The following is a 132648-nucleotide window of genomic DNA, read 5'->3' as shown; positions in this document are numbered from 1 at the left end:
CCTTGATCTCTCCTACAACAATATAACTGGAATGTTTCCATCGTGGTTGCTTAAGAACAATACACGATTGGAGCAATTACTTTTTGAGCAAGAACTCCGTTGTTGGTACTTTACAGTTGCAAGATCACCCAAATCCGAATATGAAAGTCATAGATATATCCAACAACCACATGAATGGTCAAATTCCAAACAATATTTGTTTGATCTTTCCAAATTTGTGGAGCTTAACGATGGCCGAGAATGGATTCACAAGTTGTATTCCTTCTTATTTAGGAAATATCAGCTTTGTGAGAATTTTAGATTTATCCAACAATCAATTGTCCACAATAAAACTAGAACAACTAACAACAATAATGTTTCTCAAGCTGTCAAACAACAATTTGGGTGGACAAAACGACTGACCTCGGTGTTCAATTCTTCTGACCTGTATTTTCTCTATCTAAGTGGTAACAACTTTTGGTGTATTTTTTCTATCTAAGTGGTAACAACTTTTGGGGTCAGATACCAGATTTTCCACCACCCTCTTGGAAAATATTTGAATTTCCATGACACAAAACAGGTGAATATTTGAATTTCCATTTTAACAATTGATATTACCAGCACCATACAGAAGATGACGAGCGAGAAAATTGACCGGATCATGCATGGATTTTAAAAACGCATTTCATGATCAAAAGGACTCTAAAGATGCTGCATACATATGTGAAATGTTGACTCGTGTCTATATAGGTTGAAGGTTAATAATAGGCTAAAATGTATCCAATTGTTTTTGAATAATTTGTCAAAGTGAATTTCATTCCACTAGTTCTTGAATGAATTATTTGATTTGTTCAATCCCTCTCTAAATTTAAATTAGTAATAATCAATTATAGTGTGACCACTACCACAAATCGAGCAAATATACAAATGGAAACATCGATATAATTTTTTCTATTGGTAAATTACGGTGAATTTTACCGATGGAATTATCTATTGATATATCCCTCGGTAAACGCTGGCGAAAACATTTTGTTAGTATATATCAAGGGAATTACAGTGGAAAAAGAATGAATAAAAAAGACAAAAAAATATGATAACGTAAAACTTTTATCAATGGTTTTACCAACGGAATAAACCATATTGTAATGTTCATTCGTAAATATACCGACATAAATAATCCCTTGGTATAGACCAACAAAATTACAAATGATATTACAAAGGGATTCAAAAAGTCAAATCGTACGGTGATGTGAAAATTTTTACTAATAGAATTACTAAGGGAATGCCTGACAGAATTATTTCATCGATAAATTCATCGATAATATTTAATTTATGACCTGGAAATCAACTCTTCTCCCCCCTCCCTCATTTCTCCTTCTTCCTTATACATTTTTTCTGCAAATAGTCACCCCCTCAACCTCAACACAATTCAACCTCCCACAACAAATTTTTCCACCACAATACTCAGTTAGTCGACATTCGTGTTCTTATTCAAATTTTATTAAGGATTCTTCACCTTAAGTAAGCAAATCTATCTTTTTTTTAATTTAAACATAATTTTGAAATGTTATTTTTTTTTGCATATTTTTGTAGTATATATATTTTGTTTGTGTGTTTACTTATTTTATAATTTTTTTCTCATACAATTCTGCTGTATGGATTTATGATTTGTACATGTTATTGCACCCAACATCGCGGCGACTTTAAAAATCCAATTTGGCGGAGAAAGAACATATTTCTAGCACCTTATTCTTTGATAGAGAAATGTTTTGTTTAAGGAGTCGTCATCTAGTATTATGATCACCAGGAACCTACCTAATCAACAAAGATTCTATGGTATGAGACTGGTTACATGTAAGGGAAGATATTATCACCTAGTAATATTTACCTGTGCTAAATGTCAGAAGTTTAGGGGGCAAATTGAAAATCGACGACCTTTAAATTTTTTTATTTTTTGCATTATTGGTTTTGTTTTAAATTGGTAAGAGTTTGTTGGATGTTGCTATAATGGTCTACTCGTAATATTCATAACCTTAACGTCAATGAATATTCAACTACGAATACTTTCAATTCTAGCGATGGTAAATATTATATAATAAAAAAAATATTTAATTTTTCTGACTCTTACTTTAGTAAATAAATCAATAAAATAAATTTAAATCAACACATAAATATTTTCTTATTTTTTTTGTGGATTTGGCCCAGCCTGTGCAGGCTCGACGATTTCCTCCCCTTATATTCTTTCCTTCTGCTCGTCTCTGTCTCCCTCTCGTGCCGTTTTCTCTGGTTCTATCTTCCTGTTTTTGTTCGTTTTCTGGGTTTTGCGTTGTTTTAGTGTTTTTGCTCTCTCCTTCTGTTGCCTTCCCCTCTGGCCTTTCTCTGGCTTCTATAAAGCCAGAGAAAGCCTTCTCTTCGTGCCGAAGCACGTTCGTTCCTGTATGATGAAAAACAGGGGACTAACAGTCCTGCCATTGCAGGACTGTTGGTCACGACAACGTGGCCTTTTGAAATGGTATCGTGGAGAATAGTGGGCAGCTGAGGTAAGAGTCGTGGGTGACTGTCTTTGGCGCATTTCCCTGGATTTTCCAGTTGAATCGGTCCCTGGGTTGAAGAAGGCGATGAATAGTGGAAACGATGACGTTTTCCTGACTTAAATGGATATTTCCAATTTGCCCCCTAAACTTCTGACATTTAGCAATTGGGTCCTTATGGAAGTCCCTTTTTAATTTAGGCCCTGGATTAATTGCAATTGAACCCTTGGATTTCAGTGCTATTTACAAAATAATCATTAGTTTTCAATTTAATCAATTCAATCTTTTATTGACTCTTCAACTTTTAATTCTTTTAAAATTATCCCTGGAAAAATCAATTAATCCCCCTATAGTATCACCGTCTATTCACTTTGATTCTCGGACCCCAAATCAACCCCAAACTTTGGTATTTTTTCAATTAAACTCTTGATTGCGTTAATTAATTAAATCAAAGTTTAATTAAGTCCTCAAACTTTCAATTCTTTCAATTTTAACCAAATTAACTCCCAAAATTATAATTCGATCCTTATTAGTCCCCAAACTTTCAATTTTTGTTGTTTTAACCCCATCTTCAATTCATTCATTTTATTTTTATTTTTTTGAAAAATAAAATGATTATGTTATGGAACATGTTATTGTTTGTTTTAAATTTTGTAATATTATATTTATTTATAAATTGATGAAGCTTATATTAAATTTTTGACTTCAGTGTTTTATGATGAAATAAATAATGGCTTATTTAATGTGATCATTTTATATTTTGTTAATTTTATTGTAGATTTATAATTTTTTATAAATTTGTAGAAATTTGAATTTATGTAGATATATATTTGATAATGAATTAAGAGAACTATTAAAATAGATTAAATAAAATTAAGCTAAACCAATATTTTTGCAAATTTATTTAGTTGACATAGTTAATTAATAAACGTTGTTATCATTATATATTTAAATAAATTTGATATAAATAATGGATGGATCGAGATGAATCATAGGGGTTGAAGATGATGGATTATTGTAATGAGGTTGAAGATTTTATTAATTATGCATTTTCTAATCTGAGAAATATTAGTAGAGGGTGTATTAAATGTTCATGTAAGAGGTGTAAGAATTAAAAAAAAAATCGATTTAGATATTGTAATGATTCATGTTTTACAAAAAGAGTTCATAGAGAAATACTTGTGTTGTTATGCACACGGAGAACCATAGGTTTCTTAACATATCGTGGTAGAGATCGGATGATTAAGTCAACTACTAGTACTAGCAACAAGTATGGAGTTGTCGAGCCCTGTGGTTGCTCATATGATGGCCACTGGAGGCTTACATGGTCGTTAACTTCAGGGCCCGTGGGATTAGTCGAGGTGCGCGTAAGCTGGCCCGGACACCCACGTTAAACTAAAAAAAAACAGGTATGGAGTTGTAAATGATAATAGTAATCCTTATAAGGATATGATTATGAATGTGATGAAAATAAATCAAGACTATGTCGGTCAATATTCAATAATATATGAAGAACCTAATGAAAACGCGACCAAGTTTTTTGATTTTTTAAAAGATTCTAGCTAACTATTATGGGATGGTTACACAAATCCATGAGCCCATGGATAAAAAACTTACTGACGGAATGTGAGTGTAAATATTGACGAGAATTTCTGTAAGTAAACTGTAAAATTTGGTAGTGGACACTTGTACATTTAACTCCACGGAATGTGAGTGTAAATATCAATGAGAATTTCTGTCAGTAAAACTGTAAAATCTGGTAGTGAACACTTGTACATCTAACTCCACCTTCAAAAAACTCATGCATAAATTATAATATATGTCAAACAATAATTAATCAATATTAATTTAAATTAATATATAAACTTAATTAAATCTAACAATTTGTTCATACACCATGAGCATAGAATCTTTTGCCCAAAGATAATGGTAATTAGACCATTAGTCTTGGGGTTGGTTACAACTTAGCCCTTCCTAAAATATTTTATATTAGCTTTGCCTTACCTCCTGTACTAACGTTAAATATTCTCTTAACTCTTTTAACAAATGCATGTGGGGAAAGAAACCTTCACCACCTAAACCCTCCGGCGGCTCGGATGTTAAAAAATCCCATTATCTATTTTGTAGGTCACATATCCCTATCCATTACCCACCACCCACTAATCATTACCAACGGAATCTCTTTATACTACCACTAATCACTGCTACAATTTATTACACACCTGTGCTTAGCTATGGCTTTAATCTTAGCGATATAATGCCCATATGGAGTCGCCGACGGAATCTCCTTATATTACCAATTGAGTGTAAGGGAGAATCTGGCAGAGGGTTCTGGTGTCTCTATTATGCGATTTAGAATCAGAATCAACTTAATGTTGATCAAATTATTCTAAATCTCATAATATTATCTCAATTCAAAAAAACAAAGTTATTAATTACATGAGATTTTAAGAATTATTGTACATACTGTTATACTATTACATAATTAATTAAGTTTTGGTTGCATTCAAAAGATTTAAATTACCTTTGCCATAACACATGCGATAACGTCATATATTCTCCCCTCTTTTTTTCAGCTCATTAATTAATCCAATGGGAAAAAAACAAAATTCACCCACCTCAACACTCTGGTGGCTCAGATATTAGAAAAGTCTATGACGTACTTGTCTGTCTGTTTTTTAAAAGCATTCTTAAAATACAAAAAAATAAATATCATGGCTTAATTTATTCTCGGTGACATGAATGTCCACATGGAGCCACCAGCGCAATCTCTTTTATAGCACCGACAGAATGCAGGGGAAAACATAGCAGTGAAATCCAACTTAATGTTTATGATCAAATCATTCTTGAAGTTTAATCTAGCCATTCAAGTTTTTGACATCAGATTTGTGAGCTATTTATAAATCCAACAAGATTTGTCAAATCAGATTTTTGACATCATGCCAACCCCAATAAAATTCTTTTAATAATTTAATTTTAAATCGACAGAGACCTTGTTAATTTTAAAAAATCCCACGACCTAAACACTCTGGCGGCTCAGATATTAAAAAATTCCATTACGCACTTCATCGTCCACATACACAAATATTCGTTACCAACACTAATCATTGCTACAATTGACTATAAATTAAAAGATACAAGTAATACATTTTCTTAGCTTTGGCCTTAACTTGGTGGTTAGGAATCTATTAGAATAGCTAGAAAATTTTATGCGAGCATATTAAATTTCTCAATAATTAATCAAAGCTGGAGTTAACCTAACTAGCTAGTTGAAGATTAAAGAAAGAAACAATGAGAGCAAAGGAAAGAGTAGTGTGTGTGTATATATCACATCGAGTTGAAGAGCTAAAGATATACAAATCGAAAAGAGTGAGAGAGGCTGCATACAGCATCTCAGCACTATTGCTTCTAGGAAAGTGGCTCTGCTGCTGCTTGAACCAAACAATTGCCCTTCTCCAGTACAGGCCAAGGTGCGTGCTCTGGTTTGCTTAATTTGCTCATTAATTAGTTTTGTTTTCACTCCATCCATGTTTCTTCCTTCCATAATATTTGATACACTAAGACGAACGGTTCAAGGGGAATGTCATGAACGTATCCTCTCACTCTGAAACTCTAGTTCTAATTTCTTTTGGCTCTTTTTTAGTAAGTTAGCAAGTGCAACACTTGAAACGAATTAGTTTTCACCTTTCCTCTGCTTTGAAAGGAAAATTGTTGTTAAAATTACCATGAGAAAGCTGAGGATAGTAGCTCCTGGTTAAGGAGGATGCTACTTTTTTGACTACGTACTAGGTCGTTAATTAGAAGTAAAATTATACAGTACTATCTATGAATCTATAAATCTTGATGTGGATAACATGTCTTTTATGATCAGATTGAAGAGATAAACTTTGTCTCGTTGAGCTAAATCTGACCTGAAAATAAAAGATGATCGTTAAAAAGAACACAAGTAGATGTAAGCTTGTTAGATGAAGAGCCATGGATATATTATAATTTTATGTACTTGCTGAGGGCATTTAATTTTCGTAAAATATTTTATAAAATAATATATTTTATATTTTTTAGATGCCAATCTCTCCTTCCCTTTTTTTTTGCCTCTCCCTCCTCCCCTCTCCCTTAAAGACTATTTAATTTAGATATCACATGTAAATTTAACGGATCTATAATATACTTAATGTTCACGTGCTAATTAATTAGTTTTTAGAACTAGACTCGCTATTCAATTCATTTTATTTATAATTTATTCATTTGGAGAACAAGACTAGAAATCAGATTCTTGAGAAGCAAATATATATTATTGGCAAATGTTACTATATATTGTCTTTGATTACGTAAGCAAAAACTTCAAACGCATAACTTTTTTATATATATTTTTACATAATTCTTTAATTAAGAAAATAAGTTACTTTTTCCTGTCGTATAATCTTAATTTTTGAGAAATTGTTTTTATTGGTAAATAATGATTCGTTTATCTATCATCTTGGCAGCAAATTGCAATAGATGGGAGAAATTCGTTCACCATATTTTTCACTTGCCCAATATTACTATGGAGATAATCCTGATATTCATTCACCGTACTTTTCATATGGCGGAGAGGACTATCATGGAGATAATGCCGAAATTCATCCACCTTATTCTTCCGCCGGAGACTATCATGGAGATAATGCCGAAATCCATCAAACATATTATTCAGCCGGAGACTATGCCGAAATTCATCCACCATATTCTTCAGCCGGAGACTACTTTGGAGATAATGCTGAAATTCATTCACCATATTCTTCAGCCGCAGACTACCTTGCAGATAATACTGAAATTCATTCTGAAGCATTGTTTCATCAAGATATTTATGGAAATTCATACAATGCACAACAATTTGTTAAGCATGAAAAAGTACTCCGTCCTGTTAGAGTAGCATTGAAATATGAACAAGAGAGTGATGTGTGCATCTACAGAGTTGGCGATCACCAATCAAAAAAAGCCATGTACAGTCCTCAACAAATTTCTATAGGCCCTTTTCACCACGGCAACAGAAATCTGCGTTTCATGGAAAGGAAAAAGTATGAATACTATGAACAGTTCTGGGAAGACAGGGTGTCAAAGGAAAGGGAACGGAAAGGGGCTGAGGACGAGTTTTGGGATGCCCTGGAAGAAGATAAAAATAAGATCCACCAATGTTATGAAGATGGTTCCCGTAGAATTAAAATTTCTCAACGCTTTCTGGGTCTGATTCTGTACGATGCTGTATTCATCTTGGAGCTATTCCTCAAGTACAGAGAAGGTAGAGAGAAGTATATAAAAGATTCTATATTGAAAGAAACATGGTTGAGGGCGGCGATTCGACGGGACTTGATTTTGCTTGAAAATCAGCTTCCGTTCTTTATTCTTGAGAAATTATATAAACTTCTTCCAGAAAACATTAAAAGAGAAAACACGGAATTTAAAACTCTTGCTTGTTTCTATTTTGAACGCCACTTTCCAAAAAAATCCTCTTCTGCAGAAACAACGCCATTGCATTTCACTGATTTGGTAAGATCTTTACTATCCTTCACTGGAAATGGCAAGCCTGTGGAACAAATCAAAAGCTTTCACAGTGCAACCAGGCTCCGCCAAGCAGGAGTTAAGTTTAAGGTTCCACGAGAACAAGATCACTGCTTACTTGATGTAGATTTCCGTAGATTGAGAAAAGAGTTTCACATACCACAGCTTCAGATACACGGCGACACTGAAAGTCTCTTCAGAAACCTTATGGCCTTGGAGAAGCGTCTTTATCCAGGACAAGAGTACATCTGCCATTACATCAACCTGTTGAGTATTCTTGTCGTCAAACCTAAAGACGCGAAACTCCTAATGGAAAATAAAATTGTAACTTATTGCAAAGACGAAGTTGCAGTGAGGGACCTGATTTGCAGTCTTGCATCATCAAGCACGACTGATCTCCATTCCTGTTATCACGACATCTTTTCGGCGGTGGATGATTATTATAAAAGCTCCTGGGCCAAAAACCCCGCATACTTTATAGAGGAGTTTTTCGGGAATTTTTGGAAAGGTGTTGGAACGGTTTGTGCAGCTATCCTCCTCATCCTCACTTTGGTACAAACAATTTGTGCGATCCTTGGCCTGCGCTAGTACTCCAAGCGTGGATCAAGTCAATCCAGAGCCTGTGTAGTTTTATTTCTCCTGTTTGTTGGCTTTTGTTGTGTTGTGCTGTGGATTTTATGTTTCCTGTGCAGTCAATAAACACACATTCTCTCTTCGATGTTTTTTTTTTTTTTTTAATTCTTATCACATGTAACTATTCTTTATATTTTATTTTGGATTGCTCATAATTTGCGTTTAATATTATAGAACATAGTATTTTTTACTTTAAAATATATTAATTTAATATTTTTTTAAGGAAAATACATAAATTACAATATTTCTAAACACTCACATAACTTATCTCTAAGTGTGCGAGGGTGATAAGAATAGACATCAACAAAATGACACAAACATGACTTGTTAATATAATATTTCCTTCCTACGTTTTCAAGCTATGCATATCAATGTCACTTTCTTGGGCTGAAAGGTTGACTAAACCAAGCTATGGACACATAGTCTAGGAAATAATAAATAAATAAATAAACTTGAAATAAATAAAATATAATTTTGATTGATATGTAAGCTAGTTTAAAAATATACTCTACTATCCAATTAAAAAAAATATTTACACGAGTATAAGAAACTTATGAGAGTATTTTATTAACATAAAAAAGAAAAAAATAAGTGGTGATCAATATTAATAAATCAAACGAAAGAAAATTGGGGTCAACACATTGATCTCCTTTTTACCACACATTGTTAAGTCATTAACAATATTAAAATAGTTTGAATATTAAATTTAGTTTTGATTGATGTAGAAATTAATTTAAAATTATGTTTCATTATCGGATAAAAAAAAGAATTTACAAGAGTATTTTATTAAGATAAAATAAGAATTTTTTTTACTGGTTATCAATGTTAATAAATCAAACCAGTGAAAATTGGGGTCCACCAATTGATCTTAATTTTTACCCTAACATATAAGTCTCTAACGCTGTTAACTCACTACACCCATATTTAAGCACAGGTTGATAGATTGAGCCTCCCTCTTTCCCATTTCCTTGATCTCTCTCTGGGCAGCTTCTGTGTGCTCTGCCCTCTCTCTATCTCTCGCTCGCTATCTGTAAGTATTCTCTCTCTCTATATTACTTTTGTTATCATTGTTGTAGATCTTGATCTGGATTTGGACGGGATTAGTCTTGTTTTGGTTCTATAGTTTGTCTTTTTTATTTTTCTCTTAAAGGTTCCTAGATCTGACCCTTGTTAGATTAGATCTGTTTTTGGTGTTTTTGTTAAGTTTTTCAATGACCCTTTTGCTTGTTTTGTTTACTGTATTGACATTGAGAAGATTATGAATCTATAAATTTGGCTTTGGTGTGAAATAATGAAATGAAAATAGAGGAATTTAAAGGAACGGACTTCATTGTGTATACAAGCTTGGATCTTTGTGATTTATTGTTGATTCTCAATGCCCTGATGGATTGGACCTTGTGTCGTATGTGAGTTGTTAAAAAGGAAAGATTTTGTTTGTGTTTGTAAGCAAATGTGTTTTAAGATCTTGCTTGCTTGCATGGAGTGTTTGATTTTGATTGTTTCCTTGGTGTGAATGAGAAAATGTTATAATGGATTTTAAAGTGATCTTTTTTAAAGATTGATTGTTGGGTTTTATGATGCAGGTGAGATTTAGGAAAGATGGGGCTTTCATTCACCAAGCTTTTTAGCCGTCTTTTTGCCAAGAAAGAAATGAGAATTCTCATGGTGGGTCTTGATGCTGCTGGTAAGACCACCATCTTGTACAAGCTCAAGCTTGGGGAGATTGTCACCACTATCCCTACAATTGGTATGTTACTCGAAACTTACCATTACTTTAAAGTTATTTAGTACTGAATTTATTGTGCTCTTGTTTTTCTTGCTAATTGTCTGTTTCTATCCAGGGTTCAATGTGGAGACTGTAGAATACAAGAACATAAGCTTCACTGTCTGGGATGTTGGTGGTCAGGACAAGGTATGTAAATGCTTTAAATTGTAATGAGAACTTCGGGTATAATTACAATATCATGAAAATGCATCAAATTGTTTTCTCGGCATTGTAAATGTCTCATCTTTAGTCAATGACTAAATATGACACTATTCATGTTTGTGCTTTAATCTGGTTTTAAAATGTGCTTATTGACGGTATTGTGCTGGTAAGATATTGCTCCCTCAGCGCATAATCAAATCATAAGCTACATGGATTTAGCCAGTTAATGTTGCAATCTTTCCTTTTTCGGCATGAAGGGAAAGATAACCATTGCATGGCTGAAATTTTACTATTTAAGCATTTGCACCCTTGCACATACCCTTGTTGTCTATTTGCTTATGGACAGTCTAGTGCTGATTATATGCTTTGTCATTGGCACACAAGAAATACATAAGCTATAATGAGTAGAGCCATCTTGTCTTTCATGTTTTTCCCCTTGTTGGAATGAGGAATGACAATCCATGACATGGCAACATTTTGTTGTCCATGGTTGTAAATGTTGTCTGGTTTGAAGTTTTTGGTCGTTTAGGTGCATGTGCTTATCGACGGTCTTGTGCTGGCTAGTTGTCTTCCACCAGCACACAACATATTCGTAAGCTACATTAACAAATCCACAGTTTTATTTTAGTTTCTCCTGTCTTTGTGAGGAAAAGCTTTCAATGCTGTGGTGTACACCATAAATCATATATCAATGTTTGATTATGTTTTGTGAAATGCATTGATTTGGTTGCATTATCTTTAATGCTGATCAACTAAGGATGTAATTCAAGTTGAACTGGAAGCATGTGTGGAAAAAACCACCTGCTCATGTGCAGTCTATCGCCTAGGAGATAGGAGACATCTTCTGTCTTATTTCCTTGTTATTTTGGGTATTGTATTCTTTTCATATGTTACATGTTTCATGAAAAAGGAATTGTTTTTCAATTTACTTATCTGATCTGCACAGATTCGACCATTGTGGAGACATTATTTCCAAAACACTCAAGGGCTCATCTTTGTGGTTGATAGCAATGATCGTGACCGTGTGGTTGAAGCTAGGGATGAGCTGCATCGGATGTTGAATGAGGTATGGCCATAAGATTTACTTCTTAACTTCTGCCTTTGTTGCTTTTGTCTTGTAATGATGAAAATTTATTTTCTGAATAGGATGAATTGAGGGATGCTGTGCTACTTGTGTTTGCTAACAAGCAAGATCTTCCAAATGCTATGAATGCTGCTGAAATTACGGATAAACTTGGTCTTCATTCGCTTCGTCAACGCCACTGGTAAATGATAATATCTCCATTTTGAATATGTTGATAGTTTGCTGTTACATATATGCCATCTAATCTGTGTTTTATTTCAGGTATATCCAGAGCACCTGTGCCACTTCTGGTGAAGGCCTCTATGAGGGACTTGACTGGCTATCTAACAACATTGCTAACAAGGTATGGTCATAATAATTTGTTGGAAGTGATAAAAAAAATGTTTGGGTCGTGTTAAAAGTAACTTTGTGTGATGATTGTGGCAGGCTTAAGAGATGGGTTTTCTGAAGCTTTTTGGTAGCATTCTGCTTCAGTTTGGGAATATTATTTGGTTGTTTGATGTTCGAGGATTCCAATTTGTTGTAATATTGGCAAGAGAAGAATGTATTTGTTTGGTTTTGTAAGATAATGTTACTGTAATAGAAATTGGCAAATTATCCATATATACACCAAAATAATTAATGATTCACAGTTTCTTAAGTAATTGTGCCTTTGCTTCAAAGTTTATGATGGAGGAGCTTTTGCAGATTTTTTCATTGACCAGCCAATGCTTGATGTCTGTAGTAGCTATTTTGCCCTGTAGTATTGGTTATCGTAGGCTGTACTTTCTGTTATGCAGAACCGTGCACTTTTCTAGTGATTGTTGAATCTTGCCTTTGAGGGTTGATTTATCAGTTAGTGCTCTTGAAGAATCAATTAGAACGAATAATGTTGTAAAGTTTGACTTGAGTCAGATCGGCCAGGTTATTTTCAAGATTTTTTTTTAAATTTAAAATTTGCATCATTTTAGGTTTTTTTTTTTTTTAATTTTTGTTTAAAATAATGCTGTTTTATTAAATAAAAAAAACCACTGTTTTTTCGGTAGTTGATGCGGGCTGGCTCAACACTCGAGGCGGGGTGCGTCCATGGTCTGTCGAGCTCCCAAACAACAATTAAAATGAATGCCAAATTTGGCAAATGGATAACGGCTTTTGTTTTGTTGATTCACGAGCGACCTTTCTTCATAACTTCCTTCCATGGAAGTGTATACAAGATAGGCACTGGCTTCGACCAATCTTTTCTACGTAACTTCTCCTACAGATACCCTTGACCATCTCCCAAAATGCCTGCGCAACAATCTGTTCATCAAACACCGTGTCCCGGTCGTGTTATCAATATTTTCGAAAGGTTGAATCGATTGTAGAAGAAAGGAACGCTGCATATAAAGGGACTAGCATTGCTGATGAGTTTGTAGAGGTTGAAATGAATGATTTCTTACCCTCTTTAACAAAATCTAAAAGATGAGATAAATGTACTTTTGACTTGTGAATTCTACAGAATCATTCATGGAAAGATACTCTGATAGAAGGCAAGGATTATGGATCCATTCCTTAAACTCTCTGCAGCAACATCTTAGCTATCGTTTTTTACCCTCAACAAGATTTTTTTCTCCCTCGGAATTTGAAGCTCGTGTCGAAACTCCTCTTTTTTCTTACAAAAATCAAGAGCCTTCCTGTTGGCAACAGGTGTTGCCACTCAGGTTTCAGTTTCTAGGTTGCTCTTGCCAGGAAGGATAGACAAAAGTGCCATAGGTTCAAGTAGAAAGATTGAGTAGAAAAGAAGACAGGAGAGGTGCCAATTAGAAGTCAAAAGAAGAAGAAAGGAACGAGTGCTTACAACAAAAGCCACTTTCTCTGGTGGAGATCTTGACCAGACCATGCTGTCCAGACAGAATCTCATGTAGGCAATAGGAAGATGAGCATGGCAATAGATTCTTCCAATTGGCAGGCATATTGGCCACATTCAATTATGCCTTCCCTCTTTTACCTTCTCTTTTTTTCCACTGTAATATACCTTTCTCAATCACAAGATTCTCCAGAACATCGAAGTCTCTATTTTATATATACAACATTGAAAGCTTTTCCTCTCATGTAGACATGAAAAATCAATTTCAAAATGGTTCTAACCATTCATATATTTTTTAAAGCTATAATTAAAAATATTTTTTAAAATCTATTTTGTTAAACATGAAAAAGTTACCATAATAATAAACATATAATTGTGAATTAAGCACTATATTGTTTCTTAAAAAATCATGAAACACTTGATTGTGGACCTCACATAAATAGATATAAAAATAATAATTCATATTTAAATGAGAAATTTATGATTTTTTTCCTCTAGATGTCCCCTTTTGAATTCAAATTCAAAATATAAAACAACCAAATTTAATTGAAAAATAATGGGGATTTAAAGGAGAAGAATGGTCATAATCATCGAAATTAAATGTAGATTTTAAACATAAATTTTTTATAAAAGTTAATAATAAAATTTATTAAGCAAACTAAATAGAATAAAACAATTAGTTAAAATAATCCTATATTTATAGGGTAAATTTAGAATTCGCTCCCATGCTAAAATAAGAAAATAAATTACTAGTGATTAGCAATATAATAAATCAACCATCCAAAATTAAATGTAGGGTCCACAAAAAAATCTCACTTCGACACTAACGTCGTTAACCCATTAACGCCGCTAACTTCCATCCATATCTAAATTCCCAGCGCACATAGATAGCCCATCCGTCTCTCTTTCCCATTTCTTTCATCCCCCTCTCTGCACAGCTTCTCTGCAGATCCTGCCCTCTCTCATCCTCTGCGTCTCTGTAAGCTTTTCCAACTCTCTCTTATTTTCTGTATGTTTATATTGGTTGTCGATGTTGTTACTGTAGAACTTGAGTAGTCTTAATTTGGTTCTAAAGTTTGTTTTTTTTTTTTTTATAGAAAAAATCTTTTTTGGTTTTGTTTTGAATGGTTCATAGATCTGACCCATGTTAGATTGGATCTGTTTTAGGGGTGTTTGTTGAATTCTTTTATGACCCTTTTGCATGTTTTGTTTGTTGGAATGGATAAAAGAGAGATCATGAAGTTTGGTGTGAAATAATGAAAGGAAAATGATGGAATTGAAAGGGACGGGCATTGTAATGTGTAAATTTTTTGATGTTTTTTTGTTTATGATTTGTTTGTTAATGGATTGGATTTGGTGTGATTTGTGAAATGGTATAAAAAAGGGAAGACTTTGCTTGTATTTGTGAGAGAATGTGTGTGGAGATCTTGCTTGCACATCTATCTATTTTTATTTTGATTGATTTGTGTGAATGATAGAATGTTAAGGATGATGTAATAGTGATCTATTTCTGTAAGTTTGATTGTTGTTTTTTTTTATTTGCTGATTTGTTTTTGATGCAGCTAAGAACTTGGAAAGATGGGGCTCTCATTCACCAAGCTTTTTAGCCGTCTGTTTGCCAAGAAAGAAATGAGAATTCTCATGGTGGGTCTTGATGCTGCTGGTAAGACCACCATCTTGTACAAGCTCAAGCTCGGAGAGATTGTCACCACTATTCCAACAATTGGTATGTTATCAAAATATTATTGGTACTATAGAGCTGTTTAGTACTGAATTTATTGTGTTTTCTTGTAAAGGATGCTTATATGTAGCCTCCTTTCAGGGTTTAATGTGGAGACCGTGGAATACAAGAACATAAGCTTCACTGTCTGGGATGTTGGTGGCCAGGACAAGGTATGAAAAAATATGTTATCTTGTGATGTCAGCTCTGAGTATAATGGTGACATTAGGGAAATGAGTTAAATTTTTATCCTTTCGAGTTGCTGCTTCATAAGTTTTTCAGCTCTATCATTGACTAAACCTGATATGATGTGCATTTATGCTTGTACTTGCTTGTCTTTTGATGTAAATGTGCTCATGAATGGTCTTTTACAGATTAGATATCTCTCCATCATATCAAAACAAAAAACATAAACTATGTGGATCTAGCCACTTTAGTGTACAACCTTACCTTTTTCCTACAAGGAGAACTATCCATTGCATGGCTGAAATTCTAGGAGTATAGACTTTCTGTCTTCTTAATTTTACACATTTACATACCTTTGTTGTCTAAGTTTCTATTCTTTGGTTATGCATATGTTCTCATGGCAGTCTTGTGCTGATTAGATGCTTGTCATTAGCAAACAACAAAAACATAAGCTATATTGACCGGAGCAATCTTGTCTTTCATGATTCTGCTCTTTTCGGAGTGAGGAATGTCTATCCATGATATGACAGGCATTTCATTGTATGTGTTTGTGAATGTTCAGTGGTTGAAGTTTTTTTTTTCTGATGCCTGTGATTATGGACCGTCTTGTGCTGGCTATTTGGCCTCTTCCAGCTCATAACATATTCAGAAGCTACATTACTGAAGACACCTTGTGTTTCAGTTTTTTCCTTTGTCTTTGTGAGGTAATGGTATCCAAGCTGGGGTGTAATTACATTTCCGGAATCATAAATGGGATTGCTTACATGTTTTTCTATGCATTTAATGAATTGTCTAAGAAATGAATAGTTGAATTGCCAGTCTCTCTATCAACGTTTCCTTGGCTATTTCCCTGTTCGTTGTCGTATACTCTTATCTCTTATGTTGATCAAATAAGGATGTAATTTTAGCTTTAATTATTGAAATTATGTACTAAAAAATTACTGCTTTTGTACAATCTGTCACTCAAGTCAACACCTTGTGTCTTGCATTCAACGACATCTTGGATCTTATTTTCTTATGTTGATAAAAAGAATTGTTTTTCTAATTTGCACAGATTCGACCTTTGTGGAGACATTATTTCCAAAACACTCAAGGGCTCATCTTTGTGGTTGATAGCAATGATCGTGACCGTGTTGTTGAAGCTAGGGATGAGCTGCACAGGATGTTGAACGAGGTAGCCATAAGCCAGCCTTAGTTCTTAATGTTTTCTCGTGGTTTTGCGCATCTTAATAATGAAATTTTATTCTGAGTAGGATGAATTGAGGGATGCTGTGCTACTTGTTTTTGCAAACAAGCAAGATCTTCCAAATGCTATGAATGCTGCTGAAATCACAGATAAGCTTGGTCTTCATTCTCTTCGTCAACGCCACTGGTAATTGTTAATATCTCCATTGCAAAATTCTGGATAGTTTGCTTCTATTTAATATTCATTGATGTCATCTGATCTTTATGTCTGTTGCAGGTATATCCAGAGCACTTGTGCCACTTCTGGTGAAGGTCTTTACGAAGGACTAGACTGGCTTTCCAACAACATTGCTAGCAAGGTAGGGTCACAGTGTTTTGTAGGAAACAATGGTAAAAATCCGTGTTTTGTTGGTTGTAACCTTGGCTAATGAATTGTGGCAGGCTTAAGAAATGGGTTGATCATGCAACTTTTTGGATCGCACTTACTTTGGGAATCTTGCTAGGTTCGGTGTTTGCACCTACTTTGGGAATCTTGCTAGGTTTGGTGTTTGCGGGTTTCATATCCTGTAATCGGCAAGAGAATGTATCTTTGGTTGTGTAAGATATTATTACTGTAATAGAAATTGACTAATTATCCCTATAGTTTTGAAATAATTCATGATTCACAGCTTTAACATGATGTATCTTGATACAAGTTTATTGCTAGTGGAGCTCTGCGAGATTAATGTTTCTTTCATTGACCGGCCATTGCTTGATGGCAATTTTTTTTGTAGTTAATATATTGCAATGCAGGACATTCGCTATTTTTCTGTGAATGTACGCTATATTTCGGCGAATGTTGTACATTTGATTTCTATTATCAGTTTGCACGAACGATGAACAGTCCTGATCAGACTTTTCTGCAGACATCATAAATTTATAATGCTTTGGTTCTGGTTTTTTCCTTCTAAGCTTGCTAGCATTGTATCCTCCCCTCTTAAGGTATTGATCGGAAATGTAGCTGTGTTTGTTTATAAGTATATTTCAAAAGCGTTTTACTTTAGAAAAACATAATTAATGTTATTTTTAGTTTTTTCAATGTATACAATATAAAAAAATTATTTTGATATATTTTAAAATAAAAAGAATGCATTAAAATATCAAATACATATAATAACAATTTGTATTTCTTATCTTTTCAATTATTCATCAAGAAATAAAAAATATACACTCTTGAAAAAATAATCAACCATTTTTTTTTAGAAATAATCATTCATAATTAATTTCTTAAATAAATAGTATTTTGTTATATGCTCTCTTTTATTTTTTTTCTCTTATTAGTATCACAATAATTTGACAAATCATCTCATAAAATAAAAAAAAACTAGTCCTTCCAGAAGGAAAGTGTTTTCCTTTTCTAATCTCCAAAAAAAAACACTTCTCTCCTCCGATTGCTAGCCTCATCAAAACACCTTCCTTTCTCTCCCTCTCGAATTTTTGTATCTATTTATACTCAATATAAAATCTTCACACTAAAAAAAACCCAAATATCTAACTCTTAACTTACCATTACTATTAATTAATTTTTCCTTTTCAATATGAAAAAAAAATTATTTTAAGGTTTTAAAAATGAAAAAATATCAATAGATTTTACTTTAAAATTATTTAATAAGGTTATATATCTATAATATTATATTTAAAATACTTATATTATTTATATAGTAAAATAATGAAGCTTTATATAAATATATGATATAATAAATTCATTTCCCCCATCATTAACACTTTATTATATCTCTCTCTTTTTTTTTATTGTAAATGATCAAATAATTAAATTTAATGTTTTATATATGTTAGATAAACTTGAAAAAAAAATCAATAATTTTCAAGTTTATTTTTCATGGTATAGCTAGAAACCAGAAAATATTTTTCAATTTATCTTTCATAAAACTGTTAATTATCTATCAAACATCGAAAAATAATTAATTTTTCAAGAATTTACTTTCTATAAAAACCACTTTTTAAAATTAAATTGCTTTCAAGCAAACAAATAAAATCATAGTTTTAATTAAAACCTCGACTGATAGGTCGATCCGGGACCCGACTGATCCTAGGGCTGGAATTGGATTATGTTTAAGAAAAATAAGGGAAGTCAAAAAGCCGGGTGACCAGCGGTAAGATCCGGTCAAAAATCCTGTTGCAACCTATTGATTTTTTTTTTTAACCAAAATGATGCCGTTTTGATTTATAAAAAAAAATTAAATTTAGGGTTGATCCGGGTGACTCGATCAAAATCCGTTGACTCGGGAAAAAACCATGACCAGAAGCTTGGGCCGGGTCGACCACCGAGCCGGATTTAAAAACTTTGGATAAAACTTTAATTAGAGGAGGAAATGGGCCGGCATTGTGAAAGTAGAATTCGTATTATTTAATAATTTAGATTATGGTATCACATTAAAAACATCTTCATCTAAAAATGACAAATTTTTAAAATATAATTTATATTAGTATTTTAATTTTGATTTTTGATATATATATTGTAGCAACTTCACTGCTTAGATGCACATACCAAATCCACTGCATGCTCACCATCGACTCGTTGGCGACGGTGGTGGTCTAGGTAAGAAAAACACGGTGCGTGGAAGCAGTGGACCAACGAATCAACAGCTTGATGACTGCTGGAAGAAACCATCTTAAACCACCAATTAATCTCCATCATTTTCATCAAGAATTATCCATGCAAAACCGCGTTCAGTGACTTCTCTGTGCATGTCATTGATTACAGCCAAATTCCTTACAATATCTGTCCAACTGGCCACAGCTGAAATGCACCTTCCTTCCTTCCAAGGCACATCTCATCCACTGCCACAACTTCTCCTATAAATACCCACCAAATCATGCGCCATCTCCTCACTTCAAAACAACTAATTTTCTTGCAAAAAAACAAAAAAACTCTCTAAATTTCTCTCAATGGCTTCTTTTCTTGCTTCTTCAAGGGTTCCAATGTCGGTGGTATTGGTCTTGTTTACACTTGCTTCTTTGATGGGGTCATCTCTTGGTAACTTCTACCAAGACTTCGATATTATGTGGGGAGATTGGCGTGCTATGATACTCAACGATGGTGAGCTTCTCAATCTCAATCTTGACCAAGCTTCTGGCTCAGGATTCCAATCCAAGAATGAGTATTTGTTCGGAAAGATTGATATGCAACTCAAGCTTGTCCCTGGCAACTCTGCTGGCACTGTAACTGCCTACTACGTAAGTTTTCTTAATATTAATGACTATTTTGAGTACAGAAATTTAACATTTGCTCGTAGTGTTATTAATCTCTGTTGGTTTATTAATTTTCAGTTACAATCAAAAGGGTCGGCCTGGGATGAGATAGACTTTGAGTTCTTGGGGAACTTGAGTGGAGATCCTTACATTCTTCATACTAATGTGTATAGCCAAGGCAAAGGCGACAAGGAGCAACAATTTTATCTCTGGTTTGATCCAACTGCTGATTTCCACACCTATTCCATCCTTTGGAACCCACAAAGAATCATGTAAGCTAACACTTGCTCCCATATCTAAATCCAAGATTATACGTTTTTAGAGGTAGCTTGGAATTGTGTTTCAAGTAACATTTTAAAAAAGTTATATTATTTTATGTAATTTTAAATAAAAAACATTTTAAAAAGCAACCATTATCATATTATACAATATATATTCCTTTTGTTACCTTAAATTTTCTTTGTTTAGCTAACATTTTCCTTGTCATTTGTGTCAGCTTCTTTGTAGATGGCACCCCTATTAGGGAGTTCAAGAACATGGAATCGATTGGTGTTCCATTTCCAAAGTATCAACCAATGAGACTCTACTCTACTTTATGGAATGCAGATAACTGGGCTACAAGAGGTGGTCTCGTCAAGACTGATTGGTCACAAGCTCCTTTCACTGCCTCCTACACGCACTTCAATGCTAATAATGCTTGTGTTTGGTTCAACGGTGCATCTTCTTGTGATTCAAATAATTTCTCCCCTCCTTCTTGGCTTTCAGAGGATCTTGATTCAGCAAATCTTGATAAGCTTCAATGGGTCCAAACGAACAACATGATATATAATTATTGCGCAGATGCCAAGAGGTTTCCCCAGGGATTTCCTCCAGAATGCAACATGTCTTAGAGGGAGAAGTAGACACAGTCACCCAGCAATGCATGGTTTATATTAATTATTAATTTCTTTCATTGTTTTTGGTTTCCCCAGGGATTTCCTCCAGAATGCAACATGTCTTAGAGGGAGAAGTAGACACAGTCACCCAGCAATGCATGGTTTATATTAATAATTAATTTCTTTCATTGTTTTTACTCATGCAAATTACAGATTAATTAATAAATGTATGTATGATTTTTTTTTTGTTTGTTTCAATGTTTTCCAATAATATATATATACGTGTTCGATTTAAGAACTAATATTACAGAATCCTTAACTTTGTAATTAAATTTTTTTTCTTCATCAAAACATCTAGCAATCAAGGATTGGATCCCACATAAATGAAACAGTCCTTGTATTCCCATGAATCTACACCAAACAGTTTAAATTTTAGACCCGAAACCTTCTAAATTGAAGTATCAAATTTTATTGCTAAACTGTAAATCTTGAAAAGCTGTCATTGTGCTAAAGCAATGACTTCAAAGTTTGATGTATTTGACAAGAGAGAGGTTATGAGCGTGTTTGGAAGTGTGGTTGCTCTTGGTTTTCAAAGTGTTTTTCACTTAGAAAAGCATGCCAATAATGTTTTTTTATTTTTTAAAAATTATTTTTGAGATCAGCACATCAAAATGATTTGAAAACGTCAAAAACATATTAATTCAAAACAAAAAATAAAAGAGAAAAATTTTCAAATTTTTCCGGAAGCGCTTTTGAAAAGCATTCCCAAACACCCTCATAGTCAACGTCAATTACTGTGTGTTTTGTAATGAAATTAAATAGTGATTTTTAAAAGTGTTTTTTAATTGAAAATATATTTTAATTATAATTGTTTTTATATATTTTTTAAAATTTTTAACATAGCAGAATAAAAAAAATACATGTAAAAAATATTAATTTAATATTTTTTAATTTGAAAAATTAATTGAAACACGTTATTATTAAACACACATTTAATAGGCTTGGACCAGTAATAAAGTTAGCATCAAAGCTTGTATTGTAATTATGTTGGTTAATGGGTCGGTACATGCAAAGCTGGTCTTGCCAAACCTGGGACATGTTGAGAGAGATGAAAACCTTAAATGGTGAATAGAGGCTAGATTGAATTACTCATAGCAAAGAGAAACTCCTGTACCTTTTTCTTTCTTTTTCATGTGTTTTTGGTACACCCACTATCCTTTTGTGTTTGTTTAGGTCAATTAAAAATTGGTTTACAATTAACTAAACTTATTTGACGCGTGAGCTTTTTTAAAAAAAATATATTTTTCTTAGTTTATTTGTTTTATTCAATATTATTAGGGTTTTGTAGTTTTTTCTATGTAATGAATTAATAGCCATTTGACAAGTGAAAATATAGAGGAATAAAATTAAGTATTTTGACTCTTTTTATATTTATGGTGTTTTTAGTTTTAAAAGTTTTTGACTTATAATAAATCTTTTATTTTTCGCTATTGCCTGCGTTAATTGATATTAAAATCCAATAATCCTTAACGATTATTTTGCTTTGCTATGTGTTGTAAAATAATCATAGTTGCAAGAGATTGTATAATAGAACATGATTATATATATAAGAGGGGATGAAAAAGTTCTTCCTCGAGAAAAAGATGTTTAGGACCTAACTATAATGTTTTTTTCTACATCAATTGTTTTCATTCGAAATCCTAATGGTGAGACCCGTGATAAGACAATCTACACAAATGTATTATGTTAGGAATTTATAATGAGATGATCCGCACAAAAAAGTTAGGAATTCATGATAGGGTGACTCACGCACAAAAAATATTCTTAATGGAAAACATTTTTTAACTGAAGACTGAACTCAATTACGAGTTCTTTTCAATCAAGAAAAACTAATGTAAATTTTTTTTAGAAAAATAAATATTTTTCATAGTTAACTTTATTTATTTGTTATTTTTATACTCAGTATTATTAATGTTTTTTTTTCTATATAAATAGTTATAATAGCTTTTTGACAAGTGAGAATATAATTGAATAAAATTAAATATTTTTAAATTAATTCTAATATTTATAGTATTTTTAATCTTTAAATTTTTTTTTTACTTGTAATAAACTATTTATCCTTCACTTTTATGTCATTATTGTTATTTAATTATGGATTTTGGATTTAACTTAGAATCCCTTAATTTATAAAAGTTACATGACACGGATTTATATAGTATTTGGCACTTATTTTCAAGTTCGAAATATATATATATATAAAAAGAAAAAAGTTGGGAAGAGAAAGAATAAAAATAAACGAACGGTTCAAATTTTATTCCTTGGAGGATAAATCCACCGATATAAATGAACGAATACGCTTTAAAACTAGAGAAGGGTTGCTTGCAGATTAACAAGCCTAACAAAAAACATCAACGCTTTAGTATTTCCTTTCCAGAGGCAATAGCCATGGTAATCAGAATCCTCATCTCCCTATTCCTTTCAGCCAAAGGATTTGGAGGACTTGGTGGTGCAGTGAAACTCGTTTCACAGCTGGCTTGTGCTCTCGGTGCAACCCGTTCAAGCTTGAACATATCATCATAATCTTTCCTGTTAAAAGATTGCAAGGCAGCCCCGAAAGACGACTTCACTATACCAAAAGCATTCTCACATGCAACAAGAACATTCCTCAATGATTGGTCAGTCGTGTTCTTTAGAAGACCCAAAATATACTCGTAAGTGTTGGTTGCGTTTGTTATTGTCTGGTCCATTGCTATTGCTGTGAGACCAACATAGTCTATTGACGGGCTTTTCATGTTCTCATGAAAAACCCTGTTGCAGAAACCATAGTCTTCCATTTGTCGACATACTTCGTCGATTAAAACTTGGGAATCTTGGGCTTCACTTAAGGTAGGGTTGGTCAAGAGAATGATGACTAGAAGTGGAAAAAATAGGGAGAAACAGTGAGAAAAGGCCATATGTTTCTGCTGCTAGAATTAGAATATAGTGATGTGATATGTGCAACAGAGGAGAGTACTGTGGCGAATGCCTTTGCCTGTGTATATATATATGTGTGAAAGTCTATTGAGGAAAATACAAGTTTCAGAAGATGTTGCGAGTAAAGCAAAGGGTTGAAAAGAAGGAAAGAGTTGAAAGCATGATCAAGCCCCATATGCTAAAGAAATTATACGGTAAATTAACCTGCCACTTTGAGATTATGGTTCAAGGAATTATGGAAGGAGAAATCATCCTATATTTAGTCATTAATTAGTTTTAAAACGCTAAAAATAATTATATTTGTAAAAGATGAAAGATTTTTGTATGAAAAGGAGAGAAGTTGATTTATTTCCTAGCTAATATATGGTCATGGAGATACTGTAGGCAACGTGTTATTTCTTTTATTTTTATTGTAATTACTAATGTAATGTTTAATTTGATGTAGTAAATAATTTTTTTTTATTCGGGAAATTATATTAACAGAAAAAAAAACTAGTGATGGATAATTGATGGAAGAGAAAGAAGTGAGTGAAGTTAAAATTTAATTCCTCACAATAAGTAAAGGAAATAAAATTTATTTTAGATTACTACTAATTACTCAAGAGTAAACGAGGAGAAAATTTAGAGATTGCTATATTGCTTTCCTAATTCAAATGAATCCGAAAATGGATTTCCATATTTGATTTTTTTTTTCTAAAATATAATGAACCTATACTGGAAATCAGTCCCTCATCTTAATTCCATATCACATAGAGTCAAATCTAACTGATTTCAATAATATTTTTTTTTAATTCAAAATAAATCAGAATTAGTTGGATTTCAATAATCTAACTAATTTCCAATGATATAATACTCTATCATCAGTTTCCAATTAGTATGTCTCAAAAACTCGGGCATTAAATCAGAATTTAATCTTCAAATAATTAGAAATCAATCGGCATATATATACTTTAAAAATACTAGTCGATTAATCAGTACACGTAAAATTGGAAAATAATCTGCTCTTGATTTTTACTAGGCAGTGTTTGTTTTGCAGTGATACCGTGATTTTAAAAATACTTGAATTATTTTTGTTTTGAATTAATTATTTTAATATTTTTAAATTGTTTTAATATATTAATATTAAAAATAAATTTTAAATGATTGTTATTTTTCTTCTCTCTCTTCTTCAAAACCACAAACAAGATCAATTCCTCTACCTCCATTACCATTCACAACACTCGAGCCCCTCTTTAACTCGCTAGCTCCATCATAACGTTCAATAATCTTGAAAGAAAAAATTAAGCAACAATATTAAAGAAGAGAAAAGAGATTTTATCCCCTATTCATCAGCCCTGATACATCAAATTCCACGTGCACGATAGTTTTTTTCACCAAATATTTGATATCGTAGAAACTAGTCTAGAAAAGCCTCAAGCTAGTCTATGCAGTAGCCAACAATGTCTCAATTGACCCTTTCAAGAACATATTCGTTGACACTCAGAGTAGTTCCACAGGTTAACACCATTCCTTTGTTAATACCATTAAAAGCTGCAGAGTTTATTGGGATCTGACTCGCACAAGCTCTAAGAAAAGATTTACGTTGTGACAGGTATGGAGAGATTTGCTCATACTGTGTTTGCTGAGAGAGTCGATGGAGCTTTTCAAGCATGGCTTGCAGGTCTTGGTAACAAGGAAGGAAACTTACCTTTCACTTCAATAGCCAGCATGAACCTTCTCTAACGTATTAACAGAATCATTGACATCTAACTGACCTGACAAAGATTAGTACAGAACAAAATGACTTCATCAGCTCTAACCCTCTTTTCTGCTATTCTGGTGGTAGCTTCTTTAAGCATTCGTTTGTCTTGAGGAGTCTCCGACGAAGTCTTGGCAAACATATGCTCCCAAACTGATAACCAGACAAGCTGTGAGTATTTTAACTAGTGATAAACGTACTAGCACAGCTTTTTAGCTGTCAATAATCTCAATAGAGCTCACTTAGCGATGATAAAAACAATAAGCACAAACAATACAAAATTTTGCCAAAAATGATCACCACACAAGAACCCTAAATCATAAAGTTTTAATGGTCATTAATCTTTGCCATTATCCCACTATCAGAACTGGATTATCTAACTTGTAATTATTCAATAACTACATTGTGAAATTCATTTTACATATTTGCATTGCTCTAGCGAGAGAAAAAAGAAGGCATTAATGTTAAAGCTGAGAGATTTTCATTACTCCTTTTGTTCTGCCGCTGCCTCGACAGCCTCCGAGAAACTTTGAGCTTGCCCTGCATATCCTTATGAAGTATGAAGCTGTCAGAACACTTCTTCCTTGTAAAGTTGGATGTGTAGGATTGCTACGAAAATGTAGAATCATTGTGATTTTCTTAATTTCTTTCCTTCCCATTTTTACATGATATGATATGTCGAGGCAAATTGCGAAACTCAAATAAGCCAGAAAGATAGGGATATGATTAAAAAAAATATAACAGCTTAAGGTTATATAATTAGAAAGAAGAAAAACGGAGAGTAATCTCATTTGAAAAGGGAGATTCAGCGCATAAAAAAAGGTAAACTTCGTTTTAATCCATATAGATTTATCCGTATTTCACTTTAGCCTCTGCAGCTTAAATGTTCCCAATGTTACCCTTCTACTTCTCATAAAGTTACAACATTACCCTCATCCATTCACCCAAAACTCGCCGGTTAATTAAAATATATTAATTGACTAAATAGACCAGTTTTTTTTTGAATTTTTATATTAATTTTCTGAGTGATTTTCTGATATTATAATATATATTTACACATACATATACACGCGGCGCGCTATATATATAAGTATTTTAGAGGAAAAAAATGATTTTTTTTTATAAAGATATGAAAAAAATTCAATAGTTAGACGTTTTTTATAAAATGCCAAGGATAAGGATATAAATAGTAAATCCTATGCTTATTAAACTATTTATGGATTATTAACTACCAATGTTTATTTTATAAACTCATAAGAAGAGATAGATATAAAAATAAAAGAGAAAAGAATTAATAAAAATGATAAGAATATTTTTGTTTAGACTGAATGATATTTTTCTTGATTCTCAATCTCTCATATTTTCTTAAGTCTTTATCTTTCTAATTTAATATATATTATTTATTATTCTTTAAAATTTCTTGAAACTGTTTAAAAATTATAAGGGTCACATTGGAAAGGTTTGAACTATGAGTGTAGTAGTAAGACATTGATAAATTTATATGGGCATAAATGTAGTCTTCTCCTAAAAACAGTAAGAAGAGAAGAGAGAGAATGAAAAGAACAAAAAGAGAGGGAGGGAGAGAGCTGGCTGAACCTGTTGTATTAAACTCAATCCATCTAGAAGGTCAAGGAAGGCAGCCACCAGCTGTCACCGCCCAGCCACCAACCGCCCAGTCGCTAGCCGCCAGACACCAGCTGTTTGCCGCCACAGCCGCCAGCTGCCTTCACACTTGAAGGTTGAATTTTCTTGTTTTGAATTTGTGTATAAATAGCAAGCTGAGCTTATGCTATTATGTGTGGAGAGAATAGAGAGAAACACTAGAGAGAAAGAGAGGGTGTGTATTGTTAAGCTTTTGTGTTAATTAATTGTAAGCTTGTGTTCTTGTAATAAAACAGTGTGTTTTATCCCCTCCGAGTGTTTCAAAGCCACCACCAGTGGTTTCTCCCACCAACAATTGGTATCAGAGCCCCGTTCGTCAGAAAACAGAAGTGTTTTGGGAGATATCCGAATTTTCAAAGTTGTCAAAAACAAGTTTTGATCATTCCATCGTGTAGAGCTCATCCATACAAACTCACTGGCGCAACAATCAACTTGATCGGAGACGGAGGTAGCCCACACGCTCCACCTGAAGATTCTGCACTGTTTGCCCAGTCGCAGCCACGCGCTCCAGAGGTTGAAGACGAGTGTCGTCCACGCGCGCCATATATTGAGTCGTTTAAGCCGCGCCGAGCCGAGCCTCAAGCTAAGCCTCCAGCCGCGCCGAAGAATATTCCCAAGAATATTCCCTTTTCAAGCCGAGCCGCTCGTTAGCCGCAGCCGAGCCGATAGAATATTCCACAGAATATTCCCGGTTCAACCCAGCGAACCGCCCGACGCCCAGAATTTGTTGTTTGACCGGTTCACCCATTTTCTGACTTGATTTCTACAAAGTCAGACCGGTTCCCGACTATTTCGACCATTCCGGATCGATCTACAGTGTCCGTTTGGCCAAATTCGACTCCCAGAAGGAGATATAGTCATTAAAAGAGCAAAATGACTACAGAAAGTACACAAACACTCATCCCGAAGCTGACCAAAGACAACTATGATAGTTGGTGCATCAGATTAAAGGCATTCCTCGGTTCACAAGAGTGTTTGAAGATTGTACACTATGGTTATGATGAACCAGAGTCCAAAGAAGAAGAAGATGCTTTACAAGAGGCACAGAAGCAAGCCTTGAAAGTCAACAGAAAGAAGGACAACAAAGCAAAGACCATCATCTACCAAGGTCTTGATGAAGATACATTCGAGATCATAGCTTCCGCTGAAACATCAAAAGACATATGGGAGGCTCTCCAACAAAAATACAAAGGTGCTGACAGAATCAAGAAGATTCGTCTTCAATCTTTGCGAGGTGAATTTGAATTATTGCAGATGAAGTCCTCGGAATCTATTTCTGATTATCACACAAGGATTATGGTGATAGTCAATCAGATGAGGAGAAATGGAGAAGCCATCATAGATTCTCGAATTACTGAGAAAATTTTGAGATCCCTAGATCCAAAATTTGATTTTGTTGTTGTCGCCATTGAAGAGTCCAAGGAAGTGGACAAGTTGACAGTGGATGAACTTATGAGTTCTTTGCAAGCTCATGAGCAGAAGATTGTAAAGCGAAATGGAGATAAGGCCATCGAGCATGCCTTACAAGCAAAGTTGTCGCTCAAAGAGAGATATGAGCAAGGGGAGACTTCAACAAGTGGATATACCACTCAAGCAAGAAGTCAACAATCCAGAGGAGGATTTCAGCAATTCCAAGGAAGAGGATCTTGGAATACAAGCTTTAGAGGAAGAGGTGGTAGAAACACCACCAGAGGAGGTCGAGGACAACAAGCATTCACTCCTAGAGGAAGAGGAGGCGGTTACAATAACCGTGACAAGAGGAATATCCAATGTTATAGTTGCAATCAATTTGGGCACTATAGCACTGAATGCAGAAGGAAAGCTCCGTTGGAGATACGTGAGCAAGCCAACTATGTAGAGAAGGATGACAGAGAAGAAGCTGCATTTCTTGTCCAACAAGAACTTGGCGAGAAACAGGAAAATATATGGTATCTAGATACTGGAGCCAGCAATCACATGTGCGGCTACCGAGAGTTATTTAGTGATCTAGATGAGACCAAGCAAGGTCTAGTTACTTTTGGAGATACCTCAAAGGTTCCGTTCAAAGGTAAAGGAAGCATCCCAATCAAGTTGAAGAACGGCGATTCCAGCTACATCGCCAATGTCTATTATGTCCCAGCCATAAAGCAGAACCTGATCAGCTTAGGTCAACTTTTGGAGAGAGGATATACTTTTTACTCGAAGAATTGTCATCTGACAATTAGAGACAACAATTGGAGATTAATGGCCTATGTGAAAATGTCCAAGAATAGGATGTTTCCTTTGAACATCCAGTATGATGCAGCAAGGTGTTTGAGTGCCATCACCAACAGTGAAGAATGGCTCTGGCACCTGAGGCTTGGACATCTGAATTTCACGAGCTTGAAGATGCTAGCAAGCAAGAAGATGGTCAAAGGTTTGCCTCACATTGATCATCCAGATGAAGTCTGTGAAAGTTGTGTCCTCAGCAAACATCACAGATCCAGTTTTGCCAAAGAAGTCAACTGGAAAGCAAAGAGGCCACTAGAGTTAGTACACACAGATGTGTGTGGCCCAATAACGCCTATGTCGACTGGACAAAATAGGTACTTCCTCACTTTTATTGATGATTTTAGTAGAAAGACGTGGATATACTTTCTGAAGAGGAAGTCAGAAGTATTCAATTGTTTTAAAGATTTTAAAGCAATTGTGGAGAAGCAAAGTGGCTACATGATCAGAACAGTGAGATCTGATCAAGGTGGAGAATATACAGCAAATGACTTTGAAGCCTATTGTACACAACAAGGCATCAGACATCAGACAACACCAGCTTATACACCACAGCTGAATGGTGTAGCTGAAAGGAAGAATCGCACGATTCTTGACATGGCAAGAAGTCTGCTCAAAGCAAAGAAGTTGCCCAAGCAATACTGGGCTGAAGCTGTATCATGTGCAGTGTATCTACTGAATCGCTGCCCAACCAGAAGTTTGCAAGGAGTCATTCCAGAAGAAGCATGGAGTGGTCACAAACCAAGTGTTACTCATCTACGAGTCTTTGGTTGTGTGGCATATGCAAAGATTCCAGATGCAAGAAGGAGAAAGCTCGATGATAAAAGTGAGAAATGCATCTTTGTCGGATATGGTGAAAGAAGGATGGGATACAAGCTGTATAATCCCATCACGAAGAAGGTGATTATGAGTAGAGATGTTATCTTTGAAGAAGATAAATCTTGGGAATGAACTGATGATAAAGAAGCAGTCAAATGGATCAACATTGATTTGATCCTTGAAGGTGAAGAAGTACCAACAGTACTTGTCGAAGAACCGATTGTGCCAGCAGCTGAACCACAAAGTCCAGAACACAGATTCCTTGTATTCAACAGGAGGAACACACTAGGAGCATCATCATCAACACCACCAGCAACAACATCCTCATCGTCAGAAGGACCAAGAAGGATGAGAAATCTTGACGAGTTGTACGATGCCACGCAAGTCATCGAAGATACAACTCTATTTTGTTTCTTTGCAGATAATGACCCACTTAGCTTCAACAAAGCTATCACAGAAGAGAAGATAGAAGCAATGGATGAAGAAATGCATGCCATTGAGAAGAATGATACCTGGAAGCTGACTTATCCACCAGAAAGCAAGAAAGCAATAGGTGTCAAATGGGTCTATAAGACAAAGAAGAATGCAAAAGAAAAAGTGCAAAAATACAAAGCCATTGAAGAGGGAAACATTTATCAAAATGAAGTTCATGCTTGGCATGACATCCCTCGATTGAGTTTAAAGGGGAGATTTGTTGTATTAAACTCAATCCATCTAGAAGGTCAAGGAAGGCAGCCACCAGCTGTCACCGCCCAGCCGCCAGCCGCCAGCCACCAGCTGTTTGCCGCCACAGCCGCCAGCCGCCTTCACACTTGAAGGTTGAATTTTCTTGTTTTGAATTTGTGTATAAATAGCAAGCTGAGCTTATGCTATTATGTGTGGAGAGAATAGAGAGAAACACTAGAGAGAAAAAGAGGGTGTGTATTGTTAAGCTTTTGTGTTAATTAATTGTAAGCTTGTGTTCTTGTAATAAAACAGTGTGTTTTATCCCCTCCGAGTGTTTCAAAGCCACCACCAGTGGTTTCTCCCACCAACAGAACCTTCATCGGTGCTGGCCGGACTTGTACAATGTAGTGTTGTGGTGAAGTAGGTGAGAAACCTTTTCCAGAAGTTGAAGGCCAAGAATATCAGCAAAGCAACTACCTCTACCGTTGCTTTCCTCTTTTGTTTTTGATGCCTGAAAGTAAGTGAGTTTAACTCCAAGCTTCTTCTCTGTTTACCAATTCTATGTCCTATTTCTTTGTGGGCTTCATTTGTTTTTCACTTTGCTTGAAGATCAAAACCTTTTGCTTGTCTAAGATAGTTTTTGTCGAGAAAGAAAGAAAAAGCAAATGAAATGTTTAATGGCTCACTGTTTTGATTGTTCTCTAGCTACGTTTGTTATGTTGTGGTTGGCTGTGACGGATTGTATACTGTTCTCGAATTGCTTTCAGAAAATCTTGAACCAGTATTTCTTCTGGCTCTTGAATTGTTCCTCTTAGTTTCCATTGCTCTATTTTCTTGTGTTTACTATTGACATTGATTTTGTTCCTCTTATTTGTTCTTATTATTGTTCCTACTTGATCTTGATTGAGCTTTGTGGTTAATGTTCAACAAAGGCAGTTCAAGTTCGACTTTGTTCTTGGATTCTCATTTGTATGAGTTACACTTGTTACAGTTGTTAACATCTTCTTCGTAGGTTGTTAATTTTCTGTTTATAACCGAGGTAAAATAATTGCTGTCTGTAATATGTCCCATTTATGGAAATATGGTATGGTTCTATGTTTCTATTTTCCACCTTGTGCCTGGGTTTCGAGGCATTACAGAAACCACCATGAACTTTCTGTAAATTGGTTAGAATTTAACGTTCTCCTCTTTGAATGTTAATGAGGGGAACATTTAAATGTATTTTTGTTCATTCATTTGTGAAAGACTGTAATTTTGACAAAAGAATCCATATCAGAACAGATGTTTGATCTTTCCCGAGATGAGGCTCTTGAAAGTTTCTCATTTTTCTACATCTGCTTTGCCTTGTAGGATCTGTTTTGACGGATTTTTCTCTCTTACTGTTGTTGTTCCAGCAAAAATTTAACTTGCCATCTTCCCTTCTTAGTTCTTTGTGAGAGAAATTAATGTGGATGTTTAAGGTATTAAATTTGATATGTGATATATTGCATCTGTCAATTTTGAATTCTTAAGACTCTCTACAAGCTTAATTTCAGGAAGTGATGTACTTTAAGCTATTAATGGTGTTTGTTTTTGTAGTTGTATTGTGTTTTTAAATTTTTTAAATTTTAAATTTTTTTAATATATTAATATCAAAAATAAAATTTAAAAAAAATATTATTTTAATATATATTTTTTAAAAAATATATTAAAAAACAATTCATACTACAATCTCATACATGTTTTAATACTTATAGTTAGGTGTGCTGCAGCATGATATACTGCTTGTGTACTTCAGTTTTTAATTTCAACAAGTCTGAGATAATCTTGCATTATGCTGCTGGATAATTTTTATTTTTTTAAAAATATTTTTATTTTAAAAAATATTAAATTAATAAGTTTTTTTATGTTTTTTAACATGTTAATGTAAAAAATAAATAAAAACTTTTAAAAAATATTTTAATATATTTTCAATAAAAAAACATTTTTTTTAAAAAAAGACTCCACACTGCAATACCAAACTTACACTCGAATTCATGCTCTTTTCATGATTCATGGTGTTGTATGAGACTCAGGCAAGCTTTTACATGATTCATAATTCACATTTGATAAGGAAACCATTGAAACTTGAGGGTTGTTTTCATTTTTTTGGAGCTGCTATAAGAATTGCATTTGCATTTGCTACATTCAACTTTCAAGTCCCAAATATATATATTTGGATCGCTGAAGTGGCTCAAGGACAAGGGGATGTGAGATCTGTGGTGGGATGAGGCCAGAGCCTTTACTTTTGTCCACTTCTGAGCGCGAAGGTGTCTTTAACATCTGGCCCAGCCTGCAATAATGTTCCAACTTCCAAGTCAAGCTGTCAAGGAAGACCAAATTAAAAATTGGAATGGAAAAAAAAAGGTAAACGAAGCACAACACTGTTCGTCATCTTAACCTTTGCCTGTGGCTATGTTTCCTTTATTTTTTTCTTCACCAGATTTCTCATTTGACCCTTACAAACTAGCCTTTTGCTAACAGTAGAATAACCAAACCATGGCTTCTGCAACTGCATTCGCCATTGGAGGTTCATTTCTGTCAGCCTTCCTTCAGGTTTTGTTCGACAGAATGGCTTCTCGCGAGGTTTTAGGCTTCTTCAGAGAGCGAAAACTCAATGATAGGTTGTTAAAGAAGTTGAAGGTACTTATGATTTCTGTTAACGGGGTACTTGATGATGCGGAGGAGAAGCAAATAGCCAAGCCAGCTGTTGAGATGTGGGTCAACGAGCTCAAAGATGCTGTATATGAAGCTGATGATTTGTTAGATGAGATTGCTTATGAAGCTCTGCGATCGGAGGTGGAAGTTGGCTCTCAATCTAGTGCAGATCAGGTGAGAGGCTTTTTATCTGCTCGTTTTTCATTTCAGAAAGTAAAGGAAGAGATGGAGACAAAGTTAGGAGAGATCGTTGACATGCTTGAGTACTTGGTACAACAAAAGGATGCCCTTGGTCTGAGAGAGGGTACTGTTGAGAAAGCATCATCACAGAGAATACCAACAACTTCTCTTGTGGATGAATCCGGGGTATATGGTAGGGATGGAGATAAGGAAGCCATAATGAAACTGGTACTATCTGCAACTGAAAATGGCAAACGGCTAGATGTGATTCCCATAGTAGGTATGGCTGGGGTTGGTAAGACCACTCTTGCTCAGCTTGTTTACAATGATAGCAGAGTAGGAGAGCAGTTTGATATGAAGGTATGGATCTGTGTTTCGGAAGAATTCGATGTTCTCAAGGTGATCAAAGATATTCTTAAGAAGGCTGGTTCCATGAATTGTGATACAATGACTGGAGATCAACTTCACTGCGAGTTAGAGAAGGAATCAACAGGGAAAAAAATTATGCTTGTTTTAGATGATGTTTGGAGCAATGATTGGGGAAAATGGGATTTTCTGTTGACACCTTTCAAGTCTCTGTTACATGGAAGTAAGATCCTTGTTACAACACGAATTGAAAGCGTAGCATCGGTCAAGGCCACTGTTGCAGCCCATCGCCTACAGGAATTGACTGCGGATGATTGCTGGTTGGTGTTTGCAAAACATGCATTTGATGATGGAAGTTGCAGTGCACGTCCAGACTTGGAAGAAATAGGTAAAGAAGTGGTAAGAAAGTGCAAAGGGTTACCTTTAGCTGCAAAAGCCCTGGGAGGTCTCCTACGCTTTAAAAGAGATGCTAAGGAATGGGAGAAGATCTTGAAGAGCAACATGTGGGATTTGCCGAATGATGGTATTCTTCCTGTTCTCAGATTGAGTTATCACTATCTTCCACCACAGCTGAAGCAATGCTTTGCTTACTGTGCAATATTTCCAGAGAATCATGAATTTAACAAGGATGAATTAATCCGTTTATGGATGTCAGAGGGCTTTCTAGTTCCACCTAAAAGAAATAAGGAGATGGAAGAAGTAGGAAATGAGTTCTTTCATGATCTTGTTTCAAGGTCATTTTTCCAGCAATCTAGTGGAAAATCAAGGTCAGTTTTTCAAGGATCAAGCGGGGATCCATTATTTGTAATGCATGACCTCATAAATGACTTGGCTAGATATGTAGCTAGAGAATTTTGCTTCAGGTTGGAAGGCGAAGATTCAAACAAGATCACAGAAAGGACTCGTCATTTGTCTTATGCAGTAACAAGACACGATTCTTGTAAAAAATTTGAGGGTATTTATGATGCCAAGCTTTTGCGCACTTTCTTACCATTGTCAGAAGCGTGGCTACGCAACCAAATCAATATCTTACCGGTGTCAAGACCACGCAACCAAATCGATAATAAGGTAACACATGATTTATTGCCAAGGCTTACACGCTTACGAGTGCTATCCTTGGTTAACTATTCCAACGTGGTTGAGTTACCTGATCCAATGGGCAAGTTAAAACATTTACGATACCTTAATCTCTCCGCTACATCAATAAAAAGGTTGCCTGAAGTTGTGAGTACTGCATACCATTTGCAGACATTAATCCTGGAAAATTGTAAAGAGCTTGTTGAGCTGCCTGATTCAGTTGGCCGCTTGAAGCATTTGCTATATGCCAGTCTTAAAGGTGCAAAAATCAAAAGGTTACCTGAATCCATGTGTACATTGTATAATCTGCAAACATTAGTCTTGGAAGATTGCAGAAACCTTGTCAGACTGCCTCATTCAATTGGCAATTTGAAGCAATTGCGATATGTGACTCTTAAAGGCACAACGATCAAAATGTTACCAGCATCCATGGGAGGCTTGTGTAATTTGCAGACTTTAATCTTGCGGTCATGCAAAGATCTGATTGAGCTACCAGATGATTTGGGAAGGCTAATCAACTTGAGTCATCTTGATATCGAAGGAACAAAATTGTCGAAGATGCCGCCGCATATGGGTAAACTAACAAAGCTCCAAAACCTAAGTGATTTCTTTCTAGGAAAAGATACTGGTTCTAGCCTTCAAGAGTTGGGGAAGCTTCAACATTTACAGGGAGGACTAAATATTTGGAACCTGCAAAATGTTGGGAGTGCTCCAGATGCTCTACATGACAATGTGAAGGGTATGAAGCATCTCAAGACTTTGAATTTGATGTGGGATGGTGATCCTAATGACTCTGGACATGTAAGGCATGTACTGGACAAATTAGAGCCTGATGTAAATATGGAGTATCTTTATATCTATGGTTTTGGGGGTACAAGGTTTTCAGATTGGGTAGGAGACTCTTCTTTCTCAAGAATAGTATCCATGGAGCTCAGCCGATGTAAATACTGCACGTCCTTACCACCACTTGGGCAGTTAGGGTCTTTGAAAGAACTCCTGGTAAGAGGGTTTGAGGGACTTGCGGTTGTGGGTCGTGAGTTCTACGGAAGTTGCATGTCCGTGAGGAAGCCATTTGGATCCCTTGAAAGTTTAACTCTTTCAATGATGCCTGAATGGCGTGAATGGATTTCAGATCAAGGCATGCAAGCTTTCCCTTGTCTTCAAAAGCTTTGCATAAGCGGCTGCCCCAACCTAAGAAAGGTGCTGTCCAATCACCTCCTTCCATCTTTAACAACACTTGAGATCGAGGGATGCAAGCAGCTTGTAACTTCAATTCCAAGATGTCCAATCATTGATGAATTAAAATTAGATGATGATTCTCGTCATCTGCTGCTAGGCAGATTGCCTTCTGGGATGCACAGCCTGAAAGTTTATCGATTCTATTCCATGGATTCCATACCAAAAGAAATGGAGCAAATTGGTTCCTTTCTCACCACTTTAGAAGAAATTGAAATGGAAAATTGTGATTCACTCAAGTGCTTCCAGCTGGAGCTGTTCCCTAGGTTGAAGACTCTCAGGATCTCTACATGTTCAAATTTGGAATCTCATTGTGAACATGAAGGACCTCTAGAGGATCTCACCTCTCTTCATTCCTTGAAAATATGGGAATGCCCTAAATTAGTATCTTTTCCGAAAGGAGGATTACCTGCCTCATGTTTGACAGAGCTTCAGTTGTTTGATTGCGCAAATTTGAAGTCCATGCCTGAGCATATGAATTCCCTCCTCCCATCCCTTGAAGATTTGAGATTATTCCTCCTTCCAAAACTCGAGTTCTTTCCAGAAGGGGGTCTGCCCTCTAAATTAAAATCACTTTATATTGAAAATTGCAGCAAACTCATTGCAGCCAGAATGCAATGGAGTTTGCAATCGCTCCCTTCTCTTTCAAAATTCACTGTTGGTGTTGACGAAAGTGTGGAATCCTTCCCAGAGGAGATGCTGCTGCCCTCAACTCTTGCCTCTCTTGAAATATTGAGTCTTAAAACTCTGAAATCCCTGAACTGCTCGGGGCTTCAACACCTCACTTCTCTTGGACAATTGACCATTACAGACTGCCCTAATCTACAGTCCATGCCAGGAGAAGGCCTCCCCTCCTCCCTTTCTTCTCTTGAAATCTGGCGGTGTCCTTTGCTGGATCAAAGATGTCAACAGGGAATAGGGGTAGATTGGCTCAAGATTACTCACATCCCCAACGTGCATATTAATGGATACAAGATCCATCAACCTTAGGTATTGCTTATCTGAATTTCAACTCAAAATTTCTCTTTTCTTATCTTTTTTCTTGTTAAGCTTCTTTTTGTGTACTTTTAGATTAATTCTCTGTTATTAATTCTGTCATTTGTGGCAGCATTTCATTTTAATCATGAACGGCCAGTTGGGGAGACAGAGTGTTTTCAGGTTTGTCATGCAGATGTTTTCCTACTGCTGACTTTCATTGCTCACCTCCAATTTTTGCTAATAATGTCTTACGAATTTCTTACAGCATTTATGCCATTGAAACTTATCAGCATAGTCTTATATCCCATATAGCAGGAGAACTGGAATTCTGGGTGCCCCAGGTAAATTCAGTTTTCCCAATTTGCACTTGTATTCTGAACCGCAACAAGTAGATTGAACTTCTGAAGTCTTTCTTTCTGGTTTGATTCATCTGCAGCATTCTCTAGCAAGCCGTTTTGCTCAGCTCTTACGAGAGAAAAGCTTCATGTGTAGACTTACTTCTTGCAGAACGTATTAGAACTAGATGCTTGTCTGAATCTCGTGCTTCAGGCCATTGATGAGAAGATCTTCGGTGTGCGTTCCTTATGTAAGGTTCAAAAAAGTTCTATGTTTACTGAATATACATGTACAAGCAGAACTTGTTTTGGTAATTTTATTCAGCTCAATCTTACACTCCCCCTTCCTACCATAATTCCACATTCTCTCCCATTCAATTATCTGATATAATTTCTCTACCGTTTCTTTTCTGCTCTATTAGGTCCCAGAGGTATTGAAGAGGCCAATGGATTATGTAAATTCAATTTTATTCCGTGTCTCATGATGATGTTCAAGATGGTTCAGGGATCAAGACTGTGGAAGCCATGAGATCAAAATATGGTTTATCTGGAGAAAACTCAAATTGGACAGAAGATTAAGCATTGACCTCTGAAAACAGAAGCTTGCAATATGACTTGTGAGCCTTCATGGTCCCAACGAAGAATCAGCCAGTCCCATAACTGTACACACTCAAATATATATTATATCCAAAATATAAATAAGATATGAATATATAAATTTCTACTCATTGTCATTTATACTTGAACTTCCACTGCCCCTCTCTCAGTTATTAAGTAGGGAAGGGGAAGGATCCACTCAGCCGACCTATTAATTATTGAGAAATTACTTGCTGGATAAAAAAATAATTATATATATATATATATATATATATATATATATATATGTTCATCAAAATTATCAGAATCTTGTTTCGGCACCATTTTCTTTGAATAAGATTTAAACTTAAAATAAGAGGGCAAGAAAAATATTTATTTATATATATAAATGAATAATTTTTGTAGTAAAAAATTGGAATTACCAACTTTCTTTCCAATGCCTTACGCCCTACTTGTGTGAAAGCTAGTTTTAGAAAAGTTTCTGAAAGGTATTTTGTATTTTTCTTTTATTGTTCGTTGAACTAATACATCTTGTCTATTTAAGCATAATATATACTCTTTCTTCCTTTTCGATTGCTGCAAGGATTCTGCCTCCTCTTGCCGACCTACTGCAGCTGAAAGTCCTTTTTTCCCGCAAGGACTTGCTCTGCTGGAACTCCTACTTCCGCTAGGATTTCTGCTTCTGCCGTGCCTTTGCTGCGTGATTCTTCCTCAACATCCTAGCTCTATTGTATGCATTTTTCAGCTTCCTACTTTGGTCCTCATCATTATATATGCAATGACACGCAGAATCCACAAAGTAATATGCTTATATATTCAAATACCCTCCTGTGGTTTCGTTAGCTTGCGCATGCTGAATTGACTTCTTTTTCTTGCTGGTTGTTCCACAAAGGGCAGCATAAAATGACTATGATTTCTAAATTTGAACTTACAAAGTTTAGGATATTCACTGAATTTGTTCTTCCTGATCAGTTTTCACTCAAACAACGAAAGAAAGAGCTTTCTGCTTAAGAACTTAACAAAAGACTGTGGCTTATGTAACAAATAACTCGATCGGTTAAAGTGCACGATGCAATCTAAGGTCACGGGTTTGAGCGATGCATGGGGCACGCATATGGTTTATGTAATTTTCATATTATTTAATTTAAAATTTAATTTAGGTTAGATTTTTTCAAATTCGAATCATTGTATAAAATTTAATGATAATATAAATAAAAATAACAATCTAGATATTATTCTTTTATATTCATTTTTCTAAAACATAAACTACCATTTGTTCGTCGGTTTAAGGAATTATATTACTTTTTTTATTTTATACCATTGTCCTCTTGAATTTATTTTTGTGAAAAGAAATAAAATTATAAGAAATGGAAATATTAAAAGTGTAAATAAATTAAAATAATTATTAGTAGTAGTTAACCAAGTCATTTGAGCCACGAAAGCCCACGCGCGGTTTAAGCCACGAAATCGTGTACCTGGTAATTAAAATGGTCCTCTTGAATTCATAATCAAGTACCATTAACTGCACATGGACCCTCTTAACCCGACACGAAAGCCCACGACACGAACGCCCAGCCACGAAATCATTTTTATACGTGTTGCGAAGCCCGTCGTTCTTTATTAGAGTATACCTTGTAGGAAATATGTTAGACTAGACTGTGTCCGAAGTGAAAAAAATTACTTGGTTATGATTTAATTTTTTGTTTGGGGGGATTTTATGGGATAAATCTGAGTCTGTTAATTTTATTTTAATTGTTTATTTAATCTTGATGTAATTAGATTTGATTAGATTAACTAGATAGTAACTCAATCAATAAAATTACTCAAATTTGATTAAATTAATAAAAATTGAAATCAAACTCTAAGTGATAGATTAGCAACAAAAATATTAATTTTTTTATAATGAAAAAATAGAAACATATAGGTTACTGGAAACTTGGAGAAAACATGTTACACCTGGCACACATCTATTGGGTGGTGATCTCTCCACACAATTTCTTATAAGCTCCACAACAATGCATTTTTGCAAAAACTTTATTTTACCTGTCGGCGTTCTTGCAAAAGCTTTATAGTTTTGTTAGTTGGTCTAGCAGGATGGGACCTAATTAAGGTTGACAATGAAATTTGGATTCAGCCGACATTGAGATTGGATAATATATATATATATATATATATATATATATATATATAGACTTGGTATAAGATAAGTTTTGATCTTGGACCGGTAAAATCGATTACTTAATTAATACTCTTTGTGCTGTGACTTTGACTAGCTTGAATTCTTGGGAAAGTTCCATTATATACTCTTTATTATGTCTCATATTCTACATTTGGAATTCATTCCAACTAATACGGGCATGATGGTAGCTATATAAATTAAGCAACAAAAAAAAAAATCAAATCTGAAGTGGTACGAAACCTTTGGTCGCTCGCCTTGACTGTAGTTTGTAATATTTTGAGAGAATTTACTTAAAATAAAGTAATAAATATTGGAATTTAATTTGATTGAATTTATATATGGTTAATAAAAGCCTTGACGTATCATTTGTTTCAAATTTTAATTGTTGACATTTAGGATAAAAATCCCAAAGATATAGGAGATTAATGGAGAATCTAGATGGTTTAACGTACGGTTATTATGGATCAAGAAATAATTAAGATCCAAGGGCTACGAGAGAATCATGGATTGGACGGTGCAAGATAAGCCATTAAATATTATTTCATTTTTCTTCTTAAACCGAAATATATACCTTTTGATTGTTTCATTTGATTACATTTCATTGCAAAAGATTTGGTTTGCGATTTAACTTGTAATCTTACTTGTAATCTTCCTAGGAAAAGGGATATGTTTGTTTATATATATATATATATATATATATATATATATATATATATATTAAAAGAATATAAAATTACTTTAAAATTATTTTAAAGATATATTTATGTTATGTTTTTGTTTCTGCTTATAAATTAAATATGTTTACATCTCTTTTATTTTAAAAGATTAACTAAACACAATTAAAAAAAATGGATAATTTTAATCTATTGCTTCTTTAGAAATATAAAATAGAAAATTAAAATTATTTCCATCAAAATAACAAAATATCCTTCCATCTTTTTTCGTTACTTTATTTTAAACAATATATTTCATATTATTATTTTATCCTATTCCTTAGGGAACGTAGTAAAAAAAGATTATATTATAAAATTAATAAAATAAAAAAATGAGAGTAAAAGTGTAATTAAGTACCACCGGCCTAGGCCTACCATTAATACCGAAGCCACACCTAAGCAATTTTGTCCTCGTGCCAGACTACAAATGCCACGTGAGCATCCAGTAGGACTTTTTCTTTATATGTCGGCAGTCTTGCAAGCTTTCTAGAATGGTTAGTTGGTCAAATATGTGACCTAAGGTTAATTAAGGTTGATTATGAAATGGATAATATTTATTTAGTAGCAAGATAAAGTTTTGATTTTGGACCAAGAAAATCAATACTCGTTATGGTTGTGAATTTCACAAGATTGACTGTTTAAATTAGTTTGTGTTTCAATTGTGATTAAGTTTGTTTTTTCTAATTATAATTTTAATAATGCATCTTTGTATTTATATGATATTGTATTAAAAAATATTAATAAATGTTATTAAAATGTTGTTATTAATATTTAAATTTTAAAAACTAAGAAATGAAGTATAGTTGTGATTAGTTTGACTTGTATCATGCTCCCATGCTGTGCTGTATTCTTTAATTTGAATTTATTTGTGTTCTAATTGAAATTTTAATGAAGCATCCTTGTATTGATATCACACATTAAAAAATTTAATAAATATTTTAAATATTGATATCGGTATATTTAATTAAATTGACCTTTTGGAATATATCATCATGCTCTCATATTGTGCTGTATTCTATAATATTTGTACTGTCTATAGAATTGCAACACATAAAATTCTGTGGTGAAAACTATATTATTCTCCATGTGATTCAACAATTGATTCATTATTTCATGTGATTCAAAGTAACTATATTTACCCTCTATTTTTTTACCATCCATCGACCCACCCACCCACGCTCCCTCCCGCCCGCGCGCGCATATATATATATATATATATATATATATATAAAAGGTATATATGGTATAGTCTTAGATGTAAATATTGACACTTGATCTGTGGAGATATAGAGATGGATTCTGCTTAGCTAATGAGAGCTATTGCGGAAGATCCATCCATCCAATGTTACAAAGTCTTGAAACTACAAAAAAATGCAGCTCATCATAAAAGATAGAGCGCCTGCATTTACTTGGCTATGTAATTAAGCCTTTGTCCAGGGCTGTTGATGCGCGTCTAGGTGCTATGTAACTCGAGAAATATTATTCTGAGGACTTTTAGAGACCATGCATGCAACACTACTGTGCCATTTTAGCATGCTTTTGGAGTCAGCCGATCGATACTTGATTTGGATACCTAACTTTTTCTGATTTTCCTCCACATTTGTTTTAAGTTGGTTCTAAATTGTACTTGCAAAATCAAAGACTTGATCAACAGTTGCTTAGTAACAAATTTGACTATTAACTCCAATTTTGAAACCTTCCAAGTTCTGATGCGTATCGAGATCAATTTACGCCATTAATTTATGCTTGAGAGGTGAACCCAGCTATAAAGCTCTTCATAGACCATTTTATATAGGCCGTAGCACCATCTCCTAATTAGATGGTTCTCTGTTCGGAACAATAAAAATGAAGATAACATGTATAGAAAAAAGATATATTTTATTATGTTTCTTCGTTTTGAAATAATAAAAATTTATTCTAAAACTATTCCGAAAAGATATTTATTTTATTTCTATTTCCGTCTTTTCATTTATCAATAAAACATATATATATATATATATATATATAAAAAGAAATTGTGTATACACAGAGAATAATAGTTTTATTTACAAAATGAGGGATAAAAGGTCCTCCCAGACTTGGAAGAAAACTCAAAAGAACACTATCGTCCCACTTCATGAATATAGGGGATATTAACAACCAGCAAACTGTCACAAAAAAAAAAAAGAAGCTAAAAAAGACTGTTTTTCCTCTACAGTTTGACTAATTTAGAAGGCTACTAGCTCCACAATCCACCAGCTTTAAGCGGCAGATGGGGCGGTAATGTAGTGAGCAATACCAGCTTCTGATAGCGCCGCCAAGAATGGTTGCACTTCAGCTCCAGCAGCAGCCACCACAGTGTTCTTGTAGTCCAAGGACTCGTCGTGGTAAATGTCCCACCATTTGTTAACCAGCATCTTGATGTCTTCTCTGTCCATGTTATCTTCTTTTCCTGTGTACCTCCATGGCTTGGACCCCTGCAGTAACATGAGAATTAGCATTGCAGTACTTAATGTCCGAAAGGATAATTTTTTGTGTTTTATATGTGCATGGTGAGTACTTACAGCAGCACAATAGTGAACAACTTTGACTTTGTCAAGGTTGATGTTCTCAGGATGGCGCCATAACAAGGCCAACACAAGGTTGTAATCTGAAGGAATTGGCTTATAAACATCCCTGAAAAACATGTTCAAGAAATCCTGCCAAGAAAAGGAAATTGAATTTAGAATTGCTGCCTGATCAATTTTTCCTGCCAAGAAGCTCTGACCAAGATAGATAAATATGTACCTGCTCAGCGAAGAGGGTAGGAGTGGTGACTTTGAGGGTCTCTAGGAGGTCATGATATGTCGACAAGTTGGGCTCATAAACAAACATGCCAGCGTTGAAGTAGAGAGGAGGCTTAGGACCCATCTCAGCAGGCCAATGGACCTTATCGGGACACTGTTGGCAGTAACCAATCTTGAACTGGGGGCTATTGCTCCATGTTTTCTCACAGAAGCAGTCCATGGCAGCATGGAAGTAGCCATCAGGCATGTCAAAGAGGTGGTCTATGTTATCAAACACTTGGATGTCACCATCCAAATATATCATCTTGCTATACTCCACAAACTGTAATAAAAGAAAACAATATTTAGGAGTTACATATAACATAATACTAGTTAGTGTTATACGCGCATACATACCTCCCATATACGAAGCTTGGAGTAGTTGATGACATAATAAGCCATAGCAAACTGGGTCTGGTTCTCCGGTGGGTTAACAGGCTCAATCTCCCTCACTATGCAACCTTGAGAGGCAAGTATCTTCCGGTGCTCCTCAGGAACGTCAGGCAAGATAGCTACCACCAAAGGGTAGTTGCTCTTTGCCTTCCTCAATCCCTTGGCTAACCCTACAACACCTTTCCAGTAGTCTCCATCACCAGCCAAAAACGTAACATATGCACAACTTGAAATGCTAGCTTGCTTGACAAGAGAGTTGGTGTTGTTAGCAAGAGTAGCAGTAATATCAGGAGCCATGGTATCGAAGTAGTCAAAAAATGTGATGTGCAAACTTTTTAGCTGTTTTTGGTTAGAGAAATCAAAAGGTTTTGAAACAAGTTGTTTGTTTACTAAGAAAAGAAGAGAGAAATATTTCAGGTTGCACAAACTGTATTGCTTTGATCTTTGAAAGGTTATGGTTGAGTGAAGTTCTTGGGATGAGAGGGGGTGTATATATAGGGATTGGAGGATGCATTAAATTTTAGTTTCTTTAACATAAGTAAAAGATAATTAATTAATTAATTAAATTAATGATATTATAAAATCCAGAAAAGTCCTCATTTGACAAGTCCATTTCTTGTCTTTAAATAGGATAATTATTTTATATATATAAAAAAGTTAATGACTTTATAGTTGTATAAAATGTATCATGATATATAATTTGTTTTTTTAATTATAGGTAAGCACCGACGTTTTAGAATGATTTTGTTTATATTATTAAGCAAATGGGTAATTAAAATAATTATTTTTTTTATTACCTACAATATCCAAACACCACCGACCAGGGCCCACCGCCTACAACAAAAAGTCTAAAACAACGGGGACCCACTAAGATCCCAAAAGGAAATCCCACAATATTTGCCAGGTGGAAACACTGTGGGACACGTGGAGGGAAGAAACACGTCTGTCTTTTTGCTGTAGGGCATTTTAATTGGTCCCACGAAATCTAATGCGTGTCGAGATGCATGGGAGTCATGGTTTCCTTTGATAACAAGTGTCAAGATCTGAGGTAAAGGACAGTGATTTGCCACGTGGCGAAATGGTTTGCCATGAGAGGAACCGACGGTTCAATGAAGCGATGGTGTTTCTTATTTTCAAACTTTCTAGTTTTGTTAGTTGGTGTAATATGGTAGATAAGATCATTAAATTAAAAGAGTATTTATGAATTAGAATATTTATTAATCGAGCTATTATGGAAATTTACTTTCAGCCTGGATACCAATTCAAAGCATTGTAAGACTTTTTATGTCCGGCAAGGAAGAGAGTTTGTCTGAGCTGAAAATAAGAGTATCGTCAGCGTACTGTAAATGGGAAATGCTCGACTGGTTCTCGTCTGCCCAAGAGCAATGCCTTCTATTAATCTCAAATCACAACCAATTTTTAGCATTCTACTGAGGTCCTCAGCAACCATGTTAAAGAGAAAAGGAGATAACGAGTCTCCTTGACGAAGTCCTTTTTCCATGGAGAATTCCTGTATAGGGGAGAGCCATTTACTAGGACAGATACTCTGGCTGTATATATAAATACACTGCTTGATCCATCCTCTCCGCCTTACCCCAAAGCCCGTACATTCCATGACTTCATCAATATATTCCCAAATAACTGAATCAAAGGCTTTGTGGAAGTCGAGTTAATTTGAGAATATAACCCTTTGACTTTGATTTCTTTAGATGACAGATAATTTCAATGGCTATAAGAACACTGTCTAAAATTTGTCTCCCCTTGATAAAAGGATGCTGGACCTCGCCAATAATTTCAGGCATGGCAGCCTTTAACCTATTAGCTTGCAACTTAGAGATGATCTTGTCCAAGCATCCAATCAGGCTAATAGGTTTGAAATCCTTGAGTTTATTAGCACCAACTACTTTTGGGAAGAGAGTAATGAAGGAGCTGTTGATGCCATCAGGTAGGAGACCAGACAAATAAAAGTCGTCAACCAGACCATATATATCATCCCCAATTGTTTCCCATGCTTTCTTTATGAAGAAGAAATTGATCCCATCAGGACCAGGAGCCTTATTGCTGTCACATTCCCAAATGGCTGCTTTTACTTCTTTTGGAGTAAAAGTAGTTTCCAATGTAGAGGAAGACGAAGGCTTAAGTTGCTAGAACATCAGCTTTGCACAGGATGATCTAATCCTTCTATCCAGTGATGAGAGAAGAGGTCTTGTAAAAGAAGTCTTTAATCTTCAAGCCATCTCTTCATCCACTGTGATTTTGCCTGGAATCTATGGATGAAATTCCTTTCTCGGTGGGGTATTAGTGGCTGTTTCTCAAATTCTGTTGATGATATGTGCTACCAATGGTCTTCTATGGTGCAAGGCAGATTCCAGAATCTTTCATGGCAGCTTCTCTTCTCTTGTATTGTGTGGAATCTGTGGCTTCATCGGAATGATGTTATCTACAATGATGCTACTCTAAACTTTCAAAGCTGTTTTTCCCTGATCCTCCGCAAGTTCTCCTTATGGTTGAAGCTTGATAACATATCTTCAGGCTCCACTAGTGTGGATACAGGTATCAGCAATGTTGTCATCTTTTACGGAGAAAACAGAAGCCGACTCCCTTGTTTTTTTTTTTCTTTTGCCTGGTTGTCTTCTCCCCCTGTTTCAATCTCTTCGCCTGTTTGTTTTTCTGCTCCAACTGTTGTCTCCTAGGCTATTCTCTTTTTAGCCATAATCTTAATATATTCTCGACTATTATCTAAAAAAAAAGTGAGAAGAGGTCTTTATAATATCTAACAATTTCCATCTTTACCAAGGATGGCTTGGAGATACTTCTTCCATTAACAGACAATGAGAGAATTGCATTTCTGTTTTTCATTCTAGTAGCAGATAAATGAAAGAATCGAGTGTTCTTGTCTTCCTATTTTACACCATTGGACTCTTGATTTTTGAGGCCTCAAAGAGAATTAGGACCAGATGACAACCCATATAAAAATAGAAAATGCTATAACTAACCAAGGTCATCAAGTCCCTAAAATTATATATAGAAGCTATTGTTTCAGAATTTTTAGCATTTTTGGATTCTTTTCTTTATTTTCTGATTATTTAAGGCTTTCTTTTTCTTTTTTAAATTGGGTCGATTAAGTGCTTATTTTTTAAATAGATTTAAGGAATTTTTTAGAATAATTTTTTTGATAGATTATTAATTGGAATTATTTTTTCTTTATATGAGAAACAACGACATTTAGTATTCCTCAAGGCCCCTTTTGTTTTCTGTCATCTTCCTCATTTTTTCTTTCAATCCTGATTATAACAGACCCATTGTTTCTTAAGACATCTTGTATACTCAAGGGATTGCTTCCAACCATTAGAAGATAATTAGCAATTACCGCTTTCGTTGAACTCTCCATGGAAGTATAATTGCCTAAACAGGAGTCCATATACACAGCTTATTTAGTAAAACATTCAAAATGCTTAAATGCTCTAACAAGTATAACTGAGTAGGAAACTCACGAACAGTCATGTTCAACAGTATCATCATACTGTTACCTTCACACTGTTTGTTTTGAGGCGTTTGAAAGGGAAGGAGAGCGTAGGGCGAGGTACCTCTGGAATTTTGTTTGGAAAAAATATTTTAAGATGAAAGGTGGAGAATGATTGCCTTAATCCTCAATACTGTTACTTTAATGAATTGTTTATGGATGAGATTATTATTTCTAATTCCTTGTCAATAAGGAACACTTCACAGAGGTTCCTGGGCGGCCTTAAAGGCCTTCATAATTAACTTCTTGATAAGAATTTAATTTCCAACATGATGGTCAGTGCAAAAAAATATAGCGAAAACAAAGTAAAACAAGACAAACTTAGGATCCCAAAGATAAATATAGTTACAACACTTGCATATTGAAAAGATCCAAGGTAAGGCTAAGCTATGAGACCAACACACTAAAAAACACCTATAATGGCTGGACAGATACAAGCAAATTGGACAAGTTCGGAGAAAACACATATCTGGACCAAGAATGCAACAAGCAAATAACTGATTCTCCCGCCAACAACCACAACAAATTCAGCAATCCCATGCTAAGACCCTAAGATCTTCTAAAGTTGGAGAACTTACGAAAATTAATCACCAGAAAATAGTAGCAAGTGTCAATGCAATCTTCAATGAAGTGAAACCACCTGCGTCGCCAAAGTGGATTTATGTAAAGAACTGCTGCAATTGTCAACACCCCAATTATGAAACATACCCCAAAGCTCACATGGAAAACATACATGTCTATGAATCCATCATCTTCTCGTTCATCATTAGGCGTTGGCTGTGATGGTGATTCTTCTCCATCGCATTTTTTCTGTAACAGAGGTCCACATAAAAGAGGATTACCTTCATAACTGCTTTCATCAAAGGTCCAAAACTGAGCCTTCATCTCTTGAGTTCTTCCTGACAAGTTATTGTGTGCCACACTGAAAACTGCTAGATTGTTGAGGACAGCAAGTTCTGGAGGGATTCCACCATTCAAGTTGTTGTAAGAAAGATCCAAGCTCTCTATCTGCTTCAAGTTTGAGAATGTTGCAGGGATACATCCAGTGAGATTGTTGTGTGACAAGTTTAATGCATGTAACTCTCTTAAATTTCCCATTTCTAATGGGATTTCGCCTGAGAATCTATTGCTGGAGAGATCAAAACCAGTCATGAAGTTGAGAATATTGCCCTTGTAACCATATGACATTCTTTTAGTTGTAAATTCTATTGCTTCTTCTATATTGACGACTCTAAAACTGTTTTTCAGGTTATCGATCCTCCCTAGTAGTAAACTGGTTTCAGAATACATCTTACTTGTGGACTCCAATTGATAGATTCTTTGATGAACAGCTACCGCTTTCTCTAAATTTTGCTTAAAAAGATAATTTGCTATACAGGAGGGTAGAAGACCGGAGAGTTTATTTTGTGAAACATCCAAGATGCTTAAATGCTCTAACAAGCATAACTGAGTAGGAAACTCACCAGCAAAATGATTAGCTTTCAGAAGAAGAACACTCAAGACCGAAAGATTGCCAAACCAATTTGAAATTGGGCCCATGAAGTTGTTGTAATTGAGATCCAACGTGACCAAGGAAGAGCTGTTATAAAATGCATTTGTTAATGGACCGCTCAATTGATTTTTGGATAGATGGATATGTTTTATTGTTGATGGGCTGAAGCAAGATGGTACAGAACCAAACAAATAGTTCTCAGACATGTCCAAATATTTAAGGTTGCCAAGGTCGCAGAAATCTCTAGGAATTGGACCCTCAAAATGATTTCTAGACAAATCAATTGCTTGGAGATATGAAAAATTGCCCATCCACGTTGGAAGCATGCCTGATAATTGATTGTTACTGATATCCAATGCACTCAAACGTATCCAATTAGGAGGTGGAAAACCTGATATCTGCCCCGTAAAGTTGTTGCCGTCAAGGTATAGATATAGGAAAGCAGATGAGTTGAAGATTGAAGGAGGTAGCTGCTCACCCAAATTGTTGTTTGATAGCTTGACAAACCATGAACTCTTCAACTGCTCTAGTTTTACTCTAGACAACTGATTGTCAGATAAATCCATATATTCTAGAGAGCTCATGTTTCCAAAACAAGAAGGAAGGGAACCTATCAGTCCATTCATATGCATCCTTAATTTTGACACATTTGGAAGAACCAAACACATATTTCTTGGAATTTGACCATGTATGTTGTTGTTTGATATATCTATGACATTCATATAAGGATTTGGCTGGTTCTGCAATATCAAAGGACCAACAAAAGAGTTCTCCCTCAAGTATAGTTGTTCTAACCTCGTGTTGTTCTTAAGTAACCACGATGGGAACATTCCATTGAAATTGTTTTGGGAGAGATCAAGGATTCTCAAGTCATATTGGCTATAGAGAAAGTTGGGAATATCTGCATTGAGTGCTTTAGATGTTCTACTTGACAAGCTGAAAAACATCAGTTGGAACTTCGGAATGAAATTCTGAAAGCCAGCTTTGTCTCCTATTAGTGTGTTGTGGTCACATATGAAGAACTTGAGTTTTGAGTGGTTCATGAAGGAATTAAATGAAAGTGGGACTTCAAAGTGGTTATTTGATAATGAGAGGAATTCAAGGGATTTGAGATTGGTAAGAGGACCGGAGGCAATATTTCCAACAAATCGATTCCCAGAAACATCTAATAGTTGTAGAGATGTCAAGTTTCTAAAACAATCTGGGAGTGAACCCTTTAGATTATTCCAAGAGATATCTAACTGCTCTAGATTCTTCAATTCACACCAATCTGCACAATTTATCTATAATTTGTTAAAACTAGTGATGAAAACTTCATTTAGTTATTGATGTAAACGTGGGCAGGAGTTGTTAATTTACCTTTTGCTGGTAAGGTGCTATTGAGATCACAACCACTAAAAGACAGAATTTTAAGCGCTGAAAATGCTCCAATATTCTGAAGATAGTTTGTGGGGAAAGAACTGCCGTCGAGTATCAACTCTTCAAGGGTGGTTGAATTGAAAAAACTCCCTGTGGAAAAAAAATATATGATGAAAATGGTAGTGATACAGAGCAACCATTCCATTTTACATCAATTTTACTTATACTAGATAGAAGGCCTCAACATATTTCATTAAGACTTTAGGCGAATGAACTATGATTAACCTTGACTTATTGACGTCCCGCTTAAATTAGTTTCCTTAAGAGAAAGGGTCTTTAGGGATGGCAATGCTCCCAATGACTGCAGCAAAGTACTTCCACTAATGGTGAGCTCGTTCAGACTAAGGACCTCCAACTTCCTTAAACCTGTAATATTTCCAATTGAAAGGAGACGACGATCAAATAAGCAGTGAAATTAAGTGTTGTGAAGATGAATTGGACAACATCTTTGTCATGGATTATTAAAGAAAACACCAAATTTGATTACCACAAATAATTCATAAATTATTTTGTAACAAAGACAATATCCTTGTTGACACGCCAAACACCAACCTAGTTTATCCCTTTGAAGAGAACTTACTATATGGATTGTTTTGATATGTGATTTTCAAATTTCACATGTTATAGTCAGGCTTTATCAAGTCGGAGCTTTAATGGCGCTAACTGGCATAAAATTATTAGACAGACTGTATTTTAAAAAAAAAAACCTACAAAATTAAGGGACTATTTTTTTTTATATAAAATATATTTTTTCAAAACTTATATATGTTATTCTAAAAATTTAACTTATGATGCATTCTAAAAGATATTAATAATGAACATTAAAATCCATGGATATTAATAATGTTAGTTGATGGATTTTAATTGATTAAGGTTGTCTGAGCTCAAGATTGTACTTATTACCTAATTATAATACATAAAATTCCACATAATAAAGCAAGTTATTTGAAGTTGATCTACTCATAACTGCTGGTGAATATAATAATATGGGGTCTTATTCCATGTAAATTTTAAAATTTTGGATTGATATGTTATCGAGATATTTAAACATATCAAACGGTATTGTTGAGAAATGAGCTAAATGAAATGAATTTTGGGTAAATAAGCATGTACCATTTAAACAATGAATTTTGGGTGAATTATGCCTAATTAGCTAGAAGAGGCCAAGAAATATTCACAACTTTACCATTGATAGTCGTTGATCCTAAGAACATATTGCCTGATAGATTTAGAGACTTGAGGGATGGAAATTCACACAAATAAGATAAATCGCTGTCGTTGAATCTATTATAGCTTAAGTCAAGGCTCTCTAGTTCCCTCAATTTTGATGGTAGGGCGTCAAAACCTGCAAGAAAGTTGTTGCTATATGTAAGTGGCAATGCCTTAATTATAATATGCAAAATAAAAGGTAAAAATCAGCTGCCTCTTAGTAAATTATCCCCCCTACCATTGATACTTGATCCTCTCAGCATATTATATGATAGATCCAAAGACTTGAGGGATAAAAGCCCACTTAGAATTGATGAGATGTTGCTGTTCAGTTGATTGCGACTCAAGTAAAGGTTCTCTAGTTTCCCCAGCCTCATCGGTTGGAGTTGAAAAGCTACAAGACACATAAAAATGATACATGAATGCATATTTTATTATAAAATAGGCTGTGTACACTTCAAAGATTAAGGAACGAGCCAGGTTGTTTTATGCCTTGAGATAGTGTTTTTGTCAAAAAAAGAAGAAGAAGAGAAATGGAGAAGAACGACTAGAACCCAATGATGGATTGGAAGTATCCATTCCATATACCTGTTCTTCCTCACTTGTGATTTTTAAAGTAAACTAATGGAAAAGATTCAAAGCTAGATAATTAAACGTTACCATTGAAGCCAGCTGATCCTGTCAACTGATTGTATGATAGATCCAAAGACTTGAGAGATGAAAATCCAGTTAGAGTTGAAAAAATGCTATCATTGTATCCATTCATCTTTAGGCGAAGGCTCTCTAGTTTTTTTAACCTTGATGACAAGACTTTGAAACCTGCAAGACGATTCTCATCAAGAGCCTGTTGGAAGGAAATAAACGTATAGAAAAAAGCATACAAAAAGGAGAAAAGGAAAAGCTTCAAAGTTAAATTATAATTAGATTATTACCATAGAAGTCAGCTGATCCTTTCAGCAGATTGCTGGACAGATCCAAAGACCTGAGAGATGAAAGCCCATTGAAACATGATATAAAATTATTACTAAAACGATTACCACTGAGGTCAAGGGCATTCAGTTTCCTTAGCTTAGATGATAGGACTTCGAAGCCTGCAAGAGAAACTCAAAGCAAAGTAATTAACATTAATTAAACACTTGATCGATGTAATTTAATCACACAATAATATAAATTTATTTTGTGATTATAAGAACAGAAAGACTGAACCTTGATTCTCAGAGCAACCAACTAATCTATTTTTGTTCAAATCAAGACTTTGCAGTTCTTTAAAAGGCAGAAACAAAGATGCGTTGAGAACCCAGTCCCCCAAGCGGAAATCCCTTGCACCCGCGAGAGAGAGATGGATCACACGCCTTGTAGTGGAATCACACTCAATCATAGACCAATCACAACAATTAGCAATATCCTCTTTATTGGCTGTCCAGTCGCCCAAATGCCCGAAGATGCTGTTTGGATTGATCAAAGCCTTGATCTCCAAGAGACCAATCCTCTCCTCCTCCAAACACCCATAACAACGACCATAGGTCAATAATGTTAGCAACATCCAAACCCACATTTTTTTCATCATCATCTTTAGATAATTCTATGAACCACTACCTTTGGCTCTCTTCATGCATTTAATTATATTTTATTTGCGGAATTGTCAAAAGAATTGACTTCGGTGCATTATAGATGTGGAATTTTTGGAAAGACTTTGACTCACAGTAACGTACATTAATGGACGAATGGACAAGCAACAGTTACTGATTTTGAATTTTGTATTTTTTGGTACTAAGGAGACATAACACGAAACAGCCATGAATATTGAAGAAATCTTACCAGCATTGGAACGTCGGTGCTCTAGCAAGGACCACACTACGGATATCCATGCATTAAATTTGATAGTGACAGCCCTTGATTTTAACTGCTGAATTGTCAAAGGAAGAGACATCGGTGCGTTATAGAGCTGGAAATGCTGTAGTAGACTTGACTCACAGTCACGTACGTTAATGATCGAATGGACAAGCAACAGTTACTGATTTGATTTTTTTATATATCTTTTTTGTAGTAAAAAGCCCATCACCAAGCCTCATTTGTGTTCTAGATAATAAAAAAATAATTATAAATGGTTTTTACTGATTGATTTCACTCGAAATTTAAAAAATGGTTTTTACCAATTGTTTTTTATAACATTCTTTCAGTTAAACGTAAAGCAATCTAAATAAGGAAAACCAGATAGTAATCTAAATAAATTTCATTCCCTCTAATCCTTACATGAATATTTAGACTAATTAAATAATAATAGATTAAAATCGTTAGTCATGTGACTTAGTTTACTGGAGTAATGATAGAAGACATTAGCAAATCTGTTTTTCTTCACTGTGCTTTGTTAAAGAAATAAATTCGTTTTTCATCTGCCTTCCAGATATTAACAGTGTGGAGTTTTTGCATAGAAGAAATAATTGTATGGTTTTGAATCTGTAAATATGTGGTTTCCGGGTTACCAGTCTTGCTTGTCTTTTGTTTCTGCAGATTATAATTTTACGAGCCACTACTAGAATGGTTCTATTTTTTAGATATAATTTTGATATTGATCATCGTCCATCTGCTAGGTCCAAGGTTAAGAAAAAAGAAGGATAAGATTCTCATTCTTTAGAATTGTGGTAACATTTATAGTTTAAAACATTTCTTGTTCATAAATATATCAAGATTTTTTATTATTATTATTTTAAAATTATTTTTAAAATCAGCATATTAAAATAATTTAAAAATAAAAAAATATAATTTTTAATAAAAAAAATTCAAAATTTTAAAAAATACAATTTACATTGTGTTCCCAAACAAACCCAAATAACATAATTATTTCTTGATCACTATGTTTGAGAGTGTGGTTGCGGTTGCTTTTCAAAATATTTTTTATTTGAAAATGCATTAAAATAATATATTTTTTTATTTTTAAAAAATTATTTTTGATACCAACGCATGAAAATGATCTAAAAATATTAAAAATATATTAATTTAAAAATTAAAATTAAATTAATTTTTTTAAAAACATTTTAAAACTAAAAAACAAACCTTAAATCCAATCACCACCGACCAGGGCCTATCGCCTACTGCTAAAAGTCAAACCACAAGGATCAACGAAAACCAACAAGATTTAGGCCACGCAATCAACTTTACCTACGTGTCACCCCTAGACTCCTGTCATTTGTTTATAGGAAACACCTCATGTTGAATTGAGGAGGTCAAGCAGGACCCCACCCGAAAAAAATTTAATTTGCCACATAAGAACACAGTGGGACACGTGGAAGCTAGAAACACGCCTGGTCTTATTTGTTGTGGGGCATGTATGCGGTCCCACAAAATCTAAGTCGTGTCAAGATGCATGAGAGTCATGGTTTCGTGTGATGGCAAGTGTCATGATCTGATGTAAGGGACGGTGGTTTGCCACGTGGCGAAATAGGATGCCATGAGAGGAACAAGCGGTTCAATGAAGCTATGTGGTTTTCTTAATTTCAAACTTTCTAGTTTTGTTAGTTGGTGTAAAATGGTGCCCAAGACAATTAAATTAAAGAGTATTTATGAATTAGTTTAAGCATAATTAATATTATTTTTAAAAAATATATAAATATCTTTATACATGTTTAATACATTTTAAGAAATTAATTAAATTTCATTGATATTAATTTTAACGTTTGAATTTAAAAAATCAAGGCTTGAAATATATATTTTTTTAATGTTTAAAATAATAAAAATCTATTGAAGTTACTTAAAACTGGTGATGAAATAAGTTTAAGTTTTGGAAAATTTGGATTCAACATCCAATGAGTTTCGATAATATTTTTTGGACTTTATTTGGTATAAGATAAAGTTTTGATTTTGGACCAATAAATTAATGACTTGATTGGTATAGTTTTGAGTGGACTAAACTTTTGGGAATATTCTATTATTATGCTTTTATTGAGAAGATCAAGAGCAAGGCTAATCTATGAGACCGACACACAAAGGAGAACCCAATAAATGGACAGATACAAGCAATTGCTGGACAAGTCCTGAGCGAACATAAATTTGGATCAATAATGCAACAAGCAAACAACTGCTTTCCCCGCCAACTCCCACAACAAATTCAGTAATCCCATGCTAAGATCTCCTGACGTTGGAGAACTTGCGAAAATTCATCACCAGAAAACAGTAGCAAGTGTCAATGCAATCTTCAATGAAGTGAAACCACCCGTGCCGCCAAAGTAGATTTATGTAGAGAACTGCTGCAATTGTCAACACCACAATTATGTAACATACCCCAAAGCTCATATGGAAAACATACATGTTTATGAAACCATCATCTTCTCGTTCATCATTAGGCATTGATTGTGATGGTGATTCTACTTCACTGTATTTTGTCTATAATGGAGGTCCGCATAAAAGAGGATTACCTTCATAACTCCTTTCATCAAAGGTGTCAAACTGAGCCTTCCTCTCTGGAGTTCTTCCTGACAAGTTATTATATGAAACATTGAAAACTTCTAGATTGTTGAGTACAGCAAGTTGGGGAGGGATGCCACCATTCAAGCTGTTGTAAGAAAGATCCAAGCTCTCTATCTGCTTTAAGTTTGAGAATGTTGCAGGGATAGATCCAGTAAGATGGTTGTGTGACAAGTTTAATGAATGTATCTCACTTAAATTTCCCATTTCTAATGGGATTTGCCCTGAGAATCTATTTGTGGAGAGATCAAAACCCGACATTAAGTTGAGAATATCGCCCTTGTAAGTATATGAAATTCTTTTAGTTATAAATTGTATTTCTTCTTTTATTTGTTCTTGTATAGTGATGTCTTCAAAAGGGCTTTCCGCGTCATTGATCTTCCCTTCTAGTAAATCGGTTTCATAAGACTTTTTCCTGAGGAGCTTGAGTGTATAGGTTGTTCGACCAGTAGCTCCCACTTTCTCTAGATTTTCCTTCAAAGAAAAATTTCCCAGACAACGAGGTAGAGGACCAGAGAGCTGATTTCATGAAATATCCAAGATGCGTAAATGTTGTAACAAGCATAACTGAGTAGGAAGCTCACCAATAAAAAGATTAGCTTTCAGAAGAAGAAAACTTAATGTCGAAAGATTGCCAATCCAACTTGAAATTGGGCCCTTCAAGTTGTTGTATGCGATATCCAATGTCACCAAGGAAGAGCTGTTATAAAATGCCTTTGTTAATGGACCGCTCAGTTGATTTTTGGATAGATGGACATGTTTTATTGATCATGGGTTGAAGCAAGATGGTAGAGAACCAGACAAACTGTTCTCAGACATGTCCAAATATTCAAGGTTGTCAAGCTTGCAGAAATCTCTTGGTAGCGGACCATCAAAATTGTTTCTGGACAAATTAATTGCTTTGAGATTTGAGAAATTGCCCTTCCATGTTGGAAGCATGCCTGAAAACTGATTGTTGCTGATATTCAGTGCAGTTAAATATATCTCATTGGTAGGTTGAAAATCTAATACATGCCCCGTAAATTTGTAGCCATCTAGGTAGAGATATCTGAGCAAAGATGAGTTGAAAATTGAAGGAGATATCTGTCCACCCAAATTGTTGTTTGATAGCCCCACATATCATAATCTCTTCAACTGCTCAAGTTTTACTTTAGACAATCGATTGTCAGATAAATCTATAAGTACTAGAGAGCTCAGGTTTCCAAAACAAGAAGGAATGCTACCTGTCAGTCCATTCATAGCCATCCTTAAGATTGACAAATTTGGTAATACCAAACACATATTTCTTGGAACTTGACCATGTATGTTGTTGTTTGATATATCTATGATAATCACATTCGGATTAGGATGGTTTGGCAATTTCAAAGGACCAACAAAGGAGTTCTGCCTAAAATGTAAAGCTTCCAAGCTTGTGTTGTTCTCAAGTAACCATGATGGGAACATTCCACTGAAGTTGTTGTTGGAGAGATCAAGGGTTCTCAAGTCATATTAGTTAAAGAGAAAGTTGGGAACATCTGCATTGAGTGCTTTAGATGTACTATATGACAAGCTGAAAAGCATGAGTTGGAACTTTGGAATGAAATTCCGAAAGCCAGCTTGGTCTTCTACTAGAGTGATGTTGTCACACATGAAGAACTTGAGTTTTGAGTGGTTACTGAAGGACTTGAATGAAAGTGGGACTTCAAAGTGGTTATTTGATAGTGATAAGAACTCAAGGGATATGAGGATGGTATGAGTACTAGAGACAATATTTTTAGTAAAATGATTTTCAGAAACATCAAGTAGTTGTAAGTAGTTGTAGAGATGACAAGTTTCTCAAAACTTCTAGGAATAAACCATCTATATCTATATTATTTTTAGAGAAATTTAACTGCTCCAAATTCTTCAATTCATCTAAACAATCTAGGAGTAAATCCTCTAAATTATTTCCAGAGAGATCTAACTATTTTAGATTCTTCAATTCACACCAACCTGCATAATTTTTCTCAAAATAATTAAAATAATGATGAAAGCATCTTTCATTGATCATATAAATGTCATTATAGACAGATGGAGAGTTATTAATTTACCTTGAGTGCCATGGAGGTCACATCCACTAGCATCTAAGATTTTAAGAACAGGCAACGATATAATATTCTGGAGAAAGTTTATTGGGAGAGCAGTGTGATCTAGATACAATTCTTCAAGGGTGGTCAAATTGAAGAAAGGCACTGTGAAGGAAAAAACAATAAAATATATGATACAAAGCAGCCAATACATGTTACAATATTATGCTTAATAGAAGGTTTCAACATGATTAATTAGGAATTTAGGCAACTAAACTGTGATTAACCTTGACTGATTGATGTCCCGCTTAAATTATTAGCCCTAAGAGAAAGGGTCTTTAGGGATGGCAATGCTCCCAATGACTGCAGCAAAGTACTTCCGATGATGGCGAGCTCGTTCAGACTAAGGGCTTCCAGCTTCCTTAAACCTATGATATGTAGAAGAATTGAAAATAGACAATCAAATAAGTAGTGAAATTAAGTATTGTGAAAATAAATTAGACAACATCTTTGTTTTAGTTTTAGATTATTTAAGAAAACAACAAATTTTGATTACCAAATATAATTTTCATAAATTATTTTGTAACAAAGAAAACTTCATAAAAAAGATGCTTGGCATAATTTCTTAAAATTATAAAAATTTTGAAAAATAGCGGGTGAGATAGGAAAATGTTAATAGATATTATAAAAAAAAACATTGTAAAAGAAAAAACAGTAATTTTTTTTTAAAAAAAAACATTATTTGTCCAAGAATTATCTTGACTCAACAGTTTAATCTGTTAAGTGATACCCTAAGATATGATTTATATTACTCTCTAACACTACAAAATTGAGGTACCATTTGTTATAAAAAAATTTATTTCAAAACTTATATTTGTTATTCTAAAAAATTAATTCAACTTATGATGTATTCTAAAAAAATATTAATAATGTCCAATTAAAATTAATAGATATTAATATGGTCAGTTTGATGGTTTTAATTGATTAAGGCTGTCTGAGCTCAAAATTGTACTTATTACATAATTCTAATACACAAAATCCCACGTGATATTAACATTGTCCCAAAATCCCACGTAATAGTATAGATCTTAAGCTTCTGTGTTCAAATGTGCTTGAAATATTTAGAGATATCAAAATGTATTGTTGAGAAATGAGCTAAATAAGTTGGCATGGACCATAAAAAAATGAATTTTGGGTAAATCATGCCTTATTAGTTAGAAGTTGCCAAGAAATATTCATAACTTTACCATTGAGAGTAGTTGATCCTGACAGCATGTTGCCTGACAGATTTAAAGATTTAAGAGAAGATAATCCTCGCAGATGTGGTACAATGCTGTCGCTGAATAAATTATAGCTTAGGTCAAGCCTCTCTAATTTCCTCAACTGTGATGATAGGACCTCAAGACCTGCAAGAGAGTTGGTGCTACATGTAAGTCTTATTATTATTATTATTATTATTATTATTATTATTATTATTATTATTTAATTTAACGTGAGTGTCCGGGCCAATTTGCGCGCACCTCGACTAATCTCATGGGCCCTGAAGTTAACGACCATGTAAGCCTCCAGTGGTCATCATATGAGCAACCACAGGGTTTGAACCTGAGACCACAGAGGGAGCAAACTTCTTGGTCCCAAGCTCTTACCACTAGGCCACCACCTAGATGATTAACAACTACTAGAAAATGCAGTCGGCATATTCGCTAATAGATCTCAAGATTTAAGAGATCAAAATCCATTAAGAAATGAAACAAATGCTATCATTGCACTGATGAAAAAAATTAAAATCTAGATAATTTAGCTGTTACCATAAATGCCAGCTGATCCTGTCAACCAATTGTATGATAGATCCAAAGACTTGAGAGATGAAAGCCCAGATAAAGATGAAAAGATGCTATCATTGTAAAATTAAAACTTAGGTCAAGGTTCTCCAATTTCTTCAATCTTGATGACAAGACTTCAAAACCTGCAAGATGATTCTCAAAAGTAGATTGAAAACAAATAAACACATTAAAAAAATTATACACAAAGAACAAAAGAAAAGGGTTCAAAACTAGATAATTTAAATGTTACCTGATCCTGTCCACATATAATTACCAGATAGATCCAAAGAGTTGAGAGATGAAAGCCTCAAACATGATAAAATGTTGTCATCATTAAATTCATTATAACGTAGTTGAAGGACATTCAGCTTCCTCAGTTTTGATGATCGTAAAATCACAAACTCAGATCGTAAAAACGGATCGTAAAATCGTAAGGAATTTTAAAATACATTAAAAAAAAATTCATGCTTTAAATAAAAATTCATACATAACAATTTGTCCAATTAATTCAGTCCTATAATACTGAAATGACATTAAATTCAGTCAAATTTAATAATTTTCAGTCCAATTTTCACCCCATTAATATTCAATATTTTTTCAGTCCAATTTTCACCGAGTAATATTTTGCACAATTCAGTCATATATAGTATATACTGTGGCATTCAATTCAACAATTTTCACACCCGATCAATTCCATTCAATTCAACATTATACATATACAATTTACAGGATCGGGCAAAATGAATTACAGGACTAACTAACAATTAACACTTAACAGGAAAACATACAAATATATTACAGGGGCAAAAATAAAGAAACCTTGACTCCGGTGATGATGATGAAGGCAAAATTAACTTACGATGTCGCCGACTGCTGTTGAAGATGATGATGGTAAAAGAGGCAGAAAGCTGAAACCAGAAAGGAGAGTAAAAAGGCCCTCTATTGTCTATGCAAACAACTTTTAGAACAAGGATCAGTGTCATCCTAACCATTTGATTATTTCACCTCACATTGTCTCCTCACTGTCTGATCATCTTGGAGTTTTTTGTTTTTACTCTAATCAATGGGAGCCCGCTGCTCCAAATTCTCTCTCTGCTGGTTCCACTCTCATCTTAAACCTTCAGTCCTCGAATCCTCCGATCTCGGTAAATTCATCAAGCCCCTCTCTTTCTGCCAGTCTCTCTCTGTCTTTTTCTTTCTTTCTTTTTTGGGTGTAAAATGAGGGGTAATAGTTTGCGTAATGACCGCTTTTGTGAAGGATGGAGAATAGATCGTTGTCCCCGCCCGATTAGGGATTTGTTCTGTTGGAATTGGAAAGAGTATTTGTGAATTGTGATTTGTGAAAGAGTTTTTCGCCTCAATTGGAAAGAGCAGAGTGAAGACAGTCACGTGAGTCCGTGACTGTGCAAGAATAATCCAATAGGCATCTGACAGCTGTCCAGGAGGGGGGGATTTTGTTTCAGGGCCTCATTTTGTCAAAATCGCAAAATTGGTCCTGAAATCGCGATTTTGCGCGATTTCATCCGATTTTTGCGATTTCACTCGATTTCAACCCGATTTTACCTATTTTTTATTTTTTCAAGCGATTCAACCCGTAATGCATGTTTTGACTCGTAAAATCGTACGATTTTACGAGTCAAAACGCGATTTTAACAACCTTGATTATGTGCATTTGGGTAACAAAAGAGGTCCTATTTATACTACTCTTTAGCTCTCTTCATGCATCGATAAATTAATTTTAAAAAAAAAATCATTTTATTTTAGAGTTGTATGATAACACAAGTTATGTACAATTTTCACTAAAAAAAACAAGGCTTTAAGGTATGTTATTTTATTTTATTTTTTGCATCAATTGAATTGATTTGATTTGTGGAAGATAAGAAAGTGCGCTGCTTTTGTATAATTTAATACTTCACTGAACAATTTGAATAAAATTTATTACTATGTTTGTTGGCTAGAAAATAAAATTTATATAAAAAAAATAAGTGGTTTTCATTGAAAATAAATTCCTGAAAAGTAAATTATATTTTTATATTTGGTAGTGTCATAAAAAATTAATTGAAAAATACTTTTTTTTTTATTTTAACTATGTCATAAAAAATAAATTCAAAAATAATTTATTAATATTTTAAAAAAAATTCAAGTTTTTTTTTCAAGGTGATGTTAACCTTATTACTGACACCATGCTAAGGAACAACTTCAGTAACAAGGATGAGCACCTAGTCCTCCAAGACACTGATCGATTAATCAAATCTCAGAGCTGCTGGTGTTTTGTTTTTGTTAAACAAGCATGTAATTGGGTAGCTCATTTGTACAGCTCAAAAGGCCCTTGGTGATAGTTGTTAATGTGACAATGATAGAGAATCTACAGTTTTCTGTTAACTAATATTTTGAAGAGGGACCAATCGAGGAACAAACGATCCATTAATCAAGTCAGTTTAGGCCTCTTCATACACAGGAGAAACATGGGAGTTGATAGCTCATCCAATACATAAAACCGAACAGATTGTTTACCCTTATGTTCCCATGAATCCCATCCTTCAACTTGCAGCATTAATTTCTATTGCCATTTGAAATTGCATGTAATTGTAATTCAAGGTCATGGTTATTCCACTCTTTATTGCCTATCTTCATCACCTTCGTCTCTTCGATCTCCTCCTTCAATTCCTTATCCTTCCCCCAGAGAACCGCGTAGAGCCCAGCGACGATCAAGATCGACCCTACAGCACTAAAAATCAATCACATATCAATTAGTCCTTCCTTGTTGCTACAAAAGATTAAGCACACAAAAACAATGATAAGTGTAAAATAAGTGGAGTTAAGCATGTGCATACGTTCCGACATATATCTTCTCATGAAGCAATGCCCAACTCAAAACAGCTACTATAACAAGCAACAAGGGACTGAAGACTGAGACGTAGAGTGCTCCTTTCCTTTGAATACTCCATGAAGTGAGGGAAAACGCTAGTGCGGAACACACGATTCCCTGAAATTGTGAAGGAAAAAGCTACCATCATTTAAACAGGCATAGAAGTATAAGAATTGGCTCAAAAGCATGATAATTTAAAGCCAAAATAAGTTGACATAATTCCTTAGCTAAGTTGATTAATCCTATGTTAACTTGTTGAAAAAATTTAGGGAACATACTGCATACAGAGCTGCAATAAGCCTGCCAGGAGATCGCAATGACCACTCGGATACTTTGTGATTGGCACCGATGCCGATCACTCCACATTCAATGCTGCCCATGAAACACATCAATAAGGTGCATGTGTAAGGAGCTGGAAACTTCAAGCTCACTTTCGCCTGCGCAAATCATCAAGAAATTAAACTCTATTTAAACCATGAAGTGGCATGACCAGACCAATCTGAAAACTTTCGAGAAGCTAAGATTTCTTACTTGGACGGTGAACCATATTGCCCAAGAAACAGCACTAGCAATTATAAATAAGGATCCCAGGACTAAGTTCGATTTCTTGTCGGTACTGCTATTTCCGGTACTATCTGCATAGTTCCAATGAATACTTGACTCACCTATATTGATCATGTGACCATGGTAGAATGACAACAACATGGCTCCTCCTACACATACTATTGTCCCTAACAGCTTAGCTTGCCCTGATGTCTTCTTGATTCCCACTGATTCCTGTCTGTAAAATATTGAAGAAAAAAACATTAACAAAAGAAGAAATATACCGAATGTGGTCTAATTTGCAAGAAAAATACAGAAAAATGAGACTACCTCAGTACCTGAAAAGAACTGCAAGAATGAAAGTCACTGCAGGGAGTATGTTGGTCAATGCACATCCAATTGTGGGGGTGGAATTTTCTAGCCCAATAAAATAAAAAACCTGGTTTCCCGTTACACTGCATGTCTTAGAAAATTAGATATATTTCCAGGAATACATGTTATTGGCAGAGAACTATCAGAGAGAAGTAATTACTCACCCTGTAAGAGAACATATGAAAATCTGAAGCAGCAAAGACATGGTGATCTTGGGCCTAGTTTTCCTGCACCAAAAAAAAAAGACAAATTAAATAATTTCTAACTGTTTAAAACTAATTATAATTAGCTTCGTAAAGTTAGGTTACTTGACCACCTTTGCAATGATCCCTTTGCTTATTTCTTTTAACAATAAATCATTTCACGTACTCCATTGATCAAGAACTTACAGTTCAAAAGAAATAAACAAAGGGGTTCATCATAGAAAAGATTTTCCATCAAGCAACAATAGTAGCATGATAGTTCAATATTTCTGCATGCCAGCCTGAATTGGTGGGTTCTACTGTTTAATTTGACTGCTAGATAAGAATAGCAAGAGATTGCGCACTATCATAATTAACTTATTGATTATCATTAATACCAGATCAGAGATTGATGATAAAGTTAAAGAATTGAGAAAGGTGGAGCTAGGAAGTGGAATAGCTGGGATGAACTCAAGTTACTAGTTATTAATAGCCTAGTTGTAAGTGAAAAAAACTGATTTTTTTTATTTAAAATAATATTGTTTCAGGAATTTTTTTTTTTAAAAATGTTAATCAAGATCAACCCATCCAATTCATGAGGTAAGCATTAAGCCGAGTTGATGTCCTGAATTAAAACTTAATTGACGGCCAGTTCGTGTGCTTTAGAAATGGTTCGATAATGGATACTACAAAAAAAGATGCAAATAATCTAAGCTCATAGCTTTGACAGGAGTCGCAACACTTTTTCTTTAATAGCTATTTCAATTTAATACAAATGCTTCATTTTTATTGAGTTATATGATCAATAAAATAAATTAATAAATAGGCACCTGATTTTCTTTTTCTGCACAAGAATTCAACATCTACTCAGAACTCAGAAGTATGTGTTTGCTTGCATCAAGATTTTTTTTTATTTTATTTTTTTTTAGAGTTAATTTTGAAATTTGATTGGCCTCGAATGAGCCAGTGGAATTACATGCAGCCTTAATATAGGCTGTCCTAAAGCACTTAATTAATACTGTGAAGACTGGCAGCTAAGTATATACATGAGATCATGTAATTAAATGCAAAGCTGCTGCTTTATAGTGTCTTTGTTTGACCTTTAGATGATTAAAGAAAGAAGAAGCTGAAGCTTGCTCCTTTCATTTATTAGGTCATTTGTGAAGGCATGCAAGAGGTAGTTGGCGCCTTATAGCAGAAATGGACAAGCGGCAGCCATGCGTAAGCCATGGCCTTGTGCATGTATCAGTAGCATAGATGCCAACATTCCAGATCCAACATAAATCTTTTCAGCAGCATGATTTTTGTTTGTATAATTTGTACTGAAAATAAATAAATTACTGTATATATAATCTTCAATTCGATACTTTAAGGAAAAGAAAAAACAATTGATCAAGGAATGTAATGGCTTAATTTTCTATATAGCATGCAAGATTAGAAAATTTCGAGAGTCCTCTAAATTTGATTGGCAAGAGATGCTCTCCTCCAAAACACCAGCCCCACTTACCAAGTTCAAAGAAAAAAAGAAATAATGCAATGAAAAACCTGTTAAAACAAACAAAAAGCTTTAAAAAACTTACCACTCAAAGAAATAAGCAAAGGGGACCATTGCAATGGTGGCAAAGATTTGCCTATAACCAACAAGAACAAGTGGTTTCATGCCTGAATCCATTGCAAGCTTTGATGTAATATTCATGCCTGCATAGCCAAACTGGACTATAACCATAGCCAAGAATGGCAAAACATCTGCCATATCCATTGCAAGTTTCTTGATTCTCTTCAAGAATACTGCTAAGCTAGCTAGCTAGTGATGCTTTATATAGGAAGGGGGAGGGAGAGAGAGGTGATGATGTAAGAGAATGCAAGAATGGAGCTAGCTAGAGAGCACAAAAGATTTGGAGTACAGAGAGTTAAATCTCAACGGAAAGTGAAAGAAAATAAATAAGGAAAGGGGAAATATCTTAGAACACGAGAAAAAGAGAGAAACGGTTCAGGATTTTCTTGCAAATCTCAACACTTGTGCTTTTGCATGAACTATAACGGCTTTCAGTTTTGTCTTGCGCTGTAGCTATTTGCCAGCTCAATTTTGGCAGCCAAATTGCATTTTGCATTCTTTGCCGTTTTAGCATAACAACAAGTGGGACCGACTCCCCCCTTTGTGGGTCAGTATGTAGGAACATCGGAACGTAAATAAAAAAATTATGATGTACTAGTTATTTATTAATTAGTTTTTAGGAATTATGAAGGATGACAATAACTGGGAACGGGTGTAAGAACCTGAGAATTTGGTTAAAAAAAATATGAGTAAATTGATTCGGACAAAAAATGACAACTTTAATAATATAATCAATACAAGTTTATTTTGAAAAAAAAAAAAGAAAAGGAAAAATAAAAAATAAAATTTATGATTAATAAAGTAAATATCTTCACCTAAAATTTATCTCTTCTATTTATAAGTCTATTTTTTTAAAATAAATATCAAAAATTAACTAATAAAATATTATTAGCTATACCATAAATACCATAAAATTTTTCATATACACCCTGATTACATGCAACTCATCTATCAAAGAATATTTGGTTAAGCATAGGTAAGCCTATATATATCAATGGCTCCCCTTCCTGGTAGACATGAATCATATTTATAAAATTCTACCCATGTTTTTGGTAATTTGAGGTATAACTTATATTGAGTTTTATACTAAACCAAGTTTTTTTTTAAATCAATGTTATTTCAATTATTTTAAAACAATATTTAAAATAAAATCATTTTGGTTAAAAAAAAAAATTGAACAACACGGGACTCTAGTCTTGTATCTTGTTAAACCCCTATCCTTTTCTTATAAGTTATAAGATCTAAAAAATCACTCAAAATAATTTCTTCTGTTCATCATAATGTTTAAAGGGTCTTGGAGTATAAAGGGGATATCCATTAAATTACATGAAAAGCCTAAAATTATTAGAATTCAAATTTGCTTTAATTAAAAATAAATTAGTGAATATACAATGATAAAATCAAAACTCTATACATAATGAAAATCATAAATAAAACTAAATTGAGTTGCAATAGTAAAAAACTAAAAAAAAAAAAAAAAACATTGGTAGCTCATGGTGTGGCTAGGAGCAATTGTTATTCAAGAACATAAAGTAACTCAATTAATTTCTAGTTAATATTAACATGACTTCAAGCCCCTAACTCCCTGGCCTCTAAGAATTAAACTTTGTAGAAACTTGATCAATTTTGAAAGAAAAAATTTATTATACGAATCAAGTTCATGTCAAATATTGATTGATACAGTAGATCCTAAGTAGTAGTGTTAATTGTATATCAGTGTTGCTGCATGGAATCCTACACTATGTGATTAGTTTGATTCAAATAAACCAAAAGCTCATATACATAAAAATATCCTTTCAAAAGATGGGCAGAAATAAATTAGATGATCAGAGATGGGATTAGAAATGGTAATTAGGGATTTGTTTGAATAGTTAAGTTGATCAAGATTCATTGATTTTCCATCTTGCTTGATGCGTGAAAGCAGCCGGGCTTGGATGCAGAATTATTGGTCTTGTAGTATTTTCTGTATGATTGCTTAAGGGAAGTATTCGTGTCATGGTTAATTTTAGCTAGCTACAAAGGGCAAACCCTCCGTGTCGTTTTGGCTCCTAGATAGCTATGGATTATATATAATTTCCCTCACCAAGTTTCTTTAAATATATTAATTATCATGCATGTTTGTCAATACGCCATTGATAGCATTGCTTAATAATTAATCAAGTGTCTAAATGTATCGGGGGAATTTGAGTTCTTCATAACTTAGAAGCCAAGAGAGTCTCGTTTTATAATTTATGAATAAATTAATGATAATTGAGAAATTTGTAGTCCTCATTGCATCATTCATATATAACAACCTAAAATGTGATATATAATTACCCATAAAAAAAAATGAATCGATTAGAATTTTTAACCGACACTTCAAATTGACCTTGATATATAAAATGGCATAAACAACACTTCAAGTGTGTTTGTTTTTGCATTTAAAAAATTTTAAATTTTTTTTATTTTAAAATTTTTTTTATGATTTTGAATCATTTTGATGTGTTTATCTTAATAATAAATTTTAAAAAATAAAAAAAATTATTTTGATACATTTTCAAATGAAAATTATTTTGAAAAGCAACCACAACAATAATTTCAAACACTATCAAATTAACCTCTATCTGTTCAATGGCATATTTTTCTATGCATTTTTTTTCAGGTTCATAAGCTACATATATAAACTTTTAATACACATAATATTTTTTGCATACATAATTTTTTCTATGCAAAACAAATACTATTTTCTACGTTAATAAATCCATCATTAATATTTTTATCAATTGTGTAAATGGCACAACCACCATAGCATGATAAAATAACCAATATGATCATTATTCTAGCCAATGACATCACATTAATTTCTTCATTAATGATGAGTCTCCTTCTACATGAAGAAAGTCCAATATCATGTATATAAATACATCCATGGCAAAATCCAGATCTCATCTTTCAGCATGCAGAGATAGTCGTAGAAAGTCAAGCCATAAGCCATCAATGTAAAAATGCATGTCACACAAGTTTTAGCCACAAAAAAACTAGAGCAATATTCATAGCTAGAGCTCGTCAGGTCAGACTGTATAATTTCCAGCCAACACATACACAAGTTATATCCAGATACGCAATCCCTCCAACTTCATTTAATTTGTTTTTCTCTTTTCATACTTTATTATATCCTTCTAATCAACATGTCTCATGTTCAAATAGTGAAGTGGTTTTTCAAGAACAATCCTGGGCCTTGGCCATACAAAAGTTTACATTTAAGTCATCACTCCACTAACCCAGAACGGTTAGAACGTAGTCATAAAAAAACTCATATTATGCCTGAAGTTTTTTCACAACTTCACTAGCATGGTATAAAAATTTACTTTTTTTTTAATTTTAATCATAAGAAAATATTTAAAAGAAATCTATACATCAACATGTAAAAATACATCTTTAAAAAAAACTTTAAAAATGCAAGTCCAAGTCGGTGTATGGATTTCTGGACTTGCGTGCATTAAAATCCATTTGGTCATGATATGGTTAAAACTTTTTTCACGTTTCGATTGATTTTGGAAGAAGTATATCAAGGAAATCAGTGATTCTGGGCCAGGGGCTCAAGGACTTGGTAACTGCTGCTTAGCTCTCCTAACACATTGGGTGTGGATTTAAAATGTGATGATAGATTCACAGCAGTCATGGAAGAAATTCATATAAAAAAAATAAGCATCTCATTATCTAATTGAAGGGACTTAAAAGCACTCATTGGTATATGAGAAATTCATTTTTCTTGTGGGCTAGAATCTCTCGGCCCTCCTCTTATCTCTGTGTTTAATTTTGAAACTTTTCCACAGAGTTCCTCTCCAAAGCCTTGAAGCCCAGATAGAAATATTTGTGGGTGCATGGCTATATAAAATCATTAAAGGTGCATGCGCTTACATTGATTTTAAAAGCTCATGCCTGAAAATTTGTTCATAAAAAAAAAAATCCCTCTTAAATTTGAGTATAGGCCCGTCCAATCAAACTGGAAATCGACCCGGTCTATTAAATCATATATTTAAAACACTTACAAGAGAAGTTCTTTCTAGATAAGTTCTTTTGTAGTATTATTTTTAAATTTTAATTAATTTTAGTGTTTTTAAGCGATTTGGGTGTTATTTCTCAATTTACTTTGCGTAAAGTATGTTACTACTACTTTTATGGTTTCAATCATTGTTTTCCTAACAAAACAAAATTACTGAAAGAACATAAGATTGTGATAAGGATAGCATTTTGTCGAGCAAATTACCATTCAATCCCTTGTTAATTGTAATTACAATCTAGTCCTTCATACTTGATAGCCTATAACTAAGATCTAAATTTTGATCGACCCGTGACCTTGTTTTATCAAAACGTTCGTTGGTTTTTTCCTAAATTTCAAGACACCCTTTGACAATCGAAGTTCTCACAGAAAAAGAACATCATAAGGGCTTAGAGAAAACCCAAGGTATTTTAATAAAATGGTCAACAAAGAGTCAAAGCATTAATCTATAGAGTTATCAACCACTGAGGACTATGCTGTATTTGTGCTCAAGATATAGGGACTAAATAAATACTTTTACAGAAAGAATCAACACCAAACAAAAGGTGACCTCACTCTCCCTCCTTTAAATAGTAAAGAATCCAAAGAGTTTAAAGGCCGCTTTCGTTTTCACTTTGTGCTCCTTTCTTACTTCACTAGCTATGATCTCTCACTCTCCACTTCTCTCTCAACCTCTCTCCCACTTTCTTCTTCTTCTTCTTCTTCCATTGTTTTTCACTTCAGTTGCTTCTCAATGCAAGAACCCACCAATTATCTTCAACTTTGGAGACTCTAACTCTGACACTGGAGGACTAGTTGCTGGACTTGGTTTCCCTGTCAATCTCCCTAATGGCCGTACATTCTTTCATAGATCAACTGGTAGATTATCTGATGGAAGGCTCCTGATTGACTTCCTTTGTAAGTGCCTCACAACCCCCACTTTTCTTTTTTCTTCTTTTTATTGATCAAAGTATGAATATCAAATGGCCTTCCTTGATCATGGGTTCAAGTCGTGATTTTGATCATGTGTAGTGCTGTTGTTATTAGATTTGATTTGATAAAGTGGGGTCCAAAGATTTAATTTGCACTGTCTCTAGTTGATGTCATCCACAAATTTCTCTGTTTGTCAGTTGTCACAGTACTATAAGGCCCCAGAAATGCATGTACCTGTCTTGAAATTATACATTTTGGCTGGATTTGCCCTTGAATTCAGCTATTTTGGCTGGTATCTTTTACAGTCTTATTTACCTTTCACTTTTAACAAATCAATGTGAATAAGCATGAACTTATCGCAGACTGTGAAATGTGAACACTTAATGAATGGCAGCATATCCTTAGATCAAGTCTTGTACTTGAATCAATATGGAATTAATGTACGCTTAAGCTCTAAAAGCCTAGTTTAGTGAGTGACCAAGCTTAATTAGCCATAACACTGTTGTCTTTGCAAGCACATTGTTAAAGCGACCTGGTATTGTCTCAAGATTCAAATCTCACTTGCACATCAGTAGAGCATAAAATGATCTAATTCCCAGTGCCCATTTGCCCATTCTGACAGGTTAACAGGTGCATGGACCAAAGTGTTAATTAACCTTTATTGTATTTTATTTTTTTAATGCAGGTCAAAGCTTGAATGCTAGCTTTCTAAGCCCATACCTGGACTCATTGGGGGGGTCCGGGTTCACAAATGGTGCCAACTTTGCAGTTGTCGGCTCTTCTACTCTCCCTAAATATGTACCCTTCTCGTTGAACATTCAACTAATGCAGTTCCTTCATTTCAAAGCTCGCACTCTTGAACTTGTCACTGCTGGTATTGTTTAATTTTCTCCTACTCGTCAAAGAATTATATGTTAGTTTTCTGCCTTTAATAGCTTTTGATGACTCTACCAAATTCAAGATATGATATAGTTTTGACATTTGAAATTAATGGGGATTTCATGGTTGTGGTGAACTGGGAATTCAACACTGTAGGCAATGAGATCAAATGATTGTGTGAGTCCTGGCTATGGACCTTCAATTTTAATTGATGGGCGGCAAGATTGAATTGCCAATAACTTCTTTATGTATGATCTGATGTCTGTGGTTCGTCATTCCTGAATTCTTATCGTGTCTAATCATGAAGCTTACAGTTTCCTATGATCAATATATAAATGGTTGTTATTAGGCTTCCAGAAGCATAAGGCCTAGCCTTTGATGTGCTCATATCGACCTGGAAGATACTTTAGTAATAATGAAATCATGGTGGAAGATAATGTATTTTCAGCTTATGAAGTGTTCAGGCAATCTGCAACTTATACTATTGAATTGGCCTTCAGGTTTTGGAAATTTCATCACCGATGAAGGGCTCCGAAATGCACTTTACATTATTGACATTGGTCAAAATGACATTGCTGATTCATTCTCCAAAAATATGTCTTATGCACAAGTAACCAAAAGGATTCCCTCCGTCATTTTAGAGATTGAAAATGCTGTGAAGGTGAGTTTAGCAATCTGAGAAAGCTTGGTAACTACGCCCCCATGTATTGGTTTATTGACTAAGAATATATTGAATAGGTTTTATACAATCAAGGAGGCAGAAAATTTTGGATACATAACACTGGACCGCTAGGCTGTCTCCCTCAAAAACTTTCACTAGTTCAGAAGAAGGATCTGGATCCAATTGGATGTATTTCAGATTACAACAGGGCAGCAGGATTGTTCAATGAAGGACTGCGTCGATTATGTGAAAGGATGAGGTCTCAATTGTCCGGAGCAACTATAGTCTATGTAGATATCTACTCAATCAAATACGATCTCATTGCCAACTCCTCCAAATATGGTAAGAAAAACCTTCTAATTGCATCGCATTGAATTTTTTCTTTCTCCTTTTTTAAGAACATTCTGTATGTTTTTTTATATTATGCTGACTGTGAAACAAGAAGAGACATGAAGCACGCATATATTATTCCTCATGTATTCGGATTCCAAAACTCCTTACCGTTTGCTTGCGGATCTATAAAAGATACAATGCAGGCATATATTGATCCATAGTTTACTTGCTCGATCAAATGCTTGAACTGCTAGTTCATGCAATTTCATATCATAACTAGAGTTTCCATAAAATGAAATAATAGTTATGCAGGTTTTTGAACTAAATGTATTGCTCTGATCAATCATTTGGCAATGCAGGTTTTTCGAGTCCATTGATGGCATGTTGCGGTTCTGGAGGACCTCCCTACAACTATGATATAAGACTAACATGCAGTCAACCTGGCTATCAGGTCTGCGACGAAGGATCCCGATATGTAAATTGGGATGGAATCCATTACACTGAAGCAGCTAATTCGATCATAGCCTCCAAAGTGCTGTCAATGGCTCACTCTTCACCGAGCATTCCATTTGATTTCTTCTGCCGCAATTGAGCAGCATCCAAGAAGGATGGTATCTCCATATAAGCTATTTTCTCTATAGTTTTATTTCCTTGGACAATAGCACCAAACAAAAGTATGGTGCAGCCTGTGATAGAGAAGATTTCGCTTTTGTCGAAAGAGGGTTGTAATTGTAAACATGCCAACATGAAAAACTGGCTATTGGCCTTCTAATAAGGAATCGGGAGGATTAGCTCTGTTCTCTCATATATTTCCTATCTTGAATCTTCTCCAAGAACCACAAGTAATTCTCCTGCAATCTCTCTATCCTCCTGGTGAAGTACACAGCAATTCTTGAAAATAATGAAAAACAATGGTACTTTTGGCTAATTTTCTGCCATAATTCTTAAAGAAATTGGATGGGCAGCACCAGCCATACTACACACGCAGGATTATTAATCATCTAGTAGGTGGTCAAGTGGTAAAAACTTGAATTAAAAGGTATATTTTTCTTGTAATTTCAAGTTTGAGTCTTGTAGTTGTTAATATGATGGCTTCTAAAAATTTATATGATAGTTAATTTCAGGATATATAGAATTAGTCAAGATACGCAATCTAACCCAAACATCTATATTAATTAAAAAAAAATACATGCAAGATTATTAAGATGCTTATAAAAAGATGAGATAAAGAAAACAAGTTGTTTAAGAGGGTGTTGAAGCACCGACAGTTCAGAGAATAAGCAAAAAGGAATCTGGGATTACAAATATTTTTTTCAAGGCAATATATTTGGTGGATGTGAACATAATTTTTGACATGATAATGTTTACCATGGCAAGAAAATGAGTAATGATGACTCATCATCTCATGTGTAGCTTTTAGTTGCCGTGTTGACATCGAAGAGATGGCTTCTCTGTCTTTTATTTTAAAATAATAAAAATTCATTTAAAAACTATTATCAAGTTAGATACGCAAGCTAGATTTATTTTATATCTATATTTGTTTTTCTTGTTAAACATGTTTCTATTATTTTTGTATATTTTTTTTTTTATCTTGAGACATTAAACAATCCCAACTTTTCCACAAGATTTTTTTAAAATGAACAGAGACCATTAATAAAAAAATTACACACACACATAATATCTAAACCGCGCTTCGGGTTATAAGTATTTTTCCAAAAAATTATCAAATGTATAAGCTATTTTAATGTGTTTTTCTACATAAAAAATTTAAAGTGTAAATCAAAAAATATATACAAGTATCTAATTAAATAAATTGATAATAATCTATGTAAATAAACAGGAAACAAAATCATCAACAATAACCAAAAAAATTAAGAAATTAAGAGACGAATATAGGTCAAAATATTCAATCATATAAAATGAGATATTCACCCGATTGTATTTATTGAACTTGTTTATTTAAATCGATAAAAGATAAATTCACTCCTTAAAAAGCCTGTAACTTAAAAAATAACACAAATAAAATTAACTGAATAAATTCACACCTTCAAAAACATATTACGTAAGGCCAAACACATCATAAATATTATTTTAAAATGAATATTTTTTATTTTGAGAAATAAAGTTCATTTGTATAAAACTAAAAAAAATTATAGATTAATTAAAATAATATCTTGAAAAATCAAACACAAACAAAATATTTTTAAAAATAAAACTTATATTAAAAAAAAACATATAAAACTCGTGATCTAAGTTATAAGATCATGATTGAAAAATCAAACACAAACAAAATATTTTTTTAAAAAAAACTTATATTAAAAAAAGACATGTAAAACTCGTGATCTAAGTTATGAGATTATGATAAACTCATAAAAAAGAAATTAAAGAAAATCACAAAACTAATATTAAAAAAAAATACGAAACGATAAGATCGTACTAACCTGAATCTCCAACAAATCAAATGTTAAAATACGAGACAAGTTAAAAAAATCAATTACACAAAAGGATTGAAAAAAATAAAGGTGAAAATAAAAGAAAAATTAAATAGAGAGTAGATAAAAAAACCAATTGGAAGGTTAAATTGAATTAAAAAATAGCTTTAACAAAAGAAAAAAATTAAAAAAATGAGGGTCAAATTAGAAAAAATAAAACAAAAAAACTTTGATTGAATGATGAAATTGAAAGTAAAAAAACCTTTAACAAAAAAACTGATGAAAAAATTAAAAATTAAAAGAATAAGTATCAAAATAAAAAATAAAACATAAGAGAAATTATAATCGAAGGACTAAATTAAAAAATAAAAACAAAGTTTATATAAAAGAAATAAAAATGAAATAGAAAATTAAAAGAATAAGAATTGAAATTGAAAAAAAAAAAGAACAATCATATATTTTACCTAACATAAAAAAGAAAAAAAATAAAGAAATGACTATTGGTGATAACTTGACCACCATTCGTATATCATAAAAATGTATGAGTGATTTATAAAAAATAACAAATTCTTAGTGATTAGTATGATGAAGTATTCAAGATATTCAGTGTTTAGAAATTATGCGTGTAGTGTTTAATTATGTGATTATTATTTGTTAAATGATTTTATACCATGTAATTCAAATATATATATATATAACTTACATGATGTACTTACATGGTATTTCATATAAAAATATTATATACACTAATATGATAATCTTAATCATTTTTATTATCACATATTCATGATTAGAAAATTAAAATCTATTTTTATATATATCAACTATCTAACTTATAAATATAAATTAAACTTTAATTATAAAGTTAAGTTAAAAATCTAGATTGATTTTTACAAGAATTGCAACATAATATTGTAAAAATAATTATTATGTATACGAAAAAAACAAAGAGAAGAATTTATGTAATTTATTTAGAAAAATTTAGTTTAATAGGGTTTATAATAATCATATATTTTTCTTTAAAAAAAGTAAAAGACCGGGTCAAGTATCGGTTGAGTGATGAATCGGGTGAGATTTTTATTTGTACTCGATGTAAGTGAAATTGGATCGGATTTTTTTTATCTAATCTGTTTCGACTTTATCAAACCAAATAAAAAACAGATCCCTATAGAATTGGGTGATATTAAGATCATGCGGGTCGGGTCGGAAGAAATTGTCAGCAGTCATAACCACCACCTCGTCCTGTGGACCCCCATGTTATTTCGAAGCTTTTTGTCAATTTTAATCATCAAATTTATTGACTTTCACTGTTTTTGGCATCTGGGCACCATCAAAATCGAAACTTTAACCATTTTTGCTATCTGGGTACTTCCCTTCCTTGCTCTTCGATGCTGTCCCGTTTGATTCCATATAGAACTTATTCTTCAACCTTTGCTGCAGTATCTCAAATTTCCCATTTTTCACGTCTTGGACAAATACGCATAGCTCGAAAGATATTTGATGATTTGCAAGACAAAACAGTTACTTCTTGGAATGCAATTATGGCTGGTTACTTTCAAAACAAACGGCCGCGTGAAGCCCGAAAACTGTTTGATAAAATGCCTGAGACAAATACGATTTCATGGAATGGATTGGTTTCTGGTTACGTTCAGAATGGAATGATTTCTGAAGCGAGAAAAGTTTTTGATAAAATGCCCGAGAGGAATGTGGTTTCGTGGACAGCGATGATTAGAGGGTACGTGCAAGAGGGATTGATAGAGGAGGCTGAATTGTTGTTTTGGAGAATGCCGGAAAGGAATGTTGTTTCTTGGACTGTGATGTTAGGTGGTTTGATTGAAGATGGCCGTGTCGATGAGGCTAGACAACTTTTTGATATGATGCCCGTGAAGGATGTTGTTGCTAGCACTAATATGATTGATGGATTGTGTTCAGAAGGAAGGTTGATTGAAGCAAGAGAAATTTTTGATGAGATGCCTCAAAGGAATGTGGTTGCTTGGACTTCTATGATCAGTGGGTACGCAATGAATAGTAAGGTGGATGTGGCTAGGAAGTTGTTTGAAGTGATGCCGGATAAGAATGAGGTGACATGGACAGCGATGTTGACGGGGTATACGAGGAGTGGTAGGATTAATGAGGCTGCTGAACTTTTTAAGGAAATGCCTGTGAAACCGGTTGCTGCTTGTAATGAGATGATTATGGGGTTTGGGCTGGATGGGGAGGTGGGGAAAGCGAGGTTGGTGTTTGATCAAATGAGGGAGAAGGATGACGGGACATGGAGCACGATGATTAAGATTTATGAGAGAAAAGGATTTGAATTGGAAGCACTTGCTTTATTTAGTTTGATGCAAAGAGAAGGGGTTAGGCCAAGTTTCCCATCCGTCATAAGTGTTCTTTCTGTTTGTGGTAGCTTGGCAAGTCTTGATCATGGTAGACAGGTTCATTCACAGTTGGTAAGATCACAATTCGATATAGACATATACGTCTCTTCAGTTTTGATCACAATGTATATCAAGTGTGGTGATCTTGTGACAGCAAAAAGGGTGTTTGATAGGTTCTCTTCAAAGGATATTGTCATGTGGAATTCCATTATTGCTGGTTATGCGCAGCATGGTTTTGGAGAGAAAGCTTTAGAAGTTTTCCATGACATGTTCTCTTCAAGCATTGCACCAGATGAAATTACCTTTATTGGAGTTCTGTCAGCATGTAGTTACACTGGGAAGGTTAAAGAAGGGCTTGAAATTTTTGAGTCAATGAAATCAAAGTATCAAGTGGATCCAAAAACTGAACATTATGCTTGCATGGTTGATCTACTTGGCCGAGCAGGGAAGCTAAATGAGGCAATGAATTTGATTGAAAATATGCCTGTGGAAGCAGATGCTATTGTTTGGGGTGCTTTATTAGGTGCATGCAGAACCCATAAGAATTTGGATTTGGCAGAAATTGCAGCAAAGAAACTTCTACAGCTTGAACCTAACAATGCTGGGCCTTACATCCTTCTATCAAACCTTTATTCGTCCCAAAGTAGGTGGAAAGATGTTGTAGAATTGAGAAAAACAATGAGGGCGAAGAATTTGAGAAAATCGCCTGGTTGTAGTTGGATTGAAGTGGACAAGAAAGTGCACATATTCAGTGGGGGAGGTAGCACAAGCCATCCTGAGCATGAAATGATATTGAAAAAGTTGGGAAAATTAGGTGCGTTGTTAAGGGAAGCTGGATATTGTCCTGATGGTAGCTTTGTGATGCATGATGTTGATGAAGAAGAGAAGGTGCACAGCTTACGGGATCACAGTGAGAAATTGGCTGTTGCATATGGACTTCTGAAAGTGCCAGAAGGGATGCCTATTCGAGTGATGAAAAATCTTCGAGTCTGTGGGGATAGCCATTCAACAATTAAATTAATAGCTCAAGTAACTGGGAGAGAAATAATTTTGAGGGATACTAATAGATTCCATCACTTTAAGGATGGCTTGTGTTCTTGCAGTGACTAATGGTAATTACAAGCACCTTATTACTGGACGGATGCAGCTTTGGCTGTGGCTTTTGATGCCAAGATCAAGATGGCAACATTTCTTAGGCTCCTCCAGAGATTTTGGTGCCAAAAGATGTGGTATGGTGCAATCCTGAATTCAGATGCTAATGTCAACTATATTTCATATGAATGCTGATGAATAAACCAGCAACATCCTGACCGGAGCTCATAAAAGCCATAATGAAGTCCAGAGACGTAGTCATACATACCATTTTCTCCAGAAGAGCAGAAAAAATTGAAGGAAAAACAATTTCAGAAGCTTTACACTTTAATTATCAAAGTCACGGATGTTGATGCATTGTTGCATCCTTCAAACCTTAGAGCAATCTCCACGTCCCCAGGCTTTGTGCCAGTGGAGGAACGATGGAATGTCTGTGCCTATTTCCTCACATTTGCAGTATTCAGTACGTAAAGCACTGTCCTCCAATCAGCTAAATCAATAATTTATCAATGGAAGTTTGCAAGAAATAGAGTGCGGACAAGCAACCGCAAAGGATTGAAAAGCAGATGTTCTCCAGTTAGTTCTGGAGTATGGCTTGTTGAGGGAGAAACTTCCAGCTTTTGTAGCATGCTAAATTCTTACATTAACATTCTAACTAAGAAAGGTTTCATGTTTTACTTGGTTTAAGTATTTTTTTTATATAAAATGTTTATTATTCCAACCAATTCAAGTAACGGGCTTCAAGTACTTCACATGTCCACTATCCCATGTACCAACATCTCCAGACACCTCTGCAGGTAATAAACACACCTTGTCTCTAGATCCAGGAGTAAAATTGATCTCAGGTGCTTGGGATACAAACTATTGTTGATTGACTTTTATAGGGAATTAAGAGTTCATATATCTGGTATGAGTTTTGTATGTCTGTTTTTGAACTTTGAAGTGGTTTTTGCTGCAATAGCATAACCGAGTGACTTTTGCTCTTGAGCCAGAATAATAGAAATGCATTGCACGCGAACATAATTTCACAGAATATGTCAATGCTTGGATGCTTGATTGTTTATTAGTAGTGTAATCTGAGATGATGACTATAAAGTGAAAATAAACTCCCAATCCATCTTTTAATATCTTGATGACCTCGAATATGAAAGATTCATCAATGTAAAAACAACAATATTACAAAAACAAATAATAATAAAATTGCAAAATTAAAGCCGACCCAACTGAACATACATGCAACCTTTTATTCAACACACACTACTGCTCTAACTCTGCTGCATCACATGTTTCATGCATCTTGAAAATACTACTCTGAAGCATATCATATCCCATGCACTGTATTTGACCTCCACAGTCAATACAAGGTAAGGTTCAGATCTAGTTCTTCTTTCTTCTCCTTTCCACATTCCTTATTTGAGGAACTTGGTTGAGATATGCGAGTGGATTCCAACCCTGGCTCCTCAAAATCTTCCAGTTGAAACTTTGGAGTCCATACAGGTGCGTGGGCTTTCTTTGCCTTCTTTGCTATCTTACATGCCTCCTGTTCTCGCAAACAGGTTCTCGAATACATGCGAGCATCTCTAAGCCTTCTTATTATCGCGAAGAACTTCTCAATTCTCTCGTCCTCATCGTCGTTTTCTTCTTCTTCTGAAAAAGTACTCAGCTTGTTTTTCCTTTCTTCCTCCATTTGCTTTGTTAGTGCTGTTTCACCGAACTTTTATGACACACACTATATATTAGTGGTTGATCAGTTACTGCCTTCTCACTGCAGGGTGACTGTAGTTGTATATTTATACAGCCCAGGTACAAAATCACAGAAAATATGTCATTCTAGTGGGGACAGACCTGCTGGAGGTTGCGATGCCTTTTAATTTGGTCCAGTGAAGGTGACCGAAGTGAATCAACTAGGATGCTTTCTTTCAAAGCTGCTATTAACTAGTGGTTGATCATAGACGTCATAGGATTGCATCAGTCAAGAATCTTTTTCCTGTAAAATTTTCTGTCAACTTTGATAACTGTCTTTGTTGTATCTGTTGAGCTCTATGATATCTGAAACTGTACCTGTTAGTGGCCAAGTACTTCGATCCTCAAAAGATTTTATCTTCGGGAATGCTAATGAATGAGAATCATGATTTTTTAAGCAGATAATCTTGTGATGAGACAAGTATCTACGAAACATTGAGCATCATCCTGGCTGCCCCAGCACACACAAAAATAATAATAAAAAAGTTGCTTTAGGCAAATGGCATCAATTATTAGAGGTGAATGCAAGGCTGCCCCGACAAAAAAAAAAAAAAAAAAAAAAAGTTGCTTGAAGCAAATGGCATAAATTATTAAAGGCAACTGTGCAGCTTGGCAAGGTAAAAGCCTCCTCCTAGTTGATCAGTAAAGAAAAGTTTTTTACTTTGCCTGGAATAAATTTATTATGAAAGGCTTGACAAGCTGTAAAGCCTGCACCCCAATTTGCCTTCCACAACGTTCTTCCAAATTTTCAATGATGCTGCTGCCCATAGAGTTACAGCCTACCGTTCAGTCCAGTCACAAATTTGGCAGAACGGCCCTAATTCAGCCACGTTCTCAGGTCAACAGGTTGTGAAATCAATCAAGGAGGTAGTGGGTTGATTTAATAGATGAATTATAGAAAAATATTTAAGATGTATAAATATATTAATTTTAATATTATATCGCAAGTTTATTCATGGTCAATTAGTAATGGTGTGTGTGAAAAGAAAAGCTGTAAAGGGTTCAAATCCCTTATTTTTGTATTTTTTTACTAGCCAACTAGCCAAAGTTCGAATAGAATTCCAAGTCAGTCAATTTATAATAATAATAATAATAATAATAATAATAATAAAAAGGAATGCAAGAGCATTGTGAACGTATTTAATAGAATATATTAAACATTATATCAATTAATAAATCTTAAAAAGAATTGTTAATCCTAACTAAAAATTAAAATAAAATGTTGAAAAATAAAAATATATGAAATATTTGATCTCGTTGTGGGGTGCTTTTTAAATTTTTTTATTTAATTTTATAACAATAAAAATAGATTTTATAAAAACTTATAATTTAAATTCTATAAGAAAAAAAAGCATTTTCTTAGTATAAATTCTCTTTTTTTATTAATGTATTTTTTAACAAAAAATATACCTCTTTTAGCTATGCTATTTATTGCATAAAAACTAAAAGTAAATAAAATAAATATAAAAAATGCAACAATATGAAATAAGAATAAAAAAGATATTTCTTTAATAAAAACTCATTTCCCTTATTAATGAATTCTTCTTCTCTCTTTTTTTTTTTATCAATAGTATTGTTTTTAATTAAAAACTTATAATAATCTTAAAAGAAAGTTTTGATAAAAAAAAGAAAGATGAATAGATAATTTTGACACAAATATATTTAAATAATAAATTTGAAAAAAAAATATAAAATATAGGTATTTCATCTGTATTGAATATGAAATGTTAATATATAATTATTTGAAAAATAATTCTTAATATTATCATAAAAGACGCTAAATTATTTAGAAACAATAACATAATTGAATAATTATTTAACACCATTTTAATAAATTTGAAGGTCTAAGCATGCATGTGTTGAAAGACCTGGCCCATCTTAAGATCATAGGTCTGCCTAGGTTCGCGTGCCTATGTTTTTTTTTTCCTTGATGTGAATGAATGGCGCATCACCCATTTAGATAGATGATGCATTATATGTTTGCAATCTTTTAGGGTCATGTGAGGTGTTTCTAATTATAAAAAATTTAAAATTTATATTTTTAAATTTATATTTTTATTATTTTTTCACCTAGAAACATAAAAAATATCTCACAAACCTCTAAATCTTACAAATAAAAACCACTTCTATTAAATTTTTTTCTTAAAGTATAATTTATAAACATAAAAATTAAAATTATTGGTGGTCAGAATCTAGTCATTTGAAAGCTTTTTTTCTTATCATATTTTTCAGTGATTTTTTTTTTTTGAGATTGAAAAATTAAAATGTAAGAAAATAAAATTTAGGATATAAATAAAAAATTTAAAAATAGAAACACCCAAATATAAATAAATTAAAAATTAAAAGATGAAAAATAGTTTTATGCATCTATTTAACAATGAATGCGGGAAATAGGTGTTACTTATTGCCAATGTTAATTTTACATTTAACTATGGAATAATCTTTGACTCCTTCAACACGTGATAGCACGCAATCCAAAGACAATGAGAAAAGATAGGATGGTGATAACATAATTTTTTGAGGACCAAATTGAAAGAGAATAAAGCTAGAATATTACCAAGTAAAAAAGAATCTAAAATTCGAGAGACATAGAACGAAAATGTGGTAAATGAACAATGCTATGAATAATATAGTGTAAGAGAATAAGCAATGTTTATATAGTAAAACACTTATATGTTTTAGTTTTTTTATTAATATTAATTTATTTATTTTGTTAGAAATTGACCGGGTCATAACTATGTCTGAAACTAGGCTTTGTTGTTGTTGTTGGAGAACAAAAAGTATATTCTTCTGAACTGTCTCAAACCTATTTCAAATACACAAGATGAGTTCGTCGATCAAGATGACCTGGTGTACTCTCCACTTCAACCAGTGAGGTCATCCCTTCACTTGTGTAAGAACATCAACCTTAAGAAGAAAATCTTATTTACCTCATAGATCCAAACAAGCAGAGAGACAGGATACAAAATATGTTTTCGATAAATTCAGCACATCGATCGATCACATGGAAATGCTGACCAGTATTACAGTTTACATGTTGTATTGATCCTAGCTTTCATTGTAAGAGCTTCTCAACATGCAAGAAGAGAAAAGGGAGTGGTGGGGGATGGCGGAGGAGGCCAACTACCCTCTACAAAGAAAGCTTTAGGTCCAAGCCACTGCCTTCTTCTCCATCGTCCTTTTTCTCTGCTTCCTTTCTCTTGGAAGGACCGGCTGCTGCCTGACTATCCTTGCCATCCTCCAAGAAATCTTCTGGCAGAAATGATGGATTCCAAGCCACGCTAACCTTCTCTTCTCCAACTTTCCTGATCTCCTCTTTCTCTTTAAATATTCTATTTGAGTTTCTTCTTATTTGATCATGCATTTGTTTTGTACTTCTCAGCAAAGCAAAGAACTTCTCCATCTTCTCTTCCTCTTCTTCATCATCATCATCTTCCTTTCCCTTTTCTTCTTCTTCAACATACTCCATCTTCCTCTTCTTTGCTTCCCTCTCCATGCCAAGCTAGCTAGCTAGCTATTTCCCCCAACAAAAACAAATATCAAAGAGAGAAGCATAAGCAGTAGACCATAGAGTGTCTCTTATTGTATAATGTTTGATGGGTTAAACCAAACCACATACCACACTTGCACTATAACCACTCTAGAGACCGTGTTAGCTGACTCTATGTAGAGACTCACCATATGCCTGTATCACAAGAAGTATTTTACAGAAATGGGCTTGGCTTTTCATGTTTGATTTGAATGTGAAAGCATCTACCCATACATAAACAATTGTTTAAGACTCGATTGGTGCGAACTTTAGTTTCAATGTACAAAAGCTGATTTAAAAATTACCTCATCATTAAGGCCTAATAAAATTTTGATTTGAATTCTGGCAAAAGCAACTGAAAACCACAATGAGTCCTCTGTTTTATTCTGGAAAGATAGGTTGTAGTTGGAGTGGATACTACGGATAGAGAAGAATAATGGCAATAACGTCATGATGCTGTGTTGCATACCGCATAAAGGTGATGCAAGCACCATGACATAATCATATTGTCATTTTGGTGGAGTTTCCTATAGGTGGCCTGCCTGACTTCTTCTTCTTTTTTGTAAGAATGGCCTGTATTTAATTAACACCTTACAAAACTAATGTCTTTGTCGTTTGTTTTCCTTCATTACTTGTTCTATGTTCTGGCAATAATCTATCACAGCGGCAATTAATCTATTATTGTCATAGTGATGTCATATGGATGATCTCACACTACTTTAAGGTACAATTTATGGTTGTCATCCTCCACGTAGGGCTTGAGAATAACATGTAATTTGTAGCATATTAACAAGTTGTGCTTGGACTTCTTTCATGTTTCAACCGAAACAAAGCTGAAAGTCTTTAGGAGCCAGGACACCACCATGAAATTGAATTATACTGACCAAGTATTCTGTCGGTGTAAAAGCAGCTATTTATTTGTCAGTAAAAGTATATTCGATGGATTTACTGTAGTAACCATCTCGTCCATGAAAATTTTTATCGGTGATGAAAATATACGACAATCAATTTTTGTCAGTATATCAATCAAAAAATATTTTCGACGGACTTCTGATAGGTAACTCATTGATAATGTATCGCGTCCTTTCAATGAATACCCAATAGAATAATCGACAATTATTTTCTATGTTATATGGGTGATTCTATCTATCTATATCAAAATATTTAATAACTCTCTATAATTTTTTTTTTTATGAAAATTATCAAGAGGTTTAAAAGTTTAGTTATAATAAATAAACGTCTCCACTCCTCAATTGTTCATGAACTGTTACTTTTTTTTTTTATCCTCCTTTTATATATGTATTTCTATTTTTTGGAGTTGGTTCGCACCCAAGATATATAGCTTGTAAAATAAATCACTAATTAAACGTTATCACAAATAATAACTATCATTTTAAGAAAAATACTTAAAATTAAAATAGACTCTCCTACCAAATGTCTTGCATGGTTATTAAAAGGAAAAGATCTAATGATATACTCGTTAATGAAACCATGAGTTTTCTTATTTTTGTTTGAGGACTCACTCCATAAACGCCTCTTAAAATTATGGTTATCAAACTCGATCCAGGGGTCGACCGGGCTAAGGAGCCAGGTCCCAGGTTACACGGGTTAACCCAGATTTAACCTGAAAAAATTAAAAATATATATATATATATATATATATATATATTTAAAGTTTTAATATTTCATATGAAAAAATTAAGAAACAATTCATGTGAATGTAGGTTATATATGTTGTAAATAATGAAGTTTAAAAGATTATTTCAAAAGGTTTTTTATCCCGCATTGAAAAGATACTATGTTATCCTTTTAAGTTGAAGTATTTAAACCAAAAAGTTTTTAATCTATATTGAAAAAACATAACTTTTTTGTTGTGAACATATAGTATATATACTAAATGCTTTCAAATCTCAAATTGAAAAAATAAAGCGTTCTTCTAGTATTTATATATTGAACTTTGATAATGGTTAATAACCAACTAAAAAATATAAAAAAAGAGGTCTTTGGCTAAGACAAAAAACACATTTGAAAAAAAAAAGTTTTTACCTGGTTTTGTCGGGTCATCGGGGTCATGAGTCAACTTGGCAAGTCAACTAGGTTTTGCCGGGTTTTTGCTCGTGCCGGTCTTTCACCTTACCTAAACTGATTCATCCACCAGGACGACTGGGTCCCGGGTCAACCCATTAGGCCGGTTCGGGTTTAATAACTATGTTTAAAACCCTCCTGCATGAAGAACTCTAAATATCTCTCCCATTTACTCTTATTGATAAGGGAAGGTCTACAAGTCTTCCACTTCTCAAAGTCATTTGAATATGCATATCTCCTAACATAAGTGTGCGCATCATACCGGAAATCACATAACCTAGTTCAAAAATTTATTAAATAAAAATATATAATGAAAAATAGTTAAAATTTATCAAAAAAAATATTACTTTACACATTAAAACTTACATAGTTGTGACATGATTATATATGTACTAACCTTAAACTTCCTCCACCAAGCCTCAACCACGGGAATCCATTCAGGATGCTCTTTAAGCTGGCCCAATGAAACAAGAGCACTTTCATCATCAATGTAATCATTTACACATCTTTTATATTTGTAAACCTAAAAATCAATTAATTAACGGTTGATTATATTAACACATAATCATTAGTTTAATGTTATATTTAAATTTTTCTTGCATGCTTAAATCGGGCTTGCATTACATTATTAACTTGCAAGAATAAGGATCTCTACCAGATGGGACGCCAGATCTGCGATCCATATTTAAAGAGCCTGCGTAGTTAGGATATGCATTTGGTGCCTTCATAATCAATACTTAAATGCATCGCAGGCTTGGGAACACCATTGCTTGACAATGCAAAACCGTTCCATTTCAACCATAAACTTTTCATCAGCATCTAAACAATATAACTAAATAATTAAGAATAATCAATTAAATTTTCAATCTATGATTTATAATTTTTTTTTTTGTTTTAGTCCATCTATCCATTTAAAATAAATTTTGGCAGCACCCCCTACACGGAGCCTTACCTAAATTTGAAAAAAAAAATACTAACAACTGAATACAACAAACCAAATTATCACCCACAAACCGAATATTTTAAAAACATGAATCAAAAGTACTGAAAACAAAGAAAATGATAACACAATCCATTGAGCACACAAGTGATTTAGAAACAATAGCATCATAAGAACCCATTTCTACATCAATAGTCACCTTTTTTTATATAGAAAAAAGGCAGAGTCTAAAGTATTAACTGGGGAACCAACAATGTTTGCACATTTTCAAGATGATTGTAAGATTACCACCATATAAATTAGTACATCTAGAAAAAAGGATGGCATCCATGTACCATAATGTTCAATGCAATTTTAATAATAAAAATGCTCGATTAAAGTAACACCAACTATTTTTTTCCATGCAATAAAAAATTAAATAAATTAAGTTATGTTACCATTTAAATTTAACAAGTTCCATTCTCATCCTATGTATCATCATTTAATATCATGAGATAATAAGAGAGCGTTTTGAAGTCAATCTGTGAGTGTCATACCACTGTAAAGATCATATAAACAAAATCATGAAACTAAACATGTTCCAACATAAACTAAAATGCTTAAAAACAAGAAAATACCTAAACTTTAATAATCAAGAATCTTCAAGAAAATTATGAAGTGAAATAAATAAAAAAGGAAAAGTAATACATATTGAGAGAGAGAGAGAGAGAGAGAGAGAGAGGGGATAGAAGGGGAGAAAGATGAGATTGTAAGGGAAATGAGGAAAAGTTAAGGATTGCCTTGATATATCTAGGTTTAAACATTACTAATAAAAAATTTTATCGGTGAGTCCTTTGATCATTAACCATGTCACCACATCACTAACAGGTTAACTGATATAAGAGTTTAAAGTCGTAAGTAAATTCATAAGTAATTTAAAAAAAATTCAAAATTCTTTTGAACATCCCTAAATTCACCAATGAATTTTCATTTGTTGATAAATCTGTTAGTGAAGTAAACCATTTGAATTCTTGCCCAAGCTCTCTATAATTCTCTGATGTTTTTAACTTTCATTGGTAAATTAAACTTTCTAAATTCTTACCCAAACTCTTTGTAATTCTCCAAAGTTATTAACTTATATTGGTAGATCTGTCGATAAATTAAAATTGTTGAATCCTTCCCTAAACTCTCTGTAATTCTTCGATGAATTTATTGTTTACCGATGAGTCCATCAATGAAGTTATATTTGAAGATTTATTAAATGATAGTTAGTTAATAATTTATTAATGTTATTTATTAGTGATTCCATCAGTAAATTTATTGTAATTTATTTTTATATATATATTGGATATAATCCCTATCAAATCTAATTAAGCAGTAATAACAGGTGTATTCATAACTTATTTAACAACAACAATAATAAATGTTTGATAAATGTAAAAAGTACAACGCATTATACAATGACAATAAATATGTTATTGCATAATGATGTTTTACAACTAAAATCAGTTCAGATCCACTATTTAGTCTAAATCTCTATCATCTTCATGTCCATCATCTTCTTTGTTGAACTTAAATTGTTCGATTATTTCATCTTTATCAACTTCTGTTGTCGCACGTCAAAAAATCAGCGCGGCGTTCGCTGGCGATTATTTATTATTTGTGGTTTTGCTTGGTTCTTTGGAGTCGCCACCTAGTATTATGGTCACTAGGAACCTATGGTCTGCGAGAGTCTGAGTAAGGGACTGGTTGTGCAAGGGGAAGACGCATCACCCCTAGTGCACCCTACCTAAGGTAAGCTGCATTGTTGTTTGATTATTCTTTCTAGGTCGAAGTTCTATTCGTTGGTCTTTTCTAAGGTTCAAGGCAGATCTCCCTTCATGAGGGAGTCTCTACCTCATTGGGTTAAATCCTAACCATTCTAAAGTCTGAATTTTAAAATTGCTTTTATTTACACCTTGTATCTTTAATATCCGAGAGTGTACTTTATCGTGTAATTTTACACCCCACAAATATTAAAGTCTACATCTGAATCCTAAAAAAAAATTGAAATAAAAGTTTTTGACATTTTGGCCAAACCCTAACAGATGATCATAAACTAGTTATGATATCCATTTTTTTTTGGATTTTTAAAACGTGAGAAAGATGCAATTTTTTTATTTTGAAAAGAAAACATGCTTGGAAAATTCTTTAGGACTTGGCCGTATGCAATAAAAATTTTTTGAATATTTCTGAGAAAACCGGGCATTTTAATACCGGACTTGTATCTTATCATGTAAGTATACAACCCAATATTAAGCAAACTTGGTAGGAAAATATTTAAGAAAATCACAAATTTTTTGAAATGATTTTTGAAATTTTTTTTTTTGTTTTGATTTTTTTTGATTTTTTTTTAATACATAATAATTAATTAAATTTATTAAATCTGTGGGCCGGTCCGGCCCAAACAGTTGGTCCGGTCCAGGACCCTTGGGTTGGGCCGGTCTCGGCCCAACATGTCCTTCTCTCTTTTTTCCGGGCCGGGCCAGAACCGGCCCGGCCCAAGCAAGTGGCTAATTAATTAGCCACTGCATGCAGAAACGAATTCTGCATGCAGCCACGGTGAAAGGAAAAGGAAGGCGTAGCAGGGGAGGGGCGAGTTACCTGGCGTGGAGAGAGTCGGCGGCCTAGCTGGTGGTGCACGGTGTAACTGAAGGTGGTGAGGCAGGCGGCTTGCACTGTTCACGGCTGGAAGAAGAAGGAGCAGATTCCTGCAGAGGAGAAGGAAAGCTCACGGCTGGAGCTGTTGGTGTGACGGGGGAAGGAGATGCTACTCTAGCTGCTGCTGGTAGGAGTGAAAACTTCTGGGCAAGGTGGTGGCTGCTGGCTCTGCTGTTGCCGCCGCTGCTGGAGTCCCGGTGGCAGAGGAGGAGATTTTACAGAGGAGAGAGAGAGAGAGAAGTGGTGCAACTGTCACGTGAGATGGTTTTATGGCTACTGGAGGTGGGGATGACAGTGAGAAGCTAGGTGATGAAGGTGATGGTGGCTGAAGGCCACGGTGGAGAGAGAAAGCAGCAAAAGTGATTGTTTGCAGAAAAATGGGTACAAAAGGCTGGTTTTCGGCCAACTTTGAGCTCGTTTTTCTCCTCCTCCTGAGCATGAAATTGGCTCCTATTTATAGGGCTGGAAAGAGGGTAATCTTGTCTTCAACGGGAAAAAGTCTCAGCCCTTGATTCGACTCGAGGAATCTCATCCGTTGGTTCAAAGTGTGCACCTCGAATTGCCAAATTTGGCAATCCAAGGCTGCAGACTGAACGAGGTGGCCACTTTGGGCCAATAAACGAAGCCGTTTCAAAGTTTTTCTACCCGACCGGACCCTTCTCGAGGATAAAGGGGTTTTAGGTGGACATTTTGGTGCACGCGTTGTCGGATTTGGAGGCCAAACGAGGTAGAAAATGCGCCTGGAAAGCTGCTACTCGGGCAGCTTTGTGGGGAAGAAGATGAACAGTGACCAGGCGACGCGTCGCCTGGTCCCTTCCCTTTTTTTTTTTATACCGATTTTCAATTGAGTCCTCCATCTTTCAATTTCTTCAATTTGACCCCCGGCTTTTGTCAATTAGACCCCTATAGTTTGGCGCCTTTTGCAGATTGGCCCTTGGCTTTGGATTTTGTCAATTTAACCCCTAATTGGCCCCAAAACTTCAATTTTCTTGCAATTTGACCCCTGATTTCAATCAATTAACTTGGTAAAAATTAAATTTGGTCTCTTAAAATTCCAATATTCTCCATCAAGCCCAAATTAGGCTCCCAAACTTAATTTTTCACCAATTAAGCCCCAAATAAAATTAATTTGACCCATTTAAAGTATAATTAAGTCCTTGCACTTAATTAAATCCTTCATTTGGACCTAAATTAATTCTTAAACATAATTAAAATTTAATTTGGCCCATGATTAAATCAAATTGGCCTATTAAAAATTTAATTATGTTATTGGACTTAATTTTTATGCAAATTTGTCCAATAATCATTTAATTTGACCTTGCATTTGCATTTTTTCTCCGATTTTGGGCACAATGGGGCGCCGAAAGGCCTTGAATTTCCTCCGAAAATTGCAGATTGATTTTTGCCTATTTTGCCTATTTTTCTTGATCAGCTTTCTCCACATTGCCAGCTTTTATTATTATTATATTTTTTTATTTTTATTTTTTTTAAAAAAAAAATGAATTTTGGGGGAATAACCCAGAATTGGGTTATGACATCTGTATTTTCAATTGTACTCAATATATCATTTAACTCGTCAAGATCAAAATGAACATAAGTATTCTCCGCTACAAGAAAATTTAAATCTTCTTCTAACTCAGTAGATGAAATAACTCAATAAAGATCAACTAACTCTTCTAGTTGAAATATATCTTCTCCCCTAGTTACTTTCTCATTACCATCATGAACAACTTGGATATGACTCCTAGGTTTAGTTTTCATAATGAATAACCGATTATTTTTATTATGATCATTTCTAAAGGAAGGAGTGTAATTGTGATACACTTGTTGGCATTGTTTGGCAAATACAAAAACATTGTTAATGTTCCTAAGTCTAATTTTTTTTGTTGACTTTGACAAAACCATGATGAGGATTTAGCCTAATTTCTCTATCAGTATCATACCAATAACACTTGAATAAAAAGGTCTAAATTTTATGTCCTATAATATTGCAGTTGAATGATCTCTTTTAATTTGCCATAATAATCAACTTCAAAATTATTAGAATTTGATCCCTTAATATAAACCCTGATATTATAATCTTTAGTATGAAAGACATATGCATTGATGAAATATATGTTATAACATTGGATCTTTCTTTCAAGATCCAAGATAGTAATTTCAAACTTTCAGCATTACTTCTCATGTTGTATACCTATTTAAAGATAACAACCATTAACAATTGAAAAGGAGAGAGTAAAGTCAATGTATTTTTGTTGCACTTATAAATTATTGCATACTTATGTTTTAAACCATGTGGTGAATTTTTCATCTTGTATTTGGAAAATTTGAGTTTTAGTGAGATACAAATTTTGGAATAACAAAAAATTACGATAATGCCTATAAAGAAGTTAGTGATCATTTAGCATAAATGAAAATACAAGAGAAAATGATCATTTATTAAAATTATAAAATTGAGTTACTAAACAAAAGGTCTCAATTCATCATAGTTAAATAGCATATAATTATTTGTTTGTCTAAATTCGATGTTTTTCAAATATCTTATCGAAACTACATTCTTCGACAATGGTCGATTAGGATCGAAAAATATTGAAAAATTATCACTAGAAGAAAATCCACCACCATCATTATGCCTTGGAACACGATTGATATTATTCTCACATGTGGTTCAAAATAATATGAGATAAATATTGAAATCTCTTAAACAATATAAGTCTCGCATATCGAAACCTCAACATACTTTTTGTTTTTAGTTTTTTTCTTGAGGTTGAACAAATATATGTATGGAGGTAAATATGTATAGATTGAATGACCAAAAGTTTTAAAAAACACATTACACACGTATAATGCATGAAGTCTCTAACATTTCAATAGGATACATCTATTTGTACTGCATAAGCCATTCAACTTTCACTTCATATGCTAAATGTATAAACAAATGCTATATTGAGTAAAAAAAAAAGGTTGGAAGATTATCTAAAGTTTATAGATTGTCTTAATGATGTTTCTTTCAAGTTGCTCTATAAGTTGTGAATGTAACTTGTTCGAGAAAATATCTCTAAAAAAATAATTAATCTTCGTGAGTGCATATCATATCCTTTTTAGCAATGAATCCTTATATGCAATTGGAATGAGTGTTTGTATAAACTTATGGCAATCATGACTTTTCATTTCATACAATCTGTATTCCTCTAAACTCACTAATTTAACTATGTTCAAAGCATATCTATCAGGAAATCGCAAACTCTTAAGCCATTCATGGATAATAAATCATGTTTTTTATCTACGAAAAAGGTGGTTTTAGGCTTTGTCACACGTACCTCATCATTAAGCAACTTTATATTTTGACGGTCACAAAACAAAGTTATATTCATTCTAGCTTTGATATTGTCCATTTTTTTCCCTTTTGACGTTCATTATTTTGTTAAAAAATATTTTCAAATATATTCTTCTAAATATGCATGACATCCAAATTATAGTAGATGACATTAGTTTTTCAATAAGAAAGCTCCTAAAAAATACTTTGCTTTACTCAATTATGAATCACATCAAAACCAAGAAGCTTTTATTTATCGAATTGAAAAACAAATACAATGTTCTCATACTATGAGACTACATTATACAATTCTTCACCCAATAATACCAGAGGTGCAACATCCCTTTTAGCTTTACCTTTTAAGAAGTCTTTTTTTTCCTTTTTGTATCAATGATGACTTGACAAGAACCTTCAGTGGCAATAAAAAAAAAAAGTTTTAACACCATTTGTTAAGGTAAATGTCTTATTGTTTTTTTCCATACAATATGAACATGTTAATTTTTCATGTGTGCTCCATCTTGAAACCATCTCATACACGGGAAAATTATTTATAGTCCACTTCAAAGCTATCTTCATTTGATAATTATATTTCCTTACGACATCATATATCAAAGCTCTAAATAACAATAACTATTTAAACCCATCAATCAATAATTTAAGACAAACATTTATATTTCTAACTAGACTGTAAGGTCAAGTATGATTGTAGATAAGAACATGGATTTTGGCCTCATATACATCTCCAGGGCCAAATTATAAATTGTTAGTATGACCGGCCAATAAAATATGGTGCAATAAATGACCTAAATGGATTAAATCTATTTGTACACAAATCAAGATACATGTTTCGTGGTTCCATTGAAAACTAAGGATGCACCCTATTAAACTGTTTACAAGCTTCATCATTACAAGGGTGCACCATGACTCCACCCTTCGCATCATGTGAATGATACCATGTCATATGCTTAGATGTATTCGGAGATATAAATAACCTCTGTAGCCTAGAAGTGATTGAGAAGTGTCTCATTTTTTTATATGCAACAAGTGTCCTTCCCCTACTCATATTGGGTTTATACAGAACATGCTCACAGGTTTTGCACTCGGTTAAATTTATATCTTTACCATAGTACAACATGTATAAATTTGGCATATATCTATTTTTTGGTATCCTGTGCTAAAGGATTTCATCATGAATTTTGCAGTATATAAGTTCTTTTCAGCCTATTTCCTTAAGGTAAAATGCTTTTTACTCATTTAATCATGCTATCATAACCGGCCTCACTCATAACATAATCAAAGTTGACGGTAAACACTCGTGCAATGATTGATAATTTACTGTGATTTGTGCATCCATCTCATAATGGTTAATCAGAATCTTTTAGAAATTCAAGAAACCTAGTTGCATCTATATTTGGTTCTTCATCTACATGTGAACCTTCACATGAATAACTATGATTTAGTTCTATTACATACATCACCATACTCTTATAACGATTACTATTATCATATACAACTTTATGTATATTGTTAGAACTAGATGTTGAGCCAACAATCATTTTTAACATGGTCTTGTAAGGAATATATGGTTCTTTGTGTGCAAACCAACATAAGTATTTCTCAATAAACCCTTTTTAAGAAGATGCATCAACTCTACATCTAATTGGCAGAAAATTTTATTTTTACACTCCACATATAGACATCTAATTTCACTTTAACTAATATTCTTCGAATTTAAAAGTGTGAAATTAATAAAACCCTTCATCCCTTTACAATAATCCTCCCTATACAACTTTTGATGTGAATCTTGATACATCTAAGAATGATCATCCATTACTTAGGAAACCTATATAGAATAATGATGACAATATTTCTAAATAATATAACAATTAATTTAAAATTCCACTTTGGTAATTAAAAATGATTCACAATGTAATAACCAATTATTATTTTTGTATAAAAATGTAATGATATGTCATTAACTAAATAAATCCAACTAACAATAATTAATTGGTACCCAACTAATTATCTATCATTTTTTCAATTCAAACTTATTCAATCTAAATTATTATAATTTAATTTTTATCAATTCCAAAAAAACTTTATTTCCCCAAAATCTCCAACATAACAATAAAATTTACAAAAAATGATAGTTATTTATAATACACAAAAGTTACAAAATAAATTTCATCAAATTACAAACAAATTCAAATTTTCTCAAATTACAAACAAACTCTTACATACAAATCAAATTTTAATTCTATATGAAAAGGTTGTAAAATACTTAAATATACAAGCAATACTAAAGAAAAATATTAATACATTATCTTAAAACATTAATGGATAAGTTTGCTTACTTGGTGTAAGTAATACTTAAAAAAAAATAGTACCAGGACAATGATGTTAGCACTGGAATGTGTTGGGTGACCAAATTTATAATGATAAGGCCTAGATTTATGGCACAATAGGTGAGAGGGGTTGTTGTTTTGATTTGTAGTTCAAGAAGAAAAAGAAGAAGAAAAGAAGGGGAGAATGGGGCTAATGTCGGTTATAACATTTTTAAATTTATCGATAAAATATTGCAATGAAAAATATTGTCGGTCAATCCGTTGGAAAATAATTACGTGTTAGTTATATTAAGAATGGAATCATTGAATTACTATTTATTTTATTTTTTTAATTTATTTTATTGTGTTGGAGATTCCATCTTTAATTACGGACCGAATTTTTCATGTAAGAAATTACATTGGAAATTGCCGACAGAAATCCATCGCTGTTATCATTGAACATTACCAATAAAAAATAATTCATCAATAATTTCATAGCGGTAGTTAAAAGGTTTGTCTTGCCTGCTGTTAGCTGCTCAACAACCAGAGAGTTGTGGGGTAAAAGCAACACCTTCCCTGATAAGCAGCTTCCAACTGCTTTTGTAAGATGAAGACATTATAGTGGATGGAGATTGTCAGACATGAATAGATTCAAAATAGGGGAGTTGGATCGCTATGACTGAGCTTTGCATTCACATGGGCAATGGATGGGGAACTTTGGATTTATGTAGTAATACTAATACCTACCTAACTAGCCAGAGCTGTAATAAATATTTAGCCAAGTTTAAACTAGAGTCAGTGAACTAGGTCTTCTGTGGAGTCAACCAAACTTAATGCACAAATAAGATACCTTCGATATCAGGTGGGCCCTGAATTCACATTATTCTTGCTGAAATTTTAAACATCAAGTTCCATCAATAGATAAGCTGTGTTCACAGAAATATCTTTATTATGGGCCAAGCTAGGCTGGCAAATCCAGAGCTCCATGATCACTGGCATTCAACTTTATTGACAGGAAAGTAGATTGTGCTACTGATGCACAACAGCATGGTATCCACGGTTAATGTCTAAAACACAATTCAAGTTCTGACAGTTGAGCATGTCATGATATTATATGATACAGAAGCGTGTGATTGAAGTTCATTGTTTGTCAAGAACATAGAACTGAATCTTACTTTGGAAATTGTAAGGAAAAAGAAATTGATGGGGATCTCCAAAGCTTTTCTCCGTGATTTTATGGTGATTTGAAGCTCCGATAAGAAGCTTCAATCGCCCTCAGCAGGCCATTATTTTGCTAGTTAAGGCAGCTGGACTGTGGTAACAGAAAATCAAACAGGGAACATGTTAGTTGAACATTTCAGTAAATCAGAGTAATTTTACACGCTAAGCATATATACAGTTATTTATTTCACGTGGTCCTGGAGACGGAATGACTATTTCATACTGCCTATCATGCATGTAGTTGTTCTCAAACATCAGATTCGAAGCCTTCCACAAGCTTCAGTTGTCTACCAACCAACCGAACCTGATATTTTGCATAAAGATAATATGGTCCAATTGGACTCTACCTCCCAGTTCACAGAGTTCTGGTGTCGTACGTTTCTTGTCTATCTCCTGTGGAGTTGGAGTTTGAATATTCCATGCAGCAGCAAGCTCATCGCTCCTCATGAAGAGATGGTTGTCTCCATCAATGAAATCAAGAAGAAGATGCTCATATGAATCAGGCACCTCCGCATTATACCTAAGGAATTAAAATAAAGAATAAGCCAGATGTCAAATTATAGAACAAGGTGGGTGCTGAATTGGCTTCACTTTAGGAAATGTGAATTTAAATAGAACATGTCTTGTAACATGAAAGTGCTTACTTGTCCTTATACAGCAAATTGAGTTCGGAAGCATCCAACTGCAAGCCACGTCCCGGAATCTTATTATTAATCTTTACCAGAATAGCTTCATTAGGTGCATCACTCAGAATCAGCTCATTAGTAGCCAGATCAATGTTTAGCTTGACACGTTCACAATAAAGGTTCTCGGGGACTTTATGGAAATGTACACGTGTCTCCACTCTGCATCATGTAGTTTCATCATGGTCAGAAAATTCAATATAGCGTAAGCAAATGGTACACCATTTCCTCCCCCTAGTAACTAACACAATGCGTGTCTTAATTTGGGCATATAAATACCCCGCACAATTCCCTTGTTCTCTAGTTTCATTCAGCACAGAACTCAAGAGTTCAGCTGTGTGCACCCTGAATGTGAAGAGTTTGGATTCCTGAACCTTATCACTAAGTGTTCTCAATGAAGTTCCTTCTTAAGAGATGATCTATCCTTGTATTTAACACACACTGCTCTAACTCTACTGCATCTTAAGTTCCATGCATCTTGAAAATACCACTCTGAAGCAAAAGTACTCAGCTTGTTTTTTCTTTCCTCCTCCATTTGCTTTGTAAGTGCTGTTTCACCAAACTTTTATGACACACACTATATATTAGTGGTTGATCAGCTCCTGCCTTCTCACTGCAGGGTGACTTTAGTTGTATATTTATACAACCCAGGTACAAAATCACAGAAAATATGTCATTCTAGTGGGGACATAGACCTGCTGGAGTTTGCGATGCCTTTTAATTTCGTCCGGTGAAGGTGACCGAAGTTATCAAGTAGGATGCTTTCTTTCAAAGTTGCTATTAACTAGTGGTTGATCATATACGTCATAGGATTGCATCAGTCAAGGATCTTTTTCCTTGTAAAATTTTCTGTCAACTTTGATTACTGTCTTTGCTGTATCTGTTGAGCTCTATGATATCTGAAACTGTACCTGTGAGTGGCTAAGTACTTCGATCCTCAAAAGATTTTATCTTCGGGAATGCTAATGAATGAGAATCATGATTTTTTAAGCAGATAATCTTGTGATGAGACAAGTATCTAAGAAACATTGAGCATCATCCTGGCTGCTCCAACACACAAAAAAATAAAAATAAAAAAGTTGCTTTAGGCAAATGGCATCAATTATTAGAGGTGAATGCAAGGCTGCCCCGACAAAAAAAAAAAGGCTGCTTTAAGCAAATGGCATAAATTATTAGAGGCAACTGTGCAGCTTGGCAAGGTAAAATTCTCCTCCTAGATGTTTAAAGAAAAGTTTTTTACTTTGCCTGGAATAAATTTATTATGAAAGGTTTGACAAGCTGTAAAGCCTGGACCTCAATTTGCCTTCCACAACGTTCTTCCAAATTTCCAATGATGCTGCCCATAGAGTTACAGTCTACCGTTCAGTACAGTCAATACCATCCATATTAACACAAATTTGGCAGAACGGGTGCTAACTCCTAATACGTTTTATTTGAGATAAATTATATTATTTATTAATATGAAAAAAATTGTGTTTTTTTAATTGATGATATATTTAAGATTTAAAAAAAAGTCTAATAAAAAAATTCTTATCTTATCAAATTAAAAACCTAATCATTTTAAAATCAATAAAAAAAATTATTTTTTTATTTAATATTAAAAATATATCTTACATTTAAGTTCATAATCTCTCATATTAAAATAAACAAAATAATATTTTTTAGTATTTTTGAAATGTAGACAAAAATCCTTTGAAATTTTACAAATTTATTATAAAATCCAACCAATATTTAAAAAAAAAACATGTCAAGGTATTTTAAGATATGTTTTTAAGAAAAAAAATGCTTAAATAACTTTAGGATTTTTAGTCATATACAAGAAAAAAAAATATTTACCCGACCCGACCGGGTTGACCTAAAATTTTTTATTCACCCATAAACAGAATAGAAAATTCTAGTTTGACCCGGAAGAAAAAACCCAAAAATAAAATTAAAGCAAAAAAACAGATTAAACACCTAAAAAAACATAAAAATTCAAAAATTCTTGAACAAAATGGATCAAACAAAAAAAATAAAGAATACGAAGAACACCAAGAACACTCGAAACAAACCCAACAACGTGAACTCAAATTTAGACCAGATTTCATAAAATCAAAAGCATATAAAAGTTGTAAATTATTCAAGGATCAAGAATTAAAGGTTCATTCACTTCAATTATGATTAAATCATCACGATTTGGTCAAAATGGATTTTGGTTCAAAATCAAAATCTTAGAATTAAAAATCATTATAAATGTGTTGTTAATACACATAAATACTAGATTATTGGTTAACCATGTATAAGGTAGGATTCTCTACAAACAAATGGATTAAAATTTTGATCCAAATCAAGGGTTTAAGACAATGTTCTTCTTAATAATACGAAAAACATTGCCTAGGACCCAACAAAAAACCCAACCATAAGGTAGCCATTGTCAAGCCTAGAAATGAGCATTTTTTTTTCCTCTAAAACATGTTTTTTTTATTCCAACAAGTCACAATATCATACACAAACATGTTTGAATCTAAAATTAACAGAAAAAAACATCAAAATCAAGTATGAAATACCAAATCCAAAAACTAATAACCTCAAACAACCTACATGTTCATGCAACATGGATTCAAAATTGATTTTTTAAACTCATTTTGTGCATAAACAAGCTTAACAAACTAAGGATAAACACTCTTACTTTAACATGTATAGCTTAGGTTAAACCAAAGCTAGAACAACATTTATATATCAAAAAGAGAACATAAAAATCAAATTTAATACATCAAAAATATAAAATAACTTCATTAAATAGAAATCACAGCAACAGAGAGGTGAATGCAACACCATTTGTTAAACAGTTTAAACCTTTTTTCTATGATTGTAACTATAAATGTAAACCAAAACAAATAATAATAATAAAAAAAAAGGCAGGCCATAAAATACCTGTTTTTGGGCCTGCAATATATACCTAGAACAACTACTCTCTTTTAGCTTTCTTTTAGAAACTTTTGCCTCTTACAAACTTATAAAGATTAAGGAAACTTTTGCCTCTTACAACTAGTCTAAACTTTTGTTTAGACTTTTGGACCTCTACCCTTATATTTCTCTTCTTTTTCTTATCTCTTCTTATCTTTTTTCTTATCTTTTTCTTTTTTTTAGTCCCTTTTCTTGATCTTGAATGAGTATTTATAGGGTTTTATTAGGGTTTTGAGAGGTCTTGAATCAATTTATGACCTCTTGATCTTGAGATGAGTGTTGTGAACTCTTAATAAGAACCCATTGAGGAGCTTTTGTGTGTAAACACACAAAAATCAAATTGTTTTTTGCATGATAGTTACATTGTTGGGGCTGATTGAGTTGCCTACTTTCGAGGCCTCGTTAGAGCAATTCTGATGTCATCGTCGCCTGAAACCACCTAATCCTCGTAGAGGGGAAGAATATCTTTCATTTGGATCCAACCTTACTCAATTTGAATGCCTGAAACTCCATATTAATACGTTTGAAGTTGTTAACTCAATCAGTCAAAACTATCAAAATAAAGGTGCAAACTGATGAATGACGTGTCATTCACCTTCACTTCATTAAATTTGAATGACACGTTATTTAGGATTATTTATTTGGGATTTGACAAAATTCAATCGAGTCTTTGTTCTTCCAATTGTTTTTACTTGTAATTGCCTCAAGACTTTTAATTTCATGCAATTTCACCCTTGTTAAACTCAATTATCAGCCTCAAAGTTTACCGTTATTTTCATTTAAGTCCTTAGTTCTGAATTTGTGTATTCCAACCATCTTCTGAATTTATGTATTTTGACCTTCAACTAACCAACAAACTTTTAATTTTTTCTATTTGGCCCCTGATTTAGTCCAATTTAGCCCCTACATTATGTGTCTTTTTAGTTTGGTCCTTGAATTTAAATTTCTTCAATCAAGTCCCTAATTGTCTATTAAACTTTAATATTTATGCAATTAAGGCCCTAATTTGATCAAATTAACTCTTAAAAATTACAATCCAACCCCTAAACTTTAATTTCTGTTAATTAAAGCCTAGATTGACTTCAAAAATCAATTTTCTTACAATTAAGCTCTCAATAAATTCAATTGAACCTTGAAAAATTCCAATTGAGTCCTTAAACATTCAATTTTGATTTTTTTCTCCTTAAATTGAATTTTTCTTTGCCAATAAAGCCTTCATCAATCGAAAATATACTGTTAAATTTTTCAAATCTCCTAGATGTTCTGGTATATTTTTCTCACTGATATATATTTTTTTATTCTCTTTCAATATTTTCCAGTAATCTATAGAAATCATCTCAATTGAATTTTTCTTTTAAAACATAATCTATAGATCATCAAAATTAAAGTTATTGGTGGTTGGAATTTAACCAGAGCTTTTTTAAATTTTTTATGACTTTATCTCTCATTTCTTAAGATCAAGGAACTAAAATATTAAAAAAAATAAAGAAGAAATCCTAAACAAAAAAGGATCAAATATAAATAAATTAAAAATTTAGAGATGAAAGTGTAGTTTTACGCTCACAATGAACATGGAAAGCAGGTTGTTACTTATTGCCAATGTTAATTTTAGGGCGTTGTTCTTTTAATTTTTTCAGCATAGCTAAAAAATCTTTTTGTAAAATTACCATGTCATTTTAACTCCAAAATAATCTCCGACACTTCGGACCCGTTATAGCATGCAATCCAAAAACAAAAAGAAAAGATAGGATAGGATAGCGACAACATATTTTTTTAGGACCAAATTCATAGAGAATAAAGTTCGATTACCTAGTCAAAAGAATCTAAAACTCAACTATGTCTGAAACTAGGCTTTGCTGTTCTTGTAAAATTACCTAGTTCGATTAAAAGTTGACCGTGTTCTGGAAACGAGGATTTCTTGTTCTTGTTCTTGTTGGAGAAAGAAGGTATATTCTCCTAAACTGTCTCAAACCTATTTAAAAAATACAGCATGAGTTCTCGTCGAACAAGTGTTTACATGACTTGGTGTGTCCGCTGAGCTAGGTTATCCCATCACTTGTGTAATAACATCAACTTAAAAAAAAAATCTTAATTACCTCATATAGACCCAAACAAGCCAGAGAGACGTCAGGATACATAATATGTTTTCGATAAACTCAGCACATCATGGAAATGCTGGCCAGTATTGCTGTTACTTATTGTAGTGGTCGACCTTTCATTGTAAAAGCTTCTCAACATGCAAGAAGAGAGAAGGGAGTTGTGGGGGAGGCAGTTACCCTCTACAAAGAAAGCTTTAGGTCCAAGCCAGTGCCTTCTTCTCCCTCGTCCTTTTTCTCTTCTTCCTTTCTCTTGGAAGGACCGGCTGCTGCCTGACTATCCTTGCCATCCTCCAAGAAATCTTCTGGCTGAAATGATGGATTCCAAGCCACGCTAACCTTCTCTTCTCCAACTTTCCTGATCTCCTCTTTCTCTTTAAATATTCTATTTGAGTTTCTTCTTATTTGATCATGCATTTGTTTTGTACTTCTCAGCAAAGCAAAGAACTTCTCCATCTTCTCTTCTTCTTCTTCTTCATCATCATCATCTTCCTTTCCCTTTTCTTCTTCTTCAATATACTCCGTCTTCCTCTTCTTTGCTTCCCTCTCCATGCCAAGCTAGCTAGCTATTTCCTCCAACAAAAACAAATATCAAAGAGAGAAGCATAAGCAGTAGACCATAGAGTATCTCTTACTGTCTAGTATGGGTTATTGTAGTTTGATGTGTTAAACCAAACCACATACTAGACTTGCACTATGACCACTCTAGAAACCGTGTTAGTTGACTCTTTGTAGAGAGTCACCATGACGTAGTGCAGGTATCACAAGAAGTCTTTTACAGAAATGGGCTTGGCTTTTCATTTTTGATTTGAATATTGTGAAAGCATCCCTCCATATATAAATAATTGTTTAAGACTTGATTGGTGCAGACTTTAGTTTCAATGTACAAAAGCTGATTTAAAAATTACCCCACCAATAAGCGTAATAAAATTTTGATTTGATTTCTTGCAAAAACAGATAAAAACCATAGTGAGTCCTCGCTTCTCTTCAGGAAAGATTGGCTGTAGATGGAGTGGATACTATGGATGGAAAAGAATAATGGCAAATAAGGTCACTGGCTGCTGCCCATGATGCTGCGTAGCATACCGAATAAAGGTGATGCAAGCACCATGACATATTGTCATTTTGGTGGAGTCTTCCTAGAGGGCCAGCCTGACATTTTTGTGAGAATATATACTTTGGTGGGTCCTTTTGGTATACTTTTATGGCCTTTATTTAATTGACACCTTACAAAACTTATTTCTCTGCCGTCTGTTTTCCTTCATTACTTGTTCTATGTTCATAGCAAGAATCTATCACTGTAGCAATTAATCAATTATATATTGTCATCGTGATGTCATATGGATGATCTCATACTAGTTTAAGGTACAATTTATAGCTGTCATCCTCCAAGTGGAGCTTCACAATGACATGTAATTTGCGGCAAAATGACAAGTTGGGCTCGAGCTTCTTTCATGTTTCAACGAAGCAAAGCTGAAAGCCTGTTCGGCCTGCTGTACAAGCTGCTTAACAACCACAGAATTGTGGGGTAAAAGCAACAACTTCCCTTATAAGCAGCTTCCAACTGCTTTTGTAAGATGAAGACATTATAGTGGAAGGAGATTATCTGCCATGAATAGATTCAAAATAGGGGAGTTGGATCACTATGACTGAGCTTTGTATTCACCTGGGCAATGGATGGTGAACTTTGGATTCATGTAGTAATACCTACCTAACTAGCCAGAGCTGTAATAAATATTTAGCCAAGTTTAAACTAGAGTCAGTGAACTAGGTTTTCTGTGGAGTCAACCAAACTTAATGCACAAATAAGATACCTTCGATATCAGGTGGGCCCTGAATTCACATTATTCTTGCTGAAATTTTAAACATCAAGTTCCATCAATAGATAAGCTGTGTTCACAGAAATATCTTTATTATGGGCCAAGCTAGGCTGGCAAATCCAGAGCTCCATGATCACTGGCATTCAACTTTATTGACAGGAAAGTAGATTGTGCTACTGATGCACAACAGCATGGTATCCAAGGTTAATGTATAAAACACAACTCAAGTTCTGACAGTTGAGCATGTCATGATATTGTATAATACAGAAGCGTGTGATTGAAGTTCATTGTTTGTCAAGAACATAGAACTGAATCTTACTTTGGAAATTGTAAGGAAAAAGAAATTGATGGGGGTCTCCAAAGCTTTTCTCCGTGATTGTATGGTGATTTGAAGCTCCGATAAGAAGCTTGATCAATCACCCTCAGCAGGCCATTATTTTGCTAGTTAAGGCAGCTGGACTGTGGTAACAGAAAATCAAACAGGGAACATGTTAGTTGAACATTTCAGTAAATCAGAGTAATTTTACACGCTAAACATATATACAGTTATTTATTTCACGTGGTCCTGGAGACGGAATGACTATTTCATACTGCCTATCATGCATGTAGTTGTTCTCAAACATCAGATTCGAAGCCTTCAACAAGCTTCGGTCGTCTACCAACCCACCGAACCTGATATTTTGCATAAAGATAATATGGTCCAATTGGACCTCTACCTCCCAGTTCACAGAGTTCTGGTGTCGTACGTTTCTTGTCTATCTCCTGTGGAGTTGGAGTTAGAATATTCCATGCAGCAGCAAGCTCATCACTCCTCATGAAGAGATGGTTGTCTCCATCAATGAAATCAAGAAGAAGATGCTCATATGAATCAGGCACCTCCGCATTATAGAACAAGGTGGGTGCTGAATTGGCTTCACTTTAGGAAATGTGAATTTAAATAGAACATGTCTTGTAACATGAAAGTGCTTACTTGTCCTTATACAGTAAATTGAGTTCGGAAGCATCCAACTGCAAGCCAAGCCCCGGAATCTTATTATTAATCTTTACCAGAATAGCTTCATTAGGTGCATCACTCAGAATCAGCTCATTAGTAGCCAGATCAATGTTTAGCTTGACACGTTCACAATAAAGGTTCTCGGGGACATTATGGAAATGTACACGTCTCCACTCTGCATCATGTAGTTCATCATGGTCAGAAAATTCAATATAGTGTAAGCAAATGGTACACCATTTCCTCCCCCTAGTAACTATCACATAGATTGAAGAACTAGCACAATGCATGTGTCTATGTGCACATAAATACCCTGCACAATTCCCTTGTTCTCTAGTTTCATTCAGCACAGAATTCAAGAGCTGAGTTTGGATTCTTGAATCTTCATATTCCAATTTGAAAACAATGAAGAGCCAAGGAGAAATCAGGCAATCTCATAATCAAAGCATCTTGGTTTTTTTTAGTGCCAAATTTTGATCTTCTAAATAAATTATCATAGATGTTCCCCAGAACATGTGTGCGAGAGGAAGTCTTCTGACAAAATGATCTGAAATATCATGCAATGTTTCAGTGACTGAGCAGTATATTGCGGGTGGTGTATTGAAGGTTTGCCACATCATAGAATGTAACACAAATTAATAAAATACATAAACTCACCTGCATACTGTGCACATTAAGTTCAGCTTCATAATGGCTCAAAGACCAGATTAGAGAACCTCACCACTGTGAGGTTATCAATGAGGTTCCTTCTTAAGAGATGATCTATCCTGATGTGCACAAAATTTAAGTCATATTCCAATCAACTGAAGTGAATAGCTACAGAAGAAAATGTGCTTACTGAACGAATATTGCACACACACGGAACAGATATAGCTAATGTCAACTGAAACTTGTATAATTATTTCTCATCAAACTTAAAGAGAAGACTTTGTGAATTGGTGAGAAGACAGTGCATCAAACCCAAAAGGTTTCACAAATATTATTCAATTCCAGCTCTTCAGTGTTTGGGCATTATCAGCTAGACAGGATGCAACATCAAGGAGTGCTTCTTGTGACACAGAAAGGTAGTATTCCTGTTTGCTTTAGATCCCACCTGCATTGGTATGCTATTACAGAATCAATTATCAATTAATCCAGCAAATCTATTTTACAGTCAACAAAAACCCCGCCTAGTCAGAAAGCAATTTTAATATTTAAGCATGTGCCAGTACAAGTATACCTCAATCTGCTCCATTCTGGCATTTAGCTTTGACATCCTCTCTCAGCTATCATAACCTCCATTAAGAGGAAAGCCTCCATTTGTCCCCACAGTTCTGCCTGAAACATTTCCAAAAATTGATGATTATTGCAAAGTTGAGAACCTGTGATACAGGAATAACCATGAGACATAAGCATACATTCAATAATTTATATTCTTACTTTTAGCAATTACTTCATTTTATAGAATTTTTTAATGAGCATTGTTGTGGGTGGTATTAACAACTCAATTGACAAGCCCAGGAATAAATATCAGATATTCTCCGTATGCAATGCCCTTGTTACCTAAAGCTGTGAGATTTTATTGACAAGCAACCCACTATATTTGTTTTAGTCATTTCTCAGGGAGGTTCAGAAAGATTGAGTTTTCTTTCGCATGATTGTGGATCAATGTTAATTGGAAGCATCTTCTTGTGCCAGCCATATATAGAAATGCTTGCTCATTTTGACCATTCTACCACATAATTCAATAAAATTAATGATTGAAACTCGTAAGGTGATAAGAGAACCATACTGGTGATCAATGCGACAAGTCAAAGTCAAAGCTATTATGGATCTCAGATCTTCAGCCGTCAAATTCTTTCTTGAATAACCAAAGATACCGACGTCCTGCATCCATAAAACTACTCAAACTAAGAGTAAATACAAAAGTAAACCAGCGTAAAAGGATATGAACACAACATACTGGAGACAAGCTAATTTCGCTAATTCATGTATTTCCACTTTCCCTTTATGATTGAAGTATATCCACATACTGAGCTTACCAGATACATGTAAAAAGAATGAAATGTACACAAAGAAACATTGAGTATTGACATCAGAGTAAACCTCACCTCAGATAGAAATCCATTATAATACAGAGCAAATAATGCTAGAAAAATTTCCCCCTTTGCTAGCTCACCAGTTGCTCCAATGACTGCAATGCAGAGAGAAGGTCCTCTACCACCCTCAGTCGGATAATTCAAGTAATGACTTGGCAAAGGCACTACATTTGCGAAGGAATCAGGTTGGAGCTCATGCAAGAAATTTCTTCAGGTTCCGAAGTTCTTTTTGTCTCTTGATCAGAATCGACACTCAGAAAACACTTTTTGACAACAAATTCAACTCAAATTGACACACACAGGTGCGCACCCTTTTGGTAGTAATCATCACAGCAAAACACAAACTTTCAATACACAAACTGCCACGCACACACTCTTCAGTGGAATCTACAGTCGAAAAACAAACCTTTACTACAAATTCAACTAAAATTCATGAAATACATGTTAGTAACAATGAACGATCACATTCAACAATGAATCTTCGTCACAAAAAACACTTACTTTCATTTTCCTCTTTTCGATTAATTACACAGATTTTCACTATAATGAATCACTAACACTCGAAGCACGATCTTTCACCACAAACTCCTCTAAAATTAACCCACACATTTACACTTGTAAGTAAAAAAAATCACTATTAACAATGAACTATTACTAACCATTGGGAAAATTTTGATTTTTTGTAGTCATGAACTCCTTCAAAGGTCCAGACTTCCTATTCATTTGCCAAATATTGAATCTCTGGGTTATCCATAGCTTTAACCCACAAAACCTTCTACATAAACCACCTCCTCCTCCAAAATTCCTTGTCATAAGCTAACATAAACCACCAGAAACCAACAAACTTAGTAATATATTCAAAAGGGAATTTATAGAATCACAAAAAGTTCAGTACTTTATAGTGCAAAATCTCATTGACCTGCAAGCTAAAAGGAGGGTCTTTGAGAGAACTCGAACATGGAGAAATGGGTCTAGAAGTTGAAGAATCCCAAGAGGGTATTGATAGAGTTGGAAAGAAAAGTGACATCCTTTCTGGATTTTATTGTGGTTTAGACAGTAAAGGTTCGGTTCTTTTACCCATGGTGGAAGAAGAGGGAGGGGGATAGTTGAGGATGAATGTAACTTGGGTTTGGCGAGACTGGTTGTAGTGGATTAAATGAGGACACCAGATGACTGTAAATTGGACTTTCCCAGAGGGGGTGAGGAACTCGTTACTACAATGGGCTGTTGGTGATAGGCTTTCTTTTGAAATAATTTTCCTACATGGTAAGTTATTGTCAATCAAGTTTAGATTGATTATTTATATCTAATTAGTTTATGAAAAGTAAAATATATTTTTTACACATATATATTACGTATAATATAAACCGCATAGCTATTTCATTGTATATTATTTTACTGTTTACTTTTTCATGTTTTATTATGAATTATAATAACAAGATTTTAAAAAAAAAATCAAGTTGGTCTAGAACTTTATTTAGGTAATGGAATGGGTGGCGCTCGTGCCATTAAAAAGTTACATGTGATGTTTTATGGTGGTCAAATCTGGTTATATGTCGTCTTACTAAATGCCTAGTTGTGCTCTTTTACATATGATATGGTGCGTGTAAATAAATAATAGTTGAATTGCAACTGGTAATTGATTGTTTGTTTTTTTTCTATCTTTTCTCTCTCCCGACAATTAAAATACATAATTGTCTTCTTTGTTTGTTATTTATCAAATCAGATATTTTTGTCATACCCAAATCATTTGGACCTTTATTATTATTTTTTGTTTGATAATGGTGCACATGACATGTCATCTACCCCGACTGAAGTTAATAAAAAGATGCGTCAGACGACGCATCACTCTTCATACCTAAATTCCGGCTACCAAAGTTGGGTCTGACATGGGTATCAAACCTGAGTTTCTTGGATCTAACAACCACGTCAAATTCAAGGTTTGACAACAATGTCAAACCCAAGTATTAGTGGGTGAGATGAGAGAGAATATGACCGGAATCTAGCTTAAAGAGAGAAAAATGTTATTTTTTCGATTTCAACTCAAGGTATTTGGGTTTGGTAACAATTCTAGACCCAAACGACTTGGATATAGAATCATGGTAGCCCCAAGCGACTTGAGTTTAACAGCTACATTAGATCCAAGCGGCTTAAGTTGACAACCAACATAGTGACAAATAAAAAAAAAAATACCGCGGTGGAGTATGGCCATGTATCTAGTATACACACACACCTTTAATAAGGTAGACATAAATAATAGCATCCAAAAGATATAAATAAAGATAATTTATGTTTCTTTAAAAAGAAAGTATACAAGGAGTACAGATTTTCTTTAAAAAAATGCATAGTAAAAACAAAAAATAGAGAAAATGACACCCTATTTTTTTATTATTATTTTAGCATTAATTTTTTAGTTTTCAGTTATATTTTAATATATATCTGTCATGTTTTCATATTCACCAATACTAAATTTCGTTATTCTCTTGAATATTTTATGTACTTTATATTTTTTTATTTTTTAAAATATCAAAAAAAACTCAAGTATACCAAAGATATAAATAATAATTTTTTAAAAAAGTGTCTTGAAATATTTCAAAATCCTCTCTTTATCCTTATTTTCAAATCTCAAGTATTTGATGGAAATACTTTTTAAAAGCATTTTTTTATTTAAAAATATATTAAAATAATTTTTTTTAACATCAGCACATTAAAATTATTATAAAACCCTAAAAAAAATCAATTTAATATTTTTCATATCAAATATTTTTTTTAAAATGCATTCAAACAAAACTAGAAACACAATATTAAATAGCCAGTCTCCATCATTTAACTTAAAATACTAATATATATATATATAAACACCAAAATCTTATGAGAATATTGCCAGCAGATGAGAGCCGGCAAAATATAATGAGCTGTGTCTAAACAATGGGCATGTTGAATGTTGTTTAGTCATGGGAATCAATGGGTGAATTCATGATGATGAATTTTAATTAAATATTAATCAATATATATATTAATTAAATATTTATGAATGTATATAGACACACACACATGTGCATGCATGCCTGCCTGCCTGCCTGCCTCCCTGCAGGTCCACCTCATGGCCTCATCCACAAGGTAGGCTGCTACAAAGCAGCAGTCAACAACAACCACTCTATTATTATTTTTGCAATTTGCAAATCTCCTTCTAGATTAGTAGATTCCACACTTGATCACGTAGACTGTTAGAATAACATATCAGGCTGTTTTCAAAAAATAAAAATAAAACAAGTTTAACAATATATTTATTTTTATATATTGTTTTCGTTTTTTATATCAAGCAAGTTCCTTTCATTTTTCTATTTATTTTTTTATTTTAAGATATTAACCAAACAGATCTTAATAGATTGTTTGGTATTGTATTTTTAAGTGCATTTTAAAAATATATTTGACATGAAAAAGTGTTAAATTGATACTTGTTTTTAGTATTTTTTAATAATTTTAATATATTGATATAAAAAATTAAAAAAAATAATTTAATGTATTTTTAAACAAAAATTATTTTGAAAATTAATTTAAACTTAATAAATCAAAACATGAAGTAAACCTCTTTGATCCACAAGCCCAGCCATTGAAGATTTGAAATAGAATTAAAAGTTTCTTTATTTTTGTGTTTTAAAATTATTATTTTTCTGCAGAATAAAAATGAAAGAATACCAGTTTCTGACGATAAATGCAGAGAGAGAGAGAGAGAGAGAGAGATGCGATGTACAGTTAGCAAGAACCGACAAATCATTGTCTAACCAGAAAACAAGAAAAAACGACAACCGCTGTTTAGCCTTTGTTATTCCTCGCAGCAGACCAACACCAGAGTGCTCTCCACTCGTGAATGAAGAATATACAATGTTAGGCCTAGCCCTAGCCAGTAGCCAGTAGCCACCCTCCCTTTCACCCACCTTTTACTATTTTCAAATTATTTTAATATATTAATATATTAATATTTAAAAAATAACAACTATTATAATAAAAATTAAGAAAGTGATATTTTAATTTTAATAAAAATTTAAGTTTTAAAGTTTTAAATAAATTATGCTAAACTAGATCTAGCTTCACGTTTTTGTATCTGATAACCTTATTTAATAATGCTTGTTGGAGTTCTAATTACTATAATTTCTTTGATTATTATAATATGAAATATTTATATTTTATAATTAGTGTCTTAGAATAAAACTATAAATATAAAAGAGATTAAAACATATTTGGTTAAGGAAATAGAAAATACAACATAAAATTAATATGTTAAAAAAACTCAAGATTCAAAAACCATAAAAAAAAAATATTTATTACATCCGTGAGAAAATCTTAGTTATTAACATTCAAATCTTAAGTTTTATAAGTTGTTTTAACAAAAATAAAATTATTTATCTAAAATTCAAATGAAAACTCGAAAATAGGTAACAATTATATTTAAAATTTTAAAATAACACATTTTTAACTCTATGATGAAAAACATTTACCCTCTTTAAACATCCAATATATAGCTAAAATCAATATCTTAAGTTTTTAATATATTAATATTAAAAAATATAATTTTAATCACGTTTCTAAATACATCCTTAGTTATTATGCTTTTCATTTCTCTATATGTGTAACAGAGGTAACTCCTATTTTTTACTACCATAATGATATAAATAAATAATAAAAAATACCTAAATTACATGTAGTTTTTGTTGTATTATTATTTTTATTTACCTTATATATATATATATATATATATATATATTAGAGTGAACCTTCTCCAATAAAACCACATTCTTTATTATAATAATAATATTTTTAATACCTATCAGAAAAAAAAACATTTCAACTCCTTTGTCACTCACGCTCTCTCTCTCTTCTTATAAACTGATTGGAATCTTAATCAGTTCTTCATTAGTGTTAAATCAACTTTTTTCAATAGATAAGACTGGTGGTTGAGTCACTCATTACCCTTTTTTTCTTTCCTCTCTTACTTTCCTTCTTTTGAAGATTACAGGTAAGAAAATTTAGGAAAGGTCTTATCTTTTTCTTCTTTTTGAATTTCAAGATAGATGCTTTTGGTCCCGTTTGTTTTTATCGATTTCTGGGTTTTGATTGTTTTTCTGATATATATGGTCATCTGGGTGGTCCTTGATCAGTTGTTTTCTGATTGTGTACCAACTTGAATTTTGAGTACAGCTGGATTTACGGTGGTTTATTTCATCTGGGGTTGTGTTTTTTCTTTCAAAGGTGTGATCTTTTTTAGCTGTGTACTTAAATGATTTTGGATTAGATTATCAGATTCATTTGCAGAATCTTAAGATATGTTATTAGTCCACAATTTTTTTTTTTTTAATTCTGATGGTTTTCTTTGTTTATTGTTCTTTTGATCAACAAAGATGTAAACTTTACTCCTTTGTTGTGTTTTATCTTGAATTGAGGCTATTGGTTCTGTCAGTATAGTACTTGGATTGTCAATTTCTCCATATAAAGTCGTGAAATTTTGTTTCATCAAGAGTAGAATTGCTCAGGTTCCAGTCATTTAGTGTTTCTATTATTGAAATTCATTGCCATGATAGCTAAATTATGTCTGCAGATGTATTTTCAGTAATTTTTAAGCCAAATTTGATAGGATATTAGGTTTAAGGAGTGAGTTTGTTTTTGTTTTCTCACTGACTATAACAAGGTATAAGGGCATTGTAATTTGTTTTCGAATGTTAATGATTGGAAATGTAGTAGTTCTATGTTCTATTATCGCTAGCTGATTCTAATTGCGTGGCTGATGAGCCTGATTTTTTGTTGAATCATGCAGGTGCTTGGATTTCAATCTAATTTTCATGCTATAGTACCTTTTCGATCAAGTAAATCTTGAAAAAGTGAATTGTTAATGGGGTCTGAAGGGCCTCCAGCTGTAACAATCCATGTGACTGGATTCAAGAAATTCCATGGAGTTGCTGAGAATCCAACTGAGACAATTGTTGGTAATCTAAAAGAGTACATGAAGAAGAAGGGCATGCCAAAAGGCGTGATTCTGGGGAGTTGCAGTGTTCTCGAGTCTGCAGGACAAGGAGCGGTTGCTCCACTTTACCAAATATTTCAATCTTCCATAAACTCGAAGGATTCTGAATCCTCAAGTCCTGGAAGAATCATTTGGGTAACATCCATAGATCTTTTCTTTCATATCTCAGCTTCGTGTATATTGCTTGTCTGACTCCTTCCAACATCTTATGTTTTCTGCTTACCACTTGATACTGTTTTTGCAAATGATTCATTCAGCTACACTTTGGGGTCAATAGTGGGGCAACAAGATTTGCCATTGAGCATCAAGCTGTCAATGAAGCTACTTTTCGCTGTCCAGATGAGTTGGGATGGAAGCCACAGGTTAGACAAATCATTAAGGTCTTTTCTTTTAGTGATTTTGAGTTTTTAAATTTTTTTGTGTTTTTAGAGTTCCATTATTTTGGTTTGCAGAAAGTACCCATCATTCCTTCAGATGGTGGAATTTCACGAGTTCGAGAGGTATATTTGGGTTTGAATTTACCTTTTCTTTTCCTTTATCTTTCAAAAAGTAGATGCTATGTCGGCTGGCAAATAGAATTAATCAATTTGTTAGTGCTTTTTTTATTGCATCTTATTATGATTTAGGTTTTTTCAAATCATTAAGGTATTAGGTGGCGTAAAGCCTCTATGCTATTGATTTGGTGCTCAATAGAAGCTGCCTTTTCTTCTTTCATTGGAAGCCTCTGTGCTACTTTCTTCAGTTTGAAAGCTGACATGACTTGAAACCACGCAATTTATGCTAACAGGAAGTATCTGAACTATACGATTGATTTTTTAGGTGCACTTTTTTGTTGTCCATCTGTTTCTTGGGACCATCACATCTAAAACTTTTCAGATGCTAATTCACCGTCCAATTGTCAAAGGCAAAGTAAACATCAAGAAATTTCGTGACAGTAATTTGGATTATGTCACCCATCAATGGTTATGGATCCCAATATTTCTTTCTTTGCAACTTCTTTGCCATTAAGAAGAGAAATTGGATCAGGGGAAGCTAATAACTATACCATTTAGACTATGTAAACTAGAATCTATTTTATTATGTGGGAGTTACCCTTTCAGAGCCAGGCGAAGCAAATGAAATGAAGAGAAAACTATCCTCTCTGCTTGTAGCGTCTTTTGCTTTTCTTTGTCCAGAACATTTTGTTGTGAAAAATACTGTACTAGGTTCTAATTCTGTTTTTTAGGTAGGATGTAGAGATATCTTTGGATGCATTTTGTTTTTGTTACCTTTGTTCTGTTGCACTTTATAAAAGGGTTTCTTCTTCTCAATGCACACAGACCACTCTTCCCGTCCAGGAGCTCACAAAGATCTTGACAAAGAAAGGCTATGAGGTGATGACATCTGATGATGCAGGCCGATTTGTATGCAATTATGTTTACTACCATTCACTTCGGTTCGCAGAGCAAAATGGGACAAAGTCTCTCTTTGTGCATGTACCTCTGTTCTTGACCATAGATGAGGAGACGCAAATGCAATTTGCTGCTTCCTTGTTGGAGGTACTTGCTTCTTTGTATTAATAATATCTATTAGCATCCATCTTGCTCTTAATCTCCACAAGCATTTAAGCTTGTACAGTTATGGATGACTATTGTTAAGGTGGATGCTTGTATTGAAATGTTCTAATAAACGAATGGGTGTATGGTGAATGAAAAAAAGTGTGTTAATTGGTTGCTCAAAGACTTCTCATGTACTTTCATCGACCTTTCCCAAAAGGTTTGGCAACTGACTGAAAGGTTCTTGAATATCAGTTTACTATGTGAATGAATAAGAGATTTCAGTTCGCTATTATCTTTATTCATTGTACACATTACATGTCTTCTACCTCCACCAATTTGTGCTTTCAATATTGCTCCCGAAAGGGTTTTTGTGGACAACTCGGTTGAATTTTACCCTTCTCAAATTGGAATATGAAATCCTATCTCATAATAAAAAGGGTAAATTTTCATGTGAAGACTCTCAAAAGGTAGCAAGGCACAATCATGGAATACAATATGCCATTCTATTTACTTCGCGATCCACTCTGGCTCGCTGATTTCCCTTGGATTCCTGTTTCTGGTAACCAAATGGACCATCAGTTCTTGACAACTCGTGCATTGTATGCTCGATCCCTTGCTCCGAATAACTTCAACTTTCTTAAATTGACACTTGAATTTTCAAATTTGAGCCATTTGATGGATTGTTAAGGCTTGAAATCTGAACTAGAAATCTAGAATGCTACATGCATTGCCACCCACTCTTTCCAGTTTCAACGCCAAAGTTGTGGCTTTGTGATGAAAGCTAAAAAGAGAGAGGAGGTTCAGAAAAGTTTAAAGGTGTTGGATATTTTATATTTCTTATTGCTTGATAAATGCTCAATACACCTTCTATTCGTAGCCTTAAAATTGCAACGCTAATAAAAATAATCCTAATCCGAGACATAATCTAAGATAGATGATTATAATCAGAATTCAGAACTGTCCTTGATCATGTCAGATTATGTTTCTGACTTACAATGCTCAACATCAGTTACCAATAGTCCCCACAGGAGCAAACCCCATCACGAAAATGGTGAAAACGATGAGTATCTCTAATGATGATCTCTCGTTCAGCGATCTTGGATATAAGCTTGGTAGCAACATGGCAATCCCCACAAACACGAATATTCTTGGTAATTCTGATTGTGCTTCCAGGCTTTGTATTCAGAATGGCAAACACAATTGCCAGCTTCTCACTATGAACTGCTAGATGGCATTCTTTGTCCTCCTCTTCCACATCGTGAAGAGCAGAATCAGTTTCAGGCATGTAACCTAATTCTTTCATTCTTCCAACTAATACACCTAACGCCTTGTAGATCTCCTTTGATTGAGTATGAGACTGGTCACCAGCAAGAAAGGTGTAAACATGATCGTTGATCTCAACATTGCTATTGCCTGGAATTTTTTTGATTCCCTTGCTGTTCATGATTGACCTAACCGTTTCCACATCTTGCCATCTTCCAGCCTTTGCATATATGTTGGATAGCAACACATAATACCCTGACTGTTCAGGAGCTAACTGGTACAGGTGGTCAGCAGCCAAAAGTGCAATATTCATGTTAGAGTAAACCCGACAAGCACTCAACAGAGACCCCCAAACTCTTTCGTTAGGCTCCATTGGCATCTGTCTGGTCAAATGATAGGCCTCGTCTATTTTCCCAGCACGTCCCAATAGATCTACCATGCAATTATAGTGTTCTATCCCTGGAGTTATCCCATATTCAGCCATTAGATTAAAGCAATACCTCCCCTCGTCAACCAATCCTGCGTGACTGCAGGCTGCTAGAACAGAAACAAAAGCAATCCAATCTGGAGTAAAACCTGAGTCCCTCATCTTTTTAAAGAGAGCCACAGCATCCTTACCTTGGCCACTCATGCCATAAGCAGAGATCATAGAAGTCCATGACACAACATCCCGAAACATCATTTGATCAAATACTGCCCTTGCTTCCTTTAAGCATCCACATTTTGCATACATATCAATTAATGCATTCTCCAATAATAAATTTGGCCGAAGCTTCTTCCTTTCAACATATTCATGGATTCGTCTTCCTAACACCGCAGCTGAAAGGTCCCCACAAGCAGGAAGCACACTAGAAATAGAGACAGCATCGGGTTCAACCCCATGCACTTGCATCTGCAAATACAAGTCCACTGCTTCATTAGGCATTGCATTATTCACATACACTGCTATCATCACGTTCCAAGAAATCAAACTCTTTTCTTTCAGCTTCACAAACATGTCCTTAACATACAAAACATTATCACAAGATGTGTTCGTCACAGCTGGCAAGAGACTTCCCATTGTGCCAGCATCAGGTTTTAGCTTCAAATCCTCCATTTCCCTACAAAGTTTCAATGCATCATTAAACCTCCCATTTTGTGCATACCCAGCAACCATCGAATTCCAAGAAACCATATCCCTCCCTGGCATCTCATCAAGAACTCGCCTTGCCGCATCCAACCACTTACATTTCCCATACATGGAAACTAACCCATTCCCAATATAAAGATTCATATCAAGCCCAAGTTTCACAACAGCACCATGAATTTGCAAGCCAACCCACAAATTCCCAGACACCGAACACGCCTTTAACACACAAGGATAAGTATAATTATCAGGATAAAACCCCTGATTAGCCATGGTTTTGAAAACAAGTAAAGCATCTTGGTATAAACCATTGTTAACATAGCTTCTAATCATGACATTAAAGAACACAACATTTTTGTCAGTAATTTCATCAAATATGTGGCGTGTGTAACATGGTTCACCACAAGCGGCATAAGCCCTCATTAATTTGATGCCAAGTGAAGGGTTTGGGTGAAGGTTTTGGTCAATTAAAATCTTGGAATGGAGCTTTTTAAGTGTTTTGGCATCTGGGTTTACGTCCAAAATTTTATTACACAAGTCTTCTGTTAGGGCTGTGAATTTTGGGGAAAGTTGAGGTTTTTGGGTTGTTAAAGAAAAGGGTTTTGTCTGTTTAGCAGTTGAAAATTGGCGGGAAAGAGAAGAAATTGTTTTCATGAATTAATCTCTGTGCCTGTGATTTTGATTGTAGTATCACTTCAACTGTGAAACAGAGTTATATATAGTTTGATAAGGGTCTGTACAGACCCAGTTGATAAAACTACAAATTATATATTTAATAGCATTTAATTAGTTATCTGTAAAGATTTATTCGTGGTTTCTTCTTCTATGTGTTACATTAAGGTTACATGGTGTTTTATGTTTTTAGTCCCTTTTGTTTATATAATCAATCATGTGTTTTTCCATTAAAAAAATATAAAAAATAATGTGTTTTATTTTTCCAGAGAAAAAGAGTGCCATTAGGATATGATTTTTATTCTCTAGGCAAGGTGTTGAAGACAACTAACAAGGGAGCTTCTATTCTTTTCTTTGGCGCTATCTTGCAGTACGAAATGAAACTCCACATTGAATCCTAGAGCCAATTCTTTCAAAGAGACTATGATGCTATATATCCCATGCGCAGCCTCGATTTTGAGATTTAACATGTTCATACTGAGGATTTTCGGTACAATGTCGCGTCCTGAATTGGAATCTTGTGCCAGCGAGAAATGCTGCTTTTCCTCAAGATGGAGTAGCAGTCCTCGTTTCATCAACTTTATGATTTCCTGAACTCCATTCTTACCTTCATGTTTCTGGTAACCAAATGAGCCATCAGTTCCTGGAGGGCTCTTTTTTCTTTGCAGCCCAATGGATTGTTAGGCTTGACAGTTGAACTGGATACAATTCTAGAATGATGAATGCATCACCTCTAAATCTTTCCAGTTTCAAAGCCTTAAGTCATGGCTTTCTAATAATTAGCCCATGTATCTTGTGACTTAACACAACATGATGAGCAAGGCAACGTATCACAACAGAGTAGTCACTCAGAATCAGTCACCATTAATAGCCTGCACAACAGCGAATTCCACCATGAAAATGGCGAAAACAACGATTATCTCTAACAATGAGAAGAGTGATTTCTTTGGAAACAATCAAGATTGCAAAGATTACTTCTATTCATATTGTAGGTTAAATAGTGGTGAAGCAGCTGATGCAGTGACGATAAAAGAATAGGTAAAGCTGCACTTTCTAGGCTGAGATACATGCACTTTCTAGCTAATCTTCCTTAAATTACTAACATGACAATTCTCTGGATTCTAAAATTAGATATTGCTGCATGTAAAATTACAATGTTGACAAGTTACTCAAACAATTATTCTTCTTCTTCCTTTTCTTTTTCTTCTTATGTTATTTTGTGACAAGAAATCGAGCACACGTACGCCATTTGGATGTAGGTCAGATACATTTCGATATAACCTTCTTCCACAGTAATTGGCATCTCATGCTCTTTAGCCAATTGCCTGATAAGATTTGTACCAGAGACAATTACCCCATTTCACTTTTCTGACCTCCGGTGCGGTTACTTTGTTGTTCGGGGAAAGAATTGTTCCAATTCCATTGCCCTTGGGAACCTGAAGCAGCGGGTTCTGTGTCATCTATGGCTGCCGCTGTTGCAACAATGTGCATCAGCTCAGCTTCATCAGATGGAGCCATGTATGTGATATCAAATGCTCCACAATAGGCGAGTCTATCTGCTCCAACCAAACCAGCTCTATCCATGGCAAAAAGGTTTGGTAACTACTATTGAAGATCAACAGATGTGAATTGAAGTTTTCAAGGGGAAAAAAGGTTTAAGTATTGTAGGAGAAGTGCATGGCGTACTACCCTTGTATTTTTTTAAGAATCAATGCACTAATCAATTACAACAATAATTATTGTTACTAATTAATCAAATTATTCTACTTTGAGTAAATCAGTTTGGACACAAAAAATATGATTATATTCCAGTTAAATAATAGATGAAATCATAATTAAAAAACTTCAAAAAAATAGTAATCATCGTCACGTTTAGGTGTAAGAACTTCTTTTTCTCATTTTTGGTAGGTAAACAACACTATGGTTATGGCTCTGCTCACCATACCGAGTCCTTTATCAAGCATCAGGATTTTGGGTTGTTAAAGCAATTCAGGCAAACTTCAAATCCATCCCCCAACTATTGTTGTAGTATCAACTATGCCCCTAAAGTATTTTAATTGCATCATTTTGAAAATTAGTGGAAAAGAGAAAGTATTATGTTCATAGGCTAATCTTTGGGCATGGCTGTAGTCTAGAAAATGAGGCAACTACTCATCCAGTAGAGAATTGGGCTCGCCTTTTCCTCCATCCCATTTAGCCCACGGGGGGGTATTTGGTGTCTCTAATGTGAGAGCTTTAGGTAGGGAATTTATGTCTGAGCCGTAAAGGTCAAGTTTGGCTCCTATGGTCCCAAGTTTCTCGAAGAAAAATATCCTTTCTTGGTGCCCCCATAGACCCTTTCTTTTGCTTGGTGTGCTTTTGGAATCCGGCAAATTAACTATGATTCATCCTTGCTACCCAGCCAATTTATTAAATTTACACTAAATTATTGTTTGGAAATGTTTTTTTTTTATAGCATTTGGTTATTGAATTAGAACAAAAAGGAGACAAAAATAATTTGGGTAGAAAAGACAAGTCTTTTAGTATTTTTTATTTTGAAAGGATATAAAATCACTTCAAAACAATCCCAAAAACAAATTATTAATATATATTTATTTTTATATCACCAACCTAGAGCTTTTTTTTATTTGTTTTTTCTCTCATGAAACATTAATCAAATTCAACCAAAGTGATAATCCTCTAATTAACTTGCAACTGTTTGATATAAGAATTCAATTTTTAGAATTTATTTTCTGTTCCTACTTCTTGAAATCTAAATTTCTTGTTCGTCCCTTTTGTCTTCTCTTCTATAGCAATAACCAATTAGTTGCAAATAACAAGCAGATCCAAGAAATCTGACATCTCCATTCCATTATAAGGTTTGAAACATGAAATAGGGTGCAATTAATTTTGTTGAACTAAAACCTCTAATTCCATGTTAGGCAATGATAGCTAGCCTTTTGGTCTCTGACATGTAACTAAATCTACTTTACATACGGGTCTGATACAAGTTATTCTGACACTGATCAATATTGTTCTGGGGTAAGAATTGTGGGATCCCATCCAACAAGCAAGAAACTGGTGGAATGGTAAGATTCTGCATTGCCCCATAAGCATTCCAGCAAAATGGATTTGCCATAAATTGTCCTTGAGCAGGAAGCAACTCAATTTCTGATAACCTGAGGTTGGTGCATGGAACTGAATCACTGCAAGCCAAATGCAAAGGTGGACTCCTAATATCATAGGTACCTTTAATGTTTGTGTACAAAATATCAGAAATGTAAACTGAACTAGTTTGGTTAGTGCAATTCCTGGTTTGGCAGTAATACTGGTCTATGATTATTGGATTGCGAACTGTTTCCATGTGAATGTTGTGGAATGTGATTTTAGACACAGAACCATATCCACCTTGCCATGTCTTAATTCGGACACCATTATCGGAATACTTGATTACTGAATCTGTCACTGTTATGTTCGACACACATGCTCGCGAGTTGCGGATTCCAAGACTACCAATGCTGCAACAACAATAATATCAGACACCAAATGTTTATTTTTTTGAACATCTCTCGAATCAATGCTAATAAATGACTTTGGCAACATAGCAAATTCGATTCCCTCACTGCTGCCAGATTTTCCTGTTTACTTTTCGTCGAATTTGTTGCTGAGTTTTATGGATAGATTAGGGGGTGACATTATCAATGAGTCACAAAGCATTAAAAATCTTGGATCACTGTAAGTTGAGCTAAGAAGTTGAAATTAGAGCATTAGAATCCCTTTTTGGAGGCGCCTAACTTCTGTACTCATCTTTTGGGGAGAAAGTATTTAGGCAAAAGCTTAACAAAATGTACCTTATGCCATGGCTTGGACCACAGGTAATGTTCTTTATATCGACATTATGACAACCAGCTCCAATTGATACACAGTCATCACCTGCAGTAGAAAAAGCAGAGGAAATAATGGAACTCAGAGAGTGAATATTCATGGAGATGATGAAGAAAAGTTCTGTAGTCTAAGGAATTAATACCATTTGATACAACAGAGTTATGTATTTGGACATTGTATGTGTTCTCTATGTGAATCCCATCTGTGTTAGGGCTTTGAGCTGGTGATTTGATGCTAAGCATTTGTACAATAACATTTTGACAGTTATCAAACCGGAAATGGAATTGGGGACTGTTCTTCACTCTGAGTCCGTGGACTGTCAAATTGGAGCTCGTGAAAAACCTAATAGCCTGCATTAATTATAGAGCAAAAACAAAAGGTTGTAAAATTTCATGAAACCCTTGATTCATCATGCAGAAGTAGTTCTTTTACTTACAACTGGGCTATCACAAGGACCAGGAAGTGTTGTGCCATTAATCCCCTAAATTTTGCAAGCATAGCAAGTTAGTTAGAGAGATTAAAAAAAAAAAAAAGAGAACTATTAAAGAAATTAACTAACCACATACCACGTGTGTTTGATAATACAGTGCAATTAGTTATTTATATTAAAAATATTATTGATTTAATAGTTTTTTTTTAAGTATATTACAATAATTTTAATATAAACTCATTTTGAAAAGTGTTTTCACAGGCCGAATAGAGCCTAAAATTAATGACTTACTTTGTGAGGCTTGCATGGCAGATTCCACCACTTCTCTCCTCTCCCGTCTATAACACCACCTCCTTGCATTGACATTCCATTGATCTTGTAAAACACTAGCCATTGTCTCTTGTTCATCTTACTAGGCCATGATTCAGGTCCATCAGGTGGCATTATAGTTCCATCAATCTTCTCATAAAGCAAAATAACCAATCAGTTTTTTCTCCCACTTAATAATGTATATATATTGGAATTCAATTCCATAACAAAATACTTAGAGCCAGTCTTAGCTTAGTTATTATTTTACTGAAATTACCTGAAACACGAGGCTAGTTTTACAAGGTCCTGTAAAGATAGTAGGCTGTATCATAAAAGAATAATCATCAGGAGCAAGTAGAATAGCTGATTCATTCTGCAGGCAAGCAGTATCCCAAGCCATCTTGAATGCTTGTGTATCATCTGTTACACCATCACCAACAGCACCAAAAGATAGCACATTGTAAACCCTTGCAATTCTTTGAATTGGGCTAGGACTAGGACTAGGACTTGGAGAATCCTTATAATAACTTGGACTAACAGGCGCCTGAGGAGCAGGAGCAGGAGGTAGTGAAACGTGGGAAACAATGTCCGAGTGTTTTGATCTACTCTTGGCATGAACTCTCCCTTCAGTGTAAGTAAAGAAGAAGAGAGAGAAGAAAGAAAAAGCCAAAAGGAAAATTTTAGACAATGTCATGGTTACCATACTGCGATGAGGGAATCAATGTAAGTGAAGATAAAAAGGTAATGGTCTATACTTATAGAAACATAGAGAAAGTTTCAAGTTGAGTACTAGAATAGAATAGGGTTTTGTTGTGGTTACTAGGTGTAGCCAAGCTCAATATCACGCTTTGGACATTGAATTCAAAGAAGACAAGTTGAGTTTTGAAAGATGATGGAGCTTTTTTCACGAGTAAAGAAAGAGATTAGAGGAGGAGACAAAGAGAAGGCGAAGGCACCCACGTTTTAGGCATAGTTATTAAACCCGGCCCGGCCCGGCGGGTCGACCCGGGACCCGGTCGACCCGGTGGCTGGACCGGTCCGGGTTTAATAAAAGACCGGCTGTTGCAACAGCCCGGCCAAACCCGGGCGACCCGGCGGGTCGACCCGGAACCCGGGCGACCCGGGCGAACCCGGACGAGACCCGGTTTTTTTTTTTTTTTAAATGTGAGATTTGAAACCCATTAGTATATATACTCTATGTTTTCATGAAAAAAACCATGTTTTTTCAATGTGGGATAAAAACCTTTTGGTTTAAATATTTCAACTTAAAAGGATAACATAGTATCTTTTCAATGTGGGATTTGAAGCCCTTTCATATATATACACTATGTTCCCATGAAAAAAACCATGTTTTTTCAATGTGGGATAAAAAAACCTTTTGGTTTAAATATTTCAACTTAAAAGGATAACATAGTATCTTTTCAATGTGGGATTTGAAACCCTTTCATATATATACACTATGTTCCCATGAAAAAAACCATGTTTTTTCAATGTGGGATAAAAAAAACCTTTTGGTTTAAATACTTCAACTTAAAAGGATAACATGGTATCTTTTCAATGTGGGATTTGAAACCCTTTCATATATATACTCTATGTTCCCATGAAAAAAACCATGTTTGTTCAATGTGGGATAAAAAAACCTTTTGGTTTAAATACTTCAACTTAAAAGGATAACATGGTATCTTTTCAATGTGGGATTTGAAACCCTTTCATATATATACTCTATGTTCCCATGAAAAAAACCATGTTTTTTCAATGTGAGATTTGAAACCCATTAGTATATATACTCTATATTCCCAAGAAAAAAATCATGTTTTTTCAATGTGGGATAAAAAACCTTTTGGTTTAAATACTTCAACTTAAAAGGATAATATATTATCTTTTCAATGTGGGATTTGAAACTCATTAGTATATATACTCTATGTTTCCAAGAACAAAATTATGTTTTTTCAATGTGGGATAAAAAACTTTTTTAGTTTAAATACTTTAACTTAAAAGCTTAACATAATATATTTTTAATGTAGGATAAAAAAAATTTTAAAATATTCTTTTAAACTTCATAATATGTATAATCTATATTTACATGGATTTTTTCATATGAAATATTAAAATTTTAATTTTTTTTTAATTTTTCCGGGTTGACCCGAGTTGACCCGGGTTGACCCATGAAACCCGGGACCCGGCCCCTTGGCCGGGTCAACCCCCGGGCCGGGTTTAATAACTATGGTTTTAGGGAGTTGAAAACATTTAACGACGTGTGTGTGTGTGTGTGTGTGTGACCACTTGAAGCACTATACATATAAACATCAACTTGGTGAAGGGAGGATATCCTGTATGGACATATATAGTGCATAGAATTGTTTCAATGGAGGTTGCTTTTATACTCTAGGAATTCTTAGTGGAAGCTCCTTTTTGGGAGGGGGTATTTTGTATGTGTTTGTGCTTTTAAGTCTATCTATAATATAATGGAGGCATGAGACCGACCAATTCCATTTAGAGATTGGTATTTTGTTCTTAGGGCAATGGTATTAAAGATATCTTTAAATCAATTTTCACGTTAATTAATTCAAATTTGATTCTTTATCATAGTATTAATATTTAAAATCACATCAAGTTAATGCATACAGATTTAAGAAGCTAAAAAAGAAAGCAAATCTTTCTAATTGATAAATCATACAAACTATACATCTTCAGACTGACTTTTTAAAATAAGATATTAATTTTTTATTATTAAGAATGTGTTATTTGATCATCAGCATTCAAGCAAAATTGGAGGAGTTGAAAAGAATGGGGAGGCACAAGGCAACTCATAATTGCTTATGCAATATGAATTGGGATTTAATGAAAAATAAAGAGAAATCAACTTGCTGCATTTGCTGGAGCAAGTGGAAATGGCAAAGAAGAATGTTTTCAATTTCATATATGGGCCGGCATTGGACAACAACCCACTAGAGAGAATTATTATTTTTTAATGTATTAGTCAACAGAAAGCAATAATTGTTTTTTTTTTTTTAATTATTGGCAGAAACTCAGCTAGCTTGCTAACCAATAGCCTTTGCTCTTGTTTTGCTGACATCTATTCAATGTCCACTTAAGGTTTTCTTAAAGCAAGGTAGCTGCTTATAACATCTCAAATAAAGAAGGTTGGAAGTGGGAGGGCAAAATGGATAGTGATTATTTGGCTCAAAGTTCTTGGGCGGTTGAGCGTGATCACTTTACCTCCTTCCATGATCATGCACCCATCTAGATGCCTGTCACAAGCGAGCTGCATACATCAATTTCAGTTTTATAGCAGATTTGTCCGACCATAGCAGTCAACGAATGGAGTTATTAAGTTCTTTTTTATCAATTAGTTATTATGATTTTGATATCATATTAAAAAATCATTTAAATTCAAAATCTCAGATGAAGTTTAATGAATAGTTTTATATTACAGCTGCCAATGCCTGTTCATTAAAAAAATGTCAAAGTGGGGTGGATTCAGGTCAATGTTCATTATCATTGCTAAAACAAATTGATAGACATGTGAGACGCACAGAATTAAAGAAACCCAGATTAGCATTCTTCCTTTCAATGTAACAGTCTATCTCCATCTCCTTGCCTCCATCTTCCGCATGGCATTATTTTGCCGTCCGCCTTCCATGATATATAGAATTGGTGGTCTAGTGAGTTTACTATTCACAGACATTTGACTTCCACTTCCATCAGCAGAGTGTTAAAATGTTTGAATTAGCAATACTAATTTGCCATGCATGAATCTTCACTCTCCTTGGATAATCATCTTCTCTTCTGAAGTCTTGAAAGACTTTCCAATCTCTACTTATACAGCTTCTATAGACTTGAAGTGCCATTTTCATTTGAGAGCCCCGAAATGGCTAATCAGTTGAGGTCCCATCCAAGCTTCAAGTGGCGGGCCCGGGATGTTAATGAATTTAGTGATGCTCCACCATGAACACCATCTTCAGTTGGAAGTCCTGAACGTATTCCTCCGGCAAGAAGACCATCTTCAGTTGGTACTGAACGTTATACTCCAACAAGAAGATCATCTTCAGTTGCTAGTGACAAGACAGTCTTCAGTTAGTAGTGAACATATTTCTGTGATGAGAACCAAGCTTCCATGTTACGGCGGAAACCAATTTGAGGTCAGAAATGAATGACCGGCAGAATTAGAATCTCTTCTGACTTGTGGGATTTTGAGTTCTCAGTTCTGATTTGAATCAAATATCTTATATTGTATCTTAATATAGATTAGGATTATCTTTATCAGTTATTTTTCTTTATTAGAATTTTTGCTAGGCTATGATAGCCAAGGCGTGTTGAATATTCAATAAGGCAAAACGCAATAAAAAATAAAATATCAAACACTGTTGACTAAGCATGACTCCATAAGTATGATCAATTTTATTTTGTTGCTATTTTTGTGGCCATGACCACTTCTTTTGATTTGTAACAGAAAAATCTAATACTAGAAGGAGATGAAGCAATAAGTATGATTAGTTATCAGGTCTGGACTGTTAGAATGGAAGCCTATTTTGATGCTAATGATATATGAAAAGCTTTAAAACAAGTATATAGAGTTCCACCCCTACCAAACAATCTAATTATTGCAAAAATAAAAAATCACAAAAAGAGGAAGCAAAGAACATCAAAAGCAGGATCAATTTTGTTTGTAGCAGTACTCTCACCCACCATCTTTAACAGGATAATGACTTCGAAAACATTTAAGGAAATTCAAGATTTTTTAAAGCAAGAATACGAAAGAAATGAGAGGATCGAAGGGATACAAGTGCTGAATTTGATCCGAGAATTTGAGATGCAAAAGGCAAAAAATGAAAAATTTAGAAACAATCAATGAATATTCTAACAGACTTCTTAGCATTGTCAATCATGTAAGACTGTTTGGTGCTGATTTTTCTGATTTTAGAATTATTCAAAAGATCCTTGTAACAATTCTTGAAAAGTTTGAGGCTACAATTTTATTTTTGAAAAACTCAAAAGATTTGTCAAGTATTACCTAGGCAAAATTGTTGAATGCATTGTAGGCATAAGAGCAAAGAAGGCTTATGAGGCAATAAAGATATATGGAGGGTGTTTTTTTTGCCAAATCTCAAAACAACTATGGTGGCAAGAACAAGAAAATAAAATAGAACAACAAGCCTAATGGTTCTGCATTCAACATCATAAATAACAGAAAGTGTTAGTGGAGACTTGATGCATGATGTTTCAAATGTGGTAGTTAAGGCATATGAAAAGGATATGCAAGACTTAACAATAATAAGGAGAAGCCAATGATGCTAAAATCAATATCTAGAGGAACAATTATTTGTGGTATCATGCTTGGCCAACAACAGCTTCACAAAAAGTCGACATATAAACAGTGGTTGTACAAATAATATGACTAATGATCGAAAGCTTTTTAAAAAGATTAATGAAACTGTTATTTCCAAAGCTAGAATTGGAAATGAAGCACATCTGACAATAGAAAGCAAACAAATAGTAGCTATTGAAGGACACTTATGTTTAAAATTAATTTTAAATGTACTATATATTCCTGAAATTAATCAAAACTTATTAAGTGTCTCTCAACTACTAAACATAGATTATAAGGTGTTGTTTGAAGATAAGAACTATATGATTGAAGATGCAAAAGGCACAAAGGCATTCAAAGTTCAAATGAAAGGTAAAAGCTTTGTCTTAGACTTTATGAACGAAGAACATGCTAATGTATATAAAGAAAACAATAATTTAATGCTTTGGCATAAAACAATGAGACATTATCATCATGAAGCTTTGTTTTTCATGAAGAAGAATAATATGGTGAAAGGAAGAAGAATAATACGGTGAAAGGCTTAACTAAATTGGAAAAGGATTCTCCTACCTGTGATGCTTGTCAATATGAAAAACTGTCAAGGTTTCCTTTTAACAAAGCAAGGCATGAAGAGCCACACAAAAGCTACAATTGATACACACAAATGTTGAAGGACCAATGAACACGTCTCTTTAAATGGCAATGTAGGCATTCAACATCAATTAACAACACCATATACCCTTCAGTAGAATGGTGTTGTGGAGAGAGAAAAAAAAACAAGAAAGTGATAGAGATGACAAGGTGATTGCTTCATGATAAAGGTCTGCTAAAGAAATTTTGGGCTAAAGCAGTTAACATAATAATTTTTCTGCTAAATAGATTGCCAACAAAAGCCTTGCAAACAAGGACCCCATTTAGAGAGTGCTTGGCAGTGTGGTAGCGGTTGCTTTTCAAATAACTTTTTGTGCTGAAATGCATGCCAATGATGTTTTTTTTTTTATATTTTTAAAAATCATTTTTGACATCAGTACATCAAAATGATCTAAAACGTACAAACCATATTACTTTTTAGAAAAAAAAAATAAAATTGAGAACGCGGTTTGCACCGCGTTCCCAAACATATTATTAAAGTTTGGTATGAATACAAATATAACAGTTAACACAACATTTGATTTTTTGTGTTTCTCTTATATTCCTCAAATGAAAAGAGCCAAATTGGATAAGAAAGCTGAAGCTGAAATTTTTATAGGCTACAGCTCTATTTCAAAAGCTTATAGGATCTTCTTACCACAAAGAAATAATGTAATCATCAGTAGGATGTTCAATTTTTTTAGTCTGATAGCTGGAATTGGAAGGATGATAAGCAACTTAAAATTTAGGAATAAAAAAATAATATAGATGATGAACCTGTTAGAGGAACCACAACAATATCTGACATTTATCAAAGATGTAATATTGCTGCAATAAAACCTGCAAATTATGAAGAAGCTGCAACTGATCAGAAATGAATAGTTGCAATGAAGGAGGACTTAAAGATGACTAAAAAAATCAGACGTGAGAATTAGTGGATAGACCTTAACATGAAAAAAAACTATAGGAGTCAAGTGGGTTTATAGATGCAAATTGAATTCTAATGTTTCGGTTTTGGAGTTCTTTCATGGTGTTTGAAGAAGTAAAAAATCATATCTCAGTCTACAATAAAAGCAAAATATATAGCTGCTGCTGCTATTGCAAACCAAACACTTTGGATCAGGAAGCTTATGGTAGATTTGCATCTGAAATAACAAGAAAAAACATAGTTATCTGTGAACAACCAAGCTGCAATATCAATATCTAATAATCTAGTGTTTCATGATAAAACAAAACACTTCAAGATTAAGTTTTTCTTTCTAAAAGAAGGAGAAATGAAGTTGATTCAATGTAAAACTTAAGAATAAAGTGTAGACATCTTAACAAAAGCACTTCTTAAGTTCAGGTTTGAGTATTTAAGGCAGAAATTAAGAGTTTGCAACTTTAGAGTCAAGAAGGAGAATTGTTGACCAAGCATGACTCAAGAAGTATAAACGATTTTTATTTGTTTCTATTTTTATGGCTATGACCCTTTCTTTTTATTTGTAACAGAAAAATTTGATATGTAAGGAGATTTTCTTGTAATTCAGTTTCATTCCTATTATATAAATAAATGCTTTGATATTCAATAAAAAATACTCTTCTGCAATTCAAGAAATATAAAACTTGCTTTCTCTTTCATATAACCAACAAACACCCTTTCATAATTTTTTTTTAACCTATCTTTCTTGCTAGCACAAAGCACTATGACACCAGCTACACACCAATATTCTCGATATATGATTGAGAATCCATCGCTGGGGATGGATAGGCATGTTGCTTTGAGAATGCACGAGAGTATAAAGAGGAATGGATTGAGAAAAGAGGCTGGGAAGATTATTTGTAAGGAGGAAAATGAGATAAAGGAAATAAAAGAAGAGGGAGTTGATCAGGTTAATTATGAGGAGGTTTTAAGAATGGATTATTTGCTGAGAGATGGCTTTGTTGGATATCTTGCGTTTCAAAAGCGTTTTAAAAAAATAAATATTTTTTATTTTTTTTTATTTCAAATTAATATTTTTTTGGTATTTTCAAATCATTTTAATATGCTAATGTCAAAAATAATTTTTTAAAAATAAAACAATATGCATTTTTAAGTAAAAAACACTTTAAAAAATAACCGCAATTACATTTCTAAACAGACAACGTACGAGATCGATCTAGCGCGCTCTTGAGTCTAACCTTATCTCTCTGTGATTTCTAACGAAGGTAATGCAAGAACAAGTAGCAACATCCTCCATTATCCTTCAAAGAATCATCGAAAGGAAATTTATGTGTACTAAGGGTCCATTTTGAATTGCAATTAGACAAATCCGGAAACTGCAAGATGGGACGCGCCTCACATGTATACTCTTTGTGTTGAAGCACACAAGCGGTGATCACATTCGTCTCTAGGTGGAGCATTATAAAGAAAAGGCAAGTACAAACCACTCATCAACAACGAGGAGAAATTTCACGAGAATTAACATTAACATTAATTAACAAAAACAAAAAATACATTAAAGGAGAAGGGGTTTTATTGAATACTTTTTTTATAATACTATTTACTAGAATAATGTTATTTTTTTCTTATAATTTATTTTTTTTAATTTTAATTATATTTTTCAACATTATGTTTTATTGGGGATTGAGCCTCGTAATTTTTTTCATTTATTTTTTATCAGATTATTCTAGATTCATGATCTAAACCGCGCGTTTAATAGATTGACTTGAGTGTTTTTTTTCTTAATTAACTTTTTCTCTCTAAATTATATTCTTTATTATTAAGTTGATTAGAAATTAGATTTTGTGATTTGTTTTGGTCTGTTTCTTATAACATTATTTTCATCTCATGACTCAAGTCACGAGTATTTGTTTCATTTTGTATTTTATTGGATTATTCTAATCTCATACCCGGGTCATAAGTTTAACATGTTAACTCAGGTGGACTCGAATTAATTTTTTAATTTTTTTAATTGATTTTTTTATTTTTAAATTTACCAAAACAACCAAGTAATAATGTAATATCCTATATAATTTAAATTTCGTTACATTGAAAAAATATTTATCCGATCCATGATCAAGTACGAAAACTATGCCCAGTTAGGGAGTGATGCGGCATAAAATTATGGAATACATGATCTGAGAAATCAATCACAACATGTGAAATACGAGGATGAGCTGTGATGTAGGAAGAACACTTAAAATGCTAGAGAGTCTAAAGACTTGAAGAAGTAGGGCTGTCCCCCACAGCCACAGGATGTATTATTGTCCGAATCTGCCTTCCATCTGGTCCCACCATATCACAGCATCCTGCCTAATCTTCTCAGCACCCATTGACTTTATAGTCCTCCTTTGCCTCCCTTTCAAGGGTAGAATTGCCCTTTCCTCCATGATTGCTACCCTTGAATGTGAGAACTGTTGTACTTTGTGGTTGCCGTTTTCCTACTTGCCCTTGTAGGGTGGGGCAACCATTGTCAAGATCACCTCCCTTTTTATTTAAATACAATTACAATTATTTCCCTCGTCCTATTAAAATACCATCCAACCAAAACAAATAAATAAATAAATAAATAAATAAATCAAGTTTCATGCATGGCTTTGGACTTTGAAAGGTGAAGAAAAAAAATAAAAAATTATTGTCAAAGCTCCTCCTCCTCCCCTGTGCTGCAATTGCATTTGTGAATGATTGACTGCAAAACAGTAGAGTGGAGTGTCTTGTTCTTTCTACAAAAAAAAAAAAAAAAAGGGGGGGGGGGGGGGGGGAGAAAGAAATCATTGAACATATTTTTAAATGTTAAAATCATCTCTCCAACCAATAATTTCTTCTTCAAGGTCGTCTATGAAATTATAGTGGGAAGTGCCTTTCCTGCAATTCCATGATCATAAGTGGGTAATGTATAAATTGCTGCTGTTGTTAGAGTCAAGTAAAATATAAATTGATTTCTGCTTTTTTATATCATTTGAAAAAAAAGGGAAATAATTTTTTTTTTAATAAAAAGCAATCATTTTAATTTTCCCATTAGATATGTGTTGTGCTATTGTCTCCATTCCAAAAAAAAAAGGGAAATTAACTATTTTTCTCTTTTAATTTATAAACTAGTATTAATAAAAAGAAATATTCTTTGGGATAAAAGTATTCAGATATACCATTGTTTATGGTTTTTTTTAACAATAAGATTAAAGTAGTTAGACATACCATTGTTTTTTTTACGTATTTAAAAACTTTCTTAATTATTTTTATTTTTTTATCTCTAGATAATAATCAAATATTGTCTTTATTTTTACAGTATTCACGAGTGGATGCTTTTTTTATTTTATAAGAATTCACCCCTTGAATTTGGATTTAATTAAAAAACAATTCATGAAAACAATTTTATGAATACACATGTATTTATTCAAGGCTTGGATGATGTGAATTGAGTCAT

The 132648-nt window shown here is 33.9% G+C and overlaps 15 protein-coding genes and 1 pseudogene across 31 annotated transcripts; 7 read left to right on the top strand and 9 right to left on the bottom strand.

Moving 5' to 3' along the window:
* Window positions 1-5797: 5797 nt before the first annotated feature.
* On the top strand, window positions 5798-8760 carry LOC112327481 (UPF0481 protein At3g47200). The gene is made up of 2 exons (XM_024600671.2): window positions 5798-5980; window positions 6995-8760. Exon 2 carries the CDS (start codon window positions 7008-7010, stop codon window positions 8631-8633), a length of 1626 nt encoding a protein of 541 aa, XP_024456439.2. The 5' UTR covers window positions 5798-5980; window positions 6995-7007; the 3' UTR covers window positions 8634-8760.
* Window positions 8761-9547: 787 nt separating this feature from the next.
* On the top strand, window positions 9548-17341 carry LOC18098508 (ADP-ribosylation factor). Of its 5 annotated transcripts, none has more exons than XM_052453119.1 (8): window positions 9548-9708; window positions 10262-10425; window positions 10520-10590; window positions 11552-11671; window positions 11752-11870; window positions 16883-16964; window positions 17047-17089; window positions 17130-17341. In XM_052453119.1, the coding sequence occupies exons 2-7, from the start codon at window positions 10278-10280 to the stop codon at window positions 17050-17052; spliced, it is 546 nt and encodes a 181-aa protein (XP_052309079.1). In that variant the 5' UTR covers window positions 9548-9708; window positions 10262-10277; the 3' UTR covers window positions 17053-17089; window positions 17130-17341. The 5 variants fall into 5 exon arrangements, with proteins under 5 accessions (XP_052309079.1, XP_006382312.1, XP_024456441.1 ...); XM_052453118.1 differs by lacking the exons at window positions 9548-9708; window positions 10262-10425; window positions 10520-10590; window positions 11552-11671; window positions 11752-11870 and adding exons at window positions 14334-14493; window positions 15077-15240; window positions 15337-15407; window positions 16475-16594; window positions 16674-16792; XM_006382250.3 differs by lacking the exons at window positions 16883-16964; window positions 17047-17089; window positions 17130-17341 and adding exons at window positions 11951-12032; window positions 12116-12329.
* Window positions 17342-19216: 1875 nt separating this feature from the next.
* Window positions 19217-20979, top strand: LOC7479149 (probable xyloglucan endotransglucosylase/hydrolase protein 23). The gene is made up of 3 exons (XM_052453117.1): window positions 19217-19842; window positions 19936-20129; window positions 20354-20979. Exons 1-3 carry the CDS (start codon window positions 19555-19557, stop codon window positions 20745-20747), a joined length of 876 nt encoding a protein of 291 aa, XP_052309077.1. The 5' UTR covers window positions 19217-19554; the 3' UTR covers window positions 20748-20979.
* A 2161-nt stretch (window positions 20980-23140) lies between these two features.
* On the bottom strand, window positions 23141-23566 carry LOC18098507 (cell wall / vacuolar inhibitor of fructosidase 2). Its single transcript, XM_006382248.2, has one exon. It carries the CDS (start codon window positions 23564-23566, stop codon window positions 23141-23143), a length of 426 nt encoding a protein of 141 aa, XP_006382310.2.
* A 9618-nt stretch (window positions 23567-33184) lies between these two features.
* Window positions 33185-38413, top strand: LOC18098504 (putative disease resistance RPP13-like protein 1). Of its 6 annotated transcripts, none has more exons than XM_052453109.1 (5): window positions 33185-37362; window positions 37481-37530; window positions 37616-37691; window positions 37858-37936; window positions 38108-38413. In XM_052453109.1, exon 1 carries the CDS (start codon window positions 33355-33357, stop codon window positions 37360-37362), a length of 4008 nt encoding a protein of 1335 aa, XP_052309069.1. In that variant the 5' UTR covers window positions 33185-33354; the 3' UTR covers window positions 37481-37530; window positions 37616-37691; window positions 37858-37936; window positions 38108-38413. The 6 variants fall into 6 exon arrangements, with proteins under 6 accessions (XP_052309069.1, XP_052309068.1, XP_024456436.2 ...); XM_052453108.1 differs by having other exon boundaries at window positions 37858-37996; XM_024600668.2 differs by having other exon boundaries at window positions 37787-37923.
* Window positions 38414-43175: 4762 nt separating this feature from the next.
* Window positions 43176-44853, bottom strand: LOC18098503 (galactinol synthase 2). Its single transcript, XM_006382243.3, has 4 exons — window positions 44336-44853; window positions 43941-44261; window positions 43718-43852; window positions 43176-43630 (listed from the first exon to the last, which is right to left on the bottom strand). The coding sequence occupies exons 1-4, from the start codon at window positions 44666-44668 to the stop codon at window positions 43415-43417; spliced, it is 1005 nt and encodes a 334-aa protein (XP_006382305.3). The 5' UTR covers window positions 44669-44853; the 3' UTR covers window positions 43176-43414.
* Window positions 44854-48107: 3254 nt separating this feature from the next.
* On the bottom strand, window positions 48108-53641 carry LOC18109161 (receptor-like protein 1). Of its 5 annotated transcripts, none has more exons than XM_052453104.1 (9): window positions 53221-53641; window positions 52947-53105; window positions 52675-52833; window positions 52253-52408; window positions 51992-52150; window positions 51031-51171; window positions 50746-50895; window positions 48628-50656; window positions 48108-48534 (listed from the first exon to the last, which is right to left on the bottom strand). In XM_052453104.1, the coding sequence occupies exons 1-9, from the start codon at window positions 53582-53584 to the stop codon at window positions 48444-48446; spliced, it is 3408 nt and encodes a 1135-aa protein (XP_052309064.1). In that variant the 5' UTR covers window positions 53585-53641; the 3' UTR covers window positions 48108-48443. The 5 variants fall into 5 exon arrangements, with proteins under 5 accessions (XP_052309064.1, XP_052309063.1, XP_052309065.1 ...); XM_052453105.1 differs by lacking the exon at window positions 48108-48534 and having other exon boundaries at window positions 48655-48905; window positions 49358-50656; XM_052453106.1 differs by lacking the exon at window positions 48108-48534 and having other exon boundaries at window positions 48655-48902; window positions 49358-50656; window positions 53221-53640.
* Window positions 53642-62748: 9107 nt separating this feature from the next.
* Window positions 62749-66212, bottom strand: LOC18098502 (WAT1-related protein At1g09380). The gene is made up of 7 exons (XM_024600397.2): window positions 65890-66212; window positions 64292-64354; window positions 64094-64210; window positions 63744-63993; window positions 63491-63649; window positions 63178-63329; window positions 62749-63071 (listed from the first exon to the last, which is right to left on the bottom strand). Exons 1-7 carry the CDS (start codon window positions 66066-66068, stop codon window positions 62897-62899), a joined length of 1095 nt encoding a protein of 364 aa, XP_024456165.2. The 5' UTR covers window positions 66069-66212; the 3' UTR covers window positions 62749-62896.
* Window positions 66213-70549: 4337 nt separating this feature from the next.
* On the top strand, window positions 70550-73567 carry LOC7466849 (GDSL esterase/lipase At1g09390). The gene is made up of 5 exons (XM_024600922.2): window positions 70550-70863; window positions 71564-71752; window positions 72258-72418; window positions 72496-72760; window positions 73111-73567. Exons 1-5 carry the CDS (start codon window positions 70608-70610, stop codon window positions 73341-73343), a joined length of 1104 nt encoding a protein of 367 aa, XP_024456690.2. The 5' UTR covers window positions 70550-70607; the 3' UTR covers window positions 73344-73567.
* A 2805-nt stretch (window positions 73568-76372) lies between these two features.
* LOC18098501 (pentatricopeptide repeat-containing protein At1g56690, mitochondrial) lies at window positions 76373-80137 on the top strand. Its single transcript, XM_024600763.2, has one exon. The coding sequence runs from the start codon at window positions 76572-76574 to the stop codon at window positions 78669-78671; it is 2100 nt and encodes a 699-aa protein (XP_024456531.1). The 5' UTR covers window positions 76373-76571; the 3' UTR covers window positions 78672-80137.
* Window positions 79750-80475, bottom strand: LOC18098500 (NRR repressor homolog 1). Its single transcript, XM_006382240.3, has one exon. It carries the CDS (start codon window positions 80338-80340, stop codon window positions 80008-80010), a length of 333 nt encoding a protein of 110 aa, XP_006382302.1. The 5' UTR covers window positions 80341-80475; the 3' UTR covers window positions 79750-80007.
* A 15723-nt stretch (window positions 80476-96198) lies between these two features.
* On the bottom strand, window positions 96199-105459 carry LOC127905347 (inactive glucose-6-phosphate 1-dehydrogenase 4, chloroplastic-like). Its single transcript, XM_052453102.1, has 3 exons — window positions 105006-105459; window positions 96838-97010; window positions 96199-96581 (listed from the first exon to the last, which is right to left on the bottom strand). Exons 1-3 carry the CDS (start codon window positions 105314-105316, stop codon window positions 96568-96570), a joined length of 498 nt encoding a protein of 165 aa, XP_052309062.1. The 5' UTR covers window positions 105317-105459; the 3' UTR covers window positions 96199-96567.
* LOC18098496 (inactive glucose-6-phosphate 1-dehydrogenase 4, chloroplastic-like) lies at window positions 104228-108358 on the bottom strand (annotated as a pseudogene).
* A 3565-nt stretch (window positions 108359-111923) lies between these two features.
* LOC18098495 (uncharacterized) lies at window positions 111924-114842 on the top strand. 4 transcript variants are annotated; one of them, XM_006382235.3, is made up of 5 exons: window positions 111924-112121; window positions 112917-113258; window positions 113381-113485; window positions 113576-113623; window positions 114443-114842. In XM_006382235.3, exons 2-5 carry the CDS (start codon window positions 112992-112994, stop codon window positions 114680-114682), a joined length of 660 nt encoding a protein of 219 aa, XP_006382297.1. In that variant the 5' UTR covers window positions 111924-112121; window positions 112917-112991; the 3' UTR covers window positions 114683-114842. The 4 variants fall into 4 exon arrangements, with proteins under 4 accessions (XP_006382297.1, XP_006382296.1, XP_006382295.1 ...); XM_006382234.3 differs by lacking the exon at window positions 111924-112121 and adding an exon at window positions 112139-112354; XM_052453100.1 differs by lacking the exon at window positions 111924-112121 and adding an exon at window positions 112369-112635.
* Window positions 114843-115462: 620 nt separating this feature from the next.
* Window positions 115463-117926, bottom strand: LOC18098494 (putative pentatricopeptide repeat-containing protein At3g49142). The gene has a single exon (XM_024601251.2). It carries the CDS (start codon window positions 117702-117704, stop codon window positions 115671-115673), a length of 2034 nt encoding a protein of 677 aa, XP_024457019.1. The 5' UTR covers window positions 117705-117926; the 3' UTR covers window positions 115463-115670.
* A 2620-nt stretch (window positions 117927-120546) lies between these two features.
* LOC7466847 (polygalacturonase At1g48100) lies at window positions 120547-123281 on the bottom strand. Its single transcript, XM_002306995.4, has 6 exons — window positions 122603-123281; window positions 122308-122475; window positions 122023-122067; window positions 121729-121936; window positions 121553-121634; window positions 120547-121219 (listed from the first exon to the last, which is right to left on the bottom strand). The coding sequence occupies exons 1-6, from the start codon at window positions 123026-123028 to the stop codon at window positions 120691-120693; spliced, it is 1458 nt and encodes a 485-aa protein (XP_002307031.4). The 5' UTR covers window positions 123029-123281; the 3' UTR covers window positions 120547-120690.
* Window positions 123282-132648: the final 9367 nt, after the last annotated feature.

This window comes from Populus trichocarpa, chromosome 5 (genome assembly GCF_000002775.5).
Source record: "Populus trichocarpa isolate Nisqually-1 chromosome 5, P.trichocarpa_v4.1, whole genome shotgun sequence".
Classification (NCBI taxonomy): domain Eukaryota; kingdom Viridiplantae; phylum Streptophyta; class Magnoliopsida; order Malpighiales; family Salicaceae; genus Populus; species Populus trichocarpa.
This window is presented reverse-complemented; position numbering and strand designations above follow the sequence as displayed.

Excerpts from the sequence above, each read along its gene's own strand:
- LOC112327481 (XM_024600671.2), top strand. The coding sequence starts at position 7,008 with ATGGGAGAAATTCGTTCACCATATTTTTCACTTGCCCAATATTACTAT.
- LOC18098508 (XM_024600673.2), top strand. The coding sequence starts at position 10,278 with ATGGGGCTTTCATTCACCAAGCTTTTTAGCCGTCTTTTTGCCAAGAAA. Across the intron at positions 10,426-10,519 it reads CACCACTATCCCTACAATTG|GGTTCAATGTGGAGACTGTA; the intron begins GTATGTTACTCG and ends GTTTCTATCCAG. Across the intron at positions 10,591-11,551 it reads ATGTTGGTGGTCAGGACAAG|ATTCGACCATTGTGGAGACA; the intron begins GTATGTAAATGC and ends TGATCTGCACAG.
- LOC7479149 (XM_052453117.1), top strand. The coding sequence starts at position 19,555 with ATGGCTTCTTTTCTTGCTTCTTCAAGGGTTCCAATGTCGGTGGTATTG. Across the intron at positions 19,843-19,935 it reads GCACTGTAACTGCCTACTAC|TTACAATCAAAAGGGTCGGC; the intron begins GTAAGTTTTCTT and ends ATTAATTTTCAG. Across the intron at positions 20,130-20,353 it reads TGGAACCCACAAAGAATCAT|CTTCTTTGTAGATGGCACCC; the intron begins GTAAGCTAACAC and ends CATTTGTGTCAG.
- LOC18098507 (XM_006382248.2), bottom strand. The coding sequence starts at position 23,566 with ATGGAAGACTATGGTTTCTGCAACAGGGTTTTTCATGAGAACATGAAA.
- LOC18098504 (XM_052453109.1), top strand. The coding sequence starts at position 33,355 with ATGGCTTCTGCAACTGCATTCGCCATTGGAGGTTCATTTCTGTCAGCC.
- LOC18098503 (XM_006382243.3), bottom strand. The coding sequence starts at position 44,668 with ATGGCTCCTGATATTACTGCTACTCTTGCTAACAACACCAACTCTCTT. Across the intron at positions 43,853-43,940 it reads CTACCCTCTTCGCTGAGCAG|GATTTCTTGAACATGTTTTT; the intron begins GTACATATTTAT and ends TTTTCTTGGCAG. Across the intron at positions 43,631-43,717 it reads TTGTTCACTATTGTGCTGCT|GGGTCCAAGCCATGGAGGTA; the intron begins GTAAGTACTCAC and ends ATGTTACTGCAG.
- LOC18109161 (XM_052453103.1), bottom strand. The coding sequence starts at position 53,584 with ATGATGATGAAAAAAATGTGGGTTTGGATGTTGCTAACATTATTGACC. Across the intron at positions 53,106-53,220 it reads TGGTTGCTCTGAGAATCAAG|GCTTCGAAGTCCTATCATCT; the intron begins GTTCAGTCTTTC and ends TTTCTCTTGCAG. Across the intron at positions 52,834-52,946 it reads AGGATCAGCTGACTTCTATG|GTTTCAAAGTCTTGTCATCA; the intron begins GTAATAATCTAA and ends ATCGTCTTGCAG.
- LOC18098502 (XM_024600397.2), bottom strand. The coding sequence starts at position 66,068 with ATGGATATGGCAGATGTTTTGCCATTCTTGGCTATGGTTATAGTCCAG. Across the intron at positions 63,330-63,490 it reads TTATTGCAGCTCTGTATGCA|GGAATCGTGTGTTCCGCACT; the intron begins GTATGTTCCCTA and ends TCACAATTTCAG. Across the intron at positions 63,072-63,177 it reads GAGAAGATATATGTCGGAAC|TGCTGTAGGGTCGATCTTGA; the intron begins GTATGCACATGC and ends ATTGATTTTTAG.
- LOC7466849 (XM_024600922.2), top strand. The coding sequence starts at position 70,608 with ATGATCTCTCACTCTCCACTTCTCTCTCAACCTCTCTCCCACTTTCTT. Across the intron at positions 72,419-72,495 it reads AGATTGAAAATGCTGTGAAG|GTTTTATACAATCAAGGAGG; the intron begins GTGAGTTTAGCA and ends TATATTGAATAG. Across the intron at positions 72,761-73,110 it reads TGCCAACTCCTCCAAATATG|GTTTTTCGAGTCCATTGATG; the intron begins GTAAGAAAAACC and ends TTGGCAATGCAG.
- LOC18098501 (XM_024600763.2), top strand. The coding sequence starts at position 76,572 with ATGCTGTCCCGTTTGATTCCATATAGAACTTATTCTTCAACCTTTGCT.
- LOC18098500 (XM_006382240.3), bottom strand. The coding sequence starts at position 80,340 with ATGGAGGAAGAAAGGAAAAACAAGCTGAGTACTTTTTCAGAAGAAGAA.
- LOC127905347 (XM_052453102.1), bottom strand. The coding sequence starts at position 105,316 with ATGCATTGTGCTAGTTCTTCAATCTATGTGATAGTTACTAGGGGGAGG. Across the intron at positions 97,011-105,005 it reads AATTTACTGTATAAGGACAA|GTATAATGCGGAGGTGCCTG; the intron begins GTAAGCACTTTC and ends TTAATTCCTTAG.
- LOC18098495 (XM_006382235.3), top strand. The coding sequence starts at position 112,992 with ATGGGGTCTGAAGGGCCTCCAGCTGTAACAATCCATGTGACTGGATTC. Across the intron at positions 113,486-113,575 it reads AGTTGGGATGGAAGCCACAG|AAAGTACCCATCATTCCTTC; the intron begins GTTAGACAAATC and ends TTTGGTTTGCAG. Across the intron at positions 113,624-114,442 it reads GAATTTCACGAGTTCGAGAG|ACCACTCTTCCCGTCCAGGA; the intron begins GTATATTTGGGT and ends CAATGCACACAG.
- LOC18098494 (XM_024601251.2), bottom strand. The coding sequence starts at position 117,704 with ATGAAAACAATTTCTTCTCTTTCCCGCCAATTTTCAACTGCTAAACAG.
- LOC7466847 (XM_002306995.4), bottom strand. The coding sequence starts at position 123,028 with ATGGTAACCATGACATTGTCTAAAATTTTCCTTTTGGCTTTTTCTTTC. Across the intron at positions 122,476-122,602 it reads AAACTAGCCTCGTGTTTCAG|ATTGATGGAACTATAATGCC; the intron begins GTAATTTCAGTA and ends CTTTATGAGAAG. Across the intron at positions 121,220-121,552 it reads GGTCCAAGCCATGGCATAAG|CATTGGTAGTCTTGGAATCC; the intron begins GTACATTTTGTT and ends TTGTTGTTGCAG.